At 30.6% G+C, this 144,179-nt stretch overlaps 10 protein-coding genes and 2 long non-coding RNA genes across 25 annotated transcripts; 5 read left to right on the top strand and 7 right to left on the bottom strand.

Moving 5' to 3' along the window:
- Positions 1 to 22,137: 22,137 nt before the first annotated feature.
- On the bottom strand, positions 22,138 to 24,359 carry LOC114916551 (uncharacterized). Its single transcript, XR_003805094.2, has 2 exons — positions 22,618 to 24,359; positions 22,138 to 22,297 (listed from the first exon to the last, which is right to left on the bottom strand). It is a non-coding gene; the product is annotated as an uncharacterized LOC114916551 (long non-coding RNA).
- Positions 24,360 to 45,341: 20,982 nt separating this feature from the next.
- LOC109796302 (transcription repressor KAN1-like) lies at positions 45,342 to 51,703 on the top strand. The gene is given in 6 exon segments (XM_020355989.3): positions 45,342 to 46,993; positions 47,238 to 47,314; positions 47,828 to 47,873; positions 48,286 to 48,439; positions 51,066 to 51,236; positions 51,238 to 51,703. Coding segments are annotated over 6 exon segments (1,557 nt in total). The 5' UTR covers positions 45,342 to 46,005; the 3' UTR covers positions 51,359 to 51,703.
- Positions 51,704 to 58,668: 6,965 nt separating this feature from the next.
- On the bottom strand, positions 58,669 to 62,765 carry LOC109807786 (uncharacterized). 2 transcript variants are annotated; one of them, XR_014432680.1, is made up of 4 exons: positions 62,418 to 62,765; positions 61,056 to 61,293; positions 59,835 to 60,066; positions 58,669 to 58,966 (listed from the first exon to the last, which is right to left on the bottom strand). XR_014432680.1 is itself a non-coding variant. In XM_020370827.3 (3 exons), exons 1-3 carry the CDS (start codon positions 62,709 to 62,711, stop codon positions 59,918 to 59,920), a joined length of 681 nt encoding a protein of 226 aa, XP_020226416.1. In that variant the 5' UTR covers positions 62,712 to 62,760; the 3' UTR covers positions 59,516 to 59,917. The 2 variants fall into 2 exon arrangements, 1 of the variants encoding a protein (XP_020226416.1); XM_020370827.3 differs by lacking the exon at positions 58,669 to 58,966 and having other exon boundaries at positions 59,516 to 60,066; positions 62,418 to 62,760.
- Positions 62,766 to 63,309: 544 nt separating this feature from the next.
- LOC109799027 (uncharacterized) lies at positions 63,310 to 71,015 on the bottom strand. Of its 2 annotated transcripts, XM_020359503.3 has the most exons (10): positions 69,395 to 71,004; positions 68,797 to 69,000; positions 66,554 to 66,664; positions 66,291 to 66,373; positions 66,121 to 66,187; positions 65,975 to 66,041; positions 65,767 to 65,903; positions 65,425 to 65,516; positions 65,273 to 65,339; positions 63,310 to 64,138 (listed from the first exon to the last, which is right to left on the bottom strand). In XM_020359503.3, the coding sequence occupies exons 1-10, from the start codon at positions 70,652 to 70,654 to the stop codon at positions 63,974 to 63,976; spliced, it is 2,253 nt and encodes a 750-aa protein (XP_020215092.1). In that variant the 5' UTR covers positions 70,655 to 71,004; the 3' UTR covers positions 63,310 to 63,973. The 2 variants fall into 2 exon arrangements, 1 of the variants encoding a protein (XP_020215092.1); XR_002239829.3 differs by lacking the exons at positions 63,310 to 64,138; positions 65,273 to 65,339 and having other exon boundaries at positions 65,995 to 66,041; positions 69,395 to 71,015.
- Positions 71,016 to 72,860: 1,845 nt separating this feature from the next.
- On the top strand, positions 72,861 to 75,004 carry LOC109799321 (putative oxidoreductase At4g09670). Its single transcript, XM_020359866.3, has 2 exons — positions 72,861 to 73,423; positions 74,116 to 75,004. Exons 1-2 carry the CDS (start codon positions 72,953 to 72,955, stop codon positions 74,734 to 74,736), a joined length of 1,092 nt encoding a protein of 363 aa, XP_020215455.1. The 5' UTR covers positions 72,861 to 72,952; the 3' UTR covers positions 74,737 to 75,004.
- Positions 75,005 to 76,239: 1,235 nt separating this feature from the next.
- On the bottom strand, positions 76,240 to 80,693 carry GEX1 (gamete expressed protein 1). 2 transcript variants are annotated; one of them, XM_029270772.2, is made up of 7 exons: positions 80,563 to 80,693; positions 78,318 to 78,838; positions 77,648 to 78,235; positions 77,443 to 77,569; positions 77,167 to 77,353; positions 76,943 to 77,090; positions 76,240 to 76,863 (listed from the first exon to the last, which is right to left on the bottom strand). In XM_029270772.2, the coding sequence occupies exons 2-7, from the start codon at positions 78,791 to 78,793 to the stop codon at positions 76,608 to 76,610; spliced, it is 1,782 nt and encodes a 593-aa protein (XP_029126605.1). In that variant the 5' UTR covers positions 78,794 to 78,838; positions 80,563 to 80,693; the 3' UTR covers positions 76,240 to 76,607. The 2 variants fall into 2 exon arrangements, with proteins under 2 accessions (XP_029126605.1, XP_020217211.1); XM_020361622.3 differs by lacking the exon at positions 80,563 to 80,693 and adding an exon at positions 79,689 to 80,500.
- Positions 80,694 to 82,676: 1,983 nt separating this feature from the next.
- On the bottom strand, positions 82,677 to 86,009 carry LOC109797218 (zinc finger protein 4). Of its 3 annotated transcripts, none has more exons than XM_020357180.3 (2): positions 85,572 to 86,009; positions 82,677 to 83,804 (listed from the first exon to the last, which is right to left on the bottom strand). In XM_020357180.3, the coding sequence occupies exon 2, from the start codon at positions 83,713 to 83,715 to the stop codon at positions 82,939 to 82,941; it is 777 nt and encodes a 258-aa protein (XP_020212769.1). In that variant the 5' UTR covers positions 83,716 to 83,804; positions 85,572 to 86,009; the 3' UTR covers positions 82,677 to 82,938. The 3 variants fall into 3 exon arrangements, with proteins under 3 accessions (XP_020212769.1, XP_020212777.1, XP_082927459.1); XM_020357188.3 differs by lacking the exon at positions 85,572 to 86,009 and adding an exon at positions 85,327 to 85,565; XM_083071333.1 differs by lacking the exon at positions 85,572 to 86,009 and adding an exon at positions 84,798 to 85,294.
- Positions 86,010 to 94,235: 8,226 nt separating this feature from the next.
- LOC109799220 (receptor protein kinase TMK1) lies at positions 94,236 to 100,392 on the top strand. Its single transcript, XM_020359775.3, has 2 exons — positions 94,236 to 96,787; positions 97,426 to 100,392. Exons 1-2 carry the CDS (start codon positions 94,507 to 94,509, stop codon positions 97,956 to 97,958), a joined length of 2,814 nt encoding a protein of 937 aa, XP_020215364.1. The 5' UTR covers positions 94,236 to 94,506; the 3' UTR covers positions 97,959 to 100,392.
- On the top strand, positions 100,333 to 101,889 carry LOC109800331 (U-box domain-containing protein 21). Its single transcript, XM_020361123.3, has one exon. It carries the CDS (start codon positions 100,432 to 100,434, stop codon positions 101,734 to 101,736), a length of 1,305 nt encoding a protein of 434 aa, XP_020216712.1. The 5' UTR covers positions 100,333 to 100,431; the 3' UTR covers positions 101,737 to 101,889.
- Positions 101,890 to 104,474: 2,585 nt separating this feature from the next.
- LOC109798491 (plant/protein) lies at positions 104,475 to 110,210 on the bottom strand. Its single transcript, XM_020358811.3, has 11 exons — positions 109,713 to 110,210; positions 108,734 to 108,836; positions 108,418 to 108,431; positions 108,075 to 108,293; positions 107,751 to 107,822; positions 106,493 to 106,579; positions 106,212 to 106,250; positions 105,978 to 106,076; positions 105,248 to 105,413; positions 104,846 to 104,955; positions 104,475 to 104,760 (listed from the first exon to the last, which is right to left on the bottom strand). The coding sequence occupies exons 1-11, from the start codon at positions 109,926 to 109,928 to the stop codon at positions 104,674 to 104,676; spliced, it is 1,212 nt and encodes a 403-aa protein (XP_020214400.1). The 5' UTR covers positions 109,929 to 110,210; the 3' UTR covers positions 104,475 to 104,673.
- Positions 110,211 to 115,812: 5,602 nt separating this feature from the next.
- Positions 115,813 to 125,039, top strand: LOC109796599 (uncharacterized). Of its 9 annotated transcripts, none has more exons than XR_014432678.1 (5): positions 115,813 to 116,170; positions 116,315 to 116,988; positions 117,103 to 117,377; positions 117,596 to 117,915; positions 119,877 to 122,188. It is a non-coding gene; the product is annotated as an uncharacterized LOC109796599 (long non-coding RNA). The 9 variants fall into 9 exon arrangements; XR_014432677.1 differs by having other exon boundaries at positions 117,099 to 117,377; XR_003803900.2 differs by having other exon boundaries at positions 115,814 to 116,170; positions 117,155 to 117,377.
- LOC109796593 (Regulator of chromosome condensation (RCC1) family with FYVE zinc finger domain-containing protein) lies at positions 117,514 to 127,408 on the bottom strand. Its single transcript, XM_020356284.3, has 9 exons — positions 126,933 to 127,408; positions 125,896 to 125,982; positions 125,330 to 125,419; positions 125,120 to 125,206; positions 124,835 to 125,029; positions 119,978 to 122,059; positions 119,190 to 119,336; positions 118,351 to 118,709; positions 117,514 to 117,869 (listed from the first exon to the last, which is right to left on the bottom strand). The coding sequence occupies exons 1-9, from the start codon at positions 126,987 to 126,989 to the stop codon at positions 117,749 to 117,751; spliced, it is 3,225 nt and encodes a 1,074-aa protein (XP_020211873.1). The 5' UTR covers positions 126,990 to 127,408; the 3' UTR covers positions 117,514 to 117,748.
- Between the last annotated feature and the right edge of the window lie 16,771 nt (positions 127,409 to 144,179).

Genomic DNA, 144,179 nt, shown 5'->3' with positions numbered 1-144,179 from the left:
AAATTATTAAGAAGCAATAAAATATATTAGAGTACAATGAAGTGATTTTGCAATCAGTAATTTTACTCACAAAATCATCTCCTATAAGTCTTACTTATGAGATTTTTATTATAGTACGGACTAGACATCTATGATCTATCCTTTACTAAAGCTAATCATACATGGTTTGAGCATTTGTATCCTATAAAATATCCAAAATCGTATAAAAAAATATTAAAAGAAAATTGATTCAGCCGGAAAAAGATTCAATGAATGAAAATAATGTGTTCCAAAATTAAGAATGAAAAAAATCTTCTTTAACATATTTTGAAACATTAGAAAATATTGCCCAAACAATTACTATACCTTATATATATAGCAAATCCCCATTACATCAGCAAGAAGGTTTGGCTGAATATGACGAGTAAGATTATTCCAAAGCTTTTTCCAAGAGTGTTCCATCCTAACCCCTTTCTTAGCAAACCAATCCTTGTAGGTGTTGCCTTCCCGAAGAGTATGTTCCAGTTTAAAATTCCAATTCATAGACAGCTGCTTCTGTGAATAATTGAGCCATACGTATGCTACTTATTGCTAGGATATTTAAGAGATTAATTATATATATACACATTATTAATATGGAAAAATTTAGACTCAATTAATTATTTAAAACTATTATTTTGGACAGTATACCGACTTGGCCTATATCAACATAGTAATGTCGGATTAAGAAAACTTCAAAGGACTCCTCATATTAAGGTATAAAATGGCGTATCCTCACCATATATCAGTTGTTAGTCACGTGTGCTCGTAATTGCCTAACTATTTTTCTCATTAAATTGCCAACTCTAATCTGTGCTCAATGTTTGGATATGCATATGTTCCGGTATGAAAGATTATTTCTAAAATATTTTAGTTGCAATCCAAAACCTAAAACATTCAAAGAGTGTAATTTATCTATCTTTATCACAGAATGAGAGTTTCATATCTATTTGTTGTGTCTTTAGGCAATGAAAATCTTAGGATTTTGTGTGAATTTACTCGTTATTAAAAATCATATTTTGGTATTCAATCATAATTATTAATAACTAAATTTTATGTTATATATGAGCCTTGAGTATGATAAATGTCAAACAATTTTACAAGTAAGGATATATTGACAGCTATTCAACCAGGCTCTCTCAGTAAAAAAGTTGAGAGAGTACACTTATCTATCAACCTCGAACATGAAAGATGTAAATGCTAAGTTACCACCCTCTTGTATTAATCCTCTTGGCAAAAGGTCGAGAAGATTTACACTCTCTTTATCTTATTGACTTAAGGATTATAACACTTGTAAATAATCTCCAATGAAATTCCTTCTAACCATCCGCATCATATATCATTAAAAAGTTAACAATTTTTAATTTATGTCAATACATTACTAGACTACAATGTCATAAACTCTTTACACCTTCAATATATGTTAATTATATCCAATAATATATAAAATTCTAATATACCTAATAATAAAATTTGCATTCAAAATAAAATAAAGAATTAATAAATCATTTGATCTCTGAATTTTTTTGAAAATTTCAATTAAATTTTTAAACTAAAAAAATTATAATTGAGTCTCTAGAATTAGTAAAATTGTCACAAATTGTTACCTTTGTGACAGTTTGAACTTTTCACAAATTATTTACAGGGAACTCAATTAAAAAAAAAAGGGATTTAATTACAAACTTATAAATAAAGTTGTATAATAATCCGTGTGTTGCATTGATTAATTAACTAGTCTACTAAAATTAAAGCACTTAAAATCTGATAACTACTCACCCCGCATTTACCGTCAGTACTGTTCAACTGTATTTCCTTTCACTTTCTTTCATGTACACACGCATTAACATGTCAACGTCAAAGTGTACAACTTTGTTCCATGTGTCTATTGTAATAATGTACCATGACGATTGACGATGCTACCTCTTGCCAATTTGTTGATTACTACCATTCTTAATTACTACTATCTCATGCCTAGCTAGCTTGACTCTCATGGAGATTAACTAGCTCACATCACAAAAAAATAGCATTTGGTTTGATAAAAGATTGGTGGACTAGGTGATAATTTGGACAGATGGATATATGAGAGGAGGGTAGGGATATTATATGTAATGTAGACATAGATATAGACATGGACGCACACACGCAAAGATGTACAATTGTACGAGTGCAAAGTGGTGGATGAAATGAAATTCTGTGATTGATGGGAAGGTGGTGGTTGGGTTGGGTATGTAGGTGGTGGACACTGTACGGTACATTCTTTGGCTGTGGTGCTCTTTCACCTTCAATTTATTCGCTTGTCATAAGGTATGAAAATTTGGACCCTAGTTTCCATAACAAAACTTCACATTCACATGTCTTTCTCACACCCTTCTTCCTCACTTACCTTATATAATCTTCATTACGTATTCCGTTAATAACACACTAGCAAAAAAAAATATATATTGAGAATGGTTAAACCAAATTATATTCGACAGCAAAAACAAGAAGTGCATCTACATTTCTCACCTCACCTAACTTTGCTCCTAGGGTATCAATTCTTTTGTGTTTAGTGATGTTAGGATTGATCTAGGAATATTGCCGAGCGCATTCATCATCTACCACTGGTTGTTTCAGTATAATAGTAGTCGGTTTAAGTTTTAAATATGTAGTTTTATTAAATTCTTGGATAAATATATTTACTACTTATAGTGTGATCTGCTCGATTTATAAGATTGACTTTAATAAATTTGCTAGAAAAAAAATGATTTAAGTAAGATAAGATATTTCATAAACTCAACCTCATTCTTTGACAAAAATAAACCTCATAAAATTGTATTATATCTATACATATTATAAATAAGATAAGAAAATGTGTAACTGTTTTTAATTTTTATTTTTTAGTGGATTATTATACCTTTGAGATGTTAAATTTTTTTTTCATATCAATAATCACTCAACACTACAATAAAATTTATTTTTACCGAAAATTATTTAACGACAATAAATTAATTACCTTTATTTTATTATTTAATAAAAGTATTAATGACTAATATATAATGGTCACTAAAAATATATTTATATCACAACAAAATTTACTCTTAGCGACAATTATATTAAGAAAAACTTTAGTCCCACATTGACTAGAAATAAGATAATTAATGAGTATATAAATTGTTACAAGTGTGTTTTATAGGGTTGAGTTAAATCTATAACTTACTATCCTAAGTTAGTATGAGATTACTCACCATTATCAAACTCAATAATTTCCTAAACTTGAGGAGACTGACTATTGATAAGATAATTAAAAAAAATAAGAAAATTAAATATATATATATATATATATATATATAAGTAGAAAACAATCTTCATCTTATAAGTCTCACATCAACTAGAAATAAGGTAATTAAAAAATAAGAAAAGAAAATTTTCATCTTACAAGTCCCACATCAACTAGAAAAAGTAAAAAATATTACAAAAAGTTATACACTTTTTTCGACCATTATAAGATTTTTACCAACATTTAGAATAATTGTCGCTAAATGTTTTAGCAACATTACATACAATGGCTAATGTGAAAATGCCGATAAAAAATTTTGTAACAATTTTTATTGCCACTAAAAGTCATATTAAATGCCACTAAAAATTTATTTTGTTGTATTGCAATCATCTATTCCCCCCTCTCTCTCTTTTATCTTTATTTTTAAAAACTTAATAGGCACAAAATACCTCTTTTTCCTATCGATTCTTAATAATATATGTAGAATATATTTTGATACAAGTTTAAAAATGTTTTTAAAAACTATTTTTAATAATAAAAAAAAATTCAAAAACACTTCTAGTTATATCTAAAAAGACTCTTAGCTTATAATTTTCTTTTTCCCCGCATGAATGTCCAAAATTTCTTTTGCTCACGAATCTGTTTCAGTCAATCTGACTATACAGTTGTATGCCGACAGATGATTCTATGATGTCCCAGTCCTAGTTATTTTTTCTGCCTATGTTCATATTGATTTATTTACTTTACAGAAATTTAATTATTAATAAAAACACTAATGCTGGTTTGCACTACAGTACGTATGACACATCATCCTAATAGATAATTTATTTGATATATAGTTGATCGACATATAAAATGGTATTTAGACATCTAAATAATTCAAACACTTCAATAGCATTTCCCATACCATAATTAATTAAGATTTAATTTCTATCGGTTTACATTTGTTTAGTTATAGTGTTTAAATGCAAGTAACATTTGTTTAATTATAAGTTAAAGAAAGCATAGTGGATTAGTGGGAAAATAATTATAGGGGCTTCATCCATGAAGGTGAGATTTTAGCATTGTCCAGGTGTTTGACATTGCAAATCACGTTTTGTGCGACAATGATAATTATGGTCCCTGTTTATTGTCTTCCTTGGAGCATTAAGAAATACTAGTAGCAGTAGTATGTTGATTTTCATTTGAATATGTTACAGTGGACATTGACATTCGCGCTTTGTCCTAATTATGAACCGGATGCAAGTAAAACCCAGAGAATATTGGGAATAGCCAAATCCAAATTCACAAATTGCCACGTGAAATCAATAAAATTGTCACAGGTTTTACAGACATCCCTGCCCCCTTCCTTACTTTAATTTTCTAATATATTCTTTGAAATGTGTCCAAAATGAGAGTAATTAAATTCCCCATTGGTCCAATCAACCAATGAACTCTTGCTAGCTAGCTGCACAATCAGTACGAATGGGAGAGAATTAATGCGTAGTCCAATCAATGCATTAAAAAAATTATCCTACCACACTTTTCAATGGCACAACTGCCTCTACCTCAATTATTTTCATTTCAATACTCCATATCTAACAATTCCAGGTTATATTCACTGATAATTTACTAAATGCTATTTTTTTATATTAACATAATTTTTAATTTTTAATCAGTTCAAACTAATAAAAAAATATTGAAAATAATGTTGTTAATATTTATCTTGATGCAATAATTCGATAATTTGCATGAAAGGGTGATATTTGTTATTTTTAAGGTTTGTTTGGATAAATATCTTAATTAAAGATTTATTCAATAAATATTTATATGTAAGTTAATTTTAAAATTAAGAAAACAGGCTTGAACTGTTTTTACACAAGTTAACAGTTTTTTCATAAGTAATTGAAGATTTTACTGAAATATAAATTATAAGCTGAAAAGAGTTTATGAAAATTATGACTCTAATATACTATTTTCATAATCACTATATGGTATATCAAGAAACATACTCACAAGGGTGTGAATTGATCAAAAGGGCCTCGCTCGACCAGTATAATATTCTGTTATTGTATGCGTAAGATTAGAATATTCCTTATATTCTCTTTTAATAAATTCGGTTGTTGATTAAAAAAAAAAAATCCAACAGTGTTCCGATACATATAGATGGCATTTTCTGGTCAAATTAATTGATTTGGCCTTGTGAGTGACATTTAGCTAACAATAGGTTTGAGAACAATCGATTAAGCTTTCACTTGATCACTTGATATAATCTGTTATGATGATTTTAAAAATTGTAAATGATATATTTTAGGCTAAAAACTTATTTTGGTCCCTTATAATAATTGTTTGTTTCAATTTAGTCTCACTTTTATTTTTGGTCTCAATTTGGTCCCTAATAAATTAATTGGTTTCAATGTGGGACTTCCGTCTAAATTATTTAAACGGAGTTAACTGTTGGCCACATGGCATGCACGTGGATGTCACGTAGATGCATAGGTGGATGCCAATTTTTTTGAAAACACCTGGAACCAAAATGGTTCGTTCTGAAACCAGAACGGCCGTTCTGGGTGCACTCTTGGTGTGTTAATTTTGCATCCAGAATGACCCGTTTCAGGTGAAAAATTAACACACTAAAAGTGCAACCAGAACGGGCCGTTCTGGTTCTAGACTGTTAAACACAAACTGTCAATGATTATAGTTCACGGTTGTGAATCGTGGAAGGAAAAAGACCCAAGGTACAAAGCATTTCAAACACTGGATTTGGTAATATTGTCAATGAAAATTGATAACTTCAATTGCTAAACAGTTGAGCTATACAGTATATCATTAAGGACAATGCAGTGTATCACTAAAGACAACAGTAACCGATTTTATTTCATTGTTAGTTAAACTGAAGTGAACCACTTACTACCAAATTGACACTATACAGTAAAGGATGAAACGACATGGTATTTTTTCTTGAAGTCAATAACGATGTACCCCAACAACAACAACCTGTTCTTGAAGAGGTAGAACCTGAAGTAAAGGAAGAGGATACACAGGACTAACATTTCACCACACAACCACATGCAGGAACGGATCTAAGTTAATCATAGTGGGGGCACTTGCCCCCACTAAAATTTTTTTCATTCTTTTTTTTTATTTATATAAAATATTAATAATTTTATAAAATATATATTATTAATTATATTTTAATTATCTTGTTATATCTAATATAATAAATACATTAATGTATTTTTTTATATTTTATTTTATTATTTAATTATTTTTTATTTTGTGGTAAAATTATCTTCATTTTTAATGAAGAAAAAATTTACTTACTTCAAGATTAAGTCTTGATAGATTTATTTTACTTAATAATTAATGTTCTATATCAAATTTTAAAAAATTTAATTGTTAAATTAAAAAACTTTTCATATATAGGTCAAATTTATAAAAAAATTTAAAAAATTAAAAATCATGATACTTCGTTAAATTAATTCAAAATAACATATAAAATATTTTTGTTTTAAATGAGTGTAAAAATTTAGAGGACACTAAAAGAAAACAAATTAATAATTTTATTATGTTTATCGTATTAATTTTTATCATTTTATTCCTCTAATTTTAAATAAGTTGCAAAAAATTATTAAGTGACACTTAAATATTTCTTCAGACAAAAAGAGAAAAAGGAAAAGTTATCACTATTGTATTTTATAAAAATAAGTAATTTTAAAATTTTTATCATAAAAAAATACTTTTCGAAATTATTATAGTTCTGGAATGGGCTGTTCTTCATCCAGAACGGCCCGTTCGGAAATCAGAACGGGCCGTTCTGGTTTTAGAACGGGCCGTTCTTTTGTACTGGTGGTGTGCTAATTTTACATCTGGAACGGTCCATTTCAGATGCAAAATTAACACACCAAGTGTGCATCCAGAACGACCCGTTCTGATTTCAGAATAGGTCGTTCTGGTTCCAGGTATTTTCAAGAAATCTGGCATCCACCTGTGCATCTACGTGATATCCACGTAACTAACAGTTAACTCCGTTTAAATAATTTTTACGGAAGTCGCACATTAAAATCAATTAATTTATTAAGGACCAAATTGAGACAAAAAGATAAAATTAAGATTAAATTGAAACAAATAATTATTATAAGGGAACAAAATAAATTTTTAGCCTATATTTTATTGAAGATTATGAAGAGTAGAGATGGTATTTTCACCTTTGAAGTTGATTTGTTAAAAGGTGAGATTACTGTAGGTTGGCATGGAGAGGTGTAAATTGTACGTTAGACAATTTCAAGTCAACATCATTTTTGTCCTTTCGTTTTAATGCACGCCAGTAATTGTCCTAGATAGCATGGTACATTTTGAAAATGACCAGATTCACAGGCTCATTGTTCATTATTATGTATTTCTATCATGGATTTCAAGCACCAATTTAATATATATATATATATATATATATATATATATATATATATATATATATATACAAAATGAGATAGCGGAAACAATTTAACTTTCTCTCAATTTTATACCATTAAAATTAATCATCCATTATTAATTAGGTATCAAATTTAATAGCATTAGACGTGAGAAAAATATATTTGAAAAATTCAAATTTTATATCAATTAAAAGTAAAACAAACAAAAAATTTATAAAAATAAAATAAGAATAATTCTCAAATTATAAATTGATTTTGTAGAATTTAGTTAAATTCAAATACATGTGGTATAGGTTAATATTTTTTATTCTTTTTAAAATTGTTCTTTAATTTGTTTTGCACGAGTTTACTTCTTAGGGTTACCGAGATGCTCTCCTCCATCTTAGGAGGCACTATCGTTGTTGAAATCATAAACATTGGTCAATCTTAATATATTAAATATTACATAGAAAAAACCACACCTCTGTCTCTGTTCCACATATCTAAAATCTGTCACGTGACTTAGTCAATGATCTTTAATTTTATATATTTTCAACAATACTCAATGCTTGTAAATTTGCATGAATAATAATAATGATAATAATTTGGTTCTAAATAATATATATATTTTGTGGGATTTATCTTATGTAAGTGAGAGGAATAAATATTTGACTATACAATTAATTATAATAAAAATTAAGCATTATATTAGTATTTTTAGTTAAATATATAATTATAAGTTTTATTTAATTATTATTATTTAAATTATTTAACTATTACAATAATTGATTAATATTTTTATAATTATAAAAATAAAATATTAACTCTAATACACACATAGATTAGGAAAAACGTGAGCCAACTTTAGTGAAAACAAGTTTTCTCATCAAAGTCGGATTAAGGTCATGAGATATTCGCGGTTTCAAATATACTTTCATGCCTACAAATCACGATTTATAATATTTTAAAAAATGGTTATTTAAAAGAAAATAAAAATTACATATTAAGTTTCAAAATTTCAACGAAGCATCAAGTTTTTTGTTTCAATTTTTCGTTCAAATAAATAATCAACATACTGATTTTTAAATACCACATACATCAATTTTTTTAGAAACTTATTCATAAAGATAATATTTATTTTAAAAAGAAAGAAGCAATACTTTTAGTAATGGACAGATGTGTATTATTGAAAAAAACAATACTTTATAAATATAAATGAAAAACTTTAAGACAGAAATATTTCAAAAGTGAGAAATAAAATGAGACGAAACAAATAATATTTACTAAACTTTTAGAAGTTTGATCATTGGCGCATCTATTAACTCTCATCTTTTGTTACTAGCAATACTACTCGTGGATAGAACTGTTAAATTAACTCATGTGAAACTTTTAATGAAGTAAAATTTTGCTCGAAGTGGTGAGTGGTGACTCCCAAACGTACTAATTAATACTAATGCAAACCATTATTTAACATTAAAAACCAAGATTGATAAAAATAAATATGTAAGCATTGTCTACAATATTTCATATCCCAAATAAAAGAATATTGAAAATGTATAATAAAGTGAGAGATGAGCGTTCAATTTAGGTAGCTTTTAAAGTTAGAGAAGAGTTGATTTTGGCAATGTTAGCTAAAAGTGTGGCGATGCATGGCGTAGTGGAATATCTTTTGAAAGGAAGCAAATAAAATTAATAATAAAAAAAAAAGTAAGGTGGGACTTTATTACTTGAGTTGTTAGTAAAGCGTAGTATATATATTATGCTTTTTTATGGATCACATGCAGAAGAAAAGACAGATTGAGATTATTCCCCCATGCAAAAGATAAAAAGATGGAAAAAAGGGTATATATGTGTAACTTTAGGGAAAGGAAAGGGACGTGAAATAAGGTTATATGATGATTTTTACATATAAGTGAATAGAGGAGGGAAGAAAAAAGAGTTTGGTTTTGGGAATTACGAAAGGTCTTTTTTCTCTTTCTCTGTTCTCTTGCAGAGAAAGAATGGGGAAGCGCACAATGCAAGTTTTTCCAAAGTTGTATTAGGATACGTAACAGGGGTGGGACCGGAGGGAAAAGCAACTGTAGAGATGGACACCTCTGCTGTTTCAAATCCTAATCCTATACATTACATGTCTGTGTCTTTGGTTTCGACTTTGGATTAACAAGAATGTTTTTGTTCACTTCGGTTCAATTCATCCAACTACACTACTGCACAGTGTGAGTGAGTGTGCATGGAGAACCAACCCATTTCAATGGCTTCAATGTCTCTCTCTCTCTCTCTCTATTACTTTTCAAATTCGAAGAGTCTAAACTCTAAAGGTAGGGTCCGGCAGAATCATCGGAGACTTTCATTCCCCAATATATTCTTAATTTCTCTCTCTCAAACACATCATTCACATCTAACATATCTAATAATTATAAAATATTTAATATTGAACTATTTATTGCACTATTATTTTAGTATGGAAAATACACAAAGATATTTATTATATATAATTAAAATTTATAATAAGTTGAATTAAATAAATATTTTTTAAAAATTTCTATAAACCTCTCTTATTGAATAAAAACTCTCAAAAAAATACTCTCGCATATAAATTTATGTTTAATGTATAAAAAATTGATTTTAAAATTTAGATTGATTAACTTATTTCACTAATAAATAAAAAATCTCCAATTTTGGATCACAAGTACTTAATTGTGTTAAATACTCTTAAATAAAATTTATTTATGAAAATGATTTTATTTTACTCAAACAAAATTTCTTCGCATACAAAATACTCGTAATATTTATTTTAAAAAATACAAAATTTGGTCGGGTCACTCAAAATCATCATATAAGACTAATAAGTATGAACTAGTTTTGTTTTTTTTTTTATAGTAAAAAATATAATTTTTCTCTTAATTTTTTTTAATAAAACATTTCTTAAAATAAGTAAATGTTCATATATGAAACGTAGTATTCCTTAAAAAATATGAAATGTAATAATAGATTGTCATTTTTAATCTTTTATTATGAATTTTTATTTCTTAGAGCATTTTTTTTAATTAACCATAGTATTTTTCTGCTGGAAGTCAATGATTAGTTTCTTAAGTAGTGAAACCCATTTTAAAAACTGACATCTCTTAATAAATGTTTGCCATAAAATTAGATATTAAACTCTTAATTACAAGTTAAAGGACAAAGTTATTTGTCAATGTCACACCATGATGATTTATTTCTTAATTTCTTAGAACATATAACATGATACTTTTATATTGATTTAAAATTTTACTTAATATATAATTCATATTAAAAAAATATATTTAGAGCACTGGATTCTGAGAATTGATCTCTCCATCATTCAGTGCCTGATCCGATTGGATATCATATTAACAATTATTTAAACTTTAAGCTAATATATATTTATTCTTTAAGGTATATAACTGTTGACTGAGTATTATGTCAATGATTATTAGTACGAGGGCACTTTAGATTCTTAATTTGTTACTGTTTCTCTCCCACACATGATCTCCGGGAATCTAGCTTCTCATCAATCTTAAAATCAAAAAATTCTACCCCCGCTTGGAGTATTATCATAAACAATAGTAATAGTAATATAAAAGAAGGAGAATTTTGTCCTTGGAAGCAAGCAACACTGAAGTATCTTACATGCATATATAATTCCCCCAACACATTCTCTTTCTAATTCTTCTTTCTTTTGACTCTTATTGCCATCATCACGCCAATTATTGCTTTAAAGTTGTAAATAGGTTGAGCAAGGGACAACGTGGCAGGTGGACATCTCTCTATTACACTCACACACAGTCAGCCAGCATTCATGTTCTCTTTCTGCTTTGCTTTTGTTCTCTTTGGTACCCTTTATTTCCTTTTACATAATGTTTCCACACGCACTTTTCTCGAGCAGTTATTTTTCATTTGTGGCTTCATATAATTCGTGGTAAAAGACCCCCCCCCACCCTCCCCCCTCCCCTTTCTTCAATTTGGACTATTGTGTTTGTCATACACTTCTTTCTTTCATCTCACTGCTTCATATGAGGGGACCAATATTAAAATTGCCCTACTTTCATTTTCCTTTGGTACATGCTCTTCAGAATGTGTGTCTCCGTGAATTTTGTATGTATAATGTCTGTTCATGGACAAAGTCAATCCCTTCTACAATTAATATGTATGCTTTCATTCAATCAACGGTTGCTTTCCACTAATTCGTACCCTCATCTATAAATAAAAAAATAAAACAGTACCAATGTGCAATGTGCATATAGATTCAGAAGCACAAGTATATAACTCACATGACATTTTAGTGGTCCGTATATTTAAGCTATTATTCAATAGCTGTTATTAGGTTGTTAGGTCGGTAGCAATATTAAATAGTCAAGTGAAGACACATGTACAAACTTATCTATTTTCGTACTTCTGCTTAAATTTAACCTCACTATTTGTTAGCATATCAGCAGAAAACATGAAAGGGAAAACTTCAGATTATTATTGATCAACCTGCTGACAATGTACAATCCTTATTGTTTAAATACAAAAGCTAGAGTTAGCTTGAAAACAGAAAACGGTTAAGAAAATAACCAAAAGATATTTGACTAAACTAATTAGATAAAATATAACGGATTAAAGTGTTAATCCTAATACTATTAGAAGAATAAAGCTATTAAAGATCGATCGAGCTTTAAAATTACTTGATAACAAAGATTCGGATATTATGTTATGAATTAGTTATTTCAAAAGTTGAAGTCGTTAAATTTATTATAAAGACATACAGAGCTATCCGACAAATTTATATTGCATCTGTGCTGCACATTATATTAACCCGGCCCCCTACATATATATGTTATTCATATAATTAACCATTAAAGCAAAAGCTGTAAAATATAACACCATAAATTTAAAAGACATGAAATTATAAAAGGGAGAGTACAAATATGTAATTGAAAATTTAATTAATGAAATGGGAATTGAATTTAGGGGGAAAAATACAGCTCAAAGAGACCCATTTTGGTATCACAAATGTAGATTCCAAGCTTGTCAATGGTGGCTTCTGCTGTTTATCCTGACCATTCCTGTCTATGTTTGGTCTTATCTGGGGTCCATTATTGTCATTTCAGTGAATTATGCTTTCTGGGTGTCTCAGTTCTTTAAAACCACATCTCTTTTTGCTTTTTATATCTATGGTTGTTGGTGCTCTGAAACCGTATCAATAATACAAAACCCCCCTCACTCTCGAATCGTTGAATTGATTTTAAGAAGGTTGAAAATGGGGATTGGAAAATGAAAGATACGGAAAAGATATAGGGCCATATCAGAAATTTTCTCCTTTAGCTGAAATCTCAAAAGTAAAAATGTAAGAAAGTATTTAACCTAAGAGTCCATTAATTGCAAAATATATTTATTCTAGCCTTCATGTTTTACAATTTAATTAGCGAAAAATGAAGCATCCCTTAACTATAATTCAGAAATAAATGAAAAGTTGCTTATGGGTGCATAACATTTCATGAAATTATAAATCTTCTAATTGCACTGTGTAAGGAATTAGTAAAAAAATAGCTTTTAATATAACTTATCTTTGACATTTTAGATCAATTATAGTTATAATTAATGTAAAAACACTTTAAAAAATATACTAAAATATACAACTTTCCTAATATAGAGAATTGTGTCCAGCATATTTGAGGTTTTAGGAAAATCTTATATTTGAGCCATACTTTCATATAATTTTTTAATTTTCAAAACTATTAAAATTTGTCTAATACTAATTAAGGTTTGGAATAATGTATATAAAGTCTTAAATTTAAATTATTGTAATTTCAATGAATCAATTATAATTTTATCTTTAACATTTTGAATTATGATTTATTAATTTAAATTTAATAAACAAGCAACAATGATAGTAATAATAATGATTATAGTAAAAAGAATAGCGTCGACAATAATAATGATAAAAATTATGATTATGATTTTAAATAAATCTTTTAATTTAATCTATATATTTTAATATAAGGACTAAATTGACAATTCTCCTATTTTATGTCATATATATATATATATATATCAAAGGATGGAATTTGAGATAACAAATCGCATGGCAGCTTATCTTAAACCACCAGCTTGTTCCCACTTGTGGTTTGAATATATATGGTGGGTCGCACAAGAGATCTTGAGAAGGAGCCAGGTTTTGAAAATTGAAATCCATTTATTATTTTAACATAGTTTCTATGATATAGATATTGGAATCACAATACTCCATATAAATGAAAAAAAAAAAAAAACTATTTTTTTTTTGAGGGAAGAAAAAAAAAACTCTTTATAAGAATGTGATATATAAATTATTGATGGGTGTGGGTATGATTCATGGAATGACAAATTTGTTAGCAAAACCTTGAGGTCCAAAATCCTCACAAAATAATCATTAAATTGTTCTAGTTACTCTTATGAATCGATCATATCAAAAGGGCAACATATGCAGTTGTAATGCATGATAGTTCACTATCATTACGGGTTTATATATATTTCTTTTCAGCCATATATCCATATATTGTAGTGACATACATTATCAATTGGGACTTTTCACACAACGCCATATTAGGTATTGGGACCCTTCACAGTATAATTCCCCTTAAGAGAAGGAAATATCTTCGGCCTAACATCCAAAACTTAGAATAGACAACTCCTTCTAATATTATCATCAGCAGTATATAGTGAATGTCGTGACTATGAAATTATACAACTTTTTGTGCGCATAGGCCTAAGCAACTATCAATGTAGTTTAAAAAGGACAAATATTAGGACGTTTCCTTTCTTTTTTATCTTCTTTTTTCTATTTTGAAAATATTATTTTCTGACATGTAGAGATGTGCATGGAAGACTTTGCTAGTACCTTTAAGAGTCAATGATTATATAAATATAGAAACTAAAATCTCTAAATTACGTTTAAAATGATATAGGTGGTGGTTGGATATGTGGGGTTTTAGCAAATCATATATCCTTCTTTAGGTGCAATTAGTCATATGTCGCGACATAATTATATTTTGAAAGCTAAAGGAAGCTACTCTTCTATTTTAGATTGCCGGTGTTTATGTCTTTTACAGTGTTTGAAACAAGGTTAAGCTATAGATTTATTTAAGATTTCCTCTTTCTATATATATTGTTAAATATGCTTTGTGTTTTCATTATAATATTAATAATATATATATATATTTCCTGTGGCTAACAAAAAGTATTATAAAATTTAAATATAATTTAATGAATAAATAATTTATGCATTATAAGTTCAATAAATAATGACAAAAAAAAATATCATCCGGAATATCAACAGATAAAATCAGTTATAAATATAAAATGGGGTAACTTTAAAGTCACCTAATTTTATATGGTTGTATCTTTCTTTGATTAATTTTTTTTATTTTATGAAATTCAATTATTTTTGTTCAGACTTATATATGAAAATCAAGTATTGTATAGCACCAAATATTTAAATAATATTAATTTTATTGTCTACAAGATATTTAAAAAATAAACAATCAATAATAACTAAAAAATATGGTTAAATGTTTTTAAGTTATACTTTTTTTAAAAATACTTGCATATAGTCACAAATATTTGCAATAATGATTGTACTGGCTTAACAAATACCTATGCAAATATTTGGACTAGTACCAGATAAATATTTATCTAGGAGGATAATGATAAGTAGTGGAGAGCTACAACCTATATATGTCATACTTTAATAAACAATATATGATAAAAATAATTATCTTATTTTACTTTAATCAATTGTTTTGCATTAGTAGGATATGGTTAATTTATTTATCTTACTACCTATTTTATCATGTTGGTGCAATGCATATCTTATTTGAAGAGAAATTGTGTTAGAAAATAATTAGAAGATAAAATATATAATCTCTCTTCTTACTTCCTGCTTCTCTCACCACTATTACTTTCATCGTTGTTGTTATAATTATCATTGTTATCAATGTTATGTTGTTGTTATTGTTATTATTATTATTACTATCATCATTATTTTTATCATTGTCATTGTTATTAGTGTTATTGTTTCTATCATTATCAATATTATCATTTTCGATATTAGGGAATGTTCAAAGTCAAACCAATTCAAACAAAAAATCAGAAATTGATAAAAAAACCAAAAATTGATGGAAAATTGCAAATTAGCAGTCCAATTCAGTTTTTAAATTTTCAAAATCAATGATTTGATTCAATTTTCAAATTATAATGTAAAATCACTCCAAACAAAACTAAACCAAGCTTATTTAAAAATATTTATTTTTTAAATACATAGTACATGTATACAAAATTGACATATAACATAAAATGTGTTTTATAAAACTGTAAGCTACTAAAATATTTTTTCTCTCCAAATATATGTTATAATATTTAAACCCTAAACTATAAGCTGCTAAACTAAATTTTAAAATGAAAAATTATGAATTATTATAAAATATTTAATATGCTAACAAAAATTATATTATTAAAGAAATATTTTTACTAAAATAATAAGATAGAAATTGATGTTAAATATATTAAGTGACCAAAATATTTTAATATTTATATACTTTTAATTTTATTTTTTACATACAGCCTTAAATAAATAATATAATATTATATATTTTTAATTGATTTATAAATAATAAATTTTAAAAACTGCAAAAATAAAATTAAAGCAAAGCATAAAAGATTGATTTGATTTAGTTTGAATTTCATAATTCATTCTAATCGAATCAAATTAAATTTTACTTAATTTTCTTATTTGATTTGAATGATTTTAAAGATAAAAAAATAAAATAAACAATATTGCGAACACCCATATCCATCACCATAATTATCAATACATTTATCATTATAATTTTATTATCATTACTAACCATTAAGATCACCGCATCATTAAAATCACCACATATACCATCGCCTCTTCTATAATCATTTTCATGATGCGAACATCACCATAACCATTTATCATTAACTGGTTTGCGTCATATACAATATAAGGAAACGTGATAATGTTACATCTAGTATGCACCAAACATTAGTAAAATTAAAGTTTAATTATATTACTGTTATCCTATCATATTCCTATCTCACTTTTATTTAGATATATAGAGCCATTTTGAAAATACGATATACATGATAATGATAGTTTTCTTTTTTCGTATTCCGTTTTCATGCAGTCATAAAAAGGTAAGAATGATATTAGGAAGGCATGTTTAATTAGTTAATCACAAGAAAAAGGAATTAAAATGGGGAAAGATTAGAATATGGGCGATTTATATATATATACGTCAGAAGGTGATAGGAAATTGGTGATTGAAGAAAAGATATAGTGATAGAATGCATTTGAAATGGAAGGAGTGATATAGTGGTACGGAAGCAGTGACGTATTTAGATAGCAAAAGAAAAGGCAAAAACACTGGAATGAATCCAAAGAAGAGGCTAAGACCTTTTTGAAGTACTTGCATTGCTACGATATGCTTTCAATAACGCAATGACCATCACTTGTAAAAGGTAATGCCATTCTAAGGGTGTAGGAAAAGGTAGATGGGGATCACCAAAAACTCTTATCAAAGTATGAAAAGAGAATTTACTTGGTGAGAGGAGACGTTTCAGAGTGAAATTTTGCCAATTAAAGAGAGAAGGATGGATGTATCGGTCATGTGCTTTGGTTGCTCATATTCAGCTTCAAAAAGGCATAGTGATCTTTTTCTACTTGCCTTTGATTTCAATTTGTACATATAATCACATTTATGGGAAAGCATCGGACTTGGATGACCATGCTACGATTCCGTGTATACTTTCCATTATTGTATTGTATTCTTCAATTCAATTTATGTGGTATATGCTACTTGAAAATCAAACCCTTTCCCTCATTCAATTCCTTTTACTTGTCAACCCTGTGAGAAACGTGCATGAGAGACCAAACATGTAAATCACTTTTGCTCATAACTATCCCATACATAAATCAATTCACTTCCCAAAATAACATATATTTATTATTACTACATAAAAGGTTATATATCGTAAATATTAATAATATTATTGATAACTTAATATTAATAATATTATTAAAATATTTTGGGGTGAACTAATAATTTAATAAATAAAAATTAGTGTATATTAATACACTTTAATTAAATATAAATATATTTACAAATATTTATTATAAATATATCATCTTTTGGAAGACATATATAAAACTAGACATATATGATAGAAATATAAATTTTAATGACTAAAATATAAAAATAGACACTCAATATTTATTATCTTTTTATATTAAATTATATTCATATTTTATATTGAATTAAATATGTTTATTATCATGTAAAATGAACGAATATAAATTTTAGTGAATAAAATATAAAATTAGACACTTAATATTTATTATATTTTTATACTATATTATATTCATATTTTATATTGACTTAAATGTGTTTATAAAATATAAAATGAACGAAATTTAATTTTGATCTTTGTAAAAAAAAATTTGTTTTTCAATCTCTTAAAATTTGTAAACAATGTTTTTTATCCTCGTAAAATAAATTAATTCTTATTTTGGTCTTTATAAAATATTTTTATTTGATTTTTTATTTTTTTAAAATTTAAAAACATTGTTGTTAGTCCTTAATAATCATTTTAAGATAGATAAATAGCATTTCTTTTAGTGATCTATAAAATGTTCTAGAGGTAACATGCATTGATAGGATATTGCTAACAATTATGAGTAACATCTAGAATGATTATTTAACTTTTTAATAACTAAATAAGTAGTTAAAAAGTATCACATGATCATATAGATTAAACAAGATAGTTCCAAATTCTAGAAGATGAAAAATAAAGAAAAAAGCTTGCTTAAACCAAAATCAAGACTTGCTCATTTTTCTAGAATTAAAAACATTTTTAAACTTAAAAATAAGTATAAAATCGACTATGGTTGACAAATATCCATTATGTGACATGTTTGAAGTGTACTAAAATTATATAATCTATTATAAATTTGACATAGTTGCTAATACAAATGAAGGTGCTCCGAATAAACATAATATAATTTGATTATGTCAATTAATTATACTACTAAATTATATATAAAAAAATACTATATATAAAAGAAGAGAAAGAGATAATATAATAATTAGTTAAATTATTTAATCACATAAAGTACAATTTTAAAATATTAAATATCTTTTATTTTTTACTTAATTCTCCTGTATTAAATAGCTAGTTACAATTTTTACTTTAATTGTCAGCTTTTTTTATTAAACCATTTCTCATATATTTTATTTTCTTTTATTACTTCGCTCCTCCAATAGAGCATTAATTTTTATATGATTAAATAATATAAGAAAAAGCATTGCATTTTCTATTTATTATTATTTTCTTAAACCTAACAAACAAAGTATACATCTCTTGTTATCATATCATAGATTATTTTAAAGTGGGGCCTATGTTATTTTAGATGGGACCGGGTTGATCAATGGTGTGTGATTGATGAAGGAACCAACCAACATCATTAGAATGGTATAGGGTCTGCACTGAATATACTACGTTTGATGGTACAACCTATTCCATATTCTCCACCATACATTCTTGTCAACCTGACAACCAATAAATGACATGCAAATAAATGACATGCATGTGGGGGAAAACCTGTTCTCTAACAATGATAAAAATATGATGATCAATCGCCATTCCAAAGCTAGAATTATGTTGTCAGCCAAATCTTCTCCCTTGGCCTCTCTGTTTCCTAACCATTCTCCTTTCTTCTTCCTCAATTCTTTTCTTTTTTTACAACTTATGTTGTATATGCTGAATTGCTAATTACATAACATATGCATCTTGTATAAAAACTTAATTGTACCTTTTCTACTTAAGTATAGTGATAATTATGCAATTTTTTCCACTCAGAAATTCAATTGAGTAAATTAAGTTCTCTAAATGTCACATTTTTGACAATTTTTCACTTTTAGAAAGAAAAAAAATTAACATTTTTTTTATTCATATGACACTTAAATTAACATAGTACATAATATGACATTGACGTATGATACTAATATGTTGACATGATACGATATCCTTTACCTCACAGACCATAATATATAAATAACATAAAATTAATTCATTGAACAACCTTAATATAATAAATAAACTCAAAATTTATACAAATGGAGAGAATCACATTATTAATGTAAACTATACTTAATAGAAATAACATAATTACAAAGGAATTAAAATCAATGATCTCAAATTCAACAACATGCAACAAATGTTAACTAGTTATAACTAAGTTTTGATGTCACATGTACCATCAAAGCAAATCCAACATTGGAGCCTAAATTTCATCACCAACATCTTCATACTCATGCTGATGATTACCTTCATAACAACTAAAAGAAATAACACAAAGGAAAAGGGAGTGAGAAACATATCACTTTACCTCATAATATAAGAATGAAAATTAGTTAGACAAACACAAACATTGTATACAATAAGATATAATATACATAAGTAAACATTATCATCACACTTGTCTAGTCATAGCATGATAAGCAATGACAGATACATTATAATGTCTTATACAATGGTCATGGGCTACACATTATCATGTATGTGGTGCCCGTAAAAAATCACACTTGTGCATTGCGGTTAACAATACACATAGATTAAACTATGAGTACATGTTGGGGCCACACCTTCTACACACTCTCATTAGGAGAGCTGTAACCGTAGTGGAGGAAAACTTGAGAAAAAGAGAGTGATCAGACGTGGAGTGTTTGTACCCATGAGAAAGCAAGAAGGAAGAGAGACGAGCATACCATTGACGACTGGCTTGCTTGAGGCCATATAGAGAATGCTGTAAACGACAAACTTGACCTGGTTTCGAAAGAGATAATCCAGGAGGAGGCTGCATATAAACTTCTTCATGAAGGTCACCATGAAGAAAAGCATTGTTGACATCAAGCTGTTTAAGATGCCACTTATGTATAGCAGCAAGGGCAAGAAGAAGACGCACAGTAGTAAGCTTAGCCACCGGAGAGAAAGTATCAAGAAAATCAAGGCCTTCTTGTTGGGTATAGCCCTTGGCAACGAGACGTGCTTTGTAACGTTCAATGGATCCATCTGCATGATGTTTTACTTTATATACCCAACGACACCCAATGGCTGTTTTGTGAGGAGGAAGATCGGTGAGAACCCAAGTCTGATTGGCTTCAAGAGCAGTGATCTCGTCGTGCATGGCTTTAAGCCAACAGTCAAGCTTGGAGGCCTCAGCATATGTTTTAGGTTCAGAAACAGATGAAATAGACATAATATACTGACGAAAAGATGGAGAAAGACGATGATAAGAAAGAAAATGATGAAGGGGATAACGAATACCTGGAGCAGAAGTGATCCCAGTTGATGTAAAGGCGGTATGAAAGTCTCTAAGGTAAGCAGGAGGTTGGCGTAAACGGGTTGACTGACGAATTGGAGAAGGAGAAATATGAGATGAGTCATCTGAATGAGACGTAAGGGGAGAAGAGATGGGTGACGGGTTGGGAGAGGAAGTAGAGTTGTCTAAAGGATAATCAGGTATAAAAGAGGTAGGTATAGGAAGAGAAGGAGAGGTAGAACAAGATGTGGGTGAGGTGTCGACGTAGGGAAAATAATCTTCATAAAAGATTACATTTCGGGAAACTGAAAGGGTACGAGAATGTAAATTATATATGAGATATCCTTTTGTATGTGGTTTAAAGCCAAGAAATATAGAAGGATGAGCTCGGGGATCGAGTTTTGTACGATGAGCAGTAAGGGAACTTGTGTAACACAGACATCCAAAAATGCGAAGAGTAGAGATATCACATGGTCGAGAATATAGTTTTTCGAAAGGAGAAGTATTATTTAAAAACGGAGTGGGAATGCAGTTTATGAGATACGTTGCATGCAAAAGAGCGAAACACCAAAAGTTTAAAGGTAGATTAGATTGAAAGAGCAATGCGCGTGTAACGTTTAAAAGATGTTGATGCTTTCGTTCCACGATACCATTTTGTTGAGGTGTTTCTATGCATGTAGTTTGATGGATGATCCCTTTACTCATGAAGTATTGATGCATGGAAAATTCAACACCATTATCAGTACGTATGATCTTTATAGGTTTTCCAAACTGGTTTTCTATTTGGTTAATGAAACTATGAATGTGAGTACGAGTCTCACCTTTTGAAGACATAAGGAAAATCCAACAAAAACGTGTATGATCATCAACCACTGTGAGAAAATATTTATGTCCATGCATAGAAGTTGTGGAACATGGACCCCATATGTCCATATGCATAATTTCGAAAGGTTGAGATGCATGCGAATTACTTAAAGGAAAAGGAAGACGTCGTTGTTTAGCGTGATGACATGTGTTACACATAAAATCCTTATTACTTATCAAACAGGGATAATATTGTTTCATGCACTGCATACGATCATGAGATATATGACCTAAACGAAAGTGCCACAAGTCAATAGGCATTTTATTATATCGAGGATGAACAACGCTAGTACAGACAGAATGAGAAATGACAGGTTTAAGTGTAATTTGGTAGAGACCACCATTTACATCAACTGTACCAATCTTCTGCTTGTTGGTCATGTCCTGAATGACACAGGAATTGAGAGAAAAAATTAGTTCACATTTGAGAGAAGAAACAAGTTTAGAAATTGAAATGAGGTTAAAAGCAAAACTAGGAATGTATAGGACATCAGTCAAAAAGAAAGACTCTGTGAATTTCACCGTTCCAGAATGAGTAGCAACAACGTGTTGTCCTGTGGGAAGTTTAACCACAATGGGTTTTATAGTAATATATGAAAGAAAATTTGTTAATGATGAAGACACGTGATCGGTGGCTCCTGAATCTAATATCCAAGAAGTCGTGTGTGGCGTAATTGCAGAACAAACGACGGAAGAACATTTACCTGGATTAGAAGAGGAAATGGAACTGATCTGATTAACATGTGAAGTGTGTGATGCTGAGTTTCCATTACTTGGCTGTTGTATTAAAGCTAGCAGGGCTTGAAACTGCTGAGATGAGAAGCGGAGATCTTGGTTCTCAGAAGTCTGTTGATCATTATCAGTGACCTTGCCATCACCAGTCACAGTGCTATTCACACTAGCGTTCTTAACATTATATAGCCTATGTCCAGGTGGGAAACCATGTTTACGGTAACAAACGTCTATCGTATGTTGTTAGAATAGTGGATTAAGCCTAACTCAACCCTACAAAACTGGCTTGTAAAGTGAGGGTTGCTTTCCACTTATATACTATTCAATTGCCTAATCTCTAGTCGATGTGGGACTTGGGTTTTTCCCAATACACCCCCTCACGTCCAGCACTATTGGGCTTGGTACGTGGATAAATGGTAGGTGGCCCTTTTTTAATGATCTAGGATAGGCGGGACTTGAGTTTTTCCCAATACACCCCCTCATGCCTATGGTGCATGTAGCAATGAATGGTAGGTGGCCCTTTTCTAATTGACGGGACTTGAAATACACCCCCTCATGCCCATGGTGCATGTATCAATGAATGGTGGGTGACCCATTTTTAAAGTGGATCTAAATGGCTCTGATACCATGTTAGAATAGTGGATTAAGCCTAACTCAACCCTACAAAACCGGCTTGTAAAGTGAGGGTTGCTTTCCACTTATATACTATTCAATTGCCTAATCTCTAGTCGATGTGGGACTTGGGTTTTTCCCAATACTAGGGTCTGGTTAGGATAGTTAAGTCGCACAAGATACATCCCATTCAGATAAAGGGCGGGACTGAGACTTTCAAACTAAGTTATCCCCAACAATTGATCCCAAACTTTTACACAAGGGGGTCTTCCCTAACAATGTATTCCATATTTTCCCCTTAAAAGAATACTTCTATGCATATGATATATGTTAATCAGGTTCTATGCATAACACTTCTCATTATTTCATTAATTCACACATAACAAATCTCATTATATTATATTCTTCATCAATCACTTGTATACACATGTATATAGGTTCATATACATTTCAATTTCACAACACAACAACAATATCATGCAATCTAGAGAAAATTAAACAGAACTTGTAGATAGAATGACACTCGACAACACATGTCTCGTGTCCAGTGGGATGCCTTTAGAGGACCACATTGGTCTTTGTTTGAACCATGTTCGGCATGACTTAGCTTATGCTTGACAAAAACACCACAAAGAGTCCTTGTAGTGTTGGAGCCCGATGAGAGTCAACTCACGTCCGATGGAAGTGTCAAAGGGAGTCCACTGGAGCTTTCGCGCCCAACGTAAGAAACCTTGAAAGCAAACTTTGCTTTCGGCCTCAATGATGCTTGGTGTACCTCAACTAGCACCCAACACCGTATCAAAAATAACACTAGAAAAACATGGAAAAACAAGTCACACACCAATTCATCTAAACACACAATTCAATTAGTAAACATGCTCTATAACATACCATTAACACTCTAAAGTACTCAATTTATTTACTCAATTCGGTATTTCTCTTCTTCAAATTAATTTTGGTAGGTATCCTTTCCAACCATAATCTCCAAATGGAGCAGCTAACTACCGGAAGTGTAACCTTAAAATTTTTGTTTATAATAATGATGAAAACATTAACTCTTCATTTGTTGCAGAAAATTCGAAGGTTTATGTTATATTGTAGAAATAAAGTGTACATATATAGAAAAAAATGTGTACATATATACCATTTGGATTTGCTTCAAGAAGATTCAAAATAATTGCATATGGGACATGTTAAGCAACGTGGTTCCTACCTTTTCTACTTCCAAATTTATTTGGAAACAACGTTATTCATGAAATGTCAATTCCTCCACAAAGCTATTAATGGTCATGTGCCCTGTGTTTTCATGATTGTTTGTTCTTTGAATATGATCGATTCATATTTATACTACTAATTAAATATATAATGTTGCATATTTTTAGTACAAAAATTAGAATCATTTGTGGAGTTAATATTTTCGAAACACATGTTAATATTTCATCTTTTAATTTTTTAAACAACAAAATTTATTTACTAACATACTAAAAATATTGACTATTGGTTCTATACTTAAGCTAAAATGCAAGTAACAAGCGTGAATATAGATGTATAAATACTCAAAAGATACGGGGATAGGTATTAAAGTTGTACGTAATTGTATGAAATCAAGTATTGATATTTAATTGTGTGGACAAGTTTTATAATACTCTACCTAAACCTAGTCGTTGTCATCCAGATATAGAAGACGCCCAAAGAAGAATTTGGTTTAAGTAAACTTAATTGATCTAATCCTTGCAAAGGATAAATTACTTATTTTCCCTTTGACAATGCTTATATGAATTCACGTGAGAAATAGAAGGCTTCACAATCACACACAATGAAATGAAAATTTGTGCATAAAAGTAGAGAATGATAAATGAGAAGGTGATTGGAACAAAGTTAGAAGAAAAAACACTACCTTCAATTCAAAGTACCAATAATGTCATTATTAAAGCGAGGGGATAATTAGAATCCATGGTAGTGACATGTGATGGCTAACACCTAATTAATGGTGAGTGGAGGTAGAGAGAAAGAGAGAAGCAGACCAGAGAGATGCATGATTCACTTATTTGTGAATGTGATGATGCATACAAATGGTGGCCAAGGTTCATTCAAATCTCACATTTTTATTTATTTTATTTTTATTTTTGTATATGAGCAATTTGGTAACTTTTTCTGGTTGATGGTGGAGTATTAACATCCTCATATCCATGCATCTGTTCCAACTTTGGTAGTCGGAGAAAATTTGAGCTTAACCCCTATTAAAACAAATTTTTCTTGTTAAAGTTGAGATAGACTCGGGCAATTACGACAACAAATATGAGATTTGTTTGTCATGCTTAAAGTTTGGTCCTAGATTTCAAATTATTTTTCTTAAATTTTTATTAAATAAATTATAAAATTACACTTAAATAATTTACACGAGACGTGTACACATATCTAAACTATATAGTATAATTAATGAAAATAATACCAAATAATGTTAATTTTTTTTTATAATTATCAAGATAATAAACAATGATAAAAAAACGACAGATATAATATTATATATATATATATATATATATATATATATTTTGTTAATATCAACTTTAAAGTTAATATTTTATGTATATTAATTTTTATTTTAAAATTTTTGCATTTATTTATTGTTATAATTAATATGTTTTGTTAATTACATTTGCTTTTTTATGGTATAAATAACAATCTATATCCCTTTAAAAAAATCTGCATATATTTTTTTTAATAACCATAATATTGGTACGAATTATCCATTATTAGAAACAATAACTAATTCCTATTGAGAATCGTAAACGCATATAAAGTAGGTATTTTTCTTTTAATATGGTCTATTTATACCTAAGGTCATGATTTGAACTTTGAACATATTGATTAAGAGACAGAAACTAGTATCACTTAAAAAATTAATAATCTATATTTTTTTAGTTAATATAGTGATTAAAAGCATTTTATTAACTTACTACAAAAGCCTAATTTATTTTAATAATTTTTAATTTAAAATTTGACTTACCTATGAGTAGGGGTGAGTATACGGACCGGTCCGGCCCGTTTAAGGCCTAGTTCGTAAAACTCGCGTTTTTTACAAGTCAGATAAGTCTGGTCTGTAAAATAAATGGACTTATTTTCTAAGTCCGTATCCAGCCCGCCAAAATTCGCGGATAACGGACCGGTCCGCGGGCTTAAATAATGGTTAAAAAAATAAATTTTTAAAAAATAAAAATACATAAAATTAGTAGAAAAAAATATTTTTTTTTTATTTATAAGCTAAATTTTATCATACTAAAATTTATCAATAGTTAAAATGGTTTAAAATACTAAATATTAAAATATTAAAATAAAAATAATTACAAATACTTAAATAATAGTACCAAACTTTCAATAATAAAAACATCAAAATGTCATAAAAATAATTCAAATGACAAATACATACCAATTAAACATAATTTTAATGTCATAAAAATTTTAAAAATTAAATACACAACTTAATATTAAAATCGTAATATTTAAAAATATTTATTAGTGAAGTCTGCGGACTAGTCCGCGAGCCTGCGGATTAAATCTGCCAAGTTCGCGGACTTCACGGGCTGAGCTCCAAAATTAAACATAGTCATACGGATTTGAAAAAAATGGGTCCATTATCCGCGAAATCCGCGGGCTTACGGACTGGTCCGCGGACGCGGGTCCATCTACCCACCCCTACTTATGGGTTAGTTTATTTGGTCTCAATGTGCTATGTGCTAGACTAGGCCAAAATTTTAACTTGACAACTTTAAATGAGTTAATCACCTATATACTACTAGTGTAAAGTTTTTTTTACACTGACAACCAATTATATCTTTTAATTGTGTCGTGTCACTAGCAATGTATAGTTTTTTTACAATGATATTGTACAATTAAAATATAATTGATTATCAGTGTAAAAAAAATTTACACTGACAGTGTATAAGTGTTTAACTCATTTTAAATTGGGTCAATCCTACTTATCTCAAATATGTGTTGATCCGTGATAGATTAGTTTAAATTGACAATCTTACTAATTTTTTTTATATAAACATGTACCTATACTAAAAATTATATAAGTATTTGAATGATGCACGAATTATTTTAATAACTCATGTAATATAATATTCAACCTTTTTTATGTCATGATAATTAAGTTGAGACATTTATATTATATATGTCTTAAAAATTATGAATAAAATAATATTTTAATTTCTTTTAAAATAATATTATAATTTAAAAGTGAATTTTATTTCATCAACACAAATTAACCTCATTAATTTTTATTATACAGTACATTAATTGTGCATTTTTTAAATAAAATTATTTCAATACTTATTTTATTTTATTGTAATTTTTTTATACTTTACAAATTCAATTTGTTAGTTAAACCTTTCATATTTTTCTCCTAAAGTGATTATAACACTTGTTAATGCATTCACTAAAAAAACACACTTAATATAGTGTGGTATCATCGGATTTTTATATATGTTTTTATTAATATTATATTATATAATTTTTTTAAAATAAATAAAAATATAAGTATTATTTAATTGGTCTAATCTTAAATATTATTATTTTATACAATAAAAAAATATTATTTTCTTTTGAAAATCATCTTAATTATTAATTAAACTTTAAGAAATTTATCTTTTAAAATGTTTAAAGATAATCTAAAGTTTTAGCAACATTATATATTCACTATAATTAAGGAGAAATATTTATTCTATTTAATATAAATTTAGATATAAAAGTGTGTAAATTTTTACCTAAACTTATTAAAAAACAAAATGAATGTCTTGATTAATAATTAAATTTTAAAAATCAATCTTTAAAAAATTTAAAGATAATACTATAATAAAATGTTTATAGATAATTTGAAAAGGGTAATAATTATTACTCTTTATGTATGCACTATAACTTTTTATATTTGATGTTAACTTGGATAAAAATATGTAACTTTTTCTTAATTTATTCTCAAAATGAAATATATTATATTTGACAATTTTCATAGTTAAAAAGTTCACGTTCATGAAAAAAAAAAAATTCATTGCGTTTCGTCGTTGTTGTTGTTTTTTTATTTTTATTTTTTTTATTATTTCGTTGCTAATCTTAATGTATTTTAGTTTTATCTACTTAGGATTCATTTATTTATTATTTTTAGTTTGATAAAAATAAAAATCATCAATAAGAGATCTTTTGAATTTATAAAATATCAGTTTTTTTTTTAAATTTATAGAGTCATCAAAGAATAAAATCATTAATTTTTATTATTTAAAAAACTAAAACAATAATAGTAAAATCTCAATGTAAAATCATCACTTACTAGATTAATTATATAAAATTATTTATATTTATGTTCAACATAATTATATTTGTAAATATAGATTAAAGTAATATATATATATATATATATATATATATATAAAATATACTTTATGTACTTACAATAAAAAACTTTTATGAGACAACAAAATTAATCTTTTAATGATACTTTTACAATTTTGCATATTAATATCTTAATATATTATATAATAATAATATGTTTGACTTTATATAATATATGTCAAATGTTTTGATGGGAATTTTAAGGAAAAAATACTGGAAATATCGCTTATTTACATACATCAAAATATTGATATTAATTTTTTTTTACCTAAATTTGGAAGGAAATATGTTTTAAATTAATATTTTTTTAATTTTTTAAATTATTTATATTTTTAAAACTAATATTTTATATTTTGTTCACAAATTAAATTACTTGTAATAAAGTGAATTCTTCGGTCAAAAATTTAATATGATTCTATATAAAATGTATTATGTAGTTTCTATACATATGATAAGAATCTATTCTGTGTAATTATTAGTGAGATTATGGTTTTGGTATTTACAAACCGATAATAATTGATTATGAATTTTTGTATTGTTTTATTTTATTTTTATAATTGATTACAGATTTTTGGATACATTAATTAAAAATAAAAATTAAATATTAAAAATATATTTTTTTGTTTTAATTATTAAAATATTAAAAAATATATATAAATATTAAAAATTTTATACCTTTTCATTATTTGTACTAAATATTTATTGTTTTCATAAAATATGTAACCTTGAATTTTGAATTTTTTATTTGAGTTTCCGTAAAATATTTTTTTTAATATATTTGTTTCTTTTAATTCTTAACAATAATAAGTAAAAACTATTAGTAATAATATTTATTTATATTTATTAGTGATATATTACAGTTTTTTTTATTTATAAAAATCGATAATTGATTACAGATTTTTTCCTTCTGACATTATGGCTTTGGTATTTACAAAATTGGTAACTGATTACGTATTTTTATTATTTTATTTTATTTTTATAATTAATTAAAATTTATATAGATTTCTTTGAGAAATCTTGGAGAAAAAAGAGTTTTGAGAGAAAGAAAATTACCATAGAATTTATTTATTTTATATTATTAATAAATATATTAAACAAGTATTTGATTACATTATGTTTGATCCAAACAAACATAATATCATAAATTTATTAATGATCATGAACAATCAATATAAAATAATTGTATATCATCATCTAATGAAAAATTACTGTTAAATTAATTTTGAAGGTAAATATTTTTAAAAAAATTACTAATAATATATTGTTAGATGATATCATGAACATACTTTACATTTTTAGTTCATAGTATAAATTTTAGCTGGAAAATATGGCGGCTCCCTCACCTGTGTTGTACTTGACTTGAAGGACCTTGTTGCCCACTTGTGTGTTTATTCACATCTAATGAACATTCACTATATATACCAATTCATACTTAGTACTCATGCCTATCCTATGTTCACTGTCAACATATACTAAATATTCATGGGTGTTAAAAGCACACAGTTATTTGACTCTTTAAGCTCGGAAATCTATTCCTTTTTATTTTATCTTTTCCACTACATGTCAAAGCTCAATCACAACAAATTTATAATAATATACAATTTTGACATTAATGCCCTAAAAATTTTACTGGTGGAGTTTTCCAAGAATTTGACCACACAATGCACAAAGAAAAAGGTACATATCCTCGTCTAATAAATTTCAGAAAAATAAAAATAAAAAGTACCCTTTTACTTTAGGAGTTTCATATTTTAACCATATTTTAGAGATAACATGTCAAATTTCGGATCATGATTATGACATTGCACTTGTTGATGAGGATTCAAGACACGATTTAATTAAAATTGATGTTTATATTATATCTAAATGATTATGATGTGTATTAGTACAAGTGTGTGTATACATACATGTTCCAGTAAGTTCCCGTGGCTGATGAAGACAAATGTCTGATTCAGGTTTGATGTAATTCCAAGATCGTGCTCTGTAAAACTGGTTACCATTTAATATTTGCCATTATACGACGAACAATTTGAATGAAATCTTTAACTACTTCACTGTGCGTGTCGGTTAAAGACCATTTCTAGTGACAACACGTCAAAAATTTGGCAGAAGCTTAGAAGGAAAAAAGTTTATGAACCAAATGCCATTCCTGTGCCAGTTTTTTGTATTTAATGAACCTTTCCAATCATAAATTATTAAGTGGTCCAAAATTATATGCTTTTTAATCCATTTTTATGTAAATTCAATATTTAAATATATATTATACAGATTTATTGATATATTATGTAATCTATTGAACGGTGTATTCGAAGATGTGAGCACAAAAGCACGAAATTTACTGTTCACCTTTGTTTGGGACAGTAGAGATGTGCAAATATGAAAGAAAAAAAAAATATAATAATTTGAAGCCTTTTTTCTTTAACGCAAAACTGAGAGGAAGGGCGCAAAAAATACAACAAAACTTGCAACATAAACACAATCAATTATAACATATTTTTTTTTTTAATTTTTACGATCACATACACTTCCCTTTTCCACATAATCTATTATCATTTTAATACTAATATGGTAACAAATAGGTGGATAATAAATTCTGGTTATCTGTTTTGTTTGGTATGAGTATTTATTTAGTAAGTATTTATAACATTTTTATATATTTGTAAGTATTCGTAAATATTTAAAAAAAATGTAAAAGATTAAAAAATATTAAAATTATATAGTGTTAATATATATATGTATATTAAAAAAATACTTTTATGTTATATATTTATATTAAAATAAATAATTATAATACATATAGTTAATATAAAAATAGATTATATTAATTAATCTACTTTATATAATTAAGATTATTTTTAATATTTTTAAAGTGAGGTATTCACGAATATAATCTTATTATTAGTTTTTACTCTCATTATTAAGCAATTATTAAACAAGTAATGTACATATTTAATTATGTATTTAAAAATTTATAGCAGATTTTATTTGTTAATATTCCCGAATATGAATTACTAATCAATTATATCTCCTTTAATAACTAAAAAAATAATAATAAACTCACCCACTTTCAATTACAATAATAATTATTATTATTATAGTTTAGGTAATAATTTTTGTTCTAATAATAATAATAATATTTACGTAGTATTTATTAAAGTAAATATTTTATAAATAAAAAAATCAGCATCTACTTCATTGTATTCTCTTCTTTTTTCCTATTTTATTAAAAAAAACTAAAATTCATTTTTTTAAGATGATATCAGAGTTATTTATATCCACTCTAAATGGGTCACCCACCGTTATACATGCACCATGGACATGAGAGGGTGTATTGAGAAAGAAAAATGATTGAGCCTCCGAATCTGTACGCCAAAATTCATTCCGAATGAATAAAATAATATTTTTAAATTATAAAATATTAAATTAAATAATTATTTTATAATAAATGTATTAAAATATATTAATATTTTAATTTTTTGAACCATGATTCGGACAAAATTTCGAACACTGTAACATAACTCATTAAGAAAAACTCAAGTTACACCAATCCTAGATCATTAAAAAGGTCACATACCATTTATCTGCATATCAAATCTAACAGTACTGGACGTAAAAGGATATATTTGAAAAAAAACTCAAGTTCCACATCAATTTGAGATGACAATTAAAGAATATATAAATAAAAAACAATTCTTACTTTACAAACCAATTTTATAGAATTGAGATAGGTTCAAATCCACTATTCCAAGATATTTGAAAATTTCTAAATCCTCCAAAATCATATTTCAAAAGCTGTTCCAAATTCTTAAAAAATTAGTTTAAATTATAAAATATTAAATTAAATAATTATTTTATAATAAATTTATTAAAAAGTGTGAATATTTTAAAATTTTGGAGGCTGTTTCGATTTTTTTTTCTTCTGAGGATATAACAATCCTCTTCCTATTTCTATTTGTCTCTTATACTAGTTTATCTTCTGTTCTCTATCCTACTTTTGTTTCGTCTCTGCTAAATACAGTTTTAGTGTCCCTTCCTTCAGTGGAGTACTCGTGCATTGTGGATGGTTAAAAAACATTGATTAAAAAGTTGACACCCCACCCCAAGCTACGGTGTCAGACATTAAATTTGTGGGTTAGTTCCCGATAGTAAGAGTTAAAGATCCCATATTGTGTCTAATAAATTATGATTATCGTTGATTTAGCCTAGGGTTTTGGAATCTGACACCCCGTCTACTTGGTCAATGCTAGAGCTTTTTTCAATCATTTCAAAAGAAAAATATGGAAGTTTCAATACTTCATGATTTTGGACTCTTTAACCTTGACATCATTTTAAAAAAAAAAAAAAATATATATATATATATATATATATATATATATATATCAAACTTTAGTGTTTGAAAATAACTAAAATAGAATATTAAACATTCCTTCATTAATAATTTTAGAATATACATAGTTTCGTTTTGAAATAATTAATGATAAGTGTTTATGGAAGGGGTGTAACGCTTTCTATGGAATTAATCATACCTACAATTTGTAAAATAGTCTTCCATGTGAGGGTCATTAATTAACTTAGTTTTTTGAGGTGCATATATAAATGAAGCATACAGAAACCCCTTTTTTGTAGTCCTTTCACACTCACACTTGGGTCAATCATTTTTTTTGGTATTAATTCTTAGCAGCTTATACACGGAACATTTTAAAAATCGATTAGGACCAGAGAATTTGAAAATGGAAACAACATAAAAGCATTGTCCTATAACTCAGTTTTCCCATTTAAGCAAGAAAATGAGACACCATTTCATTAACTTAATAATTAATAGACATGTATTTTCTCTCTCTCTATATATATATTTAATTAAGTAGCATAGAAAGATGGAGTTATTTATATATTTAAACATTGAGGAGAGAGGGAAGAATGTGCCACACATGGTGCTGTTTTCATGTTTCTAATATGTTTCATACAAAATCACCATGATTTTTGTGTAGAGTTTTCACTTTAGGGAGAGAAAAATAAAAAGTTACTACCATCTCACACACCCTTCTCCCTGAGATGTGTTTAATGTGCATTTAACTTTAATACTTTTAGTTAATTAGAAAACAAACTCATTTTACATTTTTAAAACATTTTAGCATTACAAGACAATTTCACTTGTAGTGAAAAACAAAAATTGTTATTAAAAATAAAAATTTGCCAGTAAATATCTATTTTATATTGATCCACAAATAACTTATTCGTTTATAATGTGAATTATATAATACTATTTATCTAAATTTTACATACAACAAATAATTATAAACACAAGTGTTTGAGTTTTATTTATACTAAATATTTATAAATAGAAATAATCTTTTTAATTATTTTACCCGCATACAATCTATAAAATTAAAATATCTGTAGATAAAAGTCATTTTTCTTATAATGTGGGAGATATCCAATGGGGGATAAATATAACGCATGAAAAATAATCCTTTCTGTCTATATTTTGTAACACCAAAATCGAAAGTGTTGCTTGGTGCTTATTTTATAAGGGTCAATCTAAAATATATTTCAACAAAAATACCCTTATATACCATTTATATTAATTTAATAAGTAGTTAGTGAAGGAAGTATCTCATTAATGTTCGGAGTAATTTTGAAGAAAAAAATATGACAAAATTATCCAGCTTCTTCAATCCTATTATGCAACTGAGTCTTAAAGACAAATATAGTCCTCTCTTTGAAATTATATATAAATAAAATATGCTTATAATTTTTAAATTGAAATATTAACAATAAATTTCAATCAATTCCAAAATTAATCCTAAGGAAATAAATGACATTATTATCTATAATAAATGTGATTCAAGATATTTTTATAAATGTTATGTAGGTTTTATATAAAAGCGTCAAAAGTTAAATGAATTTAACTAATTTTCTTAAATTATGTGAAATTAAATTTTTTTGTTTGTAAATCATTATTATAAAGGTGTCAAAATGAGTTAGCACAACTCACGCAAGTTGGCTTATTACAGGTTAGTATCTTAAATGGACCTCCTAACCTAACACATTTTTGATGAGTCAAAAAAATTTCAACTCGACTCAATCTTCTACGAATTGGTGTGTTAGGTGCATTGACTCATCAAATTTTTTAAAAATTAAAAAGTTAATTACATGTTCTTGTTTTTAATAAATAAAATAAGGAATTCTAGTTTTTCTATAAAAAAATCAAGTTTATTATTGATTCAAATGTAAATGCGAAAGAAAATATCAATCACCCATACACGTGCATGCCCGCGTGCGCGCGTGCACACATACACACACATATATATAAATAATTATAGTGAGTTAAATAGGTCAACCTGACTCATTTAGGCTCGAACTCGTTTAACTCACGAATTAAGTGAGTCAAGTTGATATTTAGCCAAAGTCAGTATATAATTTTTATTTCTAACCTGGCCTAGTCTAAACCCGTGATTAGCCAGGTTGACCCACGAGTTTGGCTCACTTTGACACTTCTAAGCATTAATCTTTCGATATTTGTAACACTATAAGTTGTAGAGTTTTGTAATTTTTTTTAATTATTATATGATATTGTGTAGATTGTTGATTGGTGTTGATAAACATTGAAATTTGATGATTTCTTATGAATTTAGGTAGGAAGGTGTTTCTTTGGACAAAGGTTCAGTTTGATCCTAAAGGGTTGGTATTTAAGAATTTTGTTTGAAATATAACTTCACAAGTTTCGTTCTTCAGAAATCTAGAGAGAGAAATTTTTAGAGAGAAGTGTTATGGTCCGTGAGTCTCTTTCCTTTGTAAACCTTCTCTAGTGAGGTGGTTTTATTCTTGGAATCTCATCGAAGTTATTTTATTTGTGATTCAGGTCAGTAGCAACCTTGAATCGAGTTGTTGATCCTTGCGAAGTGTTTTGCGATCACTCAAAGTTTCATTCTTCTTCTTTTTCCTCATTTTTGATCTTCTCACAAGGTAAAGGAAGCTAGATCGAACTTTGATGATGGTTAATGTTGCATGTTTTTGAATCTACTTTCAAATTTGTGACTGATTTTTATTTTGGTACGTATTAAATTATTGTGTGGAAAGACTTGAATGAGAAATATATGTTGAGAGAGGGGTTTTGGGCGAATCTGATGTATAGGTGGTTGCATGTTGAAAAATTTGTTGGAGATGAGTTGCTAGTGTTGTGTAGGTTTGGCTTGTGGCTTTGCATGTGGAATTCTTCTAATTTTCAAGTGCTTGGAGGTGGATTCGTGATTTGTAATAGTGCAGACCGCTCATCCTGCTGAGTGCACCTTCAAGGCATCGAGCGCCACTTCAATTTAAGGCTCTTTGTCTGCTTCACGTCGAGCATGAAATTGGTGGTACTGAACATGAGAGAAAATTGTCTCAAGTTAACTTGTTGCTAGGCATAGAACTTCATTACATCGAGTTAAGGTTTCAAGGGCCTCTACCTAATCCATGTTAGGTGTGGATTGTGCGGCGTTTAGCGTGAGTGAAACAAAAGGTCCACTACCTTGATGATGTCAAGCGTTAGGGCTGTGGTACCAGGTGCTGGTTGTTTATTAAATATCTTGTTGTTTGTAAAATGAGCTTAGGGAAATGTGTGGAATTGTGTAGAATATTGCAGGTTTTAAGTTGCTAAATGTTAATTATTATATATATGTTGATAATTCGAGATGATTGATAGTTGAAAATTGAAAGTGATTTGAGTTGTACATTGTGCGTTGTATGTTGTGTGTTGGTGGTACAGTTGTGTTGAATATGCTTTAAGCATGTATGCTGTTATGCTGCTAAAGTGATGAATGATGAGAATGCTTTTTAGACATTTAGGCATAGTGTTGAAAGTTGTATTGATCAATCTAAGGCCAGAGGATAGGTTATTTTCAAAGTTGCATATCCCATTATGTGACTATTATGTTGTGGGACTCAAAAAGCCTAATTTTGTTGAAAACTCTTCTTGGGTAGTTGACCCTAGAAGAAGATAGTTTAGTTTCCTCTAGGACCTTAGTCGTTACTATATGTGGGTAAGGTTGAGACATACATATGTAAAGCAAGCATAATATAAGGGCAATGTCGAGTTATATTGATTATAAGTGACTAACCGAGTAAAGTACGATGTCGAAAACTTAATTCCTAACTAAGTATTAGAAGGATGTAGTATTTAGAGAGTAGTTAGTGGGTTAATCTCATAGAGGGCTTAGTTAAGCTAATTAATGTCATGATAGACCTATACCCAAGTTGTTCTATGTTGATTGAAGTAGTAGACTTCTTAGTTTAAGTAGTAACATCTAAGAAACCATGTTGTGTTTTGGATTAATATCCAAATTTGTTGTTGATCTAGCAAACTTATGATCATCATGTGTTGATGGTTCAATAGGGTTAAGTCATTTAAACTACTCACTTGTGTTGTAGGAGATCTCCTAGTTGAAATATGTGACATATATATATATATATATATATATATATATATATATATATATATATATATATATATTAGTGTTACTACTGTGTAGTACTTTGTATAAAAGTTGTTTGATTAATAACTTAGGTTATATTGTTTAATTTTACTAGATTGTTGTATCCATATTGTATATATTTTGCATAGTTGCTTTACTTTTATATGCATGATATATGGTGCACATTCACGTATCTATGTGTATACAATTCTAAGTTATCAATTATTTTTCCACTATTAATTGTTATGTCATTAAGTATAAGGGTCATAGCGGATCATCAAAATATTAGTCTTTCATTCATCAATATTTAGGGTAACCATAAAGTAAGTAGTTCATCAATGAACTATCATTGTTAATTGTTAAATTTATTAAAATTCTTTCATTGATTGTTAATTTTCAGGGTAACCATCTAATAGGTAGTTCATGAATGAACTATCATTATTAATTGTTAAATTTATTAAAATATTTAAAAATTGTTTAAGAAGTTAATGATTATACTCCATGCATGATTTACCTATTGGTGGGTCACTTTATAAATAGCTCTTTTCCATAAAGCAATAAATTTCATTTTAAATTATTGTTATATATTTTATATTTAATGTTTGTTCAAGATTTAATAAAAATAGCTTTTATAGATAATAGTTATATGAAGTAAAAAAAAATGGAGGTAAGATGCTCATATTATTACATAACTATTTATTTTACTATTTGTATTATCCGTACCGCTATGCCGAGCTTGAGCTCGGCATCACAGCGCGGAGTGACCTCGGACACGCGCTAGGCGACATCGACTCGCTATCCAATTAGGTCATAAACTGATCTCGGGCCCAAGGCCCAACAAAATCCTAATACACACAAAGGTACGTGCATTACTTATACGAGACTCATACACCCACAAACACTAACTTGAGCATCAGAGTTTCTTTTGCAGGTACCACCCCCATCTTGGAGCATCAAGCGTACCAGCGAAGGAGGCTCACCAATCTTACTCGGAGGATCATCTCTATAGCAGATTTCCGGTAAGAACATTTGGCGCCCACCGTGGGGCCGATCAAGACAGCTCTTACAGGCCACGCTTATGGTTTTCACCAGAAGCTATAGCAGACGCGCAACAGACGACACAAACTACTCAACTACCATGGACAACGAAGCCACATTGAGAAGACTGATCGACCAGGTCGAACAGATGTGGCAGCAACACGACGCCGATTTGCGAAACATGCATGCCCAGCACGAAACTGACCTAGCTGCGATGCGGACCGCCAATGAAGCAGATCTAGCGGCGCTACGCGCTGAAAACGAGCGGATTCGCGCCCAGCTCCCTCGGCGCCCCTCTGATCATCCTCCTGAGGCGAGCAACCTCCACGAGGAAGAACGGCACTCGGTCTCTCAGCCCCGAACTGCGACTAGGGCACCCACTCCACGACCTGCCACGCATCGGTCTCATGTTCTAACGAACAAATCGGTCCACGAAGTCAGCAAAACCCCGACTCATGTCATAGGGGGTCAAGCAACCTTCCGCCGTCATCCCTTTGTGGACGACATCATGGAGACACCACTCCCTCAGGGGTGGAAGCCTCTCCACCTCGATCGCTATGATGGCACGACGAACCCCGATGAGCATATCGACCTATATACCACACAGGTAAACCTCTACACCAATAACGATGCTATTCTGTGTAGGTTTTTCCGACCTCGCTCAAAGGGGCCGCGCTCAACTGGTACACCCAGCTACCTGCCGAGTCAATCGACAACTTCAACACTCTGGTCAAGCGGTTCACAACGCAGTATGCAACGAGCCGACCTCACCACATCACTTTGGCCGCCCTGGCCAGCCTCAGACAGAACGACGACGAGCCACTTCGGGTGTTCATGGAGCGATTTGCAGCCACCTCGGTTAAGATCAGAAATCTGAACCCCGAGGTCGCCCTGCATGCCATGCTCATGGCACTCAAGCCCAAGCCCTTCGTCGACAGCCTATGTCGTGAGGCCCCTCACGATATGGACGAGCTCCGAGCTCGCGCTGCTGGGTACATCCAGATGGAGGAGCATGCCGAGTTTCGCAAGGCAATTCGCGAAAAACCACAAGGAAAGCAAGACCAAGGTCAGGCCACAAACATTTAAAGTTGGCGACCTTGTTTGGCGATTACGGGGCGAAGCAAGAACAGACCCCTCCAAAGGAAAATTTGGAACATGGAATTCCACCCACCTCAAATTTTATTTCTCTTAACTTGTAAATTCAGGGAATGTACTCTTTTTCCTCCTCAGCCTTTTTCCCACTAAAGAAAAGGGTTTTTGGCCAAGGAAGGTTTTAAAGAGGCACCCCTCAGAAATAAATCAACAAAGCAACTCCATTCCCATACATTTTCGGTATTGACACATTAACCATGACGACTAACCAAGGTCGAGTTCAAACCTTGATATGCCAAGGTCGAGTCCGAACCTTGAGATCACATTTTCTTAACCAAGGTCGAGTTCGAACCTTGATATGCCAAGGTCGAATCCGAACCTTGATGCCAAGGTCGAGTCCGAACCTTGATATGCCAAGGTCGAGTCTGAACCTTGAGATCACATTTTCTTAACCAAGGTCGAGTTCGAACCTTGATATGCCAAGGTCAAATCCGAACCTTGATGCCAAGGTCGAGTCTGAACCTTGATATGCCAAGGTCGAGTCCGAACCTTGAGATCACATTTTCCTAACCAAGGTCGAGTTCGAACCTTGATATGCCAAGGTCGAGTCTGAACCTTGAGATCACATTTTCTTAACCAAGGTCAATTTCGAACCTTGATATGCCAAGGTCGAATCTGAACCTTGAGATCACATTTTCTTAACCAAGGTCGAGTTCGAACCTTGATATGCCAAGGTCGAGTTCGAACCTTGAGATCACATTTTCTTAACCAAGGTCGAGTTCGAACCTTGATATGCCAAGGTCGAGTTCGAACCTTGAGATCACATTTTCTTAACCAAGGTCGAGTTCGAACCTTGATATGCCAAGGTCGAGTTCGAACCTTGATATGCCAAGGTCGAGTTCGAACCTTGATATGCCAAGGTCGAGTTCGAACCTTGATATGCCAAGGTCGAGTCTGAACCTTGAGATCACATTTTCTTAACCAAGGTCGAGTTCGAACCTTGATATGCCAAGGTCGAGTCCAAACCTTGAGATCACATTTTCTTAACCAAGGTCAAGTTCGAACCTTGATATGCCAAGGTCGAGTCCGAACCTTGATATGACAAGGTCGAGTCTGAACCTTGAGATCACATTCTCTTAACCAAGGTCGAGTTCGAACCTTGATATGCCAAGGTCGAATCCAAACCTTGAGATCACATTTTCTTAACCAAGGTCGAGTTCGAACCTTGATATGCCAAGGTCGAGTTTGAACCTTGATATGCCAAGGTCGAGTTCGAACCTTGAGATCACATTTTCTAAACCAAGGTCGAGTTCGAACCTTGATATGCCAAGGTCGAGTCCAAACCTTGAGATCACATCTACTTAACAAGGTCGAATTTGAACCTTCAAACAACAAATTTGGGAACTCCTCAGAAGCCCCTTTGCTCTTACATCACTCGGTGCTTGGGGGGCTAGTGTACTGGCCAGTCGAGTTGCCGACTTGTCCCTCACCAATCTGCTGACTCGGTCAAAGGTTTACCAGCCTAACCAAGCAGTAAGCTCATTATTGCCGAGCTCCTCAGCCCGACCATGAAACATGGACATCGGAACACCACATCAGCCCAAAGAGGCCACGTCATCAAACAAATAAAAATACAATCTTGTCACCGCGCTGTCCACGCGTTATGGGAACGAGGTGACGGTTATGACACATGGCGTCATGAGAAATAGGTGTACGCGAAAAGTCACGACCCCTTGTCAAGCTCAGTCTTAACTCCTCGACCTACGGTCTTCGGAGCTCGGGGGGCTAGTGTACTATCCGTAAGCTCGGCATCACAGCGCAGAGTGACCTCGAACACGCGCTAGGCGACATCGACTCGCTATCCAATTAGGTCATAAACTGATCTCGGGCCCAAGGTCCAACAAAACCCTAATACACACAAAGGTACGTGCATTACTTATACGAGACTCATACACCCACAAACACTAACTTGAGCATTAGAGTCTCTTTTGCAGGTACCACCCCCATCTTGGAGCATCAAACGTACCAGCGAAGGAGGCTCACCAATCTTACTCGGAGGATCGATCATCTCTACAGCAGATTTCCGGTAAGAACACTATTTAATACAAGTTTTATTTCCCACATGTTGCTTAAGTTATTTTAAATTATTTATATAAAGGTTCTTTTTAATAATAAAGAAGTATATAACTTCTTCTTTTTTAGTCGATATTTATAAAGATAAAATGATATTTCTTAATTGTAACTTCTTATTCAACTAAAAATAAAATTCTAATTTTATTGATTAATGAGTACAAGTATTCAAAGTACCACATGCTAAAGAGGATTTTTAACTTAAAACTCTTTCAAATTGTCAAGATTTTTTAAAAGTCTTTTATTAAAAAAAATACTAAAATTCAAATTTTAATGTAAAATATAACTAAGGCTCAACTCAAAATATAATAATGATTTGTTCGTATCTTTTTTTTTTTTCCACAATATGTAAATGAGTTTATTATTCAAGTTTATATAAATAATTTGATTTTTTTCATGTAATTAATTTAATAGAAGAAAAAAGTCACTTTAATTTATTTTAAGATCTTAATTGACCCATTTTCTTTAATACAAAAAATTATATATATATATATATATATATATATATATTACTTTTTATTTTTTTTTGTTTTATGATATTATATATATTACTATTTTAAAAATTAAATTTAACTTGTAGCTTTTCTGTTCACCAATAATATGTTTTCAAAAAAATGTAGAATCATTTCATTAGAATGATCAAGTTCAAGTCACTATATTCAAATTTTGTTGATAAAAAATATAATAAAAGTTTATGGGAAATTAATTCTGTAAATAATCTTATGTTTGATTATAATGAATAATTAATTTTAAAGGTCTGTGTCTATATGTCTAAGTTATTTACAAAAGATTGGTTTGAGTTCTTTTTTAATATGTCAACATTTTTTGCCTTGTTGTGTTGCATACATACGTTGCTTTAAATTTTAATCTACCCATAAACAATTTTTTTTTATCATCATTTAAACAATTAGTATGTTTAAAGTTGTTTTTTTTTGTCAATTAAAAAAACTTCTCAATTTATAAAAACAGTAAATATGAAATTAATTACTACTTTCACGGATGTAATTGTTATATGAATTATGTATTAACGGTTAAAAGATTATTTAATTTTATTTTAATGATTTAAGTCTTGTGTATAGAATAAATATGGTTGGGAGGGAAAGGCCACTATAGATGATCAGCCAGATTCTCCTACAAAAATTTGTCAATGGATATTCTATATTAATAACATGGTTAAAAAAATTATATATTTATAATTTTTTTAAAGTATATATTTATAACTTAATGATATATGCTAGAAATATATTCTCTCCTCTCTTATATTAAAAATTATAGTCTACTCATCAATAAATTTTAATATATGAAACTTTAACTAATTTTCTAAACTTTTCATTAGTTTCGTTAACTTCTATTATAAAAAAAGTATTACAAAACAACTTTTACAACAATATCACATCAAAGACGTAAATATTATATCACCCTCCTATCTTGTGTTAAAGTAAATATTTTTTCTCCTTAAAAAATTTAAGTATGTTAGACTTTAACACAAATTTTCTCTTAATTTACATATATAACTATTATTTAAAAATTATTATGAATTATTCTAAAATTATTATATATTTTAAAAAATATTTTTCATTATTATTTTTATAAGATATGTTTAAAGTTATATATAAAATAAAAATAACATATATATAATAAAATAAAATACAATTATTAAAATTGTATTTAATCAATGTAGTTATTTAAATATCTTTATAAACATTTAAATAAAATAGTATTTATTGATAAAAAATAAAATAGTATTTCTGTTACATATTATTAATTATATATATATATATATATATATATATATATATATATATATTGAATAAAATATAATTATTAAAAATTTTAATACATATGCATGTTTGGGTTAGTTTATATTTAGGGTCGGTCCGGCGAGTTCCAAAATGGACAACTGCCCCAAACTCATCATTGGTATGGATTAAAAAATAAAAAAAGTTAATCATGTATACATTTTTAGTATAAAATTTGTTTATACTGATAACTAATCAGATTTATTAATAGTGTCATGTAATTTACTCATTTAATTAAATTAAAATTAAAAAAACACTATTAACATATCTGATTGGTTGTTAATGTAAAAAACTTTACATTAACAGTGTATAGGTGATTAACTCAAATAAAAATGTAACTCTAATTTTTCAAACAAAAAATTTATTCTTTTAGCAGTAGTTTTTACTTTTCTTCTATTGTTCAATTTTTAATTAATTAATCATAAATTCTAAATTTTTAATAGATTAAATATTTAGTATTGTTTAAAATAGTAATTTTTTTTCTACCAAAAAAAATAGTAATTTTTTTTGTCATGTTCTAAATTTTTAAGAAAAAATACAATTTGCTTTTGTAAAAGATATAAAACTTAGAAGATTATACTTTTTATGCACAAAATTATAAGAAACTCTTAGTAAATTATGTGTTTGGTTCGCTGATAGTTACTACAACAATATTAGAGAAAATATTTTTGTTGATGATAAAAGATAACATGAATTTATTAAAAAAAATACATATTTTTAAAGATTTGTAAAATTTTTATTCACATTGTGTAAAAAAATAATTAAAAAATATTATTTTTTATTGAAATTACATGTTTATTTTTTTATTTATATAATAATATTTAAATTTGAAATATTTATATATACGGTACCTTTATCGATTATATTGCCTTGGTCCATAAAATGCCTGTTTATATTATATATATATATATATATATATATATATATATTTATTTATTTATTTTGATGCATATATAAAATTTATTTTATAACTTTTATTATATTTATTATTTGAATAAAATAATTTAAATTTAATTATATATTTATATTTTTTAATTAAGTGAATGAATGATATAGTGAACTAAAAATATTTTAAAATATATTTTAATTGAAAGTACATTTTTTTAATAATTAAATTAAAAATATATTTTAAAATTTTATAATGATTATTTTATTTTGTAATATTAAATTAAATACTCTAAATTAATATAATACGAAAATCATAATATAATACTCTAAATAATCATTTAAAAGAGGGTAACATAATTTAATTTTTATGTTATAATTTTTTTTAACATAATGAATATAATTAATAACACCTCAAGGATAAATATACGCGTACATATACACAAATGTGAGCACACTCATATATGTTTTTAGTTCATCAATTTTTTCATTTTCTCATTTTTAAGTCTTTTAACAACTTTATTTTGGTTTTAATTCTTAAAATTTGATTCCATAACATAAAATCTTGATACTAAGGACAAAAGTATATTAGCAAGAACAAAAGAGCAAAAATTTAAAGTGAAAATGGACAAAGTTTAAGAATTGAAACTATTAAAAAAAATTAAAGTGAAAAATTACAGAAATTCAAGTCTAAAAACATATTTAATGATTTCTGTTCTGAATTCTGATGTCTTTATACTCTTTATAAAAATATCATCCAATTAAAAATATTTTTTAATAAAAATTTAAAACAATTATAATAAAACAAAAAAAATCAAATAATAATTTATAATTGAATGTAAATATAAGGGGAATGTATATGTTATTTATTTGTTCTAAAATACAAAGCATTAAATGAAGATGAAGGAATAAAGTTTATTGACTAACCCATTTGTAATTTTTTTTTAACATTTCAAACTTTTTGAATCAATAAGAAATAGTAAAGTCAGAATGGAAACCTAGCTCCTGTAGTCTTTAATGTCCCACACAAATGAAATGCATATTAAACTGAAGAACACGTGTTTATGAAATTTGGGGTTCCTTTCATCTAAACCAACCATACATATATATCTTGATCACGTCAATTTCATTTTTAGCTTGGATGCTTGCGCCTATAACATGTATTAAATTGAAGAAATTCCGCATATGTAGTCTTCTTATCCTCTAATGTCTCATTTGTAAATATTTAAAATTAAAATTCCTTCAACACATTAAAAAAAAAAATGTTTGTGTATCATACGTCTCACTAGTGTCATTTTCCGAGATATACTCTCGAGGAAAACAAAATGCAAATCCACCTGTTTTTCTTTTCCATGCCTTTCTGGTAATCTTTTCCATTTTTCTTTTCTTCCATGAATTCTTTAAAATTAAAAAAATAAAATAAAATAAAATAAAATAAAAATTCTCTTCTCATCTCTCCACTGTTAGCTGAACATCACTGCTTCCTATCTCTTCCTATCTATCTGTCTCTCTCTTTCTTTCTTTCTTTCTCTCTCTACCGTCCTCTCTTCCGCTTTCTCTTGAGTATGTCTGTTTTTGTTTACTAAAGATTGCTATCATTCATTCTTCCTTTTCTTGTTAGCTTTCTCTCTCTCTTCTTCTCTTCTTGTTGTTATTGTTTTTGTTGCTTTGAAAAGCACACAAAGTTTTCTTCGCAGATAGCAAGAGTTAGCTTTCCAGATTCTTTCCCGGGGAAAGCCTAAAAAGAGCAAAGGAAGAATTGATTTCATTGTGTATGTGTTGAAGGCACAGCTGAGGAAGAACAAAACAAAAGGATTACACAGTTCCTTGCCTGTGAATATTGCACTTTAATTGTTTTGTCTCAAAATCTGATTTTAATAAAGGAAAAGAACCTATCTCACTCTCTACCCTTTACTCTCATATATATTCTCTAACCATCAAGCTATATACCCTTCTAAAGAAGATGCCCTTGGAGGGGATTTTCATTGAACCCACTTCAACTTCTTCTACACCTGATCTTTCCCTTCACATAAGTCCACCAAGCACTTCCTCTTCCTCTTCTCTGATTTGCAGCACATCTGGTGGAACCGCCATTAATTATGAGCCACACAATTCAACAAGCGCAAATTTCTCTTCTCAAGCTCACACTGAGCTTTCTCTTGGAAGGAATTTCAGTGGTGGAGGAAGAGGAGGAGGAGGTCTTGAAGAACCACCACCACCGCCACCACCACACAACAACAACAACAACCCTTATTATCAAACCCAACAGGCCCATTTCCATCATCTTCATCACCATTCTAACACTAGTATTGCTTCAAAAGCAGCAGCAGCAACAACAACAAACACTTCTACAAGCTCCTCCACTCATTTGAATCACATAAACTATGGGGTTTCTTTGCTTGATGTGTCATCGGAAGGATTGAGGCCAATCAAGGGGATTCCGGTGTATCACAACCGTTCATTCCCTTTCTTGCCCATGGAACATACAAGAGACAAGGATCATCAAGCCAAAATGTGTTTATATCATCACATGCCTACATATCCCTCTTTGTCCTCCTCTTGTTCTCCTCTTTCTTCTTCTTCTCCTTCTTCTTCTCCTGCACCCTACTTCGCTGCGGCCGCTGCAGCAGGAGGTCTGGATCCCATGTCCTATTTGAACTCAGCAGGATCTGTCGCCGCGGCCGCAGCGTATAGGGCCGCCGCAGCCACAAGGTTTAATGGAATTTCCGGTGAGCCTTTCAAATCTCATCATCCATTGCACCATCATCATTCATCATCACACTATGGGGTTGGACTTGGACCCTCTCACGAAGCCTCTTCAGGGTTGATGAGATCAAGGTTTCTGCCTAAGTTGCCAACCAAGAGAAGCATGAGAGCACCAAGAATGCGGTGGACAAGCACACTACACGCTCGATTTGTTCATGCCGTGGAGCTTCTCGGTGGCCATGAAAGTAAAGATAAATTATTTATCTTTTTCCCCCAACTTTTTTCCACTGTTTTCTTCTTTCAAATTTCGGTCCCTTCTTTTTTAATTTTTTTTTTCTTTTCAAACTTGACTTTAGTTTATACAATATCTTCTTTTCTTGTAATGAAAGAATGTGCATTAGACTGTTAGGTAGGTTTCTTTTTTGTTTTTCTTCTTCATGTTTTCCTCTTTTAGGCTTTTGGCTAATGTATTTAGATGATGAATTTTAGGAGCTACACCAAAGTCAGTTCTTGAGCTCATGGATGTGAAGGATCTCACATTAGCTCATGTCAAAAGCCATTTGCAGGTATGTTTGGTTTTTCTCTCTCTCTTGTGTGTGTGGGGGGCGGTTTATTTTGGTCTCTCCAAACGGCACATTAGTCGATGAAGAAAAGCAGTGAATGTAAGAGTGGATGAATTTAAAGACTGTAGTGAGCAGCTAAGTAGGAGCCTTTATCGTCTGAAACGACCAGACACACACAGCTTCTGATTATAGAGAGAGAGAACAGACAAAAAAAAGTCATCATTTTCCAATAATACACCTCTCATTACCTCCTTATTATCAAACATCAACCTCGTGATTAATGAGACAATCCAGACGCTATAGTAACATATAAGAGAGAGAGAGAGAAAGACAATGGAAGGGGATCTAAATGGGATTCAACAGCTATTTTATTATTTTTCTTCAATTTATTCCATGAAAAATTAATATCTATATATATGTATATAGTATATATATACTGTGTCTGTACTTGTTGTATTTTCACTTTAAACTAAAGTGTGGAAATGAAAATGCCTTGTTTTTGTGATTTCTTCCCAGATGTATCGAACGGTTAAGACCACTGATAAGCCTGCTGCTTCTTCAGGTAATTCGTGTTGCTCAACTTTCAACCAGTTTTTTTTTCCTCTCTTTTTTGAGCAGTCTTATATCTTTTGTTTTTTTTGCACAAATATATGTTTTGGTTTTATGTAAAACTAAATAAATGAAAATGCCACTTACCTTGTTCTTTTCAGTCATTTTTTTACAGCTACTTTTTTGTTTTTTACCGCAAGTATTCCCTTTTTTTCTGTTGTTTCTTACCCTTAAGCTCTATGCGAACCTTTCAAGGCTTTTCACTAAGATATATATGAGATAGCCAATACATAACACTCCCCACATTGCTCCAAAACAAATTATATAAAAATTATGAAAATGCGTGCATGCATGCATACATATATTAATATATACAACCATGTTGGAATTTAAAATCTGAATGATCATTGTTTTTATTGCTATAGGCCTTTCAGATGGATCCGGAGAAGATGACATGTCTCCAATAGGAAGCAGTGGTGGTGTGCGTCAATTTTCAGACCAAAGAGGCCTTTCGGATCGACCAGTGCAACAAGATATGGATTACTCTTCGGCCAACACTCTATGGAGTAACTCCTCAAGGTAACATATTGGCATTAGATTCCATATATAATCTACACGTTGTTTCATATGTTTTGTGTGCATATATAGACGTAAAATATTTAATATTTATTTTGGGACGCTGCGTTACTTGATTTGCTTTTGCTTTTGCATGGTATCTCATAGAAATCAACGCATACCCACGTCCACCACACTCTTTTTTATGAAGAATAAAAAGGGTTCTTGTTACAGCTTTTGCTTTACTTGGGTTTGATTTCCTTCTTTCTTTTGTTTCCTTTATATATTTGTACCTTGGTTAATTTTTTTGCCTTAGAGATGTGTAGCAATGTCAAAAGAAAGCTACAAGACATAATCCAACGTTAATTAGGATAAAAGGAAAGCAACCCGCAGCTTCTCAATCGCTTTTCTTTTTGCCCCCTCTCTTTTCTGCCTTTAGAAGTGTGTATGAGTGTGTGTGTCCTATTACTACCTAGTAACTATTCTCAATGAATATTTGGTTTCAATTATTGAATGTTGTGAAAACTATAGTTGTTGTTCTCAGCATAAAACACAAATGGTTAAATCCTTCTTATTGAGTGTGTCTTCCTTCAAGATTATTACTACTTAACAATGTATTTTGAAATATATAATATAGTGAGGGAAAGTGTGCATCTACTTAAGTTTTTTCTTGAAATGGTGTTTCTTTGCTTTTATCTTGAAGATGTCGCGACAAAAAATGATGGATAAATTCTCATCCAATGTAAAACTACTCATTGCACAAATTATATTAGAATAATTAAGTGACGAGCATGACAAGGGAAACATGCATACACATGTACACTAGTTCATATCCCCCCTCCCCAAAAAAGAAAAAAGAACAAAAGACAGATTTATGCTCCAAGGGGATGAATTGCCTCTTTTGCAAGTAAAGATAGCTGGTAACTTTTTTTGTTTTTTGGAAGGGGAGAGGGTGTCTTTCAGCGGGTTTATCTATAAATCTTCCTAATTGTTTACTACTTTTGACATTCTCTTGAACAATCTATATTCATGCGTCTTCGTAATCATGATCTTCTAAAAATTTAGAGGCCTCTCTCATTCGGTTTCAGGGTTTACTCAAACCATTTCTTGTTGAATTAGTAAAGTTAAACTAATGGTCTAATAATTTCACTAAATAAACGTCATGTTTGATCATTGCAAACGGCACATAATTGTAAGTTATAATGGAGATATATTGTACGTATAACTGACAGTTAGCATGTGCCTAGCCTGACCACATCAATATAAGTCCTTTATTGTTCCTTTTATATAGCGCGTGGGAATATTGACAGTACTCGTAAAAAAAGCTATATAAAATATAGTTTACACAAAGAAAATTAATTTAACAACCAAAATTTTTAAGTTGGTTTGATGAAGTTATTTATTCTCTTCTTTTCTTCATCCAATATTTTGATGTTTATACATGGCATATCAAATAATTAATCATATATGCATTTCCCAACAAATAACTGGTTAATAAAAGTAGAAGACAATGCATAGTAGGTCATAGATAGTTTCATATAAAAAAGGCAAAATTAAAATTTTCTCCACTTAAGTAAGACACTTTTTTGAATTTATATATGCATGTAATGTGATTCCATCTTTGAAATTATAGACAATAGAGCTAAATTAGTTTTTCTCCTCCAGGTCTTGATATCTTAACTACCTCTGAGATAAAGTAACAATATTTCAAGCTCTACATTAAATATATGGAAGATATTTCGTGACAGTGATTAGACAACATATATATATCTTTTTTAATGCCGTGTTGACTGATATGCCGATGCTATGATCAATTATTGTTTTGATACTTTTACAATACATTTCATGTAATTCATTAAAGTAGTTTTGGGTTTGCTGATTAAGAATGAAAATGAACCGAAAGCTTCATGTATGTTTCACCAAGCACACAGTGAAGAGTATCAATTAGTGGTTGGTTCAACTGATACATATCTGATTCTCCTTAAACAAGTTCTTAAGTTTGGAGCACGAATAAGATTATTTCCTGTAGAGAATATCTAAAACAAAATCAGCAAGTACACACAGAAACACAATAGAGTGGATTCAACCCAGAAAACTTTGAGCTATTCAAGTCCAAGCTTTTTCACACTATTGCACGACCATAATGATAGTGCTTTGGTGTTACAATTCATTTGGGACATATGAATATATGATATATTAGTTTCTTCAACCAGAATGGAAATTTCCACTCCTACCGACTATGTCCTACCTTAAGTATACCAAAATATATATTTTGTATTCCCTGCACACCAAGCTCAGCTGCTCCAGAAAGGGCATTTATTATGAATTGACTGAAATCGCTTTTCCCGTAGTTCTTTGTTGTATGATTTTGGAATGAAAATTAGAGTATATGTTCGGATGCAAATTTAAAAGGATTTTTTTGAGAATTTTGTTATTGAAAATAAATAGTTTTTTTAAATTTGTTTTTTTAAAAAATTCTTCTAAATTTATATCCAAACATGATCTCAGTCTAATTCGATACAAAGCATACATGTGGTGAAGTTTTGCAACGCATTGCTATTCAACAGATGATGATTTGGTATCTTTAGAAGCAATGGAACTAATGCAGTTTCTTTTTAATTGCTTGCTTGATCCTAATGAAATTGATCAGCAATAGAGAACCATGGCCACAAAATAGCTCTAACGACATAGATGGTTTCAGACCCCCCATCTTCCACTCACAACCAATATCAGGAGGGCATCAAATTCAGGTACTAACATTGGTTAAAGTTTGTTTGTTGTTATCACTTCATATCTCATTCATGAATCGATCATTTCCCTTGCCAGGAGTGTGATTCAAACCAACTGAAGAACAGCTTGTCAGGATCAAATATAGAGTGCAAGAACCCAAGCTTGGAGTTCACATTAGGCATACCAGATTGGAATGGCAAAGGAAAAGCCTAATTTTCATTGGTTCCCTTCTTGTCTCTAGCTAGTTTGATTTAGTTTAATTACAACCCACGGTGACAATGACAACTTCATCATCTTTTCTGAAATAGAGAGGTGGTATTATATAAATATATTCAAGCAGAAGAAGAAAAAGCCCTATATATAGTTCTACTATAAGTTCCTTTCGGAAGCTTTTCTGAGTTCATGAACAATTTTGTTTAGCCCTTTTCTTGTATTTATATTTTATTTATTGGTGAGGAGAAGGTACAGGAAGAAACTGATGTAGCTGCAAATGCAGAAGAACAATGAAGAGAGATAGAGAGGAAGGGGGAAGAAAATAGAAAACTTATTTTGATTAAACCTAGCCACTTGTCCTTTTCTTTTTCTCTTACTCTATTTCATTTTTTTTTTCTTCTACATATACATATACTCCTTAAAGATGGCCTAATGTATTAAATAGAGTACTTAGGTTTATATACGAAGAGACCCTAACCGTTTTACGTGGGAAGAGAATCATGAACGCGCGATTTAAACTTTATTTAATTCCAAAAATCCACGTGTCAAATAATCAAATAATGAATCATTAATTTTTTTTTTTGGGTGTACTTAATTAAGTTAATATTTAAATAGTCAAAAAGTAAAGAAAACAGTTTAAAATAGATTTAATTAAATTATACTTTTCAACTCTCTATTTTTATTAATCTGTAATTTTTTATTATTTTATTTTAAAATAAAAAATATTTAATTTTTTTTAATTTTTAAAAATAAAATTTTGGACCTCTTATTACTTTAACATCTATTAACCATTAAATTTTATCATTTACTCATACTTAATTCTTAAGACACTTAATAATATGATATTTAAAAATAAAAAATTTAAAAATATAAATAAGTTTTATTAATAAAATAAATATCAACCATACGATTAAAATATATACAAACAATTTTTTTTATATTATTTTTTAGTTTTATCTTTATATATCACCTACTTAAATATCGCATCGATTAAATAGTGACAAGCTTTTTCATATTTTTATGTTTCATATATATATATATATATATATATATATATATATATATATATATATATATATATATATATATATATATATATATATATATATGTGTGTGTGTGAAGTATATATACTGATTACCGAAATAATTTTAAACTAAAAAGTTATTGTAAGTGTGGTGAAAAAAAAATTCATAATTAAGCACGTGAAGAAGTGTAGATCAATGAAGAAATATTAATTGTCGTGGCAAGTAAAGATAGGTAGGACACTGTACTTGTTGAGATAATTTTTTGCCATATACATACTTATAGGAGGAGAAATTAAGAAGAAAAAAAATAAATATATGTTTTTTGAAAACTAAATTTAATTCGTGTAAGGAATAGAATTTAAGGTGTTGGGATAAAATAATGCGTAGGTTACTAGGATGAAAGATGTTCTAAATGTTCTTATCTTTGTATCTGTCCTTTCATATAGTATTATTAATATATATTTTCTTTGCTGATAAAAAAAATAAATTTAATTCGTGTATAAGTTAATTTGTAAGAATCTTTTTAAAAAAATATATTTTAACTTATGTATAAGTTAATAGAGATTTTTTATATATATTTATTTTTCTTATCATGTTCTTCTTCTATAATTAAGTACTTATAATTTTTTTTATTCAAATGAACTCTGTATATATATAATAACAATAATAAGAAGAAGGAAGATAAAATTCAACTAATAGCGTAGATGGAATAGGAAAATAAAGAGGTCAATAATTCTATTTCATCAAATTTAAAAATGAGGTAAAAAAGCTTTTTTTTTTTTTTTTTGTGGTCCTAAAAATATGGAAGATAGAAAAAGAGTTAGGAGTGATTAATGTTGAGTATGAAAATGAAGTTATAAGAAACCTTGTGAATACGTCATCAATTTGATCTTTTAAGTATTATTAAATAATAAAATTATATAAATAATTCCTAAAATATTAAAAACTCATCGATTTTTCCCAACATTTATATAATTTATTAATATTGAGAGACTAATTTGATAAAAACAAATTTCAATACTTGATTCACATATAATAACTATTTTTTTATAAACATAATTTATGCTATATTTTTAAGTTAATAATTAAGAATTAATTTGCATCTGTAGATTGTATCTTCTGCTAATAATGGTTTATTGGAAACGTTGACATGGAAAACAAGAGATAAAGCTTAATTTTTTTTTGAAGAAACAAAGATAGGAAGAGAAGAAAATTGGTGGAAGGAAGTTTGATGAATCAAAATTGAGGACCTCTCAAAAAAAAAAAAAAGAATCAAAATTGAGGTAGCAACCTTATATATTAGGGGGCTAAGGGAGCATTAAGGAAAAATAAACCAAGATAGATTATTTTTTACGTGTTTATAGGAATTCAAGTTTGAGATTGATGATTTTAAATTATGTGAGATATGGATAGACAGAATTCGCATCGGTTAGTGTTAACTATACCAAGGGATCATGTCAGCTAGTATAATAAGTACTTGTAAGAAGTATCATGATCACACTAATATAACATTATATTTGATATCGGTTTGGAATACGTATGTTATGCATGCAGTTTTAGAACAATTTTTAAGAATTTGGAAAGCGTATCAAAATTGACAAGTAGTAAAATGGACATATTACTATAAGTATCGAATCTCCAAAAACTTACGTCATTAACATTCACTCAAATTCAATTTTATGCTAAATAACAAAAAGGGATATTTAGAAATTATTTGAAACAATAAAAGACTTAATTTTTAAGGAAAACAATAAAGTTGTAATTTTAGGATTTTTCCAATTTATCAGAAATTTTAAGAAAAATAGTTTTGATTTAATTATAATAAAGAACTTGAGGTTTCTATAAAAAAAATTGTAAAAAAAAAAAAAAGAAAAGTTGAGAATGTACTAGACAATTGAATATTAATTAGGTTCCAATTTGTGTTAATCCATCGAATTCTTTACAAAATTTAAGAAAGTAATTTTCACTAAAATTAAAGGTCAAAATTCTGGCTAATAAATATTACACTATCTCTATCAATAAATTTTACTAGGTTTCTTTTATGATTTGTTATTTTAAAAGTATTTGTAATAACATTAATCTCAAGAAATTAGATGATAAGTGATAAGTCAAAACATTAAGAGAAAGAAAGAGAAACAATTAATTGAATCTTAATAATAGAAAAACACATGGTTTCAAGTTAATTAGCTACATTAACACCCAATAATTAGGCGCTCATGGTTATGGTAGAACAAAATTTGGATGAAAAGAATAGGATGAACATAGAAAATGTAAAGGTTGCTCTATATGTTGTCACTTTTCCTAAAGTGGATTAGGTTAGTGTACATGACAATAGGTTAAAATTACAAATATGACTTTTATATGTTAGAAATAATGATAAGTCACATCAATTTCGTGCTTAAGGACAATATATATTAGTTTGCTTAAACAAACTTTCTTCAAGTAGGGTGTGTCATTGGTGCGTATAAACGAGTATGTTGTATTAATGTAATTATGGTCATTGAGTGCATAATTCCCCTTCTTAACTAGGGATAACAAGTAAATTCGTATCCATTGATAATGTTCGAATCTATTCCAACTGTTAAGAGTTAGTTATCAAGACTAATATCCTACCAAATATTCTCTTAGTATTATTATGCAATTTCCTATATCCTACCAAATATTCTCTTATTATTATTAGTTTTACATTGTAATCTCTTTCCCTTAAATTATATTGTTTGCCTCACACAAATTGTGGTGAGAATTATCACATCTTACACCAACTTTGATAGGGAATACCCACTTTGACCAAATATAGGTATAGATAATATCCGATTCATTAAACCAGGTATGATAACGGGATGAGTATATATATACCCGTCCTGTACCTATGCTCGTGTCTGTACTCGCTTAAAATTTATAAATATTTAATTTATTTTTTTAGAATTTACTTAAAATTTATGTAATATCTTACAATATTTTTTATTTATGACAGATAAAGTTTAATTAATATAATTTTATAATATTTATTTTATGTTGAAAATTTTATTATATATATATATATATATATTAAAAAAATTAAATTTAATTAATTTTTGGATAAATTCAAGACAAGTATGAGTATACCTAATACTTGATAGGTACCAAGATGGAAATATAAATTTTATATCCGTCGGATATGAGAACGAAAATGAAGATTGAAAAACTTGTATAGTCTCGTTCCATTGTTATCCCTATTCTTAACTCACCTAAATGTGAGTAATGATAGTCAAATGAGATTTGACAATCAAATCTCTTTTCTCTAATGTCACTTAAGTGAGGATATGTTTCACTTTAACTTAAGTAATTCTTTAGAAGTCATTTTTCAAGAATCACTTAAGAATCGAGCACGATCCTGAAAGAAACAGAAATTAAAGTTTTGTGAATTTAATGACAAGCTAGAATTAGTAGACCACCACTTTCTTGAAGAAAAATTTACTTGATACAAGGTTAGCGATAAACAATGAGTGGACAAATTATCAAATGAATGAATGAGTAAGGAGACTCAAGTTACCAGCAATTAATGATTTGATTCATTCACATAGTCAACTAATCGGAATTGATAATTGAATATCTAAATATATATTTGAGATTTAACCTTAGAAGGTCATCGAATGATGTCAATTCATGACTTCATGAATGTGTAACTCTATAATATCTATATATTTTTATAAACTTAATTAAGAAAATAATGAAGAGGAGTTTCTCAAATCATTGAGCCGTACGTAACAGTCATATGAAATATAAAAAATAAATAAATTGAGGCATAAAGACATTCGATATTATAGAGGTGTGGTTTAATTTCAAGACAAAAAAATTCCAAAGAAATGGCATAATGGCTTGAGTAGCTAGTTGGAACACGAATATTGTGAAGGAAAAATTAACATGGACAAAGGAACAGAAACAAATGGTGGAGTAATAGATATTTTTGGCTAATAGATGACGAAAATAAGGAGGTTATCAATCAAGTAGAAAATGTGGACACCTTGAATGTAAATGTACTTGGCTGAGTGAATAAGAAGTGCAAAAGAGTTTAATGTTGTGTAAACTATTGTCAAACTTTGACGATGAAAAGTAGCTCCATATCCAAAAAGTCGAGCAAATTAAATAGCTTAGAAGAGGCAATACAAACTTTATTTTTAAATGATTTGCTTCAAAAGTGAATTAGAAACAATATCCAAGAGTTGAAAAAGAGGGTGTATGGAGAGACGATGTAAAGTAGATGAAATACTAAATTAAATTCAAGTTGTTATAGTTGAAATTAAAGGAAGTGAAGAATGTAAAGGAGGTGAAAGATTAAATTATACAGAATTAAACAACATTTACATATTTTTTAATGATTTTTTTATCATATAGAGAGAAGGTATAGAAAATTATTATTATTATTATTATTATCTTCTGATCGGAAAATAAATCAGCAAAAGTTATTTTATTAATTATTTATATTTAAAGTAATTTTTCTTTTTAAAATTTAGCTTCTCATTTTGTCTTTTTCCCTCTTAAAATATCAACGATTTTACTTTTATTTTTATCAAACTTTTCAATATTATTAATCTTCATTCAAATATATTTTATTATTAAATATAGAAAATTTCAAAAACCTGTGGCAGTTTTTATTTATTTATTTTTATTTATTTTTATTTTTATTGTCATGTTAAACATTCTCAAATTTTAACTAGATGAAAAGTGATTTTGGCTTTATCTTTTTTCCTTTCAGCTTTCTATTTGTGCTTTTTAATATCACGATAACATTCTTGTAACTTAAAAAGAGTGAAAAACCGAATAATAGCAAACCTATCAATAGTATAAAGCTGGCTTTTTTTAAAAATCATACAAGAAAAAAGTATGCAAGTTCTCTAACATGTTAAAATTAATTTATAAGTGTTTTCGCATGATGACATGAATGATAATATATGAATAATGATAATGATAATAGTGGTAATGTTTACGATATTATTAATGATAGTAATATTGTTGATAGTGATAATAATGATAGTAATAACAATAGTGTTAGTTATAGTAAAAATAGTAATTGTGACAAAAAGAATAATTATCAAATACAACAAAAATAAGCATGATAATGAGGTAAATTAGGGATGAGTTTGCTTTCTCCATCCGCATAATAGGCAAGGCAAGGATAAGGAGGAGTTCAAGTTTAAAAGAAATAAGTTTATATTACTAAGGTCTATTCCCATTTGGTTTTACCAAGTTGTGGCAAATCCATAAACCATCACAATTTTATTATAATTTTAATTTACTTATATAATTTAAATTATTAATTATAATAAATTAAATAATAAATAAAACTAATAAATATGAAAAAAAATTAAAATAAAAAAATGATTAATTTATATTTTTAATTGATGTATACTTTTAAGTTTATTACTTAATTGATGTTATAATTTAAATTATTTAACTATTAAATAATTAATTTATATTTTAATAATTATGTAAGTGAAAATATAATTTTTTTTAAATTTAATATATATCAACTCTTATATATTAAATTATAATATTTTTAAAATAAACTATCAATAAATAAATATAATATTATGTGATACATAAATTACTTATCATAAACTTAAAAATATAATTTATGATTTAAAAACATATATTTATACAAACTTTAAATGTAATCTAGAAGTAGTAAACTCACCTCTCGAAATGAATGCTCTCCTGTTAAAAAAAACATAACGAGAAAAAAATACAGCAGGGTAGTATAGAACAAGGACGGATAGGAGTTATATCTATGAACTTGAACCCCATTGAGGTAGATTCTTTTCCATCAAAATTGGGTCAGAGTCAGATAATTACATGAGTTTGGGTTTAATTATCACAACTAAACGAGACTGTGTTTTTAGATATAAAAATCAAATTCACAAATTTTTTTTTCTAATGGTCTTGAAAGTGAATTTCAACTCTATTTCAACCAAACACAAATTTTCTTGAAAATTACATTTAAAAACTAAAACCCACTACCATAATGAACGAACCCTCTAGGATTTTGTTTCTTTTTGCCTAAGGTTGGACAGAACTTATAAGATTCAACCAAAAACAAAATGTATTAGGCTTTCCTTTTTTGGGTCCATTTACTTATTAGGCTTGTACTCTTTAGTTGAGCACCCTGGTTATTGTTGGGCTAGAAAACTTTTCTAGCCCATCGTTGTATGTCTTCTACCCTTTGCTGTTCTTTCGACCATAAAAGAGGGTCGGACTGTCTGTTACTCTGTTTTGAATTCTAGTAAAAATATTTTTAATAGAAAAAATTTAAAATTTGTTTAATTTGATTAACAAGTATATTCAAATTAATCTCAATCAAGTATTTTCCGTCGAAACTGTATTACAGAGTCGGAAATTGGTTTCAGTAAATTACCAAACTGACACTAAACAGAAGCCTTGAAGAAATGCCTGGTTTCCAGGCTTTGGAGCATTTCTCTTTTGTCAATCCACGAGTCACTCATAAAGCATCTATGCGATATTCATTGACACACACCTCGATCCTTCAGGTAAGAGGCACTAGGGCCCAATAAAGGCTTCTTTCAAGTGTCATCAATTCATCCCCTCCTGAGTCCACAAGAAGCTCATGGTTATAATGACAACAAACTAAAGATTCAATGAAGTTAATCAACGTGTTAAATGTGTATCTTGCAGGATACCAAGGTTTCGAATAAACTATTAATAGTTAATGATCTTAAAATGGAAACGATAATGGTTCCTTCTCTTATAATGGTTCAAACAAGGATCATCCCGAAGCTAATCCCATAAAATTAAATTTATCTACGGCTTCCTTTCTAGCTCTAGTTCACATTTCGTATGGCTTAACATAATCCAGAAGTTACTATTTAGTTTTCTAGCCTCAATAATATGGCCACTGAATCACTTTTGAAGTTGTGACGCCTTTATTGTTTGGGGCCTCACTGCAAAGTTTCCCTTTATTTTTTGTGCTTGTCCAAAGCCTGTTTTGGCTATATCTTAGTGGTGGAATAAAATCCCTATTCTATCTTTGGTGGAAAGATTAAAAAAAAAAAAATACCAAATAGGAATTCTGCACTCTAGCTTTATAACAATATAAATATACGAGAATATGATGTGATTAAATAATGGGATGTGTAGTTGTAGAAATACCGCATGCACATATTTGATCCCACAAATGCAGAAAATATACTTCGTTCCAAAATTACATCATTTTTTCTTTTAATAATATTACATCATTTACACACAAATGTAACTTCGTATCGGCTACAAATTGTACTACGCCAGGCAACTAGATGGGCTACAGAAGAAAAGCCACTGCTTTATATTAACATCAAACTTTAAACACAACACACAATAACCTGGCTTATTTATCAAAACATCCATCAGTTCATAAGTACAAAACAAAAGACAGGGATTGAAACCAAACTATGAAGGATCTAAGAACAAGACTTCATACCAGCCAGAAGAAGCTCGTGTCATTCCCAAACACACATGTAGCTTAAGATTTGTACATAAGTTTCCACTTTTGATCATCATCCCCTACTTTGAATTTGTGTGTATCAGGTGGTGTGCCTGCCGTGCAGTAGTGTAAGATGAAATTGCAGAGCCAGTCACGCCCAACGAGTGTTTAGCAAATCCAAAGCTCTTTCTAGTTACCAGCCACACCGTGTAAATGAATCCGATCCAGCCTGGTTCATATAGATTTCCATGTCCAGTAGTGTTAACCCACAAAAAGATAAATAAAAAAACAACTACGACAATCAATCAAAGAAACATCTACATCATATTATATTTTAGAATGAAGAGGAGAAAAGCAGTTGCAGTTAAGTTAGTGATGCCACAGAAACTCCCTGTTGGCTTTCATGTACACAAAAATAGTCCATAATTTATTGAAATTCTAAGGATGGAATTCACCACATCAGGCAATGTTGATGATCTATGGCTACTGTTTGACTGGTAAGCTGCCAAATGAAGTAAAATCCTAATAGTGAACATATAAACCATTACACAATCCATGCTCATTAGGAGTACATGAAAGGGGCAGTTAGTTAAGATAGTTAGAGTATTAATGAGTTAGTTAATTAGAGGGCATAATTAGATATAAATAGGGTAAGAAGGATAGAAGGGTCCATTTGTAAATTGAGCATTAACACCTTTGTGAAAGGGAAACTCTTGGAGGAGAGTATCCTCTCCTATTCTTTGTTCCTTTGCAATCAAGAATAAAATCTTTCTTTTCATTCTCAATTCAAATTCTTGGTTCCCAACAAAATGCCAGTGCAATTATATGCGAAATAATTACCTTACACTTGATCAATGTCTATATACATGCAGTAACCAGTAACAAGGATGGGAACATGTAAAATCTTACTGAGTGTACAAAACTACTTTTTTACACTGGGAAGGGCAACAACCACTTGTAGAGTCATTAATCTGATGAAATATCTGCCTAATTGCAACTAAAGGATGCAGTTTATATCATGTCATAACCTATTCAGAGGCACATCTCGTTGAAGAGATATACATCTATTGCTGTGGTGTACTCAAACTATTGAACACACTACGAGCAAACAAAAAAGTTCTGAAAGTTATTATAACAATGTAATAGCAAACAAAATCAGACATAAAACCCTGGAAAATGAAAGAGAAAAAAGGATGAGGTGACCAAAAAACTTGTTACCTGTGATTATCAGAATAGCCACAATTGCCCAAAATGTGGTAACGGAAATAGCAAATATGGCAACTGTTAATGCTCCAATGTATATAGCTGTAACAAAAGCAAAGAAAAGAGCCAAGAATCCTCCTGCTGCTGCCAAAGACATTAGCAGTGATATGACAATGGCATTTATGGTCGCAGCCAGAAAGAAAAGCATAAATACAAGCAGTCCTGTCAATGCAACAAAAGCAACCGTCCCAACCTGCAGCAATAAAGAAAAACAAGAAATCATAAACATTCAAAACAAAAGATAAATTTATCTTATGATAAACCCTTGCTTGATATGAATATTATATAGTTTCTTATTTAATTTCAATTTATTATTTTAAAAACGTATAGAACATGGTTCATCATTATTATCACTGTTATGACTACAAAAGGACAAGATTAAGCAACATCAAAACTGATAGGTAACAATCATGCGTCTCCATGTGATTTTTCCCATGTTTACTATCAAGAAAATAAACAACCCTGCATGCTATGAATCCTAATGATGATAATCAGCATGTAAACAAATCCATCAGAACGTGAGTGACCGGTAAAACAAACACTATACTTACTAATAAGAGTTTAAGTTTCAAGTTTACAAACTAATGAAAAATCACACTAAATATAATTTTTACAGTAATTATTATGCGTGTTTGGATTCACCTAAAATCATCTAATATTACGTTGAAATTTGAGATAATGTGATTTTAGACAAAATTATGTTCAGAATCAATTTCATCGTGTTCAAGATGATCGGATTATCTATCCAAATTTATAATTAACACTCAATCAATTTTGATAACAAATTTTCGAATAACATTCGATATGAAAATTAATTTCATATCTTTTGACATTCAAAGAAACTTTTGACTCACATTTATTCAAAATCAATTCTGCAAATTCATTTTGATTCAAAATGAATTATATTAATGCATATCTAAACACACTAACTTTAGCAAGAATTTACGTTACATCAACATTTTTACATTATTATTATTTTTTTTACGAAATCACTTTTAAAATTCAAAATAAAAAATCCAAACAAATATTAATCATTTCACTTCAAAATCAATTTTAACTCCAATAAATTTTTCAAACGCTCCCCAATCACACAGAAAATCTAACAATTCGCTATTAGACCACTTTAAGTTGGAAATCAGCTACTCACGGGTCAATCTACATGATCAAGACATCTTACCAAGTGAAACACGCGGAGAAGCTAAAATCACAGTCTATAAAAGCTTGAACAATGAAACCATTCCTAAACAGCGATGAAACTCGATTCGATTCAATGAATAAATCGAAGAATGAACCGGATTGAATTATTATCATTCTTACGGAGATGACGAAGAGGGCGCGGAAGGGAGTGCCGCGGCGAGTCCAGAGGATGACGTCGCGAGCGGAGTTTCTGGAAGCGTCCGGAAGGAGTGGAGCGTTGTCGGAGACGGAGACCTTAATCCGGCGGAGTATGGATCCGGCGTAGGCGGGCTCCGGGAAGAGAATGGCGGAGGCGATACGGTTAAGGACCTCCGGCAAGGTCTCTTTTACCCTTCCCTTCCTCTGGTTCGACTTCAGTTCTTCTTCGTCTTGTTCATCGGCGTAGACGCTGTTCCCGTTGGCCTTCTCTGCCATTTTTTGAGTTGCAGTAGAGACAGGTTGTGATCGGAATCTATCTAGATGGGAAGAAGAAATTGCATCAAGGTAGGTCCCACGTGTGACTGCAGATTCAGTGCGAACATCGACACGTGAGAGAGCGAGATGCACGTCGGCACAACATTTTTAGCTTCATCGTCCACGTGGACGGTCTGATTCGTCCTCTACATCTGTAGAGTGTAGAGTGAAGGATATAGGAATTATTTTATTAATAGTTTATTTATTTATTTTCAAGGTATGACCTACTAGTACTACGTAGTATTATATTAAGAGAGATGACATCAACTGCATTCAAATTCAATAAGAAATAAAAATCAAAGTGTTGGGCTGACGACTAATTGGGCTTGAAGCCCATGGATATTCTCTAAATGTTTCGGGTCAGAGCACGTGGGCTGACGAGTAATAGGGCAGTGTTTGGTGTTTAGGGCAAAAATGAGGGTTAAGGTTCAGAAAGGAGCAATATTTACTTCTTTTTTTTTTTCTTTTTTTTTTTAATTTTGAAAAGAAAAATTAGAAGGCTGATGACTCACACTGCATAATCGGTAAAAGTGCAGAATTTTTAGTGAGTGAAGAAACTTTTTATTTTATTAAAATGTTACCTTGTGATTTTTTGTTATGTAAAGTGCCACGAATCTTGATTTTTTGTTATGTAAAGTGCCACGAATCTCGAACTGTTACTGTTTATTGTATTACTGGAAAATTGGGTTCAAGTGACAAATTCTCGTTATTATTACTTTCGTTATTACTATTAATGTTGTGGTCATCATTCTTTAAGAAAATGATAATTTATTGTGAAGACTAATATTAAAATAAATTTAATATTATTTTATTTGTAATTGTTCTCTAAATAATGAACGTCACGGGCTTTTCTCTTTCTTGATCAGTATGTATTAAATGCATCTTAATTTTTTTTAAAAGTATTGATAGTTTCCATAGGAGGTTTGAGGAATTCCAATATGAGTTTCGCAGCATTGCTGAGTGCACATCTTTCACTATAAGAGCTCCGATCATGAAGTTTTTGGAAAGAAAAAAATTTTTTTTCTAAACATGTAACAGAGTTCTTCATTTAGTACAATTACAATATTTGTGGCAAGGGAGATTGCAGAAAGTAATGTCGCAACCTATTTCTTTCTGCATATGACAACTGCAGAATCAACAGTGAAATAAAACTACAATTTTTCTTCCTGTGGAAGATTATACATTTTTTCTCTCTTTAAATTTCCTTCCAAGTAATAAAAAAACTAGGAGGATACCAAAGTCAATAGTAATTCCCGTTGCTGAGCATTCAGAGATAATAAAATCGTGTCAAGCACACTACGTGGAATGTGCTGCACAAGCAGCCTCAGCAAATAATTCACCTGCTCCATTGTTTCTGCTGTAGCTAATTTGTCACCCTTGTCTATAATCTGTAATAAAAATATATTCCACCAAAACGGGAGAGAACAGATAAAGTGACCAATATTCAATAATTTTAAAAATCATGCTTATACTGTGCAAGACATTAGCAAATTGTTCCATGATATAAATCCAACAAAATAAATTCATATTTCATAATTAATCTCAACCAAATTGGGCTTTCCATTATATGAAATAATTATCAAACTGGCAATCAAATGACAGTAAATTTTGCATCATAGATGTAGTCAAATTCATGATGGTAAAAAGAATGAGCATATGTATATTAGTCATTTCCCTACTCTTCCTTCAACTTCTTCACTCTTGTTGTGATTATCTATGTTTCTCTTTCGAGTGTATGAAATGAAATAAACAATTTAAAAGATGGTTATAACTTGTAATTCTTTTGTGGAACACCAAAATGTCCACACATAAATACAATCTGTGATTATAAAAGGACTTGGGGAGATTCAAATGTATTCGGCCTTACTGCCCTTGAGTGGAGAGGCTGCTTTCTCTAGTGGAATTGGTGACCATCATGTCACCAGCAGCAACCTTACTATAACCTCAAGGCTTTCCCTTTCAATCCAGTTGATTATGGAAGTTAAATCATATCCCAGGAGACAATGCATGGAACTATGAACTTGCACAACATTTGTCTACATGAGAATATATCTGTAAATGGTCCTAGACATTCTTTAGACAAGAATGTATCGTAAAGTAAAAGTTAAATTTCTTTATTTAATTCTTATTCTACAATTTTGGTTTCCTATTTTTATTTAGGCCATTTTGATCTACCAGTTTTGAAAAAATAATTGCAATTTTGCTCTAATGATTAAACCTACACACTTGTAATAATACACAATTTTCAGTGATAGTTATGCTGCATGTATGAAATAACACGACAACAAAAAATATTACTGAGTTCTCACTTTCTGTATAAGTAACTCTTTTGAATTTAAACCGGTATGTAAAATTCACAGTTAAACTAAAATTACATTTTTTTTTTAAATTAGGAAACAAAATTGTGGATTAAAAGTTAAAGAGGGACCAAAAATTGACAAGTGTGCAAACATCTCAAAATTGGCAGACAAAAGAGAAAAAATGAAATCAGACAAATTGGTATTTACGTGTGGATAACTCACCTCAAGAAACACTACAATAATCTTGACAAGGTTTTGATTACCAGATCCTAAAAGATCCTTATCTAATCTGAAAAATATTAAAGCATTACGTTAACCACACCTGCTTATATTGAAAAGCAAATAGTTCAAAATATTCTATTAAACTTCTTCACCTTGAAACCATTAAACAGAGTTGTTCATGCATAACTTTGGCTTCGATCAAATCATTTTCAAGTGGCAAGAAACTTAGCCAGGCTGGAACAATCTGCAAGTATAAAGAGGCAAGAAAAAGTAGTGCTTTCTTTTTCCTCATTTTATAAATAGTTACCAATAGAACAAACGCCTAGCTTGATCAGATTCAGATATCTCATCTTGAAATCAGTAAACTTAGCTCTGCTTAAATGTTAGCATAAACATGTTAGTAGATTCATTGAACATTATACTGAACTTTTATTCTGGCATATTTTTTTTTAACAAAGGGCAAATACCAATAGATAGAAGAAGGAAAATATTACCTTAGAACCATCAATGCATTCACGATGGACTTCACAAATTCTTCCTAGAGCAGAAACTGCAATATCATGAGCTTTTGCATTCTCTGAAAGTGATCGATTCGGATGGTTCATCAAAACACCGAGTTCTAACAATATCCCTAAAAAGACAAAACAGATCTTAGTTGTGAAATTATTAATAATACTGCAAATTATGGAACAAACAAGATACTATTGACAAAAGGCTTCAACTGCGGTGTTCCAAGCTCTGCAAAAATTCGAATTCCCCGTGCTGCCTCCTGAAAAGGGACAAAAAAAGTAATTGGAGAAAGAAAAGCTGCATCAAGAATGAAACCAAGCAGTCACATGGCATGAAACCTCATTGATTTCAGAATTCTCATCATTGCATGCTTCCAATAAGATGGGAAGAAAGGTTGCACAGTACCTATCAAGTAAAACAAACAGTAAGTTTTCTATGTATCAAACTTTTGAGATCAATTAAATGTATCGAGCATACAAGAAGCTAAAAGGAAGATTCAAAAAACTACTTGTGAGCCACTTCATGACACCGTTGAGCAACTATGTTTAAAATTGACAAAGCAATACTTCTTTGCTTAGCACTTTCTTTACCCTGCAAACGGAGGGCCCAAAACATCAAATAAGAGGATCATAATGATGGGGTCATGGGAATTCAAATATTATGAGCCTTAATGGAAAGTTCAGGATGAAAATCTTTCAAGGAATTAATTTGTGATAGCCTTTCCACAGACACTGAAATCCAGCAAATTGCAAGGTAATAATTTTTATTTACCTGAAGCAATGGCAACAATTTGCTCATTAAAATATCCCCATTCTTGTTCAGTGTTAAGCTTTCTGGCAAGGTGTTCTTTAGAAAGAATAGCATTGCTGAGACAGCTTGTTCCTAGAAAAGCAACATAAGTTTATTAACTTAATAAGACATGTTTGAAAATGAGTTAAAAGAAGAGAAGAAGACACGCATGCTTACGAAGGGAAATGAGCAAGATATCTAAACACTATTCACGTCATTTTTTTAACATTCCTTGTAAAAAGTAACAGATAAAAAATAAAGGGGGAGCAAATTGGGCCTTTCTTCACCAAGTGTAAAAGGAGTATGACAAGTGACATGAAACATCTTTTGAAGATGAATTGCTAGAAAGTTCAACAAGAACAAGAAACATTTAGAATTTCACATGCTAAAATGTGTACAAGATGTTACATATCAAATTCAAAAGGACTAAAACAAGTTACAAGGCATAACGTAAGAGCTTAAGTTCTTTGCGAAAGGTATCCTTCAAATAAAAAAGGAAAACAAACCTTCACTTATATTTAACGAGCATTCCATCATGTGTCATAGACATTATTTTTGTAATTGTTTATTTCTTACTTTCACACAAAGATTGAAAACTAGTGTAAATTAGTATTATAGAGCTGGACTGCTGATAGAAATTTAAAAATCAAAAGAGATAAATAATTTGAAACAATGTCCCAAAGCTTATGAAACAGTAAGAGTCAAATACACTACAAACAAAGTATAATTTGTAGGAGAGAGTATATTTTTTTCTTTTTCAAAATTAAAAGCTTCATTAGAATTTAAGTACTAGAACCTATCAATGTTGTGAGGTACACATCTTGATCATAACATAGGAGGAGAACTGTTTATTTAATTCAACATATAATAATCCAGATCGATACCATATGGTCGAGTTGGCAATAATCTCCCTCCTAGACCAAGTGTTCTTAGGCCAAGATAAATGCACGTTGTACTTGCATGACATGACAATATGAAGACTAAGACTCCTAAAGCTTTTGGAGTCACATTAATGAGGTGTGATGCTTTCTCGCACATTGAACCAAAAGTAAAATATCACCCGTCCTAGATATTAGGTCCCATTGTTATGACTAAATTGGATTTTGGTAAGGATGTCAAGGTAAAGAAGGACATGTCCAAGATCACATTGTCAAGGCTGATATCATGACACAAGGCTTAGACTTCCTAGGATACCAAGGAAAAAAGTTGGGTGAAAAATCCTTACATATATCAAGCCTAAATTTGAGTCATTGTGGACTAAAATCTTGAGCCTTATGCTTAGACCTAGTAGGTTGCCATGAATAGACAAAATGAATTTGAGAAAGGCTAATTTGTGTTTGACACTGCACACATTCCTAAGAACAGAATGTAACTAGGAAATTTGAAGGATGGGTGTTCAACAGAGTTTGGACATGTATATAAACACACCTTTAGTGCTAACAAGACTATTCTATTCACATCATTATTAAAGTACAGAATTTTAGTGATTTTATTTTTTTAAAAAAACTTTCTATTAACACCTATCTTTTCTCTCCATCTCTCTTTTTTTTATTTTTTATTATATCGTATCATTTATCATATTTATGTCTTTCTGAACAATGATTTTTGAACACTCATGTTTTTAAAATATTTCATCGAGGAGAAATAATTAGGTGGTGGAGAACTATCAAGTTGTTGAAATATAAACTTAATTTCGGGTCTTTTATATAAATAAAAGACCAATTTCTAGAAACATAATTTAAAAAAATTTCTTTAGAAGATAATTCTAGAGTAACATATGGAATTGTCTAGAATGTACTTATAGGTTTGCATATATGAAAAATAATTTAGTGAGCCATTTATAGTCACTAGATTAAAATAGTTTTGGCAAAATCCTAACCATTAATTTAGGAGGAACCATTAGTATAAATTAATAGGAGTGATCGCTTAGAGTTTGTATCAAGTCAAAATTAAGAAGTAATCATTTATATATATATCCTCTTCCACCAAAATTACTAGTATTTGTTATTCTCAAATTTTTCTTTTACTAATAAAATTTTATTCCAACAAAATTGTTTATGTTGTCAATTAATCTTTATATATAATGTGTATTTAAAATTTTCAATTTATGAAAAAATTACCTGATACTTTAATTCTTTTTTATCATTCTTATATTTTTTTTTCTCATTTTTGTCTCTCACTTTGTAAAATTTGGGATATATACCGGTCAATCAAATCTACCATACCTTCACTTTATGGTCTTGATCATTGTCGAGCGCCATGCAAAAAGCATGCACGAGTTTATGATGGTAAAGGATATGCACCGCCTGAACAAAGTTAGTAGGAGTCTCCATAAATTTGAAAGTTGCTAACCGAACTTGAATATGTGAGTCTTGGATTGACTTCAAAACTTTGGTCACCACTTCACCTAGAAAATTGTCCATCAATACCTGGACAACAACAAACAAATCATCATCAGCAAGTAATCAAATTTAAATCATCACAAAACATATACAACTCAAAATTTTTGTAACAAATCACGCACCAAGATAATCAATCTCTTTAAGAACACCTTGTGTTTGCTGTAATTAGTACAAAACATATAGAAAAGGTAAATATTAATTAATGTTAACGAAATTTTTTTTAAAATATTCAGCTTGTACGTCAGTTATATAATATTTAAATATTTAAATATACTTGCACGTTTGTTTTTGACGTGAGTAGAACTTAAATCAACCGAAGTTAAAGTTAGGTTTATTATTTTACAATTGCATAGTCCAGAACTTGAGATCAATGATTACTCAACAAAGAAATAATATATAATATTTAAAATATTTATGTCACCAGTTCATCGGAGAATTCTTCAGCCAGGATACTGAGCATTGTGATTCCTGCATGGCGCATATTCCATTGGGCATTGTCTAAGTGAAGCCGCAACACTTCATACGCAGCAGGCACCGCTTTATTCGCTCCGAGTGCAACACAAAGCTTCTTCAACCACTTCATCCCGAATCCATAAACGTCAACAACCTTCTCTCCTTCCGATACACTGTCACCACCACCACCACCACTACCGTTCTCTCCGACACACAGCAGCATCTTCATCGGAACACATAACAGCCTCCGGGCAGTGGAGTTTGGAAGGTTGACAAACACGTGCTCATACTCCTTCACCTCAGTCATGGCCACCACCAGCTCAAACGCTAAACGGTGCGTTTCCTTGCTCAGACCACCGCTCTCGGCGATCTGCAGCACGTCCAGGACCATATCGTTCATGTACGGCTTCAGAAGCAGAGGCTCACGGTACACAAGGTTCACCAGCTCCGCGAACGCGCTTCGGAAATAGGTGGCTTCGAAGACATGCAGGAGCGCGAAGACGCCGACCATGACCGCGCGGAGGAGCTCGTGGAAGAGCGCCGGGTCGGAGAAGAGGCGGATGTGGCCAACGACGGCCGCGAATGAGGCGACCTGGACGTCCGGATTGGAGGAGGCGAGGGCGGCGAGAAACGCGGCGTGGAGAGGACGCAGGGCGCTGCGTTTCTCCCTGAACGCGTTGGAGACGAGGAAACGGGAGTCGTTTGGGAGCTTGGCGAGGACCAATGCGGCGACCTCGCGGAGCTTGTCGTCGTTTGAGGCGAGGGAGGAGAGTAAGAAGTCGAGCATCTCAGGCCACGTTTGATGCGATTTGTAGGTGGCGGCGAGGGTTTCGGCGAGAAGGAGAGAGGCGAGGCGGAGGACGTGGATGGAAGGCTCTAGGGCGAGGAAGGTGAGGAAGTGGGCCTTGAGGCGGGCCTGGGCGATGGGCTTGAGGTTGGGCCAGAAGTCTGCGGGATTGAGGAGGAGGAGGGCGCGTGCGGCGTTGGCGCGTGTCTCCGGGAGGGGAGTGCATCGGAGGAGGAAGAAGAGTTTGATGAAGAGGAGATCCGGGTGGTGGCGCTTGCAGCATTGGAGGAACGCGAGTGCTTGGGATCTGTGCTGGTGCTGCGGAGAGTAGAGGTGAGAGAATAGCGTTTCCATTGCAGTGTTGTCGTTCGAGCTTAGCACTTGGAACACTTTGGATTGCAATTCGATTGGGAATTCTAGGGAATCTGTTGTTGCCTCCATTGTTACGTGAGGGTTGCTTTTTTCTCGCGTTTGGCGGCTGAAAGAAGAAACAAATGCTGATATGCATTGGGATTGGAACCTAAGTGAGTGTCTCACTTTAAATGCGTGACTGGTTTGCGAATCGAGGAGTTTTTCTTGTTTTGGTTTTAAATAAAACTAGGAATCGTACCTGTTTCAGGATGATTGGTTCACTGTTGACAATGCTCATGATTAAAGATGACATGATCATAATCACCATATTAAATTTGCAATGTCTTATAACAAGGTTGATCTTCGCATTAAGATATGTTTCTATTTGGAAAGCAAGCAAAACAAAATAAAAGATACGAAAAAGACTAAAATAAAAGGTAAGTTTTTTTTTTTTTTTTTAAGTTATATCACTTATACTTATTTTTATATATTGAGAGAGAGGAGAATTATAATAATACCGGTATAATTTTTACTAAGTATTATATTTAATAACTTTAAATGTAAATTTTGTAAAGCCAATCGTTAGATTAAAAGTTCTTTATTCTTAGATCATGTATACAAAAATTTATATTAATTCAAAATGATTTTATAGTTAATTCTTATAAAATAAAATTGACATAATATATACACTTTAAAATATACTAAAATATGAACATTTTGATTACCTTCAAGTTATTGTTCAATTTTAACAAATTTTGATATAAACATATAAAGTGATATGAACTTTTAATCTAATAGTTGAATTTACAAAATTCACATTTAATATAAAGTTATTGAACGATTTAATACTTAGTAAAAGTTACACTGGTGTTATTATAATCATTCTCATATATATATATATATATATATATATATATATATATATATATATATATATATATATATATAAAAGAAAGAGGAAGATATCTTATTTCAAGTGTAAATTTATTTACACTCCATTTAATAACTCATGTTTTATATGAAACTTTAATAATTCAATTATTAAGTTTTCAATACATAAAAGATTTGCAAAATTTTAAAAAATTTGAATACTATTTGATATTTCATTTCATTAATATAAATTTTATAAATTTGATATATATATATATATATATATATATATATATATTAAAAACTTTTAATTAAATAATTAAATAATTAAAATTTAATGTAAAATATAAGTTATTGAATAATAAATTTACTTAAAATAAATGAATTTCTTCTCTTTTTCTCTCTCTATATTTTCTTAATATATATATATATATATATATATATATATATATATGTATATATATATTTAAAGTTAGAAAAATGTATACTTTCTAAAGTTTCTAAGTCAAACATCATGAACAATTCAAAATTTTAGTCTCATTTGTCACTTAACTCGAGTGCATATCTTCCGATCAAACATCATCTCATTTAAATGTTATAATCATTTTGATTTTGATAATGACTTGAGGATTATATTCCTTTCTAAATATGGATTGATGTTGTTAGTCATCCTCTTTATTTTTTAGACAAACTTGATGTTGATACTCAGTTTCAATACCACAATGATGATGTTAATATCTCCAATGAAAAAGGATCAAAATATTAATCACCAATATCTTGATGGGAGGTCCTTTTTACAATTCATAGAACTAATCCTACCATAATATATATAACTTGTTCATTAGCAAAAGTAAAATATTAATATGTTAGAAATTCTGCGAGATAAAATAGTGCTCTACTCATAGGTCATTCTCATAGCATGCCAAGAGGTTTTAAGTGATTGAAATATTAATTTATAGGAGAACACAATTCATTTCAACTTCTTATTTTCTTCTATAAATGCATGTATAAATTAATAAATTTACAATAAAAGTTGATATTTATATTACATATACTTTACACACAAAAAATTAATCAATTACGTACTAAAAATATGTTAATTATAATAAATTATGTTAGATGTTAAATTATACATCTTGTATGACAATAGCAGTTAACAACGATATAAAAGAATTGTTCTCCCAAAACTTATACACCGAAGTGTTTGGATCTTTGGATACTAGAGCCTCATAAACAATTACAAAAGCACAAAGACAAAACAAAAAACAAAATAAAGAGAATATGAGAAGAACAATGATAGGAATAAAAGAAATATTTGTTTATATGTGTAAATGTTTAAATCTTTTATAGAATTTGTAAGTTAGTGTTATTCAAATAAATAAATAAAAAAAAAAAAAGCATGACCCACCAACGATTTTTGTGGCAGCTACCTTAGCAGTTATCCAGAAGCAAGTGAAAGTAGTTAAGCAATGGCCATGGATTTGGATAGTTAACTTACGTGAATAGAAGAAACGCAACATGGACGACAACAGCATCAAAACGGTGCGTTTCGGCATCCTAGGCTGCGCCAACATCGCTCGGAAAGTGGCTCGAGCCATCGCTCTCGCCCCGAACGCCACTCTCTGCGCCATCGCCAGCCGTTCCAAGGAGAAGGCCGAGAAGTTCGCCGCCGAGAACGCCTTTCCGGCGAGCGTTAGGATTTACGGGAGCTACGATCAGGTGCTGGAGGACCCAGGCGTGGACGCCGTGTACGTCCCCCTCCCCACCGCTTTGCACGTGCGGTGGGCGGTTATGGCCGCCGCTAGAAACAAACACGTGCTGCTGGAGAAGCCCGTCGCTCTTCACGTGGCCGACCTTGATCGAATCCTCGAAGCCTTCGAATCCAACGGCGTCCAGTTCATGGACGGTAGCATGTGGTTGCATCACCCTAGAACTGCTCGCATTCAGAGCTTCTTATCTTCTTCTAACACCATTGGACCAATTCGTTTTGTGAGTATTCCATTTCACTTCATTGTTTGTAACGTTTTATTTAGTAACTCCACCACCACCTTCGAAAATCTCCGTTATGGAACATCCAATTTATGGAATCTTTTTAAGTCTACTACTATGAAGTTTTTAAGTCAACCAGTGAGTTACATCGTGCAAAAAGTGTTTAGTTGAAAAAGAATTATGAAAATCATGAAATAGTTACCCATTTGACTTAGTAATGAGATTTCATGCTACCTAATGTTTTAAGTCTGCCAACTAAGGACTAACGTATGTTTAAGGGACAATCAAGGACTAATCATTTTTAACAATCTATAATTAGATGATAAATTGAAAGAAATTTATATCTTCCGTGTATTACACAGAGAATTTGCATATACATTTTTCAACAAAAATTTTCTACTTTTGTTTCCTTATCCAGCATCTCGTTAACATGTGTATTTTTCGTTAGAATTTTAGGGTCATTTTTATTAAGTAAGAAATAAAAATTTAATTAAAATATATTGTTCTTACACCTTTATCTATATGTACGATAAATTTATTGTGTTTCTTAATAATTACTTTAAAATTCTAAAAAAGTCATGTTTAGAATGATTTCAAATTGACTTACTGTATAGAAGGCTCACCTTACATGAAAATTAAACTCTTGATAAATAAACTAAACTGACACATTTGTAATTTTCTTTGTTTTGAAGATCCACAGCACATCAACAATGCCAGCACCACCTGAGTTCCTGGAGAATGACATTAGAGTAAAGCCAGAGTTGGATGGTCTTGGTGCACTTGGTGACTTGGCCTGGTACTGCATTGGTGCTTCCTTGTGGGCAAAGGGCTACCAACTACCAACCTCTGTCACTGCTCTTCCTGATGTCACAAGGAACAACGCTGGAGTCATCTTGTCCATCACAGCCTCTTTGCTGTGGGACCAACCACACCAAACACTTGCAACCATTCACTGCTCGTTTCTTTCTCACACCTCCATGGACCTGGCCATATGTGGTTCCAATGGCTCTCTGCATCTCAGGGACTTCATAATCCCCTACCACGAGACTAGTGCTTCGTTTGACCTCACAGTTGGTGCCAAGTTTGTTGACCTTCACATTGGGTGGAACGTGAGACCAGAGGAAGTTCATGTGGCCACTGAGCTCCCACAAGAAGCTCTAATGGTGCAAGAGTTTTCTAGGCTTGCTGCAAGCATTAGAGATTGTGGGTCGCGACCCTCTACCAAGTGGCCTGAAATCAGTAGAAAAACTCAACTGGTAGTTGATGCAGTGAAGAAGTCCCTAGAGCTTGGCTGCAAACCTGTTTGCTTGTAGATGGTTACAAAGCATGTTGCCATTAATCAAACAAGTCCTTCATCAAACACCCTTAAGCTAGCAAAGTGTTTGTAAATTGGAATAGATAAGTCGCATAATGGTAGAGAAGCCATTTTTAAGAATTGATACCCCTAATTAGTTTCAAGCAGAGTGATTGTAACAAGAGACAGAGATCAATTTCAACTTTATCAGAATCCATATTTCAGGAAGTACTATTGAGGATGAGATTTGCCATAGGAATCAATAATTGCAAGTCAATTTCCGTTAATTTTAGTTTTTCAATTCAGTCGCTACTCGCCAGTAAACTTAATGAAAGAATAAGGAATTAAACTTTGGTTCAGTGTCGAACTGAACTGTCACTGATTAGGGGATGCTGATGTAGAGAGGTGTGGAAACTTTAGGAGAGAAATCATTACTTCGCTTCTGGATGAGTTACTATTAGGAAAAACAGAATTTATAAATTTGATGTTTGTGTAGGTTTATAATTTAAATTTCACAAAATTGATGCGAGCATTTGATTAATAGTTGGAGAGAATCTCAGTCCTACATGCTCCACAGTCTTGACACCCATGCAAGCTGACACCAGCCCTCTGACTAGTCTCAAGTGAACATTGCAACCACATGCTCTTTTGCTGCTCAGAAACATGGTGGTGGAAGACTAACATATCAATTGATGAACCTTACGAGAACCACGCTACAAAGCTAACCATTGTAGTTAGAGACTTAGAGAGTTCCGGACTGTTATGCACCGGGAGTTAAAACACACATACACATATCTCACATTGGTAAGATATTGTCCATTTAAGTCTAGCTCTCACGGCTTTGCTTTTGGATATCACCCAAAAGGCCTCTCAACTAATGAAAACAATCGTGTATATATAAATTCATGTCCAACCTCTTGTTTGAATGTTGTGGGATTTTGCTTGCATTCCAACAATCATCCCCTCAAATAAATAACCATGCTTTTACCCCTTTTCTAGCGAAAACCATCAGTTCACGAGTATATCCGATGGTGACCCATAAAGCGCCATCGTGAACGGAACTAAGAGGATACTTCTCCATATATGGATTCATTGTTAGGAAGACTTTTAATACAAAGAATCCTATACCCAGATCCACCTGGTAACTCCATCATACTCGTCGAGCCGGTCACCTGATCAGACTATTGGCTCTGATACCATTGTCCGAATTATCTTGGTTACTATTATATTTTATCCTTGTTGTAAGGCTAAAAGGCATTTGCATTAGATATTCCTCCTCGTTCAAAAATAAGAAACTTTTGAACTATCCATGGACATAAGTAAACATTGACTGAAGCACGTAGTGTGTCATCTTCTTTCTCTTAATCTCTTTCTTTTACATATTGTCATAACACGGACTTTATAAACCCCACACCAATATCCACCATGCTCCAAGGCCTTAACACACATGGGATGGGTGTGCACCGACTCTTTGACTAGTCTCAGGCATACATTGCAATGTTGGCATCACCACATGCTCTTTCACAGTTGAGAGACAAGGTGGAAGACTCTAATATATCAATTGATAAGAATTTCACTTTGATTCTAATATATCTGAATGAAGGTGCATAATTTTAGCAGAAATTCTGAGAAGTCAAATTACTCCTAAATCCTGATCACAACTAAAATCTCATGGATTCAAGTTATTGCAAGTTGTCAACTACATTTTATATTTATGTATATTTGTGTCTCCTCATTACATACCAACCTTCATATGTACTGAAATAATAAGTTACACGTACACTAGTAGTCTAATCATACATAATCCAGAACCATGAAACTAATTAGCGGAATCAAGTGAATTGCACTGATGACATCAAGTTCTAATTACTAAATTAGTGGTGGTAACAATCAATGAAAAAGACTGCGATGGCGTAGATTATAATTTTTCTTAGTTATCATTGAATTCTCTGCAACTTCTTCTGGAAGTATATAGTCAGGATCATCAAGGCAATTCACATCATCCGGTAAATCGGCATCAACCCATTGAGACCAATCCTCATCATAATCAGTATCCACGTCCCATAGCAACTCCTTTTGTTTTTGCATGCTGTTAACCTTGTTGATCAGAGTTTGCAGCATCTGATGGTTCAACGTTTCATAGTCCCTGTGCATGATTAACAAGCAATTCTATGAGATATCAAATTTACATTCGAATAGCCAACTTTTCATGCTTGTACACTTACTTGTATGTGCAAATGGCATGTAGAAGTTGAACTGAAGCAGCTGCCATGAAAAATAATCGAGCCATGTTTATTATCCAGGTTTGATGCTCAATGGTATCTCTTGTTAAACGAATAATGAGTACTTCCAATAAGAAAGTACCACAAAGCTCTGTAAACAGCGAATAATGTTTAGTCAATGATTAAGTAGAGGTTTATAAACCAAAAGAAAGGATTGGTATACGTACCCATATATAGGAACGGTCTGATATTGTATGTTTGCTTTGTACTAGTCAACATGAAGATGACAAAGATTGATATGGAATAAATGAAGAAAGCTTTGATCATTCTTGATTCAAGCAACAAGGCATTTTGCAAAGCAAAAATCCTGTCTAAAACATCAAACATGGTAGCCTGCTTTGATTCAAAAGATTCCTGTAAAGTAGAAATACAAATTCCTGGTTAAAAAACCAAACCCTTAAGAGTTCATATATAAAAGCAATAGTCTACAAGAAATTGCAAACCTGAGATGACAATATTGACTTAGAGTTTTCCATTAAACGATCATGAAATCCTTGAATCTGTTCCTGACGCTGAAGAAGCTCTTCATGTTGTCTATGCCCATATTCAGCAAAATATTGTAGGGTTTTCCTGCAATACACCAAGGAGCTCAACATTTTTCCTAATGTAATTTCTGAATTCAAATTTAAAGCAGTTAACTTTGTCTACCTGCTCTCTTCTAGTGCTTTTGATTGAAACTCAGTCAATGAGTTTAGGCCCTCAAGTGCTGTGGATTGCCCATCTAAAAGTTGCTGTTGCTTATCTAAGGAAATCCCAGCCATATTCCCAATATCTTCAGCTTTGCTTTGCAGGTTGTTCATCTTTGATGACATAGCATCTCCAACTTTAATTACCTCGTTTTCGATCTCAATGGCTTCATCTCTTAACTTTTCAATCTCTTTGCCCAAATAATTGTAAGAGTCTTTGAGCATTGCCACGCCATCCTCCAAATGTCTCTTCATATCCTCTTGCCCTTCTTGTAACTGTGATTGTGACAGTGCAATTTTTGTAGTTTGCTCGTAAACACTCTTTGAATGCAGTAATACAGAATCTATGTGACCTTCCAGATTTTTAGCAGTTTGAGCCACTAGTTGTGTGTGAGTACCAATTGAATCAAGAGAATCATGAATCTGTTGCGAGTCTTTTAATAGATGCTCTGATTTCTCTTCAATGCTATCTAACTTGTCCTCAACATACTGTGCAGAACTTTTTAATTCAGTCACAAGTCTCTGTGTTTCGTGTTTGAATGCATGTGCCCTGGAAAAGTATACAAAACTTTAGTCAAGTTGAGACAAACACAAGAAATGAAATATGATTTGGAAAAGGAAATTGACTTAACTGCAACTGATAACAAATGGTGTTGGTTTCAAGGTAGAATTCAAGGTAAACCTTATGGGCAAGGTCATCTAAGGTTCTTGCACATACAGCAATGGAGGATTTGGGGTCACAATGGGGAAAGGGAGATCTGCCAGAATCCCTCTGAAAGCAATCACTTAGGTGCCAAGCCAATCTAGACCTCTTCTCATCAACAGCCAAGATTTCAGAGCACCCAGCAAAAAGATGTTGATAAGCATTTTGCCAACACGAGTTTGAGCTAATCATTTTCTGCTTAGCATTATGTATTAACTTTGTTCCCTTTTGGTCGTTGAAGGCCTCAATAGAGAACTCAGCACTAGAACCTCTAAAATTGCCTTCATTGGCATAAGTCCTGTCACTAGAGGGAGTCTCCTTAGATGATGAAAACCAACCCCATGACTCACTTCTTAACAATAACGAGAGCAAAATAAAAACAAGAAGACAACTCCTATGATCCATTTGAGGATTTTATCAGAAGTTATGTCGAAGGAATGATGATTAACCCTGTATCAGACACATCATAAAATTAATCAACTTTTGCTACCAAAAACTAATATCTAGTGTTGCGTACAATCCCTACAAAATCACAACAAAAATAAAGAAGGAAACCTAGAATATATTGAAATGAATTGAGAAACTGAGACGTGCCATATAAAAATCACAACAAAAATAAAGAAGGAAACCTAGAATATATTGAAATGAATTGAGAAACTGAGACGTGCCATATAAGTTTGGCATGTCGAAATTAAGATATAAATTTGACCAACAAAGCAAAAGGTTGTTTTCAGTGCAGAAGACTACAAAATGTTTATTTGAGATAAGAAGGAAATAGAATAGTTTCTGGTTGGTTGCATATATATTATAAAGGGGTGTAACGTTAAACCAAGAATTGTGACTGTTGGTCCTGTTTTTAATATTACTATTTTCACTCCTAAATATTTTACACTCAGTTTTGTTTTAATTGCAAAATGGCATTTATTCTTTCCTAATTTACATTACTGGTTTGGTTTTTTTATGCAAAATCCATCCCCAACTTAGACCCTTTGATCGGATGTCTCGAACCTTAAGAATCAATTAAAGTCTGAACCCTGAACCAATCAACCATGTTCCATCGTGCCCTGTGAGTCTTCAAAAACATTAACTTAAGGGAAGAGAGTGATGAAGAATTGAATATGGCTTTAAATCTTACGGTGGCTTTCTAATTGCTGCAAAACTATTAAACGTAGTATTTGTTGTATTCTCTTTCCTTATTTAAGGCGGAAAACAAAATCACAATCTCCATGCTGGCTAGTATGCAGTATATGCACTTCATAATTAAATCGAGAGAGAATAAAAATTTATAAGGAAAGTCTACCTCTGCAGATCCTCTATTTTCCACAAGCTGAGTTGTTAGTGTGTCAATAATTTAATGTTTGGGTTATGCTTGAAAGGGATATATAAGGAAAGAGAAACTTGGGATTCAAGAAATATAAAGTCGGCACAAAGCAAAATTGAAGTTTTTACCAGGAAATTTTCTAATGTTTTTCTTCTTTTCTCCGAACACGTCACAATCAGTAGCAAATCACAAGAAAGAATATATCATAGTTTTGAAAATCAGATAATCCATTAAATATTTTACAACTTCACATCATGAAAGGGATCGTATCATCCTCTACGAAAATATAGGACCGAAAAATAGAAAACAAAAAAATAACTTTTTTTAATAAAATAAAGTGAAATTAGCGACAACAGATGAATTACATCAAATACTATCAACGATTTCCAAACAAAGCCAAATCAAAACCAGAAATTATTAAAAACTAAATCTGTCGTATCCCATTATGCTATCACTGACACGATGTTAGAATCTGGATTTTGATAAGAGTAAATTAATATTGCTTAACTATTGCACCGTTTTGCTCCGGCAAGGAGAAACTGCCAGAACGAAAACCAAGAAGAACGAAGTGGCAATGAAAGTTTGAAACGAAGCACGAATGAACAAATTTAAAGTCACGTAGCAAAAATTCAAGTAAATGAATGAGTGAATGACACACACAAATGAAACAAAACTAAAGACTAAATTTCACTTCTTGTGTAATGTGTATAATGCACGTAACAATCACAAAGTGGCATGCACTTTTAAAAAAAACTATATGTTATAAAATGAAGCACCAAAAATAAAGTTAAACAAAATAAAAACATTGTATGTGCTGTTATTATCACAAATACAGAGACAGGGGGAGAAAAACCTTAGAGTGAAAACGGTGCGTTTCACGTTTGAATATGTGCTGTTATTATCACAAATACAGAGACAGGGGGAGAAAAACCTTAGAGTGAAAACGGTGCGTTTCACGTTTGAAACATCGTGAAATTGAAACAGTCAACCTTATATAGGAGGAAGTAAACAGTCAACCTTATATAGGAGGAAGTAAACCATGGGATACAACTCTTGCCCGCTGGAAAGGAATAAACGAAAAAAACGCTGCGTTTAGTCAGAAAAGGCGCGTAACCGTTGCCATCTGTTTCAAGCTTGCTCATGAAGCTGAAGCATATTATGGTAGGATGGTCATCACATATTCAATTATAATAACTAGTTAATTACTCATCGTTTTTTTTATATTAATTGTAAAAGAAATACACGTTTTATTATTATTATTATTTTTTGTTTATTATTAAAACTAGTGTGATGTACGAGACAAAGTAGTTGAAAGAATAATACAATATGTTGTAATAATAAATTTAAAATGTAAATATAAAAGTTGAAAAAATAATGAGAGATAATTCCTAAATCATAAACTTATTAAAAATTTAAAAGTCATGAATTTTTTTTAGTTATATATATAGAGAAACTTTGTCATTCTTGATCAAACTTTACTTATCTTCAATTGAGTTGAATTAATTTAAGGGAAAGTCTTAAAATAATACTACAAAAATAACATATATACATATATATATATATATATATATATATAGGGAGCATATTAAGTGAGAGAGAATTTATTATGAGAGATAAGAGGGTTAAAATTAACCCTTAAATTAATCAAGTGAGAGAAAATTTGAGATTTAATCAAGTGAGAGAAAATTAATCTAAAGGTTATATTTTAACCCTCCCATCTCTCATAATAAATTCTCTCACTTAATATGTTCTCTATATATATATATATAGAAACTTTTTTAAATGTGTTAAGAGAGAAATTCAACCAAAGATGATCGGTCGATAAAAATTTATTATCAACAAAATCAGTAAATTTTCTCTACCAATATAACATAATTATTATAAATAAATAAAAAGTTGGTTAGACAATCATGACCATCTTCAACATCATTCATACAAGTCTAGTAGTGTTGAGAATAATTAGTTTGTTAAAAGTATCTTTTAATTTATTACTAATTTGAAAGGTTATTACATATGCTCTCTAAAATGGAGTAGTTATACATTATTATTATATCTTTTATCAATCAATTACAAAATAATTTTCTATACTACTCCTTTATTTTATTTTGAAATTTGTGATGCATGACCATAATTCCTTGGTGTTACTTATATTTTTCCTTAGTCTCCTTCATCTCATATTTTTAAAGATAACAAATAAATCCATTTGTCCATCATCCATCCAATTCAGTCATTACAATAAAATAAATAATAGGTCAAATTCAATTCATTCATTTAATTTTATGGATGATTGGTGATTCATTCACTATTTTTCAAAATTCATTGAAGTACAATATCAGATATTTATTGAATTAAGATTTTAAAATACTATTTTGATATAAAACAATCTTGTGAATTTCAAAAAAAACTTTATAAAAATCTAATGACTTATACAAAAAAGATAGAGAAATAAAATACTTTAAAAATAAAAATTATTTAATTTTAAAACATTACTTTATTGGATATTCATCCATAAAAAAAATTGTTAATAGATAGATTGAATGGATTTTTTTTCTTTAAATGGATTGAATTTTTATATAAATTTTTAACAGATCTAAATGAAATAATAAATTCTTTTTGTCTAATTTATTATAATTCGTTTAAAAAAATTATTCAATCTATCAATTTGTCACCATATTTCTAATATCTAGGAGTATTATCCAACTCTGTCATTATCAAAATGAGACTGAAAGTCCAATCTGAACCAACTTAGATTCGTTGTTCTGCTTCTTGTGCGTTATCTGTTGCTTTATCTTTCTTGGTTTGGTAAAAATTGTGATATACCATGTCAAAGAGTGCAATTTCATTTGTCGATGAGTCCTGACCAACTCCAGGTTGCTATTGCTAGCTTCTAGATATCCGTGATTACTTGAGCAATGAGCACATATCACATTTCTTAGAAGATATATATTTAGAAACGTCAATTTACAGTAGACAAAAAACATAATTTATATGCCAAACACAGAACCTTCAAACTTGTCCTCCAGGAGTAATTATACAATAGCACATACAGTGCAAAACACCAAAGCAAGGATTTGTAAGAGAAAACTGAAGAATTAAAATTACACGAGATCCAGCAAGTTCAATGACATTGGTCAATCTGGCACCATTGCCTTGCATGCATGTCCTGCTGTACAAAAATATAACAAATAAAACAGACAACTAGATGCCAGAAATGTGCCAAATAACCCCGTCAAAGCTTCAATGTTAACTCAGGTGTTGAGTTCTCTATGTCAACCGGTGGATTGACCCCAATAAAACTCAAATTTGAACTTCCACTTGGTGTGAAATTTTCATGAGTATGGCCTCCTTCAGAGGGAACCTGATGGTAACTACCTTGCCACAACAATTCTGCCTCATCCTCCTCCAAGAATATTGGAAGACCAATATATCCTTGCTCAAATCTTGCACTGCTTTTCATCTCAGGAGGTCTTATTGTTGGTGAAAAACCATGGTGCAGTGAAGAGTGTGCCTTTATCCCTAAGGACCTCAAAGAACCATGAAGAGGAAGAGATGCTAGACTTGCATACCTCTCAGAGAAAAACCCCATCCGCAAAGCTCTCTTTGCCAATGTTCTTTCTCTCTTGTGTGCATTCTGGTGGCCACCAAGAGCCTGCGAGCTGAAAAACTTGCGCTTGCAGTAATTGCAAGAGAAAACTCGCGGGTTGGTTGCTGAAGTAGTTTGAGAGGGAGGATCATTGCTGCTCTCACTAGTGCTGGAGAATGAGAGTCCTGTTGAATCTCTAACCACTATGTCATTGTTGTTGAAGTTGAGAGTTAAGTCTAGAGAGATTCCATCTGAATGGAGATGAAGTTCAATTGGATTAGTGGCATTGGAAGAGTTGGTGAGGTTGTCAATACAAGGAGCAGCAGAGGTTTCTTGAATAGATATATTGGAAGCAACCTGGCTGCTAACTTCAGATTCATATTCTGCTGAGGCCACCACTTCAAGATCAAAGTTTTGTTTCATGACTTGCTAAGTTTCAAGCTAATTAACCGAGTACGTGCAGCAATCCACCATCAGAATAAGATCCACTTAAGAGATTGAACTGTTTGGTCCTGCAACGAAAATCCAATAGTTAACATTTAGTAACCATCATAACAAGAAATTCTAAATTCTTGAGTCAGTTCAACCACATTCATAATTTTACAGGCCTCTAATCTGACTTGAAAGAATATAAAAATGCTCATTTGTGTTGGTATTTGATGCTGTGGAAGATTATTAGTTATCCAGCTTGGGGGAAAAAAACAAACATGCTATGCTTTATCTTTTCCTTTGTGGAAGAGGATTAGTGGTTGCAGGCTGGCACAGATACACGTTTTCATTGACATGGAAATGATGGCATGTGCTGTGATTCAAGTGCCTTGATAAGTGCACTTTCTGCTGAAAAAGCATTTGTACTAGGCACTTTCTTTGCTTGTTTTGCAATATGTTGGCCTACCTAAATCGTAAAAGAAGAAGGCACTATAATCTAACATTAGTACATGATTTAAAATTTTTGGATTATTGGTTGAAGCCTGAAGGCAGAATGTAAGCTGAAAACCATTAGTATATCATCTTGTTACTAACAATTGGGACACATCAATGACAACCACGTAATGGTAAACATCTACAAAACCAGTTTCCTTTTCTTCTTACCTACCTCAGTTTTTGCCAATGTAACTCAAGTAGAACTAATATCTATTGAATTTTTTATTTGACCTATGGTAAATCTGAAATCAAATACAATGGTCAGATATTTTCTTTAATTATTTTCTAAAGCAAAACAATCCATTATTAGTCTTTGACCGTGAGATCAAATATTAGCAAGTGCAATACCAATTAATTACACTCTTCCTAAGCAAGGTATGCGGATCTTATCTTATGTTGCTGCTTGCTGGGATACCACTATCTTTAGCCTATTCTGCTATTTTAGGCTCTTCTAAGAAGAAAAAAAATAATACAAGAATCCTAAATGTATTATTGAAATTAATGTCGAGCTATACATCTAGTCAGAGTGGAAAATCCCACTGAACTCTTCATGCAAGGAACTGTTCCATATTGAATCTTACCGATATATGTTTGTTATCTGGCCCACTCTTTTGTATGTATGAGAAATTCTGGAATAAGTAGCAAGGAGACATGCCATGAATTATAAGTTGACCAATAAATAGTGAATTTACATTCACCTTGGTCTGACTATTATCAAGGATCCATGAAATCAAATCCCTAGTTTAATTAGTAACAACCTACTCACTTATGATCTAAAATCTATCTGGAATCTGTATTGAAGATTTTCTAAGCATACATTTCTAAGAACCAAAACACTGATGAGACTGAACACTGACAAATTTGATAAAGATTGTACGCTCCCAGTTTAAATTCGTACACTATCAGTTTGCAATTGTAAGGTAACATTGAATGACAGTAAAAGATAGTGATTGAATAACTACCATGCTATTGTTAGCACACAGGACAAAGAAAAACCAAAATATAAAATATTGAGGAATAACAACTTGTGCATATGCCAAGTCAGAATTACATGCAGATACTTGTTTCATTTTTCTTCAATGCTAATTCTAGGAGGGAAAGAAAAATTACTTTTTATAGTTTTGAGAGGAAAGTCACTTTAGAATTTGGTGATGGGGTAAATAAGGCAAAACTAGAGCAAAGAAGGGTTGATGGAACGTTTGAAGGTAGGAGATCCAGAATACATGTAGTCTTTCCAGTGATTCAAACCAGTGTATAGAAACCAAGAAAGAGACTAAAGACAAGGAGAAAACCAAAGCAAGAAGACAAACAGCAGTTGAGTACAGGGATGAGACAGTAAAAGAGTATCACATAACCTCTCTCAAGTTTTAAGATCAAGTTAAAGTGGCTTGCTTCTGGGATCACCAATAAACTGCTTTGGAATTGGAGACACGAAGTGTTTCCGTTGTTGCTTCTCTTGGTGTGGTTGATCATGAGAAGACAAAACAAGTCTAAGTGGTTTTCATGTTCCTTAAACACTAATAGAGGGTAAAGTGAGTTTTATTGTCGTAACATTAAAAAACAATTTAAGTGAAAAGGAATGAAAATAAAGAAAGAGTAAATAGAGAGAGAGAGAGATGGTGGGTGTTTAATTATGGGAAAGCAAAGGTGAGATGGGGGGGACAGAGAAATCAGAGGAAAAGGTATTGGGAAAAACAAAATTTAAAGAGAGAAAAAGAGTATGATGAAAAATGGTATACTTAAAAAATTTTGGTAGAATTTAGAGCTTTTTAGAGAAAGCAAATATCTGCTTGCTTCCGTGAGATGTAAAAAGTTGAAAGTATCGAACAAGTTGGTTGATTGAACATAGTATGAGAAAGAAGTAAGAACAGGTTAACAGTGTAGTCATTATTCCCACCAAAGATTCTCTTGTCTCACTTTTTCTGTGTGGCCCACTTCAAAAGTGCTTCAGAATTCAGATAACTCCATAATGCATGGGGTCGGGTCGCCTTTCATAGTTTCACGTCCATAATCCATCTATCACGTCCAGTTTCTTTGTAACATTGTTTCTTTATCCCATTTTTTAACAATTCAGCACATGTCCTTACCTTACCCAGGTTGCGTTTCTAACTCACTCCAGTACTACCTTCGCCACCCAAATTTTTATCCTTATCCTCACTACTTAAAAGCCTTTGCTCCACCAAATCAAACAAACTCAAATATATGTTTTAGATTGCTCAATTGGTTACTTCACTATGCTGCTTCAACGTGCAAAACTTCTTTCATATCGAGTTCTATTTTTATAAATTAAAAAATATATATTTAATTGTCTATGAGGTTGATGGAAAAATATAGAAGTAATATGATATAAGTACCCGCAATATGAAGAAAAAAAAATGAATTGTTTTTAGTAAAATGATAGATAAAAGATTTCATCTCATAATTGTTGAACATGGAGCTAAAGATTTGTTAAAAAATCTTAGAACTTTTACTTAATAATTAGTTAAAGTTTAAAAATACTTAATTCGATCCAAAATTTTATTTGTCAAATTAAAAATTAATAAAAAATTTCATTTTTGACGTTAAATTTTTTTTTTGAATAAATATATTTATCAAAATAAGATTTTGATGGTAATTGTGATTTAATTGAGTTTTTTTTTCTTCATATATTGACACTTTATCCTTTCATTTTCAGTAGGATTTTTTTTTATTGAGATAATTTTTTCCTTATACAAACAAAAATTCTCCAACCTTTCATTTTCTAATCAAAATTTGACGAACACTTTTTTACGAGGAACGTGCATCAATCTCGTCTTTTCTTCGTACTTTAAAGATTTCCAAACAACTGAAGGATCTGCTGTCGTGCTTTCCTTCTGTCCACAATTCTTCCATCTATTTTTTTCAATTAAACCAAACAAAACGTAAATATGACATTTCTATATTTCTATACTATTATATATAGTAGTGATTTTTTCTTTTTTAACTTTTCTGGTTTCTTCTTTTTAGTATCATTGTATTTCTATAATTATCTAATTAAAGCACTCACCCTCCTTAGTCAACTATTACGTAATTTATATTATCTCTATTCTTATTTTTTAAAAAAATAATATAGAAACACTTCCACTAATATATAAAAAAATTAAAATGAGTAAACTTTTAGTATCCAATTATTTGTTATTTTAAAAAAAAAATTAGTTTCTCATAAAATATGTTTTATAAACACAAATATGAAGACGGATACTCCATCCAAATGGACCAAATCCTCCCTCCCTATTGACATCCTACTCCTGCCCTTCAATTTCAAGATGACAATTTGTAATGCAGCAACAATTGATGGATGAAAATTTTATTTTCTTTAGAAGGTGGGGAAGAGAAATATTAATTTATTCAAGAGTAAAGCATGGTTCAAGTTGCTAAATAGTCACAAGTACACTTTGGCCACTCTAATTTCAAATAATTTTACATTGCAAAGCACGCACCATTAGAACAAGGATTTCAAAATGTGTGATTCTTTCATGGAAAAGGACAACAATTTAAACCACTACATATATTATATAGGATTAGGAAGGCAAGTTGACACATAAGATTCATTAGCATAAAGAGACTGAAGGGGATGTCATGGCCCTCAACTCCCTCATTAAACTCACATTTTTGGAGGTGAAGATAATGGCATGGTCCATTATTCCAAGCACGAAATTATAGAATCATGATGGTCATAGGTCCCTTTTTCTTCCTTTGATTATCGATTTCAGCAACGCTAGTTGTCATTTTATTGCTTCTGACATACTTTGGAAAGTGGAAACAAATGGGTCTCACAAAATCCATCATACTATGCTACCCAACAATGCCAACATTCATAACCTTCATATAAATATGTGAAACTTGTCATGTCACCATCTTTATATCTTTTTTTAAATCATATAACCAAAGTTTTAAAAATAATTTTTTCTTTCTTTAAATTATTTTTTTTTTATAATTGAGACAGGAGAAAATTTATATCAACCTTGACATGTTTCAATTCCACGCACAAATGTTTTTGTTATGAAATGGTAATGGGCAAAACAAGCGTAAGTAATAGTCTTTGCCACCCGTTCATGTTCATATGGTATAAGTATTCATTTAGTCAATATTTATAAATTATATATATATGAGTGCTTACTGTCCATATAATTTTCATCTAAAACAGTTCTTACCCAATTTGTAGCTGCAAATAGTTGCTCCAAACAACCTTTAAGGTATGTGTTGTAACTCATCAATTATATAATTTCCACTTCACATTCACCCTAATTTAAAAATAAAAAAATATGTGCAAGTATTATCATCTCAACTATGGACAGGGCCGACCCAAAATTAAACTATAAGTCTACTCAAAGAAAAAAAATTCCATTAATTTTTATATAAGAAGAGTCACATCTTTTTAAATAAAAAATCTCATATGTTTTAGCATATATTTTTTTATTCAATGAAAAAGTTTAATCAAAGTTTACTTTAGGCTTCATTTATGACTTGCAACCGCTGGTGCCTTGATTGATGTGTCGAGTAAGAATGTAAGATGAAGAATCGAAGATAGACTCTCCCATGTTGGGCCAGATGAATTGTACCCCCATTTGGCCCACGAAGCAGAAGACACATTTCCTACATCCAGTTGAACCTGAAATCTGGCCCAATACCGTTTGGCTGTGCTGTGACAAATGACAATCGAATATAACATAAATTAAGGGCATTGAAACCAAATATATTCTAATCCTCATGTAACGTCAGTGTAAAATTTTAACTAATAAAAAATTATGATTTGTATGACTTTTAAAATAATTGTTGTAAAAGTAAATAAATTTACTATGCATGTTGATTTATGATAGGATTTCACTTTAAAACTATTCTATTCTGTCAATGTATAGCTTTTTTTTTCTTCTCAATATTCTAAGTAGCATGAAAATTTGGATAAAATATAGATTCGAATCTTGTTTTCTCATTATAAAAAAAACGAAAATAAAATACCCTATTTGTTTCAAGTTTCAACTCAAAGTGTAGTCCATTTTCATACTCCATATTAAAGCCCGTACCAATTTATTTTAAGGATTGGAGCTGCCAAAAAGTTCGAATTCAAAGGCCCGTAACAACCTTGTCACAACATGTATTTTTTTTAATAAAATTTATAATGATTTTAAAAAATCGTAAAGAAATGGTTTTAATTAATAAAATGCTACATGATATAATATTAAATATATTTCGAAGATAATTATTTTTTATATATGATGAGCATAATTAAATTCGATCTCATAAAAATTACTCAGATTTATTCACTGGTGTAATCTTACGAGTTTTCTTCCAATAATTTTGTTTAAACATTTGATCAATCACCACCAACAGACAAACATAAAGTTAGTTTTGACAAAATAAAAATATTATAAAAGAAATATATCCTAAAATTTATAGTGAGTGAATGTGTGGAAACTATTTAAAGTTAATTTAGGTTAAATAACTCTCTAAACCCTTGTCATTTCACGAAATTTTTAAATAGATATTTTCAATTTTTTCAATGGGATCTTCACATTTTTTTAAAAAAATAAATAATTATTTACTCTCTTTTTTGATACATAAGTATTTACCCTCTCTAATCATCGTTTTTATTATTATTTTTATTAAATTATAACAATTTATTTTTTGATAAACCATGAAATTTTGTTTAAAAAATAGATAAATTATAAGAATTTATTTAATAAATACCCAATTAAATAGAGTTCAGTATTTGATTTGAGTTTCCAAATCTTTACGTTTAGTCTAGTAAAAGTTAATATTTGTTAATAAACCGGGACTTATTGAAAAGTTTTAAAAGTTGTTCATAAGTTTAAATTATAAAAATTTTATTTGGAAATTCAAATAGTATATTCAATCAATATTTTTGAAAGATAAGAAACATATTTATTTTCTTTAATCATAACTCTAGAAACTGGATTTAAATTTTCCTGGTAAAAGTAATGTTTTGAACTTTTTATGATGAGATATAACTTTCTCTTTTCCATAAAAGCCAAAAACCGAGATATTATTTCAGACAAACAGCTACCAACTGCCATCATACTTCTTTTTCCTCTTTTTTTTCGGTGAAACTGTTGTAATAGCTTCCCACAGATGATAATCACTTAAATTTGGAGCTATAATTAAGATTCTAAACTCATTTAAGTTTTTACACTATTGCATATTTGAAGGGTGAATACCGTAGAGAAAACAACGATAAGACAAAGAAGTTGGCAAGATTTGCATAGTAACTCAGAAGCCAGCATCAACTAATAAGCCCCAAGCCCTGAGTCCAAGAGCTTTTTGCTCCTTCCCTTTCTCATCCTTTACTAGATGACAACACTCATTACGCTAAACTAAATGAGCACGGGGTCTTCAAACCTTAGCACAAGCATTAAGTAAGCCCCTAACTAAGGGCCTTTGCATTAGTAAGGACATAATATATATCACTTTAAAGCAAGGTACAAAGGAACTCTTGCTATGAAGATGGAAAATGCTCGATCGGTATGAAATTGCTCCAACAAAGTGAGAGGGATGTATAAGCTTGATTGAAAGGAGAAGGACAATTGGAGGAATGAAATATAATTTTTAATGTTGTCCTAAGCACTACCACTAATGGGATTTACTCAAGCTAAGCTATAGGATTTCATTTCCTTCCCTAAGACTAGAAAAAGAATACGTAATATATTAGATATTATATTTTTCAATGATATAAATATTAGTAACTAGCAACAAATCGTCAAATTTATCAAATTAAACCTCACCTTGACAAACCTTACTTGACAAATTAGATGATCAAGTTGCCAATATCTACATTAATGGATTTTATAGATGTTTTTCAAGAAAAAAACTTTTCAAATCATATTATTAGACAAATTATGATAGAAGATTAGTTATATTAATAATAGGTCTCTTAGACGAACTACTTTGTTTGTGAGACAAAAATATTTAATATATATCATTTATGATATCTGATAACCAAATCATATTTGTCTATGTTATTTCTTAATAGATCGAAAGGAATAAAAACTCCAGTACTCACACTACAAAAAAAGAACACAAACATACTTTATGTTAGAGAAAGGGCCAACAAATCCCTCGAAGCATACAAAGTCTTAGAAAAAGTTATTTTTGACTAACACACAACAATTCCTTCATTTTGATATTGTAAAGGTGATGAGCAGCTTCCTTAATTAAATAAGAAATAACAATTTGGTGAAATACATTTAATGGACCAACGGATACTTATTTCATCAAGGAACGAAGATGAAGACAAATGAAGTAAGCTTGTGAGAGATACTCGAGGATTTATAATGGTCATCTTCATGAAACACCTATATAAAAAAATAAAATAAAAGATAAAATAAAATAAGCTTGAAGGTACATTTACTGCTCACATGTTGTATGTTGTTGTATGATTATAATTCTTTATACATTGACTTAGGATGGTGTATATTAATGATAAAACTATGGAAAGTTGTAATTTGTTGAAATGTAGTGAAATTGTATATGTTGGTAGTGTTGAGAATAATTGTGTTGAGAAAGCTTAAAGCATGGTATTGAGTTGTATTGATTGACTTAGGATTAGAAGAGAGGTTGTTTTAAAAGTTGAATATCCCATTGTAAGGATATGATGTTATGGTGCTCTGTAAGTCTAATTGTTAAAAACTCTTATTGAGAAATTGATTATTGAAGTGAAGTATTGAGTCTCCTCTAAGACCTTAATTAATGTGGTATGTGGGTCAGGCCAAGTCATACTGTCTATAAGCGGCCAAATGTTGATCCATATAAGGGTTAGGTCAAGTCATACATGTATAAAATGATCAATATAAATTCGTATGGGATAAGGTCATGCTATATGTATACAAAGTGACTAAACCGAGTAAGGTATAAGGTTAGAAGCCAAAATCCCTAACTAAGTACTAGAAGAGGCATAATATTTGGACGGTAGTCGGTGAACTAACTTCATAGGAGACTTAATTATGCATGCTAAGGTCATGGTAGATTCACATCTAAGCTATTATACCTTGATAGGAATAATAGACTTTCCAAGTTTAAGTGACAAAATCCAATAAATCATGTTATGTTGTGGATTTATATCCAAATTTGTTGTTAATCTAACAAGTTCAAAGAGATCATGCTATTAAGTTAGTTCAATAAGATCAAGCTATTAAAAATGTTCACCTGTGTTGTAAGAAATCTCTTTGTTGAATGTATAACGACACATGTAATTGTTGTGTTATGCATATAATGTATTGATATGTTTTACTGTTCATATGCCATGTTGAGATGTTGATAAGTTGTATGATTGTGTTGTAGGATGAGAAATTGTGTAGTTGTGTTGCAAGTGGACAATGTTGTTATGTTTGTTAAGTTGTTAACTGAAGTGGTAAAGCAATTGAGTTGTTTTAGTTGTAGCATATTAGTTCATTCTTCTATATTGTTGATTATTTTTAATATTAACTTATTCTTGCATATTTTCTTTTGGTTGAATTATGATAATCATATTTATATGAGAGTAAGATAGAGATATGCTAAAAGAGGAGTATATTTTGGGAGTCATGTTGTAAAATAGCGATGTTGTCTTAAGTTGCTCTAATGTAACTATCTCGTATAAATGTTGCTTGAAAGAATTAAAATTTTATACTTTCAATTGAATTTTATTGTAATTATGTATATATGTATCGGATCTATGTTATAATTTTATTGAAAAATTTTATGATTTCAGTCAATTAATTTATATATATATATATATATATATTGTTGCACATATATGTTTATATGTTAATCTTAATGATTATATTTATATTTTTTACTACTAGTGTAGTTGACTACAAAATGTGGGGAATTACTGAATTATTACTCTAAAAGTTATTTTTTTATAGATAGAAGACTATCTATCCTTATCATTTTATTTTCCTACTAAAGATAGGATACGACAGATAAAATTATTATATCTTCTTACACGATTTAAATAAAAAGTATTATCATTTAAAAATAGAGCAAAAACACTTTACGAACTTGCCTCTATAATCTTATTCTAGAGTCGATTTAAGTCTAAAAAATCACAGAGAAGTATAATTTTTAATTTGTATAATTTCAAAATATAAATATCATATAAGTACAATAGAACATGCTTGTGTTTGTGAGAGGGCACAAGCTCTATAAAACATCTTCACCACAATTAACTTCATTATGTTATTCAATAATTGTTCGATTTTTATATTTTATAAGTTTAACTTTGATGTCCTTATTTAGCTGTCCACGTGTTGGCTTTTATGAATCTGCTGTATCACTCTATCTTTCAATTTTATTTTTTGTTTAGCTGTCCACATGTTGCCCTTTACGTAGTATTCGCAGTCAACAAAGTCTCAGATTTTTTTTATTGGATATTTTGATTATTATTAATTTATTATGTCCAACTTAATTAACTTTTTCTACATTCACGACTGACAAGTATGTAAATAGCTTTTGTAAGGAACATACTACATTCTTTTTATAGAAATACACTTTAAAATAAAAATACTATTTAATTTGGTTTTTCAAATTTTAAATTGTTTAATTTGTTCTTATAATTTCTATAAAAAAAATGTTGATTCTTATTTTTTTCTCCCGAATTAACAATGTTAATAAAATTAGATAAAAGAATAATATTGAACATTTTAAAAATTAAATAATTAAATTAAACAATTTTAAAATAAATAGATCAAATTGAAAAACAATCTATATTATGTGTTATATTCTTAAATAGATTTAAGAATATATAGTTTTTATGTTGATAAAGAGTCAAAGAGTGAATCACAATGGTTGATTGAGAGGTGAGTTGAAATTTAAAAGAAGCATATCTTAAAGAAGTAGTATGATTAAGAGCAATTTCCCTTACACAGGTGGCAAAAAATATCTAACATAATCACTTATCAATCATTTGTTTGGATCTTCCGTAGAAGACATTTAAGCACCTAAAGTAAACTACACCAACAATACAGTCAGAAGCAGAAGCAGAAGCAGTTAAACAGATCCACACACACTGTCTTTCAAGTTTCATCTCACCACAGACAAACAAAGAAACAAACAAAATCACTCTAACTGTAACCTTCCCTCCAAGAAGCCAAGTTGGCAAGTAGACCCACAAAACAAGACAAGTAATGTAGAGACTAGAGAGTCTCATGCATTGCAATTTGCAACCGCACACGTGCTCATTACTCCCTCCCTCACTCTCTCCGTCTTCCCCTTCTCTCTCTTCACTCTCGCCACTCGCCACTCGCCACTCACCACTCACCACTCACCACCCTCATCATGAAGTCCCACATCGCTTTTCTCCTCTCATGTTTCCTAATCCTCTACGCGCACGCCCAGGACGCCCCCGCAATGCTCGCTCTTAAAACCACCCTCAACCCGCCCCAATCCCTCGGCTGGTCCGACCCGGACCCGTGCCGGTGGAAACACGTCGTGTGCTCCGAGCAAAAGCGGGTCACCCGGATCCAAATCGGTCACCAGGGCCTCCAAGGAACACTCCCCAACAGCACCGTGATCCAAACTTTGACCCAATTGGAACGGTTGGAGCTCCAATTCAACAACATTTCGGGTCCTCTCCCGAGCCTAAACGGGTTGAGTTCGCTCCAAGTCCTCATTCTCAGCAACAACCGATTCACTTCCATTCCCGACGACTTCTTCGCCGGCTTGCCGGAGCTCCAGAGCGTCGAGATCGACAACAACCCCTTCAAGCCTTGGAAATTTCCCGACACCATTGTCAACTCTTCCTCGCTACAAAACTTCTCCGCGAATTCCGCCAACGTTGTCGGAGCACTCCCGGAGATTTTCTCGAGTCTTCCCACGTTGACCCATTTGCACTTGGCCTTCAACAATCTCGAGGGTGTGTTGCCTCTGAGCCTTTCAAGCTCTCAGGTTGAGACTTTGTGGCTGAACGGGCAGAAGGGTAACAACCTTGGTGGCAATGTTGGTGTTTTGCAGAACATGACATCGTTGACGCAGGTTTGGTTGCATTCCAACGCGTTCACTGGGCCTCTTCCTGATTTTTCTGGGTTGCAAAGTTTGCAGGATTTGAACTTGAGGGATAATTCTTTCACGGGTCCTGTTCCTGGCTCTTTGTTGGGATTGAAATCGCTTAAAGTTGTGAATTTGACTAATAACTTGTTTCAGGGGGCAGTGCCTGAGTTTGGTTCTGGGGTTGAGGTGGATTTGGATTTGGGTGATGATTCGAATAGCTTTTGTTTGCCACGTGTCGGGGAGTGTGATCCCAGGGTGGAGGTTTTGCTTTCTGTTGTGAGGGTTTTGGGGTATCCTAGAAGGTTTGCTGAGGATTGGAAGGGGAATGATCCTTGTGCTGATTGGATTGGGGTTACTTGTAACGGTGGTGGGGATATTACTGTTGTTAATTTTCAGAAGATGGGTCTTGAGGGTTCTATAGCTCCGGAGTTTGCTTTGCTTAAGTCATTGCAAAGGCTTGTGCTTGCTGATAATAATCTCACAGGGTCTATTCCTGAAGAGCTAGCTTCTTTGCCCGGGCTTGTTGAATTGAATGTTACAAACAATAGGCTTTATGGGAAGATTCCTAGTTTTAAGAGCAATGTGGTTGTTACCACTAATGGGAATAAGGATATTGGGAAAGATAAGCCCAGTCCAGGACCAACATCATCACATTTAGGTCCACTAAACTTGACAACTCCAAACACAATGGAAGAAAATGGTGGGAGAAGATCTTCACATGTCGGGGTGATTGTGTTTGCTGTGATTGGTGGTGTGGTGTTGGTTTTTGTGATTAGTTTCTTGGCTTTTTGTTTGTTTAGGATGAAGCAGAAACGGCTGAGCAAGGTGCAAAGTCCTAATGCATTGGTTATTCACCCGCGGCATTCTGGATCGGATAATGAGAGTGTGAAGATAGCGGTTGCGGGTTCAAGTCTCAGTGTTGCTGATATTAGTGGAATTGGAATGCAAAGTAGGAGTGAGGCAGGGGATATCCAGATGGGTGAAGCTGGAAACATGGTTATTTCTATACAGGTTCTGAGGAATGTCACTGACAACTTCAGTGAGAAGAATATACTGGGACAAGGAGGTTTCGGAACTGTTTACAAAGGTGAACTGCATGATGGCACAAAGATTGCAGTGAAAAGGATGGAGTGTGGGGCAATAAGTGGAAAAGGTACAACAGAATTCAAGTCTGAAATTGCTGTTTTGACCAAGGTTCGCCACCGGCATCTTGTTTCTCTTCTTGGTTACTGCTTGGATGGGAATGAGAAGCTTCTTGTGTACGAATACATGCCTCAGGGGACATTAAGTAAGCACCTTTTTAACTGGATGGAAGAAGGACTGAAGCCACTGGAGTGGAATAGAAGATTGACCATTGCCTTGGATGTGGCAAGGGCTGTTGAGTATCTTCATAGCTTGGCCCATCAAAGCTTTATTCATAGGGACTTGAAGCCTTCAAACATTCTCCTTGGAGATGATATGAGGGCAAAGGTTTCAGATTTCGGCCTTGTGCGACTTGCTCCTGAAGGCAAAGCTTCTATAGAAACAAGGATTGCAGGAACTTTTGGATATTTGGCACCAGAATATGCAGGTATCTTCATGTTTTTATTCCCCTTCTCATTGAATTTATTTTTTCTTCCTTTGTGTTCTATATCGTTTTTAAATTAGAGGTTAATACATATGCACTGTCCATGTAAAATCTTATCAGAAATTATCGTTTATACAACTTTTAAGATATTTATTATACAAGTCAACAAATTTATCATACATGATAATTCATGACTAAATGAGTGTTAAAAATCTTTTCACTTTTAGTGCATATATTATTTATTTATTCTTTCAAACTATTCCTAAAGAAGCAACTAGAGATATTCAATGCGCATATTAATTATTCTTTGTAGCATTCCTAAAGAAGCAAGTAGAGATAAGCTGTTCTTGATCTAGACATTGGTTTTCTTTGAATGTTGGCCATATATTTCAACTCAATGGATAAGTATCTTTGGGAAAAGTATATCAGTTTGAGTAGCATATCAATAGCAATTTGGTGTCTAGAATGCTTTATAAGCAACTGACAACTTTCATTTCATTTGAAAGGTAACCTGATGTTTTTCTCATATCAACTGTGATAAAACTGATTTGTTCCCCCTGTAATTATTAGTATCAAAATTTTGCCGTTGATTGATTTCAAGGAAAATGTGTGTCTAACAATGTCATGGTATCTGTTTGCAGTTACAGGTCGTGTGACAACTAAAGTTGATGTGTTCAGCTTTGGGGTAATATTGATGGAACTAATAACCGGAAGAAGAGCACTTGATGACAGTCAACCAGAGGATAGCATGCACCTTGTAACATGGTTCCGTAGAATGTATGTAAACAAAGACTCATTCCACAAGGCTATTGACCACACAATTGAGCTCAATGAGGAAACACTTGCGAGCATTCACACCGTGGCTGAGTTAGCTGGCCACTGTTGTGCAAGGGAGCCATATCAAAGGCCTGATGCAGGTCATGCCGTTAATGTGCTTTCTTCTCTTGTGGAACTTTGGAAACCATCTGATCAAAGTTCTGAAGATGTATATGGCATTGATTTAGACATGTCTTTGCCACAAGCATTGAAGAAGTGGCAGGCTTATGAAGGTAGAACCGAAATGGAGTCTTCTTCTTCTTTGCTCCTTCCTCCTAGCTTGGATAACACTCATACAAGCATACCTACGCGTCCATTTGGATTTGCTGAGTCTTTCACATCAGCAGATGGTAGGTGATCATGCTTGATTGTAAATATACTTGTAACTGTTGGTGGTTCTGTAGTTTATTTCCATTCTCATTGCTTCTTGCTGCCTTTTCTATTTGAACTTGTCTATCATTTTTCTTTTTGTAGTCTCATCCACGAGAGAAAATTATCCGGTAATCTAATACTTGGACCAACCAAGTATCTATAGTCCCACTTAATTTTTTGATTCCTTCCACGGTTAATGTTACTTCTTCAGCTTTTGTTATCAACCTTTCACTGCCAAATTGAGAATAGATTCTTAACCGAATATTTATTTCTCATCTTAATGAGATAAAGCTTGAATATAACAGTTGATTGGAAAGTTATTGAATAAGATTCTGATAAAATATACCCACATTTTTGTTTGCTTTACCCATTTTTTTTGTCAGTCAACCATATTCTGTCATACATAATAATAATATACGTTAGCATAATGGAAGTGTTAGATGGTTATAGTTTTTTCTCATCTAATGCCGTGGCATAGCGGGACCATGAGAGACGTCAAAATTCAACAGATGTGTCCGTGACCATCAGGCACAGGTGCAAACTGCAAACTAAGGTAATGTAAATATATATTAGTGGAGAAAAAGGAAAAAGAATAATAAAAAAATTATAATGATTTGAGATCCATTATTCATTACATTTTATGCATGCTATATTGGTGTTTTAACTCTAAATATATTGTACAGCAGTATACTACACATCGTATGTCTAGTCTTACGTGAAATCACCTTCAACCTATTTTTCGAGCTTTTGTCACTTGTGTTTTATGATTTTCTAAGTTTTATTACTTAATTATTTTTCTTAACTTTCAAGGTTTTGCATAATTTATTACTATGATTAAAAAATTATATTTATATATTGTGATAAAAATAAAAATAAAAAATTAGGTGGCGAAGGTCGAAGCCCGGCGGTTTATGTCACCTGCTCCCCAGGTCTTTGGTTATTTTGGATATTTTTCGGTACGTATGTACGTGTATGTATATATATATATATATATATATATATAAACAGTTAATTGATTATAAATAATTAGCAAATACTTAATTATTTATATAAAATAATTTATAATTATTTTATCAATGTTTACGTAGTAATATACTTATATTTTTATTAAAGTTTAACTTTCATTTATGATCAACTAATTAAAAATCATCATAAATATGTTCTTTTAAAATAATTATTATAATCTACATAATCAATGCATTTTAATTGAACATATATTATAATATATATTATTCTATTATATACCAATAAAAAGTAAAATAAATTATATAGCACTAAAAAAAATACAATAAATTATATATAAAATGATACATTTCGTTTTTTTTTTTCAATGACCAAAACCTTAGGTGTTTCTTGGTCATATTTTTATAAGAATTAATCTAAAATATTTTTATATTAATTATTTTTTGACAATAAATATTTGTAATTAATGCATTTCGAAGAATACTTTCAAAAAAATTGTAAGTTTTGTACTAATTTAATGTCACCAATTAGATTAACTAATTTTCTTAATCTTAATAAATTAGATAATTAAATATTATATAAAAAAGAGAGTAGAAGAAGTATTATATATATAATACTTGATATAAGTATTTCAAATTTATGATAAAACTCATTCATTGAATCAAATTGATCCAATAATCCTAAATATCTCAATTAAAAAATAAAACAAAAAATTAAAAATAAGTTAGAGACCCAACCCTAACAATTGAATCGCATAATTTAAATCTTTATAGTTGAATTTAAGAGAAAATTGATTCAGTTCGTAAAGAATAATGTTATTCATACATCTAATTGTCAGAACACAAAAGATAAAAGAATAAAAAAAAAAGATAAAATAAAATAAAGATGTAATATATTATAAGTTATCATATTAAAATTATATACATTATGACATACCAAGATTAAAAAAAAAAAATAGTAAAGAAATATTACAAAATTATATAAATGTGATTATGGTTTAATAAATATGATTTGTTAGTGAGATTATAAAACTCACCCCACCTAGGCGGCTAGTGTAAGCGACGCACGCACGCGGACACGTTACTACGCTGGCACGCGCTGTGGTACACGAAAAGCTGTGTTTGTAGGTAATAGTTAGTATCTTTACTCTCATATGCAAATTAGGTAGCACCATCATTATTCCACAAACCATACCCTCCTCATCTTCAAACATTCAACGGTCAACATTCACATAGTCACATACCTTACAACATAAAAATAATATAAACTCTCTCCCTTTATTTCAAAGTTGAAACATTCCTCCTTCAACCAACACATAGCTTTGACCCGCGTACCACACCCACTTTATGATGAGAACATCCTTGTCTTACAACCTTATATAAACCAACCACTCAACCTTCTTTCCTTCATATCAAACCAACACACACAAACAAAGGAAAAAAAAAAAAAAAAAGAAACCAAAGTTATTTGCTTTGTGGTAAGATCAAGAATCAAGAATGGTTTTGTCTTGGACTAGAAGAAACGTTTTCCGCCGTGGAAGGAAGGAGAAGGCACAGCTTCAAGGTGGTGAATTGGAGGTGGAGGTTGTGATTCCGAACCACTTCCGGTGCCCGGTGAGTTTGGAGTTGATGACAGACCCGGTGACTTTATCAACCGGCATCACCTACGACAGGTTGAGCATTGAGAAGTGGATTGAAGGAGGGAACAGAACATGTCCCGTCACCAACCAGGTTCTCACAACCTTTGACATCATCCCCAACCACGTCATTCGTAGGATGATCCAAGATTGGTGCGTTCAAAACACTTCTTTTGGGATTCAGAGGATACCCACTCCTCGGATTCCTGTCTCTAGTGACGAGGTTTCCCAGACATGTTCCAAGATCATGTCTGCTTCCCAACACAGGGATCACAAGAAGTGTCAGGAGTTGGTTGGGAAGATTAAGGTTTGGGGGAGAGAGAGTGAGAGGAACAAGAGGTGCATAGTAGGGAATGGTGTTTGTAATGTTCTTGCCTATGCCTTTGATTGTTTCTCAAGTGATGATTCTATGGACAAGCATGTGGTTGTTTTGGAGGAGATTTTGGAGGTGTTGACGTGGATGATCCCACTTGGTGATTCTCAAGTGATGAGTTCACAAGCTTCTTTGAATTCATTGGTTTGGTTTCTAGAGGGGAAAGACCTTGCATCAAGGCAAAATGCTGCTTTGTTGCTCAAGGAAGTGTATGTCCAAGAATTGGCCAAGGTTTCAGGAGTTGCTGAGGCTTTGGTTAAGATGGTTAGGGAGCCTATTGGGAGTACTGCCACCAAGGCTTGTTTGGTAACAATTTTCAACTTGGTTTCATCAGAGGACAATAGAGAGGGAATTGCTGAGAGATTTGTGGAGTTGGGTTTGGTTTCACTTTTGCTTGAGGCTATTGTTGATGGAGAGAAAGGTGTGTGTGAAAAGGCACTCGGGGTGTTGGATTGCATTTGTGATTGCCAGCAAGGGAAGGAGGTCGTTAAAAGCAATGCTCTCACCTTGCCTCTTGTTATTAAGAAGATTTTGAGGGTGTCACTGTTGGCTTCAGGTTTTGCTGTGTCTATTCTTAGGAAGATTTGTGACAAGAGGGAGGAAGGGGTTCTGATTGAGGCACTTCAGGTTGGGGCTTTTCAGAAGCTCTTGGTTATGCTTCAGGTTGGGTGTGACGAGAGCACAAAGGAGAATGCCACCGAGTTGTTGAAACTGCTCAATGGTTACAGGAACAAAGCAGAGTGCACTGACTCATCATCATTGGATTTCAAGCATCTTAAGAAGCCCTTCTGATTAGTCGTAGATAGGACTGAGATTTGTTTATTTTTTTACAGGTCATTTTACTGAAACAGAATTCTTTGATGTACAAAGATACACACGTGAACAAGGCATAGAAATTGTATACTCAAACATTCAATTGATTCTTTGAATTTATTCTTTAGAAAAGTGATTCAGAAGTAATTAGTTATATATAATAATCATGGTTGTGGCAAATAAGTTTTTTTTTTTTTAATTTTTTTTATGCAATGGTAATAAGTTGTCAAAGAAGTCCAAACTAAAAGATCTTCATGCCTTAGCAGTATTATCAACAAAAATATTGATCACTCTAAGTGTGCCTTCTTCCGGCGTTTGTTGAATATTTATATATCATAAAAACTATGTTACAAATAGTACCTTCTTTAATCCAATTATCCTACACGAAAACTTAATCATGGTCAGAAGTTGAGTAACACGAGAAAATGATCTCCAATTGGTAGAACCGATAACAAGAGTCTATATATTATGAAAGACTCTATATGTGGAAGGCAAAAGTTTATTTATACATAAGAAGAATAACTATTTATTTATCAGAACTTATTATACATAGTTTACATATTTTTATAAATAAAAAATACATAATTTACATGTCTTTCATCAAATTCTAACTTGTCACACCCAACTGATATAGACCAGATTGAAAGTCACGGGATTTTGTCAAATAAAAAGAGGAATATAAAATTTTGGTGACACATTGATGCCGAAAAACACAAAACAAAACAACTGACTAAAGTTCAATCCTTTGCTATGAGTTGACACTTGGCTCCACTTCAATACTCATTAAGCACTCATTATGTACCACACAAATGTAAATATTGGATTAAATGTTTATGTCGTCTTCATAGTTTTTACTATGACTCCAATTACACCAAGTTATGAAGTGATCAACGTAAAGGTCCTTTGTTATTTGCAAATACCTTAACTACATCAAGATAGAATTATGCAAGTATATTATTGACCATGACAGGTCACAAGTCTCATCCCCATGCTCAAGGAACAAGTACAATCAAGAGTTAGAACCAATTACTGATTCCAAGTACTCCAACATTCTACTTTTTCCTTTTCACTCGCTTTGACATTTATCCTTATCTTGAGATGTTTACTCAGGTATGTACATTAAAAAGTACTTGGTAGCTTTTATCGGTAATAAAATTTTCATCTGATCATTATATGGTTCATGTTAGTAGGAGGTTACAGCCAAGATTCTCAACCTTATGGAAGGAAAACCAGATCTAATTATTGGAAATTACACTGATGAGAATTTGGTAGCATCTCTTATGACTAATAAACTTGGGATAACCCAGGTTACTACCCTTTTATTGAAAATTTCCTATTCAGCAACTTTTCATCAGATTTCATCATAACCAGTATCCCTATCATGAAATTGCTGGAAGGTATGTCATATTAAAAGAAAAAAATATTTTTTGACATACTTTCTCTTATTACTTGGAAATTGGAATTTTGTCTAGCTCACTCAAGAAATTCACTTACATCGTTATAAAGCTGTACCGATATCAAAACTGAGAGAACTAGTAATGCAACATTAATTTCATAGTGCTTTAGATTAGAACCATTATTTTTTAGCATTTAGATTACTATTACACAACTTATAATGCATTGCTAGCCACTTTCAATCAACATTTCCTTTTCAGGGCACAAGATATATCACATAATAATAAAAAATTGACTAACAAAATTGAAGTTACTGAAATGTTGAACTTATTCTAACTTTTTTTTTTATAACTTTTTTCTCTCTTTTTTGATTCTGCAGCAAACGTTCGCAGTCTAGATTGCAAAGGTAAGATTTATTAGCTCAGGATTTCAAGATATGTATAAGCTTACAAAAATCTTGCTTTCTTTCAGCTTATTTAGACCTTAGTGGTTTAGGTCTTAATCACAAAGGAAGTCCAATTGCTAGGGTCTATACTGTCACACAGGATAAATAGATTGTTGTCTCTTCTCATCTAACAAAGGACATGAATCAAAAAATGGAGAACTGAGTTCTGGAAAAATAATTGAGGATATGGCCTCTTCTCCATATTAGACCTGCGATATAAGAAGAGAATCGATAGAATGCAGTGTGTGTTTTATTCATACGTAATAAGAAACAGTGTTGCTAATTCTTGTACGTACGTACTGTAAATTCAACCTTGCTAGCTATCAACTTCAACGGCTGACTTGTCATATCATACACTCGATCACTATTTATTAAGGACGCGAGTTCGGTTTACACTTTTTTTTTTTAATAATATTATACAAAGATTTATATCTTTATTAATCATGATATAATAAGATAAATTTAATTCTTTGATGTCTGGATAAGTTGGGATTTTTTTATCTTATTACTAATTATCTTCTTTCATTAGTCTAATACAGTTTTTTATCTATTAAAAAAAGTTAATTTGGAAATAATAAAATAAGATAGGAGTGAAAGTGAATGTATGTTACTGATATATTCATGAAGGAAAACCTATTGCATTTTTTGATTTATAAAAAAGAGTTAATAATGTCACGCAGAATTATTCTGTATGTCGTAGCCTTAAATATATATAAAAAATATATATATATTTTTACAAGAAGCATATAACAATTAATTTCTTCATGAGTTGGTAATTGGTAGTAGTATTTATAAAGGAATGAAATCCTTTCTTAAATCCAAGAGGTGAAATGTTTGTTCAAACGAGAGAGAAAACTAAATATAGTTAATTTGTGAATTGTCACCGAGAAAGAGGTAGCAATGTTAAATTCTCATCTGTGTATCAAATATATTTAACTCGTTGTTGACTGAAAATAAAAACAAAGAAATTAAAATACAAGTATAGATCCTATATTCAAAAAACAGGATTTCAAAAAGAATAATGTTGCCAGTTGATTGTTGATAACACTAAACCTATTTTTGAACATGAAAGACAATCATCCACATGTAACTATGGTAGGATCCATTGCTGCGGATGTGTCCCTGTCACACATTTCAGGACCAATATTTATAGGCACTTCTCCCTGCAAGATCATTTAACATGAGATGTTGAAAATTCAAAAACTCATCTTGCAATTCCTTTAACTTTAAGCTGCAGTAAGAACATACCTTTGCAATGTTCCTAAAATATGTCATTGTGTAATTTCCAGTGGGAAATAAAATTTCAATAATATCCGCTAGTGCCAATTGAGGTTGGGACATTGCTCCATTATACCAGTCTTCACATGCAGAGTATCACACAATTATAAAGTTATCAAGTAGCACAAGCTTCATGCAATTATACACAAGAGGTCTTTCTTTTTCTTGGCCATTAAAGTAAGGAATAAATATTAAGTAAAACTTCACTAGGAAAATCAAGTAGAAGAAAACATCTTTCAAATTCCATGCAAGTTAAAATAAAAGGCTAGTGAATTTGTCATAGCAGTTATTAAAATTCAAAATATTTATGTAAAATTATATATGTAAGAGGTACATGGATATGATAAATGCATTTTGGATCAACGTACTTACCAAGAGCTATAGAATTTTGAACACTTTTGTCATATCTCCATAGGCTTGTGTTTGAAATAAAAGAAAAACAAGAACGATCTTCAATATTTAGATTTTGGATAAATGTTGACAAGGTGTAGTTGGCTGGATCAGAGGTTAGTGTTTCATCAATGACTACTTCCACAGTCTGCATGATAAATAATGTTTAATCAACAAAAACGAATAAATAAAAAGATATTTAAGGAAATGAAAAGAAAAAAAAACCCTTTCTTTTTAGAATTTATTTCAATTCCAACAAATTAGAACGTAGGTCTATACTAACAGTATCATGCTTCATCTCAAGTTAACGGACTATTCCATTAGTATAGAAAATAGATTTATACTATCTGTATATCACACTGTTAACTAGTATAGAGGCAATCCTAATCCTAAGGCTTAACATTATTTTCCTGTTAATATGTGACATTTTTTAGTGATGTAACTTTGAAAAGTTTTTTTTTTAGTAAGTATTGAAGAAGTTCTACTGAGTACTTGCTTTACATAGATACTTGAGGGTTATTTTTATAAGATTATTTCACACACAATTCCATAATGATGAGATATTGTTCACTTTGGGACTCAATTCTCATGGTTTTGCTTTTGGTCATCATTCAATATGCCTCTCACTCATTAGAGTATGTGTATTCTTTATAAGTTGTTATTTCTTCTCTTATTTTATAAATGTGGAATTTGTTTGTATCCCGATACTTACACATAGGATAGCATGCAATTCCTCCAAGTCATCAGGATCAGAGACATTGTAAGTGTTCTTGTTGGCACCCAAAATCTCTCCGCCTGCATCTTCCACGTACTGTTGCAAAGCTCACGTAACAAAAATTAAGAAAGTGATTACTAGAAAAACAAATAGCAAGGGCCAAATTAACTAAAATACAATAAAATCAAGATTCTAATGATGAAAAAAGGTATTCATGCCATGTTTGCATACCTTCAACTGATACTTTTCCTTTGTAAAATACCAAACACCCTGCGAAGATGACATTTCAGTTGTAAGTAGCACAATGTAAACTCATTTTTATCATAAACAAAAGGCTAAAAGCCATGTATCAGAAGCTAAGGGTTTATTGCTATTCTTTAGCAGAACATTACATCAAACTGACAATATAACGTGGAAATTGAAACAAGGCTCCAGGAAAGGTGCATGGAACATTGTATTTATGAAGTGGGAAAGAATTAGGTAATGGGATGTGTGCTTTTGAAGATACATACATTTGTATACTTCATCCAAGCTACCGTTGGCTTGAATGTTGTCCTAGTTTTGGAAATTTTAGCCAAGCACAAATAGTTCTCCTTAACCTATAAAATAGCAAATCACTTTGTCAGAGAAACATGCATCCCAAAATCTAATCAGTTATTAGCACAGAAAATAATGAAATGATGATTTAGTATTCTATAAATGCAACTTTTAGTTTATGCACACAGAAACTTGTGAAGTTTAAAGTAATTTAAAAATACTTATTTTCCGATTTTCTCAGTTGAGGAAAGAATAGCATTACATTATATTAATTTGGTTAATAAGTAGAGAGGCATGCTGCCACACAAACTTATGAATTGCTGTTAAAATATAATTACAAAAAAGGAAACACATGGTTTGGTGGTTATTTAACATAGCTCTTCTGCCATTCGTTGATGCATTCCACATTTAAATTTTTGCACTCGGTATGTTATGTGTAATTGAAGTCATGATTAACTAATGGAAGTTTTCAGCTCTGATTGAAGTCTAATGATTAACTAATGGTAGTTTCAGCTGTGTTTTTTTTCCCAGAGAAACTGGTGCCACATTTTCATGTTCAGAATTCAATAGTGATGTTCAAAAGACGTAAGGAGTTGGAAATTTACATGTTTGATTTATGGAGCAAAGTGTCTGCACAAGTACCTATAATGCCACAAAAGTGGAATAAGTAAGGCCTTACCAAATTAAAATTGATAACGTAGTGAAATTCAACTATTTTTATCTTCTGTTTTATGCTAAAAAACTAAATATGTGGCCATTTTTCAACTCTATGATTCTCAATGTAATTTTTCTTCCCTTGCACAAATTAATTCATTTTCTGTGCTGTTGTCTTTATATGGATTTATTTAAACTGATGGCAATAGACTAGCTGGCAGCTTACAAGCTACATTTTAACAAATAGAAATAGTAAAAATAAGTAGTTTAACCCTAAAATCACAATTGGCATAGCAATGTAGACACAAACAATTAGGGACTAGGGACCAAACTGAATTTAATCCTAAAAGTTTGTTGATTTCTGATCATTAAATTCTTAGTATCTAATTTCAACAGCTTAGGCTTAGCAAGAGCCCAAGTGGAAATTCCTGATAAAAATGCAGTCTAGGTCTTGGACTGAACAACAACAAGAACCTACAGGCTACAAGATTACAGAATAAAAATGATGGTAGAAGTTGCTGAAAATATATTCAATCATATAACAATGTAGTTATGCCTTGGACTGAGTGGTGTGCTTACTGCAGTATAGACTTGATTGGCTCTAGCTTCAACATTTGCAAAAGCTCCCATGAATTTGATCCATTCTGCTCTCTATCAAAGTAAAATACAGTAAACCATTAAGCATTCCAGGCACATAAATGGTAAAATATCTCTCTTTTCCATAGATGGCTATATAAATTAATATGAATCTTCCAAGTGGGTTCCTAAACAGTAATCAGATTAATTAGCTGCCAAAACTGTTCTGAGCCAGATAACCCATGTCCATGACACTTAAAACATATGTTCTGATCCTTTTGACTTTTGAAAATTTATATAATTATAGAGCAATTTTTAGTTACTTACCTGCAAAGGGGTATCCTCTATATAGGGAGCAAAAGTTGCAAAATTGCAAGCTGGCTGCTGATCATTGTCACTTACGAAATATGAAGAAAACTCTGCAAGCTTTTGGTAATCACTACTGTTGAACATTTCTATCTGTCCTCCTTCGTACAATTTCAACACACATGGAGAAGCCACAGAGTTTGAGGTTATGCCTTTCAAGCTTTCCACTAACCCTAAAAGCTGTACAAAACAAAAGTATGAATAAATAAGAAGGCAAAGAGGGAATGCAAACCCTTCAATCTTGATCTTGGCAATACAACAAAACCTTTTAATGTGAAAACTTGCATTAGTAAGAGATTCTCACCTCTATGAAGGAAACTTGAGTTCCAATCCCAGGAGGCAAAAGAAAAAGTTAGTCATAATATAGGTGGAAGATACAATTATAGTATAAATTTGCTGGTAAAGAATAAGCCATGTAAGTTTATGATGAAGAAAGAATGATTAAATTGACTTGCCAAATCATTTGTTTTAGCATTGGCACATTGAACTGATTTGTAAATATTTACTGATAACTGATATGATTTATGGTGTTGTATGCTATAGAACCTTGATTCCTAAGAAAAACAGAATCAATTAGGTGAGTGAGACTGAGTCGGGAGATAGGAATATGCATGGCATACCTGGAAAATAATTCGTATCAACAGAATAGTTTGACAATGGTATGACAAATGACTTAATTCTTGATGTACAATATTTAGTCCTTGATGCAATCCTTGAATTATTCTGCCAGAATTGATGGAAGAAAAATGAGTAGGCTAGAAACACAGCTTAGCAGGAAAAATTCAGCAAACATGAAAATAATTACAAAAATAGCAATTTCTATGTTTGATTCCTTCTACCAAACATTCCCAGCAGAAGAAACGACAGGGTCCATTTTAGTACGCTCTTCCTTTGCAGGTTATTATCTTCGTTATTTGTTATACTAATATATGATCTATTATAATTTTTAAAACTCCCCTGTCTATGACACTTAGCAAATAAAGGTAGCCACTAGTCTACTTTGGACTTAAAATCTTAGTAGCTTTGTTTTTGTTCACCACACAAAAGGTCTCATGTCAATGGAGACTTTATGTGTTTTATAAACCGATGTTTCTCCTGCTTTTCTAATAATGTGGGACTTTGTAACCCAACAGCCACTGTTACTTTCCCTAATTTTTTTTATTAAAGTATAAAATGGGTAGCTAGATAGGTTGATCATACAAATGTAATAAGAATTTTGAAGTAGCTTCCAATGATCAATTAGTTATATTTTGTCTTTAGCCTTAAAAAATGACCAATTGGAGAAGAAAGTGCTAAAAATAGTCATACTATTTTGATATCAGATATCAGACAACAGATATAAAGTCATAACTCATGAATAATATTTCTAATATTTTATTGAAACAACTTATAAAAATGCCATACAAACCCTTAATTAGGCTAAAACATAAAAAATAAAAAAGTTCCTATCATTTTTCCATTTCATTATTTGCTTATACAAACAGAAAACCATAGAAAACCTAAGGACCTATGGCTATTAGTACCCTACCTTAGTACGTTAACTTACCTAAGAATTCAAAGATAGTAAAAACAAAAAATGTCATCTCCAAAGGGAAGTACCTGGAGAAGAAGGTAGCTCTGGCCATCAGCAGAATTCTTAATGACTTTGAAGGTCTGGCCATAGTAAATATGAAAGTTCGCAGCATCTTCCACCTTTGAAAAGTTACCAACTTTCACTGCTGGGGTGGCTCCATGCACATATCCACAGTTAAAGAACCAAAACAATGCCAAGAACAAGAAGGCTTGAAGCCAAGAACAAGAAGGAGCTGAATCCATGAGCTGAACTAGGCACTTCTTAGTTCTTAGTATGTAAAAATAATGTGATCATTGGAGCTAATTATATGTAGCATGTTTGCTCATTATTTATATTTAAGGCCACTTTTAGAAGGAAAAAGCTATTTAACTTTTTGGGCAATAATCTGCAGCTAAACTGCACAATTATGAGAGAGGAAGTGGTGAACTGTGCAGCATTTTCAAGATAAATGGATTGGAACAGTGTTGAAAATTTCTGCTTAAATGAAGGTGTGAATGAATATTTTTGGCATGTAGCAAGTGGGGTGAAGACTTTATTATATTTAACAAGAAGAGGTAACAGTAAGTGACCCGTGAACCCATCTTTGGGTTATTTTTGTCATCTTTTTTTCATCATACTTTGTTGTGGGTTCCTATTACTAGTTACATCTTTTTCTTTTGTCACTTTCTATGATGCTCTCATGAATGTGAGTGTAACACTGGTAATCAACCAAACATGTGCTGTGCACTCATCTTTGTTCAACCACTACCCATCTCATCTACACGTTCAAAAATCAGAATCATTCATTCCCAACTTGCAGTTTACCCAGAAACTCAACCAAAAATATAATCACACCACCGTCACTTTTCTAAATTCTAATTTAATTTTTCTCAATCAACCACTTGTATGAAGTTTGTTACTTTTTGAAGTTTTTAACCTGAAAAACATGGGCATGTAAAAAAGTTGTCATATCATATGACTTGTTCAGGAAAAAAAATATTTTTAAAAAAAGTAGTTATCTTGTGACATCTTTACATGCATTGATAAAATATAATTTCAAAATGGCTGTAAAATAATAATTTTTTCAATGACGTTTTTTCACCCAGCGAACAATTTTTTTGTTTTTACTATTATTGTAAAAATTATAATATCAATAATAAAACTTTAAGTTAGGACCTTATGCAACAAATTTTCACCTAAGAAGTGTTAGTAACATACTTTTTAACACACTCATCTTAATATACTTATTATTATTAGTTAAAATTTATTGAAAATTATAAAATTAGAAGAGAACCATTAAATAAAAAGTGAGATTCGTCAAATTTTGTATTTTTTTTATAAATTTCAATCAATTAGAGAGGAAGTGTTTAAAAGAGTATGTTACCTTAACATAGCAGTAGTAATTAAACTCCCACCCATATGTACTCATCCAATCCCAACCCAATTTTGAGGAAAAAAAACTAGTTTTGCTAGAGTTTGGGTATGGGCTTTTCTCGACTTAAAAAAATCAGGTTTAGATGCGAATAAATAGGGATTTAGATATATAAGTTTTCATCTCATCCTCCTAATTTTTGTTTTACATTTTCTTGTTCCAACAAATATATATATATATATATATATATATATATATATATATATATATAAAAATATAAGTTAAGATTTTATTTTTTATAAACAATTTTTATTATAATAATTAAGTAACAAATTTAAAATTATACATTTAGCTAAAAATATAATTTAATTCTTAATTTTTCTATTTGTAAATTTTTTTCTTTATTATTCTTATATATATTATTTATGAGAAGAGATCCACTTACTTCAAAGAGTAAGTTTTGGTAGACCGACTCTACTCAATAACTATCTTATACATCAAATTTTAATGATTTAACCATTAAATAAAAAAATTAATGCATAAATCAAGTTTACAAATTTAAAAAAAAATAAAAATTATATGATACTTCGTCATATAGATTCAAATCAATGTATATATTTTTTATAATTATCCATCAATTTGAATTAATGAAACAAAGTATCAAATAATCATTAAATTTTTAAAAATTTTGTAAACTTGATCTATATATTAAGAATTTTTAATTTGACAATTGAATTGTTAAAATTTTACATAAAAGTAAAGTAATTCTACAAAAACTTATTCATGGAGTAAGTAGATCCTTTCTCATTATTTATATTATAATATAATTATTAATTTTTTTTTGAAAGGTATATAATTATTAACTTAAAATTTTTAATTTATTTAAAATGCATAAATAATAAAATTATTAAAAAATGTGATGACTTCCTCATGGGTTTACCTAAATCAGATAATTCTCGAATCTAAATTCTAACAGTTTTGTTTTTTATTATCTCCTAAAAGGTTTATTAAATATTAAAGTATATGTGTGTTTTATAAATTATTATTTCTTCTTTTATTTTTACGTTTTTTTTTATGAAGCGAAAACTATATATATATATATATATACGAAAACATGTAATTAATTCATCGCATCATATAGTACATGTATCCGGTTTTACCTAATGGGAAAAACTTTTTTGTTGTTGCAATCATGTAATTGTTTTAATCAAAGTTTATTTATTTATGTCTAAATTAGCTTGTGTATATATAATAATTGTGAACACGAATAATGGTCTCGTGATAGCTTGGTTTGCGGATCATGTGGAGATTGACTACTTCGTGTTTGGTGACAAAATCCAACAGAAAAAGATACATGCGTATTGGCTGTTGAGGCCTATTGATATTAAACTTAAAATACAGGATTTGGTTTCCCTAAAAAAGAGAGAGAGAAATGTATTTTTATGCTTTGTTTAAATAATGAAAGATTTTAACAAGAAAGAAGTGCAATAAAAAGAAGATAATTAGTAGAAAATAAATAAATTTATAAGTTATTTAGATTTAGAAAAATAAGAAGAAAAAAAAACAAATATGTTATAAAGAAATATTTATCTTTAATAATATTTATTTTGAAGAGTCGAGCCTTAACTCAATTCATTAACAATAAGAGAAAAGATACAATTAGATATGTATACAAAATTCATGAGATTAACATAATATTTGGAGGCCTTTGCAAGATTGGCCGTCATCAAATTGGTTGATCTATGGATGAAACTTACATTAAAATTGACACAATAATTTATCTTATTCCTAAAATGATTCATAACGTCACTAAATTCAGTTCTATCCTTCAGGTTGGGATGGAGGAAAAAAATTTCAATTCTACTACTACTAGATTCGAAAAGGATGGGCGTATATTATTTTTCCGAAGCCAAAATGATGTCTTGCATAAGAGCAATAGCATCTCTAAATTTATTCTTAATAACATATTTATATAATAATTGGAAAAATGTCATCAATTGATATATTTATCTAACATACCATATTATATCCTTAAATATGCAAAATTTACCAAAAAAAAGTGTAAATTTCAAATTATTTCTTATAAATAAAATGTAATTTTTATGTTAAAATTTTTTAATCATTATAAATTTGAAATTTTATCTAACTTTTTTTTATATATATAATATAGTATTTTAATTTGTTTATTATACGAGATAATTTTTCTATAATAAAAATAGGGCAATTGATTCCGGTAAAAAAAATTACTTCTGAAGGTCTCTTTTATTTTGTTATTTTATTTTTATTTTTTATTTTCATTATTTATTTATTTCATAAAAATTTATCACCGCCTGTTATTATCAATTTCAAAGTAATTTAAGTTCATCTAAAGTAACTATTATTATTATTATTATTATTATTATTATTATTATTATTATTATTTTATAATAAAAAAATATTTATATAACAAAATTGTATAACATTAATTTTTTTTTCTATCTCTCCATCACATTATTCATTACATTTATTAATAATAAAGAGATAAGTATTAAAAAATATATATTATATAAATTATTGTAAGTATATGATTACTCTTTTTTAAATACCTAAACCTAATCTTTCAGGGCCAACCAAAAATATTACAGGGAATCAAAAAGTTGGACTCTAGATACATTGAAAATAGGCTGATGATAAACACACCTCCACTCTCGTATAAACACATCTTCTTTTTAAAAAAAAATATATAAAATATCTAAATTACCCTTTAAAAAAATGAAATTTCTAAACTTACACCTCTCTTCCCCGCACCCCCTTTCCCCGCACCCCATACTCCACACCCCTCTTCTTCCCAAAGCCTCTTTCCGCTCAATGTCATTAAGCAATATACTTTTATAGTCATTCTGAATAGAAAAAAAGGACTAGCCCCACCATAACCAGCATAAGAAAGGTTCTATTACAGTCATTAGCATTCCGGAAAGTACTTTTACAGTCATTAGCATTCCGGAAAGTACTTTCCGGAATAGTAAAATTATTGTTCATATAATTCCGGAAAGAACTTTCCGTAATAGTAACTTTAATATTATGGAAAGTACTTTCCGGAATTATGTAACAAAACATTTCCAGAAAATACTTTCCGGAATAAGAATTTAATATTATGGAAAGTATTTTCCAGGACATTTTTATATAATTTCGGAAAGAACTTTCCGTAACAGTAAGAAGAAGAAGAAGAGGAGTGCCAGAAAGAGAAAGAAGAGGGGTGTGCGAGGTACGGGAAAAAAAAAAGAAGAAGAGGAGTGCCAGAAAGAGAAAGAAGAGGGGTGCGCAATGTCTTACTTGTTCTATGGAAAGACACACTAGTACAAAAATGACTTTTAAAATCGGAGTTTTAAAATCAGTCATAAGGTAGTCATTTTAAATGTGACGCGGTGGCCCGTACTGAAAGTAGAACGGTCCGTATTGCTTGCAGAACGTCTCGTACTGCTTGCAGAACGGGCCGTACTGCTGCAGAACGGGGAGTTCTGCAATCAGAACGGGCGTTCTTCTTGTAGAACGGCCCGTTCTGGTACCGTTCTGGTGCTTTTCTGTGAGGGGAAGGGGGGTGCGGGGAAGGGAGGTGTAAATTTAGGAATTTCATTTTTTTAAAAGGGTAATTTAGATATTTTATATTTTTTTTTTTAAAAAAAGGGGGTGTGTTTATACGAGAGTGGAGGTGTGTTTATCATCTGCCTTGAAAATAATAGGCACGAGTGGGCTCTGGAGTATATTCTTTGGGCCAAGTTGAAGATAGACCCAAATAAAAGGGTAACTGAAGAAATAAACAATAATCTTAAAACAAGCAATTTTATTAGGATGATGATATATACACCTCCTATTTTTTATAAATACACCTTCAATCTATTTTTTTAAAATAAAATTCTTAAAATATTCTTCTAACTAAATACGATTATATTGATGGAAATATTAATTTTAGCATTCCGGAAAGTATTTTCCGGAATAGTAGAATTATTATTCCGGAAAGCATTTTCCGGAAGTGTGTTTCTTATATAATTCCAGAAAGTTCTTTCCGGAACATTAAATTTAGTATTTTGGAAAATATTTTCCATAATTATGTAACAAGCACACTTCCGGATTTATTATTTTTTTAACATAATTTTTCAGATTCACACCTCCCTTCTCACCGTTCTTCTTTCTTCTTTGTGCACCCCATTTCTTCTTCTTTACTTTTTTTCCGCACCTCCATACCTCCCCTTCTTCCCTTTTCAATTTCTGCATTATCTTCTTCCCTTTTTAGTTTTGCTATAAGTTGTAAGCGGATTCAATATTAAAGGAAAATGTGTCAAATCATATACATTTTTTCTTCCAAGTAATTCTTCTCATTATTTGTTCCGGAAAGTGTTTTCCAGAATAATAAAATTTTTGTTCCGGAAAGCATATTTAGGAATAGTAAATTTTGTATTCTAGAAAATATTTTCCGGAAATGTGCTTGTTACATAATTCTGGAAAGTATTTTCCGGAATACTAAATTAATGTTCCGGAAAGAACTTTCCAAAATTATATGAAAAACATACTTCCGGAAAATGCTTTCTGGAATAATAATTTTACTATTCCAGAAAATAATTTCTAGAATACTAAAATTAACGTTTCCATCAACATAATCATATTTAGTTAGAAAGAGTTTAGAAATTTTATTTTAAAAAAAGAGATTGAAGGTGTATTTATAAAAAGTAGGAGGTGCATATATCATCACCCATTTTATTATGTCCTGACAAAAAGTTATCCCTCGGTTTACTGACACAAACCATATCCAGTAACACTTCTTTTTTCTGTCCCTTCTCTCCGAAAGTGGTTACACAACTATACAAGATTAGTTTTCAAGATAAAAATTATTTTTTTCTAAAATCATTTTTAAAAAGTGAGATTGAATTTCAATCCTATTAAATTAACTTATTAAATAAAAATTATTTTTTATTTATATACATTCTGGTTGATGTGAGGCCACCATTAAAACTTTCATGATTGTGTGCATTGCCTCACAGTTGGATACAACAACGTGCAGATTTGTTTACCCAATACAGATGGCAGAGAATTTGATGCTCAGAAACAGCCTTTTTTGCTGATAACCAGACAGTTGATATGGCACCCTTTTGAAACAAGGTATAATTAGGATAATTCCTTTACATAAACTAGGTAGAATGAATGATAGTATATCACACTCTTCTTGCACTTAGCACGCCAACATCCAGAATAGTATATATTTTGAACTGAGTGTGTATTTTGATCTACCCTTTTATCTTGCAGGAGGTTCAAGCAAGAAGGGAGCCATTATTGGTGTTGGAGCTTGGAGGAGTAGGTTCTGTTGATCCTCTTTGCACTATTTCCCTTGTTTAGACGGTAAGAGAAACCCAAGAAGGTTCCTAGAGGTGAAGTGAGACAATTTGGAAAGTCTTTGAATTGATGATTTCTTACCAAAGCAAATGGTGGCACTGGCACATCTGTTCATGATTCAAACTACCATTTGTGGGAGACTTCTATCTCATCTTTAGAAGACCTTTTTAACCCTGAATTTACATTTTTAAATCCCTTTCGGCATCACAATATTAATAGAGCTTAAAAATGACTTCTATACATTGTTTTACGATGCCAATCAATCAAAAATCATGTTAAAAATGACTTTTAAGATAATTTACTACACATGATAATTTGTGATTACACAACAATGTAAAAAAGCTTTTGATGCATTTAATTGTGGAATGCATAATTTTTTATTTTTTATTTTTGTGGATACATGAATAACTGGATTCATTTATACATTAAGATATTCCAAATTATGTTACCTTATCACTTATCAGGTGGCATATTGGGAGCAACAGAATTGAAAGGTCCCAGCTACATACAGGAATAAGGATTTTAAGACTGCAATAAAAAACTTGAGTGATGAAAATAAACTAGGAGGTTTTGGAGATGTAAACAAGGTAATTTCAACATTTTATTGGAATACATGTTCAAAAACAAGCATGATTGTGAGCAAGTTTATGTTAAGCACAGGAAAATTTTATAACGAGCTTTTCCTCTTCCTCCTTAGACAGAGATAATCACTTTTCAAAATTTAAGAAATTCTTAATCACACGTATGGAGCAGGGCACTTTGAAAAATGGTAATGTAGTTGCAGACAAGAAATTCATTTTTGGACAGCCCAGCAAGATGGATGAACAATTTGAAAGTGAAGTCAAGTTTATATGTAATGTTCATCATAAGAATCTAGTTCAATTTCTTGGATGTTGCATTAAAGGCCAAGGGAGAATCCTAGTTTATGAATACATAAATGGCAAATAACAGCCTGCAAGATTCTTATTTTTCTAATGTAAGTAACTGATCCTTAATTTTTAATGAAGATGAAATTGAAGTACATCACCGTAACCTATTTTTATGTATAGTTACACGCTGTTTGAAGGGTGTTTTTTTGCCTTTGCATTCTTGGAAAATTAAAATACAAGAGGTGAACAAATTTGAACAACTTTATAATGCTGAAATAGAATAGAGAAAATTAAGAGACACACTGTTATTTTTTACTGTACACAGGATGGAATGCCCCCAAGATATTCATGAACAAAAGATGCTTTAGAGTAATTAGATACAAGAAAACTTTATCCTTCTTTCAGGCCTGAAGCCAATATCACCTCCCTCCTATCATGAACTACGTGAAAACTGCTAGAGATGAATGGCAAGTAAAAATTAGCCTTTCACCTGACTTTGGCTAGTGTTTATATATCCTTCAATCCCATACTTGTGATACACTGTGCCTTGATTCTCTTCCCACCATTTTTCAGCTTCTTTCTCTGAGAATCGCTTCCGGCTGCAAACCACACATGCCAGGGTCATTCAGACACCACATTATGCAGGTGAATCCTATATTGTCATCGGCTAAGGAAACTACCATCTCATTAATGAAATAAACTAAAACAACTAATATACATCGCGATAAAAAGGAGTAGCTATAACAAAGCACATGTTTGAACAAACTACAAAGCACTAAATAATCTTTGGCCACTCCCTAAAAGTGGAGCCATAATGAGATTTCATCGAGTGTTCAAAAGAAAGTATGTGCTTGATTCACTTTGAAAAGTTTCAAATTATGATTTGGTAATTTGTCTTATAGTTTTTTCCCAAATTTTAATTTGTTGCACAGACTATTAGATAACACTTTGATCCCACGGTTACTTTTTCACAATGATGCAGGTGAGTCCAACTTGGAATTTGTGATGATAGTGTGTGAAAAAAAATATCACTACTTAGTTTGTTATGGCTAAGCACTAGATCAGAATAATAGACATTACCTAAATCTCACTCGCTTAAGGCCCTTTTTCCCACATGGCAAGGTTGTGAATGTGATGTAAACACCAGGTTCATACTGCTCTACCCATTCAGACTTCAAGCCTTCAGTGGTGTCTTGTTGAGAATCCGCTCTATTTAAGTTAGAATTCTCCATTAATTTATCATTTTTGGGGAACAAACTTCTCCCAAATTTTGATTTTAATGTGTCAGAAAATACTATAGGGGAATTGGATAGACTGTCGATGTTGCCATCTCTTGGACTCTTCATATCTATATGTATGGGTGCCACATTAGGAACAAATTCATGCTGCCCAACTTTTCCTTCCTGTACAGCGTGATCTTTTCCTGATATTGTATGAAGCTGAAATGATGATAGCTAAATTAATTAGTGTACAATAAAATTTAAGGCCAAATCATAAAGACACATAACTCATGTAACATCCCATATCCTGTTCAAATTTCATGTCCTAATTTTAATGTTATTATGTTATATATTGTCAAGTATACAGCAATAGAGGGCATTATTGACTCCACTTTAGACCTACAAAACAGATAGTTCATGCAGAGAAATTTTTTAGAGAGCTTTTAAAGTTCTAATGATGATTTAATTATCACATGCATATTTCAGGAAAGCCATTTTTACTAAGAATCCTTATTAGCAAGATCAGATTCTGATTCTTGAATCTTGTATATGCTAACTTCAATTGTCATATATTTGTTACCTCCCTGCCTTAAGCATAACATACAAATTTAATTACCAAGGAGGTTGAAAATTCTAGCATTCCAGCTTAGACCTAAATTTAAAATTTAAAACAAATTATAATGATAATAAAGAACTTACCCTTAGTGCTAAAGCTTTTATGACCTCTTTGGCTGCCTTGCACTTAGCAGCTTCCTCTCTCGCCACAAACCAACTCTCCTCAATTTTTTGTTGACACTCTTGTATTTTATGGTTCTTGAGCTCACACTGCTCTTCGAGTCTCCTAGCCTGTCCAATGATATGAAATAGTAGCAAATGTAAGTTAACACAATCAATACATATTACAAAGGTAAATGCAAATAGCAAACGAACAGGAAAAGTTTAATTTACAACAGAAGAATGTAGAAAACTCAATGAGAGGAGTGTTGCACCCTGAAAGCTAAAATGTGACAGCAATTATACCAAAGGAAATTAAAAAAAGAAGAAGAAGAAGAAGAAAACTTACTACAGATGCTTAAAATGGAAGAAATTTGAGTAGTTGTTCCTTAAAAAAATGAACATGTAAAGCTTGGAATGAATATAAAAAAGTAGAGTGTCCGAAAGGCATTAAAGATAAGATTCAATAGTTTGGAGGTGAAGCAAAAGGCAAACATTCTTTTCAACTCTACAAGAAAATATTTTCAACTATTGTGCAGTCATGAATGTCGTAGTGTGATACATGTATATATACAGAGAAACTGGTATATAAACAAAAAAAATACTTTACAGTTTTTGAACATACTTTACAGTTCTTGAACATGTATATAAAGGGTATAACATAATTTACAGTTTTTGAACATGCATGAAGAAGTTCTAAAGGGTAGAACACTGCAGCAGAAGCCTGTTAAAACTATAGCAATCTAAAGGGTGCAAAAAAGTGGAGTCACTACCTCAGCTCTAAGCCTCTGAACTTCTTCAAGGAGCACCTTGTCAGACTTTGCTGTATCTGCCTCTGCATGGGAGAAGTTATATGCTGTAGATTCCACATTAAGGGGAGAAACTGTGGCTAGTTTATTTTTGGATGAAGAAACAGGCACAACTGAATTTTCTGCACCATTGATCTTAAACATGTCAGGGCATGGAACTTGCCCCCACTGTGGCATTCCACCAAGCATACAAGAACTATCTTCTACATCCTGCTGGCTTTCTTGTTGGTTTTTCCAATTCTTACGTCCACTAGGCATGCTTTTCCTGTAACATGATTGACCAAGAGACAACAAAGGACCTTGTGTCACAGTTGTCTCCCCCCTATCTTCAGTCACATCCCCAATTTTCTGCTGATGCTTCAGCGTCTGCTGAGTGTTGTAATTTCTAGACTTTGATGCCATCACCGAATGCGTACCTCCTTGCCGTTTATCAAAGCACTGATCGCAAACCCGAAAAGCCTTGCTCTTACTAGGGGCTAGAGGTGCATTTATAATCTTTTTACTACTACAAGCACGGCAGAACAAAAGGCCACAGTTATAACAGTTATGCTTCTTCCTTGTGAAGCCAAATGGCAACCTACAACCACTACAAGTTGACTGATCACTAATAGAAATTGGTTTGTGTAAACAGATTGCAGCTGTGAAGCTTGGACCACAAGTGATAGTATCTACCTTCCTGTCTCTTAGAGCCTCAACAAAACAAGGTGTGTATCTGTCTTCAGTGTCACCTAGCCCCAGTTGGCCATTTTCACCCTTGCCCCATGTGTAGACACTCCCTGCAGAAGTCAAAACAGCAACATGATACGAACCAGCTGATATTACTTTAACAAACTCCTGTTTGAGTTGTCCTTCAACCATGACTGCTTTATCCCTAGCATTTTGATTTCCTAGTTGTCCATATTTGGCACTTCCCATTGCAAAAACCTTGCCCATGTTGGTAAGTGCTACAGTCAACATTCTTCCACATGACACCTGAACAAAATCATAGTCCACAAGCTGTGTAACACATGTTGGCACAAGCTTGCTTCCATTGTCAGCATGACCAAGCCTCCCTTCATCTCCATCACCCCATGTAAATAGCTTACCACTAGCACTGTTGTACCGAAAACGGTCAAACATGACTTCAACAATAGCAGCTGTATGCCATGATCCACAAGCAACAGACCTCACCTTTAGGCCACTAAGAGATTCAACTTCTTTTGGACTAGAACAGCTGCGAAGATCACCATGGCCGAGAATCCCAAACGTGCCATCTCCATATGTAAATAACCTCCCACAGCTAGAGACAATTGCAGTATGCCATTCCCCACAAGCAACACTTGAGATACTGATGCCATCTAAGGGTCCACCAAGTTTTTGTGGTATCCACTGACTTCTAGTTCTACCTTCATTAAACAAATCCGCACAACAAACATCATTCCCCCAAGTATATACTTCACCAGAATCTGTCAAAGCACATGTATGATACTCACCACAGGAAACATGTTTTACATGAATACCATTAAGAGAATCAACTATTTTGGGGGAGCTAATGTCCATATCAATTTTCTGGCCCAGCCTTCCCCACTTCCCTTGACCCCAGCAAAACACTTCCCCTTGTTTTGTAACTAAGGCAGCATGTTTTCCACCTAAAGCTATGTTCTGTACATCTAACATGGCAGTGGATTCTAGTAACTTTGGCACTAAGGAATAAATTCCAGTTTGTACAAATCTTTCATTCACAATCCCTACAAGACTTCCAATCCCTCCACCCCATATCATTACATCCTTCAATACATTGCTTTTCCCTACATGTGGGGAGGTAGGATGCATCAGTGACCTATAGGACAAACTCTTCTTGCGCTCCTTATCAACGCGTGTTGACTCGATGTTGCTGTGAATATCTGGATCAATGTATGGAGAACTTGGCACTGAATTATCTGCTATGCCATGACTGCTGGAGAGGAAAGATGCCGATGAATAAAAGTTATCAGATGTACATGACAAGCCATCAGAAAAGCACCTTTCGGAAAGTGACAAAGTTGGACTTGCACATACACTATGTACCTTCAAAATAATAACAACAAAGTAAGTTACGTTTTATGTCCGTGATAAAATATTGTTTTGATATTTTTCTTTCTTGGAGAGAAAGTGAGATCTAAGTTATTTATATTAACAAAGCAAAAAATTATATGATTGTCCGAGAGTTATATGATTGCATTTTCTCTGACACATCAAGCATACGTATGTAAATTTACCACAAATGATTCACAAGCACCAGAGAAAAAGTAATAATTCAAGAGTCAAATCTCTGACACAAGAAATACGAATCTCTAAGCCCAATAATGCTATAGCAAGAGGACTTTCATTGAGTAATCAGCATATAATGAAATATCTTCTGTCCCGAATAATAATATTACTGAACCTTCAGCATTCTGTGTTTAGCTTAAGTAAAATGTTTTACTATAGTCTAAATCCGTTTACCCCAGAAATAAAAATTAAAATCATTTGAAGAATGACGATGATGTTCATCATCAATTTGATTTTAAAATCAAGAATCTAGACGAAAACAAAGAGGACAATATCAAAGTCTATGCCAATCATGCAAAAACCTATGTGTTGAGCATTGAGAGGTTACCACACACGTACACATGTCACCACATTGGTGAGATATTGTCCGCTTTGGGCCCAAGCCCTCACGATTTTGCTTTTGGACATCATCAATGTGGAGACATGTCATGAGAGAGGTCATGATGGAGCGACGGTGCAAACACTTAGAGTATGAGTGAACTTTGTGGACCACCATTGGATAATACTCGTAGTTTCCGCTACAAGGGAGGGGGTAAACCGTGGTCCTTTATTTGAGGGGAGGGTTGTTGGGAGTTTAATGAATGTCATGGTTTGTACAAGACCAGATTTGGCTCATGCTGTGAGTGTAGTTAGTAAATTTATGAGTAATCTTGGAAAGACTCTGTGAAGTGGATTATGCGATATTTGAAAGGTACTAGTAATATCTGCTTAGTTTATGGTTATAATGATATTGGGTGTAGTCTTATTGGCTATGCGGATTCTGACTATGGTGGAGATCTCATGAAGAGAAGATCTTTAACATGTTATATCTTCACTCTTTATGGTTGTGCGGTAAGTTGGAAAGCAACACTTCAACCTACTCTTGCTTTGTCTACCACTGAAGCGGAATACATGTCATTGACAGAAGGGGTTAAAGAAGGTATATGATTGCAAGGTCTTATTGATAGTTTGGGTTTGAATGTGCAGAGACGTATACTTTATTGTGATAGTCAAAGTGTTTTGTGTTTGGCAAAAAATTCAGTCTATCATGAAAGATCAAAGTATATTGATGTCAGATTGAATTTCATACGAGATGTAATTGAAGACATTGTTCTCCATAGAGAAGATAGTTACCGTAGACAATCCAGCAAATATGTTAACTAAACCTTTTTCTTTTGAAAAGTTTAAGCATAGCTTGGACTTGGTGAATGTTCGCATCGAGACCTTTCGGGAGAATAGGCAGGAGAGTTGTTCTTGGTTACTGGTGACTTGAAAAAATTCAACTCAAGATGGAGAATTGTTGAGATGCCTTGAATTTATATCTTGTCCGTTACTATTTCTATCTTTATTTGGGTTGTAATGAGTCTGTTATATTTTATCCTTGTTATAAGGCTAAAAGGCATCTGTATCAATATCTCTATTCATTCAGAAATAAGAAATTCTTGAACTGCTCGTGGACGTAGGTCACACTGACTGAACCACGTAATTTGTGTGTCGTCTTCTTTCTCTTGATCTCTTTCTTTTACATATTGTCATAACAAGTGGTATCAGAGCCGATAGTCTGATCAGGTGACCGGCTCGATGAGTATGATGACTGGCAGGTGAATCCAAGTTTGGGATCCTTGTGTCAAAAGTCTTCCTAAACAGTGAAAGGTTAGGAGGCGTGTCCCGCTGTCATGAGGGAGGTCATGATGGAGCGGCGGTGCAAGCACTCAGCTTATGAATGAGCTCTATGGGCCACCATCGAATAATACTCGTAGTTTTTCTTGTAGGGGAGGGGGTAAACCGTGGTCCTCATGAATGAACTCTATGGGCCACCATCGAATAATACTCGTAGTTTTCCCTGCAGGAGAGGGGATAAACCGTGGTCCTTTGTTTGAGAGGAGGATTGTTGGGATGCAAGCAAAGTCCTACATCATTCAAACAAGAGGATAGACATGGGTTTATATACACACAGTTGTCTCCATTAATTAAGAGACCTTTTGGATGATGTCCAAAAGCAAAACCGTGAGGACTTGGGCTCAAAGCGGACAATATCTCACCAATGTGAAAATATATGTATGTGTGTGGTAACCCTCCAATTCTGCAGGAATTTGAACACATCAATAGTTACATACATCCTTTTTCCCATTGCTTCTTTTTTCCCTGATGTGCATGGACATGGAACTTAATGAAAAATATTCTAGTCACTAATGACATAATTTTCTTGAATAAAATAGAGCACGTCTCTTTTGAACCTGAATATTCTAAAATGAGATATCTTATTATTTGGCCTTTCCCACCCTTCAGAACAGTGAGGATTTGATAATAACTCATGTTACTAAATCCAATTATAAAGTGGAGGTGAAAGAACATTTTCATTGTTTTAATACACTGAAAACCTTGTAATTTATAGCATATAAACATAACTACAAAAGAAAATGACATAGTTTTACTCAAACAATTGAAAATTAGATTTTACTTTCCTATAAGCCCCTCATATACAAGTGGTATAACTACAAAAGATTTCTCATTAATTATAGTAGATAAATTAATAAAGAAGATGTATGAAACCTGAGTAAACTGAGAGGTATCATCCAGAAGGCCAAGATTTTTCTTTCTTCTTAAGATTCCAGCAGGACTGCTAACACAACTCTGCACCCCTTTACAGCTTCTTAAACTACTAAAAGCCCTGGGATGTTGACACCGAGAAATCACAGCTTTCAAGCCAACAAACCAAGAAGCAGCTTGCGCTTTGTCCTTGCATATCTATAGTTCAATGTAAATAAACAAGTTAAGTCAAGCTTAGACATGGGAAAACTAATATGCTTAGTGTTAATTAAAGTTCACAAATATTACCAGATCAAGAGAACGTTCTCCGTTAGCATAGATTAGTGAAAATGAATGGCACTCCTTTTCGTGTTCATTTTGCCTCTGGGACCTTATCTGAAAATGGTGAGCCATTTATTAGACCAAAACATGATTTTTACTCTTTTCATTTCTCTTTCAAACCTTCACATTCACATAGACAGTGGATCAAGCGAGAACACATGGATGTTTGTTACGTACATTTTCCTGCCCTTGAACAATTTTTGTAACTGCACTCAATCGCAAATGCTTTTCCTGCTGCCCTGAATACCAAATCAAATTTCTCTCATCCTAGAATCAAGGGAAAGAAAGATATATTTTAGTAACTGGACATGATGAAATGAAGAAAATAAGACCAATATATGAAAATACATACCCAGTGATGTTTATCATTTCATGCAACAGAAAACAACAAATCTAATTTTGAATAGTAGGTATTCCATAGAAATCAATATTAAATTTTCCTCCATCAAAGATACTAATATTAAAAACATAAGCACTCCATCAAAGACCAACTTGCTTCTTTTATTTCTGGAGAATTTAATAAAGATGTAAAATAACATTGATAATCCAAGGCTAGAAGTTGAGAAAAACAAGGAAAATGATAGTTTGGAACATCCATGGGTATGGAGCTTCTAAATTTAATATTCATATAAGAAATTTGAAGAACAACATGTACAAAGAAATGTGGTTCATAAGCAAATTTCATATTCAAGGATTGGTCATATGAGCCTCCTAAAATAATATTTCATCTCACTTATGCATACCTGAGAAAGTCTGAAAGGACAGAGCTTTGGCTTTCCTCTACGACCACACTTAAGCAAATATGCACCTTTCTTGATAGATACAATTGCCTGAACAGAAATACAAACCACATTTTGAGTTGTGGAGAAAGGAAAACCGGTTTTCTAAAGAGATAAACAGTAGAAAAGATTGCACAAAGGAAATAGAGAAACTACATCAAAATGTCAGTCACATTGGCTATTTCAAGACAAAGACTGAAAGTCTAGCCTTTGTGCTGATCCACACCATAACAGTAACACCCACATCGATGTGTACATCACCAGTGTAGGAATGTGTGCATATGTAAAAGAAAATAAGTAGAGAGAAAAAAGTAAATAAGATAAGATCATAAGCACATTAATATGTGTCGCAGAAATTCTTTTGGCCTAAGAAAATTACTAAAAGATGATGAATTCCAGCTTAAAAAGTTTTAACATAAAACTGCAGGACCAGGAGTGTTATCATGTACTAACCAAACTTACAACTAGTGACAACTGATCCCTCGTCTCGTCTGGTTTTTGAGAACATTTGAAGGAACAAACAATTCACTCCTGATTTTTTTACCAACGAGAATGCAACAATTAAATATCAACAACACTAGTAATGGGTATTAGGTGCTGTGTCATGTGTGTTGAAAAATTGATAAATTGAAGTAGAACATATACCAATAACAAGGTATTATATATCAGAAATTCAACAGTGTGATTGGCTTAAACAAAATGAATTATTCACAAAGGGGGAGAAAGGGTTCTAAATTTTGAACTAGAACCAGAATTTGGAGCCCCATTACAGTTTATGCGCATTGCTGAGGAAAATACACATTCAACCATAGGGTCAAACAACTAGAAAATCATGCTAGAAAGGAGTCAATGAAACCAAGGATTTCATTTCAAAACCACAGCAAACTGAAACAATGGAAACGAGAAGAAAGCTGAGAACATGTCAACAACACTAGGGAGAGCATGAGTTTGGAGTAGTGGCAAGAGAAGAAGGTGAAGAATTGGAAAGAGAAAAACATAACCTGTTCAACAGCTCTGTCAAATGGGACTGCTGCCAAGGACTCTTCTTCCATTGTCATGTTGCAGTTTCATGGAAGAGAGAATGAATGAATGGCAGACAAGGGACACAGAAAGAGAGTCCTTCCTTGGTTTTCACAACAGGTGGTGGAACCTTATCATTTACAGCAAAATGATTGATGAGGTAAGAATGCAGAAGAAAAATGCTCTTTTCTCTCTCTCTTTTCTCTTTCTCTTTCTCTCTGAAGTGTCTGAATGAACAGAAGAATTAGAACATAACACAAGAAACAGCTCAGACAGAGTGGAAGAGTGGTGTGTTCTCTTCCTTTTTATGGTTTCACTTTAGTTTATTATTAAGTTTTTGTTGTTTGATGAATCTGTTTGTTTCTTTCCTTCTTCCATTCACTTCGTAGGTCGTGCATTTGCAGGGAGTGAGGCCTATAAAAATGAGAACTTAAAAACTCATATGCACGTGTACACCACATCACATGCCATTTCCTCTTTTTGTGACTTGAAAAGCAAACACTATTACCACATGCTCTTATTGTCCTTTCCCTCATTGCCATTTTCTCCTTCACCTTCCTTTTTCACGTATTTATCATAAATATTATTAATTAATACCAATTCAATAATTATTATGCTTAGCACAATAACAAGATGCCATTCCGGATTTTGGACCAAACTAATTCCCACTTGTCTTTCTCATAAAAGGGATCAAACTGTAATTACAGCACCTTACTTTTCTACCACACATGGATACTTAGTATTGCAAATCTCAAATTTTAAATGCATATATCAACACAATTAGTCAATCCCTTAATTATACTAATAAGGGTTTCAATTGACAGATAGTGAATCCCTTAATTCTAGCGATCGGTATTTAATTTTTGGTCATCTACATGTAAAAAAAAAAAATTAAGATAAAGAGGGCTATTTTAATTTCTACATTTTTGGAATTTGAACAATGATTTTGTTCCTAAGCAGCATTTGGTACACAAATTTTTTTAATTTCATAAGAATCTGACGTTAAAAGTAATAGATATTTTTTGTGTTTAATTTGTTATTTAAAAAATAACAATTCCTAATAAACATTGTTTTAACAAAAGATTTTTACATTTGATTCTCACAAAAATTAACCTTCTCGTAGTAAGAATAAAGTTATAATGTAATAAAAATATTATGTTACTTTTATTAACTTTTTTAATGCAATAAAGATTCTTGTTCCGGATAACATTCAAAAATATTTTTAAAAATATTTATTAGCAAATAAACTTTTATAATTTTTAGGAATCATAATTTTCAAGCATGAAAAAATTTATAATAGTCTTATTAAGTTCGAATAATATTATCTTACAAAAGTAATAACTAAGAAATAGTTTAAAGTAAACAAAATAAATGAAATTTTTTGTATGAGAAAATTCTTTTTTTTATATGAACTTAAATTAGAGATGGAATAGGAAAATTATAATCCCATTAAAGTTTTTTAAAGAATTTGATGATTAGTTATAATTTTGCATGGAACTGTATCTCATTCTAATATAAATTTTTATTTAAAAACAAAATACTAGCCAAGATATTTACATCACCGTCAAATTCTTATAATTGTTAAAAATTCAAATTAGCATTGATTCCTTTATTTTTACCAAAACTGAGAGGTGCAAGATGAATGTTCCCAAGTTGGAGTCCAAGCAAGAATTATAACCAGAAATAATAATTATTATTATTATTATTATCATGGGCATATATTTGACCAATCAACAGTGATTTATTCAGTTTTCTAGGGACAAAAAATGTCCTAGCGTTGTCTAGTTTGATTTTCATTAGCATGCCAAATTAGTGTTCAAATGGGGCAGTCTCCCTTGAATTAGAAGATAAATTGAACTTAGGATGCTTGTTAGAATTATTATTGCAATAGGTGATAAGAAGAAGTGTTGATGGTACTTGTGTTTGTACTAGTTCCATTGAAAAAGGGGTAAACGGGGTAGCATAGCATGATCCCCAATGGACAAAAATTGACAGAGAGAAATAGTGTGCAATGGAAATGGTAGATAGCTGAGGAATGGATCTGCATCAGTGGTTTCCATTTGCTTCCAAAGTTAGGTTCACTAAAGTCAGAGTAACTCTGCCATTTTGTCTACCATGTAGGTCCCATGGACAGTTCATCTTGACCTTTTAGATTTTTCTCTTTATTTTCTCTTTTCTGTGTTTTCACATTTGAATCCATGGAACAGGAAATCTTACAATCCAAAAAGGGGGGGCCTCCTATTTTTTCCCTTATTCTCAATTCTTTCTATATACCTTACAAATTCTCTTTATTTCCTAACATGTTTCCTACACATATATCCTTTTTCTCAGTGAATTGTAATTCATTGTCATGTCCTTCAACAGACACTAGGCCTTTCTTCTTTTCATAAACAAATAAATAGTTTTATAATAATATCTATTTTTTTTATTTTTTTTTTATTTTGAGATGCCAATCCTTGTTGCATATGGAATATGAGAATAATTCACTCACTGGGTCAACCTGTCCCTTTCAAACCAAAATGATGTATTACTGTGGTCAGTCAATGCCATAATATGTACTCTACTCATTCCTCACTAATTCATATTTGGACGAAAATGTCGCATTAATACTATTGATTTATAAACCGCCACTTCTTTTCTTAACATTGCACAGTTACCTTTTCATCACTTCACAGGAAAAAAAAATCGACATGTGTTGGTGCGGTCAAAAGAGTTTAGATTAACACAAATGCCACATTTACATGTTGAAAATTATGTTAGGAATGCCTTATAGTTGGATTCATTAATAACTTTTCAACAAAAAAAATATTCTACCATAAAAAATCAATTTAAAATACTGATTATGGTTTGTTGTAAATAAATTGTCGATAGAAATTCTCGCCTTTAACGTTTAATCATATTTTAATTTTTTAGTTTCTCACTTATTAAAAAGAATATTATAAAGATGCATTTGAAACACGACGAAATTTTTAATCATAAATTTCAGCAATTATAATTACTAAAAATCATTAAAAAATAGTTTGATTAATTATAAATGTGACATAAAAATTAAAAAAAATACTGTATTAAATAAATAAATAAAGATAACATAATAAATCAAATACGAAAAGTTAACCTTCCCGACATCAGATTTTCAAAAAAGTAAAAAAAAATCATATAATAATTAAACATCCTATAAAAGATTTACAATACTTACACACATTTTCTATCACAAAATTAGACCTCTTTGTATTTGAATTAATTATATTAGTCAATACCGTCTAAATTCTTTTTAAGTTATTTAGTTATTTTAATTTCTATATTAAAATTATTTCACATTCTAAGCTAACTCCATTGCTAACACACACAAAAAATAGTAGAACAAGTATAAAAGATCAGTTGATTTGTTAGCTTCTCCCTGATTTAATTATTCTTCTACGTTAAACTTCTATGAACAATGAGTTACATTTCTTTAACATTGTCTCGAATTTTTTACACATCATTGTCTCGATTGTTAATTGAAATAATTATGAGTTATTGTTCGAATTGTTTTAGTTATTTAATTATTTGATTAACCCCATTGTGTTGCCTTGTATGTCTATTTTTTAGATGCAAAATACTAAACATGCAACAAACCATTGACCGCGCGTTATCAATCATTGTAAGTTCTTTCCATTTAATTAATAATTTCAAATTTGAGTCTTAAAATATTTAGAAGAATATTTTTTCATAAACATAATCCATATAATATCTCTAAATTGAAGACTAAAAATTAATTTATTCTCATAAAATATGACTTTCATCTGTTAAACATTATTTTAATACTAATAAGAATTGATTTTGAGAACATAAGATTGATTTTATAATATTTAAAAAAATTGTTTTACCACCATAATAATAATCATTTATGAGTTTAACATAATTGCCTCATGTCAAATACATGTGATCTATAAAATAAAAATAAAAATTTTAATAAGTTGCAACAATCCTCTCCATGAGCAAGTAATAAAGGAAAAGAGATGCTTGTGGGTGTATACCAACCCACCATTCTCCTGTTCTCCAATCTCCATGCATGATTCATGTTTTGTTTCCCCCGAAATTCTAGGCACGCTTTTAACATATTGATTGTGCAACCTATGAACCTATTCTACGTAACGAAGGAAGTGGATATGGCTTTGTTAATCTAATTCTCTTGCCATAAGAAAGTTAGAATCTAAGTTGCTTGATGCCTATGCTATCTTCTTCATTCATAGCTAATGTAGGCGGCTAAGGGAAGAGAATATCTTGTTCCTAACCATTGAATTATAATGATTTGTGCATAGTTCAATACTATATAATATATGTCTGTTTTCCTATGTTGTTATAATATGGTTAACCTACATTTCTGCGCATCGTCATTTTCAATCCTCCTTTTCAAAGAAAACGGCGGAATTACTTGATTCTAGTTTTAGTGTTATTGGAATTCATAAAGAATACACTTCTTTTCACTTATGGGGTTTATTTAAATTCATTTATTTCTATGAATTCTACATATTTTATGTCATATATATATCTTGGGATAATATGCTGACTGTAGGATTTCACTATTTGAATTATAGTAGACAATGTGCGAGTAATTGCAATACTTTAGAGTATATTTGGATCGTGGTGGCAATTGTCTCCAAAGTATGAGGTTTCCTTAATTTGTTTTTTGTTTTTTTATAAGTCTTTCATGTTTTTTCTATTTAACTTTCATCACAACCTAATCCTGAAGTTCTAACCTCAATTACGACTAAAACTAATTAACTTGGTAGTTGATGGGTTAAAAACTTTTCTTTAACATTTTTTAATATTGAGATAGACATTATATTATACGTACGTACTTTACATTAAAAATAACCTCTCTTTTTGTTACACAATTTATAGGTAGTTTACTTCATCGCAATGCACTTTAAAAATAATATAGAAACACTTTTTAAATTTGTTGTACTAAGAAGTGATGTAAAAAATAAAATTCTAGAACCATTATTTATCAAATGATTTAGAATATAAACATTCTTTGCAACTTTTGAAATTACTAAAAAGACTTTGTAGATCCATTTTATATAACCCCTTGGACATATAATTTTGACTATTATTTTTAAGGAGATTTTGAGACACTTATTATAAACTTTACAAAATTAATCTTATTATTAATTTTTGTTATTGTTGAAAATGATGCAACACAACTCTATAAAAAAATTATTAATTAAGGGGTATAAATAAAAACTAATTAATAGTATAGTGAAAAACTTAAATAATACTTAATTTGGGACTCGTTTTTCTTTTATGTATATTATATTGTCATCCCCTAAGATTTTTTGAAATTTTACAAAAACTATATTTTTTTACTCTTGCAATAACTTTATTAGTTGTTTGAAAAATATTATACTAATACTCTCTAAGCTTTATATTAATCTCCTTAATTACTTATTAAAAAAAACCCTACAATATGTGACTCTTTAAAAGAGAGGTTGTTATAAATATTAAGAAAACATGAGATGATTTCATAAAACTTCATAAAATATAAGTATAATTTACTCATTTTTTATACAGTATTTATCATAAAACGAAAGGAATATTAATTAAATTATTTCTCATCCATATTTTTTTCACTTACAATGAATAGTTAGATGCTTAATGAAAATATATATATATATATATTTAATATTTTATTATTAATACCGTAAAATGATGATTAATATGGAATAAAATGGAAGGGAGTGATTAACTCACAAGGTGACGATAGAGAAAGTGATCACCTCGTCCTTCGTGGCATTTCTCATTCAACAGATTCCTTATCTCTCAATGATTGAACCCTATTACCTTTTGACTGTTGACGATTGTAATAATTCTAATCCTACGAGGATTCTTCGTTATCATGAAATTTTTGGGCTAATGTCTATAAACTCCTTATCTACCTTTCAAAATTGAAGCTTCAAACATGTCAATTTAATTACCATACATAATTATTGCATGTGTTTAATTGTAAACACTCCCCAAAATGCGAAAGCAAGAACTTATACACATATATAGTTCTTGTTCATTAATCAACGCTAAGCCAAAAGAGATTAATTAGTATCTAAAGAGCGAATTATCCAAAAGCAACTTTAGTTTATGTCTTTTTAAAAGGATGGCTCTTTTAAGAATCTTGCTGACGCCTAAAGTCTAAAATAAAGACAAAATGGTCTTTCTATCTTTCTTTTCAATGCAGAAAAGAACATTATGCGTTGATATTATTCCTTTCATGCTTCTTATTTCTTAAACACTGTTCTTGCCTCTTGCCAACTAATACCATGAATAAATTAATATAAAAAAATATACAATCATCACCAAATCAAATGTAGCCAATCCATCACAACAAATTAAAGTCTCTATTATTAGTTTTTTTTTATTTAATTAAATAGTTACAAAAATGTCCATATTTTAGAATTATTGTTCATAATGTAGTTTTTTTTTTTTTTGGGTATGTGTCTCATAAAAGAGGTCGTGTGTTTTTTCATCTTTTACGTAAAAGGTGAAGACACCATGTTAGAAAGGTGTTACTAGTTTTTGTTAACGTATTAGGGTTTCTCACGTGGAGCCACCAATAACTCTAATGATCACTATTTGGTGTTTCTATGCTAAAGACACAAAACTCATATGACGTATATTAATATATGATTTTGTTTTCTTCCATTCTATTTTTTTTATTATTTTTAATTCCACTACCCCATTCAGATGCTTCCGTACTCCATGGCCAGATCCAAGCTTCATCGACCTTACTATATCTCATTAAAGACGTTTGAGACCACTCATGTTGATGATAAGGTTCATAGAAGAAGACGTTTAAGATATCATTCACGTGAGAAGAAGGGACGTGAAGAATTCATTGAGTTATATATTCACATTGATTATAACCAGAGTTCAGCCGTCATTATTTGAAAGGGATAAAACTTAGGGAGCGCTCGACATCAGTTACTTTCATTCATTATTATTAAATTTGTACTGTTCATTGTTGTTGTTATTGTTATACTGTTTTTATTATCTTGTGGAATGTGTATGCATAAGCATGATACAAGAAGTTAAACGATATATAGAGTTTTTTTTTAATTTCAGTAACTATTGTATTACCACAAAGTTTTTATCGTTAAAAACAGTTATTAATCCTTGTTAGAGATTGTGAAGATACACAAAAAGAGAAGAACATCTACTTGTGATAAAAAAACATGAAATAAAAAATAAGATCAATATTAGTTAACACAAGTGATAGTAATTTATGATCTTTAATTAATCAAGATATTCATAATTTGAATTTTAGTTTTGGATATAAAATAAATTATGTTTGAGAAAGGAATAGTGAATATTTTGTATCAATATCATGGTTACTAAAAATAATAAGTTTAATTATATTTTTTAATTTTTTAATTTGAGTTATGTGCAATTTATGTTTCCTATGTTTTTTTATATAAAGTAATTAGGTCTCTGTATTATTATTATCATTTAATTAAAAGCTTAAAAAAATTGAACACCAAGAATTGAATTTAAGACTTTGTGTATATTACCCTAATCTCCCTACCACTAAGTCAACTCTAGTGGTTTCATCTGGAATTTGTTTTCTTCATTGTTTTAGCCAAAATTTGTAGAGTTCAAATCAATTAAATATTTTTAAATTACTCCATCTATCCCATTTTGTTTGGTGTTTTGATAATAATTGTTTATTTTAATTTGTCATTTTACAATACAATATTAAATATCTTTTTTCTATTATACCCTTAATCATTATTAATACATTCTTTAATTATTAATGAGGAACGAGAATTCAAAAGGTTTAATAGTATATTAGAAAATTACATAATTTATTTTATGAAATCAGAAACAAAATAGAATTGAAGGAGTGTCTCATTCTCAAAACTCACTAATCAAACATCAAATTCTATTTAAAATAAAAGATTTATTCTCCAAAATCTAATATTACATCTTATAAAATTCTTTAAATTTTATCATATTTTTCACAAAATTTTAAACTTCTAAAAATTTTAAGTCGGTACATATCTTAATATTCTCCCCTCCCCTTGAAATCCTATCCTAAAAATTGAACCAAACATAAACATTCTATTAAAATAAAAACTCCTCTTCCCTCCAACCAAACACTATATAAACAAAACACACTAATAATTTGTTTGAAATTGCATTAAACTAAGCATTAAAATTATACATTGAAATTAAGCCAAACACACACTAATAAAAAGCATATTTACTTGCAGGACAAAAAATTCTATTTACTTCTTTGTTTTAAATGGCATTGAACGTATGTCGACCTAATAAATTTTCACTCCACATTCAAGTACCTCTTAGAAAGTGAGAAAGTTTTTAAGAGCCTCTTGCTTGCAAGAAAGGGGAAAGAAACCAAGAAAAACAAGCAACCTAGCAAGAGAAAATAAGAAAGAAAGACAAGTAAGCAAACAAGAAAGAAAACATGCGAGCAAGGAGGGAAAAAAGCAAGAAGAAAGAAAGAAGCATGCAAGAAACAAAGTCATTGAAAAAGATAAGTTAATTTAATGAGATGTCATGGAAACTAGATAAACTCAAGAGTAGGGATGTTAAAACTCATGTTAGAAATACACGTCAACTTAATTAATATAGTCAAAATATAATATTTAAGTAAATTTATAAGTTAACTTTCTTTAATACATTAATATCTTTAAAAATATTTATTTATTTATATTTATTAAAATGTTACTATATGTTAGAATATAATCAATATCTCATATTCTTGGAACATACGGATGAACATAGGTTTATAAATACACAATTATCTCTATTGATAATATGTTATTGTAACAATTTTTTTCTTCAAACAATGTTATTATAGACAAGATAACATACTTTTATGTCAGTATTGTTCTTTCTAATTGTTTACTAAAATTAAATCTCACATCGATTAAAAGAATGACATATAAAAAGTATGTTTTTTCAATATCTAACTGTTTCCCAAAATTAAAGTCTAACATCATATATAACAATGACACATAAAAAACATATATATCCATAGAGTGAAACTTAAAATAAATGAATTTTGATATGTGATATAAATTTAGTAATAACTAACTTACGATATCTTCTCTCGTTAAAAAAAAAATTAAGATATTTTCAATCTTAAAGAACTTGTAGATAAGAGCCATGGAGTTTAAATGATAGTACAATCTATATTAATATTAATTATCATTTTATAAAGTTTATAAAAACTTAATAACATTATTAAAATCTTGCAAAATACTTCTCTGGAAACATTTTTAAAATTGTACTTGATAATATGTAAAAAGTTAAAAGTTTGTAGTAACATTATCTTTTTCTTACATTTGATAAAATATTACAAAAGTATATTAGCAACATTTATTCATAATTTTTTTAATGTTACCAAAATCACGTATTATTTTAGTGTTTGTAAGGTTGAATTGGACATAAAACTACTTTCTTAGGATGATGTCAAAATTAATTTATCCTAATGAATTATTGAATTTATCACGTTGTTCATGATTGAACCATTAATTATCATATTATCTACAAATGTTCATTTTGACAACTTTTTCCCTCAGATATCTAATCTTTGATATGTAGAAATGTGTTGAAGATATTATGTCGACTAATAATGATTAAAATATAGCATATAAATAAAAATAATCTTCATTATACCAATTATTTTTGTAAGGTTAGTTAGACTGGTCTATTTTCTTAAGAGCTAAAATTTTAAGTCGTAAATAATATTAATTTTATAAAATTAAAAGGTTACATATGTAGGGTAAAATACCTAATATATATCTATCATCTACACATGTAGGTTGACTTGACAGAAAGTCGGGAAAATTAATGAAATAAGAGTAAATTTTATTTGGTTTAAATATATTTTTAATCCTTTAAATTTAAGATAATTTTATTTTTGATATTTCAAATTTAAAATTCTTATTTTTAGTCATATAATTTTTGAAAATTTTATTTTAATTTTTCAAGTAACCAATAATATATCTAGAAATGATATATTAAAATAATTATGCATTATTAATTGAGTTTAATGTAATATTTGTACTAACAGAAATGTTAATAGGTAAATTTTATACAAGAATATATGATAAATTTTTAAACAAAATTTAAGTATTAAGATTAAAACAAGATTTTTTTAAATTACAAAAACAAAAAAATAAATGTAAAATTTGAGAGTATGAAAATATATTTAATCCATTTTATTTTGATTCTTATAGGTGATTGGTGAATCAAACCGTTATTTAGCTTTACAAAATAGAGAAATAGAATTAACCAGCTAATAAATTAAAATTATAAAATGTGATTTACCATTTTCTTTTGCTGGGTCTTCTGAAAGTCTATAAACCTTTTTTATTTTTATTTTTATGTTTTGTTTATTCGAAATGATTTGTCTTCACATGGCATGAGGAAGAAACGAGACAAGCGGTGGATGGCAGCGTCTTGCTTTTAAGTTTAAAATGAAAGAACAGTAAATTGCATAATCCCAATGCATTATTAATTACTATGTTAATGCCTTGGCTCCAAACCAACCAAAATATTATTACAACAAAGTAATTGATGAATTGAGAAATAATGTTAAAAGGTAACTTTCCCTTTTGAGGAGTGGTCCATGCAGGACATAAAAGACAACTTTGTCCAAATGCAGCCACCACAACAGCAAAATGTATTACAATTATACAACATAGTGTTTCATGCATAATGCATCTTATTTAGGGAAAGATTACTCTAATTTTCTCTAACATTCTTTTATTAATATTTTTATATTATCAATAAAAAATTATAAATTTTAATAGGTTCATTCATTATGACTTTCTCTGTGTTCAGTACAGTGTTTTTTTAATTCCTAGTAAGAAAAAGGTAGTACCCATACCATAATGTGATATGTAAGTTTAAATATAGTGATGAGGAAGAAAGCACATGTGCGAAGGGATAGTGTCAACTTTCAATACAATGATTAGTCATACACTCAAAGAACATAAAAAATCTAACAAGACAAAATACAAAAGATCAATAATTATTTAATCTTTTGCGTGTAAGAAATCACTGAAAAGTGTACCTATATTATGCTTATTAACTCAGACAAAAGTTTTCTGCTGACCACAAAAATAACTTTCTTATAAGGATTAACTAAAAATCTCATTTATTTTATCACCAATTTATGTTATGTTTGTAGAAATAAACGTTAATTATTGTTGTTTTAACATTAAACTTTTTAAGTTAAAATTGGGTTTTGGGCCGGTGCTTGTGCTTGTGCTTGAACCCTTCAATAAATTATACATCTAAAATCTTTACTTTTATTGTTTCTTTGACAGGAATAATACTTACACATATGCTTCATGCTTCTTTATTTTGTGTTATTATTTGAGTTTGTTTAAACTTAAAATAAAGTATTTTTAAATAAAATAATAATTTAAGAAATGGATAAAAATGATTTTTAAATAAAGCAAAAAACAAATGCTTATTTTAAAAGAAAAAGGTTGACAAACATATAAAAAAAATAAAATACTTTTTAAAGAAAAATAAATCTAAACAAACATATTCCTTATCAGAACCACTAGACTAAGTCATACATTAATTATATAATAAATATTATTCCATAAGTATTGTTAGTTGCGGGTAAGTGGTCTAATGTAAATCTTGGACCATTTGCACAGTTGAGTAGGTGATTGGTAAGGTCAAATATGGGAATCAGTACTTGAAGATAATCAATTTGCACTGTGTCTTTAGGTACTGCTTTCATGCTTTGAGAATTGTCATAGAGAAAATTTATTTTCAAAGTGGGTGGAATTATGGTTGAGATAAACGATTTTTATTTTTATTTTATTTTTCACCTTAAAAAGTTAATTTGGTCTTTCTTTCGACTTTAGAGAATATGATTCTGAATTAATTTTTTTATTAATTTAAGACGTGAAATTTGATTGATTAAATTTATTTATATAAAAATTATAAAATTTGATTGATGTTTAAACTAAAAAAATTGTAAACATAATTAGAATTACATGAAAAATAAATTTCATTAACAATTAGAAAAGAATATGATATTAAATCATTTTCACATGATTTTTTTATCATATTTTATGATTCCTTTTAATTTAAATGTGAGTTGTGTTCAATAATTTTTGTATAGTAAATTTAATGAGACAAATTTTACATCTTGTATTAGTAAAGGAATGGTTTAAAATTGTCCCAAAAATCAAAAATTGTTTTGAATGAATCAAATTGACCAAAATTTAAAAAATAAAGGTCCAAATGAATATTTTGAAAGATAAGAAATCAAAATAAATCGAAAGATAAGATAAACGACTAAATAATAATTTAACATATATACAAAGACAACATACTCTTATTTAGGTTAAATTACTCTTTTAGTTTCTCATTCTATTTTATTTATTCAACTTAATCCCTCTTTTATTAAAAGGTCCAATTTGATCTCTTAAAATAATGCAATGTGATTCTTTTGTCTAATTAACACTAATAATGATTTTGACTTCTTGAACATATAACACAATAAAAAAAATGACATGTATTTTATGTTAACAAAAATTTAATAACATTAATCTCAATTTGACAGAAAAACCACAATACATAATTTTTAAAAATTAAGATATCAAATTAAAATTTTAATAATAGAGAAAGAAAATTTGAACAAATTAAATGAAACTAGCCAAAAAATTGAACCACTATAATCGCTCAAGTAGCGAGAGATTATAATAGTATACATAAAATTTTAAGTTTGAATTTTAGTTTATGACAGATAAAAATAAATAAATATAAAAATCCAACCTTCTCAAATACCAAACAATGTCTAAATTACTTTTAATAAATATATACAATAATTATGTTTAAAGGAGCGCATTACTCCAACATAATTATTTCGTTTCATGGCTATAAAAAAGTATATATATAACATTTCTTGAATAAATAACTTAATTCTCTTGATTTCCAGAATTTGAATTTTATAAATAAAAAATGACATTTAATTTTAAACAAATCATATACTAATAAATTTCTATCAATTTAGCTCGAATTATTTAATGGTGATCTCCAGATATGAAAAACCCAAAAGCTAAAAAGAAAATCCGAACTCATCTAGTAAAATAACACAAAGGAAACAACAGAAGAACAAGACATATTGGTAACTGTATAGATACCTGTATTGAGAATTAGCTGGAACAGACAGTATTTGAGCTGTTAATGGAGCAGCTATAAAATGTTAATGTCTTTCATTTCAAATTCAGTATCCAACACATAGACAAACTCCTATACCCTGCCCTCTTCTTCTTTTTCATAGAATTTGGATTATTTTCAATTATCCCTTCATGTCGAGACCAATTAGCTAGACTTGGTCTACAGCAGCAAATTAGGTGATCCAATGAATCTTATAGTGTGTTTGGATGAGAAATTTATATAGGATAATTCATTTATTTGAAGAATTTCAAATTTTTTGAGATGAAATGCTTTGTTTGGACGAGGAATTTACAAAGAATTTGAAATTCAAGCATTTGTGAAATTCTTTAAAATAGTAGAATTTCAAATTCTCCCAAAAATGGGAGAATTTGAAATTCCTCATATTTGTTTTTCTTATTTCACCTATATATTTTATCTTATCTCTTCATTCTTTTAATTATTGGATATTCAAAAATATTAAATATTATCTTATATTAATTTTAAAAATTATTAAATATTATCTAATATTAATTTTTTAAATTATTAAATATTTAAAAATGGATTAATATTTATTTTTATAAAATTTAATTTAAAAATCTCAACTTATAAATATATTTTTTAAATTAATTTTACTATAATAGAATCAAATTATCATATTCAACTTAACAATTTAAAATTTAAGAAATTTGAATTGACTCATCCAAACAAAATATTTTAAGAATGATAAAAATTGAAATCAAAGTAATTCAAATACCAAGAATTTAAAATTCTTTGAATTTATAAAATTCTTCATCCAAACACATTATTAAGCTATGATATTCTTTTAGAATGCCCAAAATTTATATACAGTTTTTAGATATTAAAATTTAAGAATGGATAACCGAGATCAAATTTCAGTTTTAACCAGATAAGCTAAAATTATTTTGGATTTTGATTTTAATTTATCCTTAGACGATGGACTTGTAAAATAAAAAGATGACTAGACTTTATAAATCATGAAATTTATTTTAGTCCTTGAAAACATGAAATTTTAAAAAAAAATCTTGAAGGTATAAAATTTTATGTTAAATTGTATTTTAGGTCCTCTATTTTTGTCAACTTGCAATTTTAATCCCTTTATTTTAAAATAGAGATATTTAATCTCCGATTTTTAAAATTACAGAATTTTGATTCTACTATTAATTTGATGTTCATTGATCGTCAAATTTTGATGTTGTCCAATGATAATATTTAATGACGTGACATATAAAGATAAATTTTATTTATATATTTTTTTTTATTTATTTTTAAATATTATGTTACTAAATATCATATCACTTAATTATGAATATATATTAAAACTTGAAGATAAGTAGATGTCAATTTGGTGAGAAGACCAAAATTTCATATTTTAACAATTAGAGGGTTTAAATATTTTTGTTAGAATATATGATAATATATTCTGATTTATTATAATATCTGTTAGGCGTATATTTAGTTCCTTATTTATAGCTAATTTGTTTCCCAATTTTAGCCAAATCATACTCTGTATAATGTCCGAATTATACTCTGTATAATGTGTATATAAAAGGATCTGATACCATAAAAGAGAATAATTCCACTCTGTATAATGTGTATATAAAAGGATCTGATACCATAAAAGAGAATAATTCCTTGATCCATTCCATTAGAATTATTTGTTTATATACACATTATACAGAGTATAATTCGGACATTATACAGAGTATGATTTGGCTAAAATTGAGAAACAAATTAACTATAAATAAAGAACTAAATATACGTCTAACAGATATTATAATAAATCAGAATATATTATCATATATTCTAACAATTTCTATTTTAAAATAGAAGAAACAAAATTATATATTAATGAAAATGGAGACCAAAAGTATAATTTAACCAAAATTTTATTTACTTTAATCTAAAATTAAAAAAATGTTATTAACATATTTTTATAAAATAAAATGACAATAAATGATTAAATTCAAAAATTTAAAGAAAACAACCAATTTAAAAAAAATTAAAAAATTCTTATTTTCAAATACTTAAAATGTTAGCAACACATTTTTTTTATAGGCGAAATGTTATTTTACCCTTCTAAACTTTTGCATGATATATTTTTTTAATTAATAATAATAATAGTGTTTATTTTTACATTTATTTATATATTTTTTGTAGTACTATTTTTGCTTGAGTCCATACTCTTTAAGAAAATTTTCAAGTCACGGCAAGACTGACTTGTGAAATGGACAATACTCATTTAATGATTAGACAGGTTTCCCTTCTCAACCTATGCCCTAGGCGGATTAAACCCTGTTTTAACCATTCCCAACCCTCTAATGGCTACCTCTTCAATCTTCATCAATATCTATTCCACACTGCACGCCTACATCACATTTCAAAAGACTATAACTCATGTGTAATAATTTGGTCCTTTTTTTCTTCTATTAATCTCTAATTCAAATAAAAGTTTCACCTCAATAAAGTCCACAACAATAATTGACATTAGAGATTCATATTAGTTGTCAAGTTAAATTTCCAATTTTCTTTTGAACATAACATCAAAATACTTGAGATATATTGTTCCTCTATGTTACAAGTTTTAAGTTGTGCGGTAGTAGTTGTGAAATAGCTGGCAATATAACAGTTGAAATCATTAATATGAATAAGATGTTACTATGTATTTTCTTTGTTTTTCTTCATTTAAAGTTGTGATATAATGAGAAGTGATCTACTGTTAAGTCATTAATTCGAATACAATGATCAACTTACTATTTCTCAAGTTTAAGTCTTATATATATATATAAATATATATATAATTGAAAAAATACAAGTAAAAATAATCAATAAATTTTTTAATAAAAAATTAATTATCAATAAAATAGATAAATATATTTTATATCGATAATAAAATTATAAAAATGAGAAATAGGAAGCTTGCCAAAAAGAGATTGATTAAGAAAATTATAGTTGAGGCCAAATCAGGAGTAACTTTATCATCTACTCAATTAACTCTTGGGCTTTGAGAAAGGTTGTCCAAGTTGGATTTTAGTGACATCAAACGAAATTGTATCTCTGCGTCCACAAGAAGAATGAGAGTTAACTTCTGATTGTTGTATACTTGTGCAAAACCACATTAGGGTAATTCTGAAAACTACAATGTCGAGGTCACAATTACAATTACTACTTATGGATTAGATTGTGCAAGTGGATCCAGCTTGAATCCCATGAAGTGTAGCAATATATATTTTTTTTAGAGAATGTCAAAGTAATGCAGAACGGAGATGGGTCACATTGTCTGAGGGGGACATCATGGAATGGGCTTAAAATTTTGTTAACGTGACCAAATATGTCCATGTAATGTAAGGGATAGGCACGTGCCCTTGTTGTCTTCTTGTCAAGTGTCCTCTTGGGGTGGACTGTTTTATGTGTCTGTGTTGGTAAACATAACAAGCAATTAAAGACATCGCAGTGATTACTTGGATCACGAGCTCCACCATAAATCCAACCTAGGGATCGTTCATGAATTGACATGCCCATTTGCCTGTCACAGATTAAAAATCCTCTACTCGGATTTTGTCGGTCACAAACAACCATCTCACATTGTTTTAGATTGCAGAGGGTGCTTACACCGTGAGGAATTATTAAGTAATTATTCAGTATCACAAAAAAATTCGTGGTTGGAAACAATCACTATATGATATACATTTAATTTTTTCATCTTTAGACCAAAAAAAATCTAATTTTTTCGTCTTTAGACAAAAAAAATTAATTATATTTAACTGTATGTCAAGTAAAGACTAGTTAAATCAAGTACCATGGGATTCAGTACAATGCGGGTATGTATCCTCTTGTTGTACTTGGTATTTCTTTCCTTGTGTTAAGTGATATGTTTAAGCTAATCTAGACCATATGTTATGGACCAGCTGTCATAAAGTATAGAAAACATAAGAGAAAAAATAAGGGGCTAGGGAGGTTTGTGTTTAGGTTTGAGTTTAGTAGCCCCTACATTCAAGACTTTATCCTAATTGTTGATATATACT

The sequence above is a fragment of the Cajanus cajan genome, chromosome 3 (assembly GCF_000230855.2).
Source record: "Cajanus cajan strain Asha chromosome 3, NIPB_CcT2T_4, whole genome shotgun sequence".
Classification (NCBI taxonomy): Eukaryota; Viridiplantae; Streptophyta; class Magnoliopsida; order Fabales; family Fabaceae; genus Cajanus; species Cajanus cajan.
This window is presented reverse-complemented; position numbering and strand designations above follow the sequence as displayed.

Excerpts from the sequence above, each read along its gene's own strand:
- LOC109807786 (XM_020370827.3), bottom strand. The coding sequence starts at position 62,711 with ATGGCAGAGAAGGCCAACGGGAACAGCGTCTACGCCGATGAACAAGAC. Across the intron at positions 61,294-62,417 it reads GCGCCCTCTTCGTCATCTCC|GTTGGGACGGTTGCTTTTGT; the intron begins GTAAGAATGATA and ends TTATTGCTGCAG. Across the intron at positions 60,067-61,055 it reads GGCTATTCTGATAATCACAG|GCTGGATCGGATTCATTTAC; the intron begins GTAACAAGTTTT and ends TATATGAACCAG.
- LOC109799027 (XM_020359503.3), bottom strand. The coding sequence starts at position 70,654 with ATGGAGGCAACAACAGATTCCCTAGAATTCCCAATCGAATTGCAATCC. Across the intron at positions 65,517-65,766 it reads AATGCATTGATGGTTCTAAG|ATTGTTCCAGCCTGGCTAAG; the intron begins GTAATATTTTCC and ends TTATACTTGCAG. Across the intron at positions 65,340-65,424 it reads CTCTGTTTAATGGTTTCAAG|ATTAGATAAGGATCTTTTAG; the intron begins GTGAAGAAGTTT and ends AATATTTTTCAG.
- LOC109799321 (XM_020359866.3), top strand. The coding sequence starts at position 72,953 with ATGGACGACAACAGCATCAAAACGGTGCGTTTCGGCATCCTAGGCTGC. Across the intron at positions 73,424-74,115 it reads CCATTGGACCAATTCGTTTT|ATCCACAGCACATCAACAAT; the intron begins GTGAGTATTCCA and ends TTTGTTTTGAAG.
- GEX1 (XM_029270772.2), bottom strand. The coding sequence starts at position 78,793 with ATGGATCATAGGAGTTGTCTTCTTGTTTTTATTTTGCTCTCGTTATTG. Across the intron at positions 77,570-77,647 it reads AAAGCACTAGAAGAGAGCAG|GAAAACCCTACAATATTTTG; the intron begins GTAGACAAAGTT and ends GGTGTATTGCAG. Across the intron at positions 77,354-77,442 it reads AGTCAATATTGTCATCTCAG|GAATCTTTTGAATCAAAGCA; the intron begins GTTTGCAATTTC and ends TCTACTTTACAG.
- LOC109797218 (XM_020357180.3), bottom strand. The coding sequence starts at position 83,715 with ATGAAACAAAACTTTGATCTTGAAGTGGTGGCCTCAGCAGAATATGAA.
- LOC109799220 (XM_020359775.3), top strand. The coding sequence starts at position 94,507 with ATGAAGTCCCACATCGCTTTTCTCCTCTCATGTTTCCTAATCCTCTAC. Across the intron at positions 96,788-97,425 it reads TTTGGCACCAGAATATGCAG|TTACAGGTCGTGTGACAACT; the intron begins GTATCTTCATGT and ends ATCTGTTTGCAG.
- LOC109800331 (XM_020361123.3), top strand. The coding sequence starts at position 100,432 with ATGGTTTTGTCTTGGACTAGAAGAAACGTTTTCCGCCGTGGAAGGAAG.
- LOC109798491 (XM_020358811.3), bottom strand. The coding sequence starts at position 109,928 with ATGGATTCAGCTCCTTCTTGTTCTTGGCTTCAAGCCTTCTTGTTCTTG. Across the intron at positions 106,077-106,211 it reads AGGAAAAGTATCAGTTGAAG|TACGTGGAAGATGCAGGCGG; the intron begins GTATGCAAACAT and ends GCTTTGCAACAG. Across the intron at positions 105,414-105,977 it reads AATTGCATGCTATCCTATGT|ACTGTGGAAGTAGTCATTGA; the intron begins GTAAGTATCGGG and ends TTTATCATGCAG.
- LOC109796593 (XM_020356284.3), bottom strand. The coding sequence starts at position 126,989 with ATGACAATGGAAGAAGAGTCCTTGGCAGCAGTCCCATTTGACAGAGCT. Across the intron at positions 125,983-126,932 it reads TTGACAGAGCTGTTGAACAG|GCAATTGTATCTATCAAGAA; the intron begins GTTATGTTTTTC and ends ATTTCTGTTCAG. Across the intron at positions 122,060-124,834 it reads ATACCTCTCAGTTTACTCAG|GTACATAGTGTATGTGCAAG; the intron begins GTTTCATACATC and ends ATTATTTTGAAG.